The 136142-nt window shown below is 47.1% G+C and overlaps 8 protein-coding genes across 10 annotated transcripts in view; 4 read left to right on the top strand and 4 right to left on the bottom strand.

The window, feature by feature from the left end:
- twsg1a (twisted gastrulation BMP signaling modulator 1a) overlaps nucleotides 1-6487 on the top strand; it is a 10491-nt gene extending 4004 nt beyond the window's left edge. Inside the window, exons 3-5 of the mRNA XM_030114671.1 lie at nucleotides 1561-1660; nucleotides 5065-5325; nucleotides 6020-6487. Coding sequence (XP_029970531.1) covers nucleotides 1561-1660; nucleotides 5065-5325; nucleotides 6020-6201 — 543 coding nt within the window. The 3' untranslated portion in view covers nucleotides 6202-6487. The remainder of the gene's footprint in view (nucleotides 1-1560; nucleotides 1661-5064; nucleotides 5326-6019) is intronic.
- rab31 (RAB31, member RAS oncogene family) lies at nucleotides 956-23099 on the top strand. Of its 2 annotated transcripts, XM_030114673.1 has the most exons (8): nucleotides 956-961; nucleotides 15092-15128; nucleotides 17053-17132; nucleotides 17716-17797; nucleotides 19297-19368; nucleotides 19651-19757; nucleotides 19834-19943; nucleotides 20033-23099. In XM_030114673.1, exons 2-8 carry the CDS (start codon nucleotides 15093-15095, stop codon nucleotides 20128-20130), a joined length of 585 nt encoding a protein of 194 aa, XP_029970533.1. In that variant the 5' UTR covers nucleotides 956-961; nucleotide 15092; the 3' UTR covers nucleotides 20131-23099. The 2 variants fall into 2 exon arrangements, with proteins under 2 accessions (XP_029970533.1, XP_029970532.1); XM_030114672.1 differs by lacking the exon at nucleotides 956-961 and having other exon boundaries at nucleotides 14942-15128.
- Nucleotides 7254-13864, top strand: ralbp1 (ralA binding protein 1). The gene is made up of 10 exons (XM_030114670.1): nucleotides 7254-7316; nucleotides 8989-9289; nucleotides 10106-10537; nucleotides 10604-10953; nucleotides 11247-11408; nucleotides 11514-11645; nucleotides 11845-11955; nucleotides 12033-12154; nucleotides 12232-12352; nucleotides 12445-13864. Exons 2-10 carry the CDS (start codon nucleotides 9040-9042, stop codon nucleotides 12763-12765), a joined length of 2001 nt encoding a protein of 666 aa, XP_029970530.1. The 5' UTR covers nucleotides 7254-7316; nucleotides 8989-9039; the 3' UTR covers nucleotides 12766-13864.
- An 11926-nt stretch (nucleotides 23100-35025) lies between the features above and the next one.
- vapal (VAMP (vesicle-associated membrane protein)-associated protein A, like) lies at nucleotides 35026-43494 on the top strand. 2 transcript variants are annotated; one of them, XM_030114759.1, is made up of 6 exons: nucleotides 35026-35205; nucleotides 39191-39343; nucleotides 40291-40394; nucleotides 41048-41128; nucleotides 42508-42693; nucleotides 42817-43494. In XM_030114759.1, the coding sequence occupies exons 1-6, from the start codon at nucleotides 35148-35150 to the stop codon at nucleotides 42976-42978; spliced, it is 744 nt and encodes a 247-aa protein (XP_029970619.1). In that variant the 5' UTR covers nucleotides 35026-35147; the 3' UTR covers nucleotides 42979-43494. The 2 variants fall into 2 exon arrangements, with proteins under 2 accessions (XP_029970619.1, XP_029970620.1); XM_030114760.1 differs by having other exon boundaries at nucleotides 35028-35205; nucleotides 42508-42684.
- A 10850-nt stretch (nucleotides 43495-54344) lies between these two features.
- LOC115405240 (protein APCDD1) lies at nucleotides 54345-66672 on the bottom strand. The gene is made up of 5 exons (XM_030114758.1): nucleotides 66290-66672; nucleotides 60229-60412; nucleotides 59448-59979; nucleotides 55811-56132; nucleotides 54345-55721 (listed from the first exon to the last, which is right to left on the bottom strand). The coding sequence occupies exons 1-5, from the start codon at nucleotides 66327-66329 to the stop codon at nucleotides 55270-55272; spliced, it is 1530 nt and encodes a 509-aa protein (XP_029970618.1). The 5' UTR covers nucleotides 66330-66672; the 3' UTR covers nucleotides 54345-55269.
- Nucleotides 66673-89720: 23048 nt separating this feature from the next.
- LOC115405899 (zinc finger and BTB domain-containing protein 14-like) lies at nucleotides 89721-92118 on the bottom strand. Its single transcript, XM_030115663.1, has 2 exons — nucleotides 91986-92118; nucleotides 89721-91404 (listed from the first exon to the last, which is right to left on the bottom strand). The coding sequence occupies exon 2, from the start codon at nucleotides 91379-91381 to the stop codon at nucleotides 90209-90211; it is 1173 nt and encodes a 390-aa protein (XP_029971523.1). The 5' UTR covers nucleotides 91382-91404; nucleotides 91986-92118; the 3' UTR covers nucleotides 89721-90208.
- A 1963-nt stretch (nucleotides 92119-94081) lies between these two features.
- On the bottom strand, nucleotides 94082-126775 carry epb41l3b (erythrocyte membrane protein band 4.1-like 3b). Its single transcript, XM_030114463.1, has 28 exons — nucleotides 126765-126775; nucleotides 122209-122351; nucleotides 116192-116364; nucleotides 114152-114295; nucleotides 111824-111928; nucleotides 111615-111657; nucleotides 111457-111532; nucleotides 111163-111381; nucleotides 110924-111011; nucleotides 109681-109725; nucleotides 108983-109135; nucleotides 108674-108771; nucleotides 108334-108509; nucleotides 108015-108220; nucleotides 107114-107707; nucleotides 105196-105249; nucleotides 103316-103351; nucleotides 102881-102946; nucleotides 102163-102360; nucleotides 101708-101776; nucleotides 100284-100940; nucleotides 99567-99599; nucleotides 99210-99287; nucleotides 97992-98075; nucleotides 97597-97695; nucleotides 97432-97512; nucleotides 97114-97229; nucleotides 94082-95196 (listed from the first exon to the last, which is right to left on the bottom strand). The coding sequence occupies exons 3-27, from the start codon at nucleotides 116351-116353 to the stop codon at nucleotides 97119-97121; spliced, it is 3675 nt and encodes a 1224-aa protein (XP_029970323.1). The 5' UTR covers nucleotides 116354-116364; nucleotides 122209-122351; nucleotides 126765-126775; the 3' UTR covers nucleotides 94082-95196; nucleotides 97114-97118.
- A 5636-nt stretch (nucleotides 126776-132411) lies between these two features.
- Nucleotides 132412-133980, bottom strand: tmem200cb (transmembrane protein 200C, genome duplicate b). Its single transcript, XM_030115005.1, has one exon. The coding sequence runs from the start codon at nucleotides 133942-133944 to the stop codon at nucleotides 132412-132414; it is 1533 nt and encodes a 510-aa protein (XP_029970865.1). The 5' UTR covers nucleotides 133945-133980.
- Nucleotides 133981-136142: the final 2162 nt, after the last annotated feature.

Below are 136142 nucleotides of genomic sequence, written 5' to 3'. Positions count from 1 at the left end.
CAGAGGCGTAATTACCGGCGGGATGGGAGGCCGATCGGCGGCGGTCCGGGACGGAGAAGCCGGTGTTTAAGCGAGCGGCGTGTGGTTTTTCAAATCCCTCCCTGGTGAGTCAGCCCGGGGCCGCCGGCGTGCACGAGGAGGGGCCGCCGGCGTGCACGAGGAGGGCTGTGCTTCGATATAAACGGGGGGGGGGGCATGTTCTGCTCTCCAGGTGTTTTCTTCTCCCCCCCCCCTCCTCCCCCCGGTGGCGCTGACCTTGACGTGGAGGAATGTGCTCCCTGTTCAGTGTTCAGAGGGGGCGAGGGGGGGGGCGAGGGGGGGCGGGTGGGGGGCAGGGGAGCCTCTTTTCACCCACATCTCGGGGTTTCAGGGTCACGTTTTCCTGCAGAAACTCCTTCAAAACATTTCGTCAAACTGAATCACGTCCCGAACTGAAAACCGCAGAATTCATTTCGGTTCAATTCTGGTTAAAATCGCTTGTTTACTCCCGGAACTCAGAAAACAGTAGAATGTCATTATTCATAGACCTGAAAGTGTTTTAAAAAGTTTAATTTCCTTGTGTTTTCAGTCACATTTCCTTTTTTAATTCAATAGATCTGATCTATTTAATCTTTCTGCCCTCGAATCAGACACATTTGATGCGTGTTCGATGGTTTTCAAGCAGGATTCTTCTGGTTTTCAGGGCAGATCTGGCTTTAAAGCTGGATTTGTTTGAGATTCTTGTGGTTTTCGGGGCAGACGGTGCAGACCGGCGAGCGAACAGCTGCGTCAACATGCAGCCGGGTGACGTAACGCCGTGGCCGCCGCTCACAGTCATGCGTTTCTCTTCACTTCGTGGTCGTGTGAGTGTTTACGTTAAACTTTAAATCGGCTGCAGGAAGCCTGACAGATGAAGCGTCTGGAGACTTCCTCGTCTCACGGCGCAGCCTGGAATAAAAGCGTTTTCTTCTTCTGGAGGCGTGTCGCTCGGCGCCGCCGCCCTTTAATCCTCGTGTGATGTGAAGCCATCAGGAAAGTGACGTGGAAGCGGGACGTGTCGGGACCCGGCGGAGCGGCGGGTCGCTTCTCCGTGTCTCAACTCGTCTCTCGTCCTCCCATCGCGCCTCATCGTATTCGTAACGGGGAAGCCTGCGCCGTCAGCGCTGAACCTCCACCCACCTCCGCTGGTTTTTTGGTGACCCCGGGTGCACTTGACCTTTGACCTTGATGGCTGGAATAAGCTCCGCCCCCTCCCTGGCCCCTGTTTAGTCAACATTCTTCTTTTATAAAACACTGAAGAAGGAGCCGAGTTGAGTTTCTCCCTCCATGCAGCAGTTTTCAGTCGGGAAGCCAAACCGAGGTCGGCGAAGCGGAACTGGAGTCTTTTTCTTCTTCTTCTTCAGTTTTAAAAATAAAGCGGACGCAGCTTTTCTCCTTTCCTTCAGAATCCGGTTCAGCTGCAGGAATCCTGAAATGTCTGAAGGAATAAACGCTGTTGGTCAGTTTGTCCCCGATGCTCCGAGCTCGTCTGACCTGTTTGTTTGTTTGTTTGTTTGTTTGTTTGTGTGTCGCCCCCTGCAGGAGCTGTGCCAGTGCCGCCCGTCCGACGGGAACTGCTCCTGCTGTAAGGAGTGCATGCTGTGTCTGGGGAACCTGTGGGAGGAGTGCTGCGACTGCGTGGGTGAGCGGCGTCTTTTAGGACCGGCAGCCGGTCGGGCAGACGCGGGGAGGACTTCAGGCCCCTGCTTTATTTAAAAAAAAAGAAAAAGAAAAAGAAAAGGTCCGTCAGAGAGACGCTGGAGCATCTGGGGAAGAAATCAGTTCAGTTTGGTTTGTTTCTGCCTCTAAATCAACAGTTCGAGCTGAACGGTGTGTGAATCATGTTGTTTTTGTACTTAGGTTGAATTTATTAGTGATAGTCCATCATTTTTAAGTCAAAGTTTAAAACATCTATTTCAATTTTTTTTTCTTTAAACTTGAAATAATCTCTACCATGTTGATTCCACACAGCATCAACACAAAAACATGATTTATCTGTTCAATGAAATAACTTCAGAAAAATGAGACAAATAGTTTCATGATTAAGCTTAAATGTGTCAAACATAAGGCTTGCGGGCCAAAACCGGCCGGAGGGGGGCTCCAAACCGGTCAAGCTGCCGAGAAAATGATGAAAACTTCACAGAAAACATAGATTTATTGAATTATTTTGAGAGTTGCAGACAAAACAGTGAGACGTTTCACTGTCTAACACCAGAAGGTTTCATTCAACTCCGATTTATGTTGATTCTGTCACTTTTAGACATTTTCATCAAAAGAAAAAACTTTTAAATTTAAAGGTTCCTGTGGCTCTAGTTTCCTGCATCCTTCAGTATCGCCGTTTGTGATGAAGGCTTCAGGCCTCCCTCCTCTCTGCTCTCCTCGGGAGTCTTGTTCGTGTCTCCGTCACCTCGCTGAGAAACGCGACTCCGTGTCCGTCGTGTTTCTGCTGCGATACGAGACGAGTGCCAACTGAGCGAAGCCAGATCTCCACCCAGCCCTCCGGAGGAGAGGGTGAGGATGAGGAGGAAGGAGAGGGGAGGAGAGGAGAGGAGAGGAGAGGGGGGCACGGCGAGGTGTGAGGGGGCAAAACATCCGGATTTCTGAAAGTGGAAAACAGCGAGAGGGGAGTGTCGACTCCGCCGTTCAGAGGAGGAGGCTGAAAAACCCCAGGAGAGGAGGAGAACCGGGTCAGTAGGAGAGGGAGGAGGGGTTTATGGGTAAAATGCTGATATTTCAATGTTTTTATTTTGTTAATGAATACCATAAAAGTTAAAGCATATTAAAAAAAAAAGAGCAAAACTGGATTTTCTACTGATTTGAATTGAAGCAGTCCGTCTTTAAACTTCATCCAGTAGATAAATTTCCAGGTCGTCTCGTGGCTCACGGTTCATTTTCAGCACAGTAGAAACAGAAGTGAAGGTCAGAGCGTCTTAACCGCCGCTGGACCACGGATTCATCTCCAACCGATTAAATGACTGTCAGACGGACTGAGAGACGGTTTTTCTGTTACTGTGTCTTGTTTGATGCTCTTTGAGGTCGTGTTTCAGTCTGTCATGGGTGTTTTTTTGGTCGTATTTGTGTCTTTGTGGTCATTCTGTGCCTCATTCTGCTGTTTTCTTTTGTCTTGACTGTCGACCGTCTCGGTTCCTGTTGACTCTCGTGTCTTTTCAGTGATTTATTCCGTCGTTTCGGTGTTTTTCCGTCTGGAGGCCGCTCTGCCTTCGCCGTCTCTCTCTTTGCTCTTGAGGTTGTTTATCTCACTCGCCGCGGCTCCTCGGGGGTTCTTCCTGCTCCTTCGGTCCGTCTCGCTTCGGGGGTGATCCGTCCGCGGCGCCGACGGGCCGTTACCCATAAGCCCCGGTTCGACTCCCTGCTCTCAGATCAGCTGTGACACACAGATACTGCTTCTGGTTTTGCTGACGCTCTGTAACGCGGACGAGGCGGACGAGGCGGACTCGCCGCTGCAGCTGGGCAGATGTTGTTTCTCCTCCGTGCCTGCTTCCTTCTTACAGCTCCGAGTGGGTCTGCTTTGAAGTGTGTGTGTCTGCGAGTGGTTAGGAGTAGCGCCGGGAGAGGACGGTGTGTTTTCAGAGGGGAAGGGGGGGGGGGGGGGGGGGGGGGGGGACAGGGGGGGGGGGGGGGGGGGGGGGGACAGAGGGAGGACCCATGTGGACGTTTTATCTAAACCAGCTGCTCTGGCTCTGCCTGGAGCCGGGGTTTGTAATCCAATTCCTCTGTCAAACTCCATTCCCCATTAAATGATTTTCCCATTAGCAGTAATTCGCTCCGACTGGTGTGAAAGTTTGGGGCAGATCGTATCGGAGGAAGAGGCGCTCCGCCGGGGGAGCTACTGTATCTGGAAATGAAATGAAGTGTTAAAAAAGGCCTTAATTGAGACGAGAGTCTTCTGAGGGTGGTGCGGTTTGACGGAGCGGCGCGGAAACATGTGGAAAACACTCCGCCGGTCGTGTGTGTGTGTGTGTGTGTGTGTGTGTGTGTGTGTGTGTGTGTTATATTTCAAACAATGCCTCTGAGTTGACGGTGAATGTAAACTTGTTCTTGTTGTACTTGTTTTTATCCGTTTCCATGGAGACGGGGAGTTTTCGAAAAGTTCCACCTTGTTATTAAGTCGTTTCCATGAAGCTGCTTTTTGAGCACCGTTGTCATGGAAACGGATGGTGAACGGTGAGACGTTTGTGAACATGTCGTACATGACACCCCGTCCAGCTTCGCAGCTCAGGGTCAGAGGTCACTGCAGATTATCCCAGCTGACTACGGATTAGGGCAGGTCACACCTCAGACAATCCGTCACAGAACACACACACACACACACACACACACACACTTATGAGCTCAATTATTGTCACTTCTGGAGTGAACGGTTCATTACAGCTGAAAGGAAAAATGTAAAAACTGACTTGAATGTTTTTAGACATTTTATTTCTCTCTTTTAAACTTTCTACCTCCTGTTATATTTATTGCTCAAGTTTTTATACATTTTATTAAACTCTTTTAAAATTTCAGTGTCAGTATGTTTACAATGTGCACGGAAGTTTTTACTTTTTATAAGACAAAAAGACAATTCCAATTAAAAATAAACACTTTCAAATATGTTTGATTTATATACAATAATTCATGTGCCAAAGTCAAATATTATTATTTTATTTTTTTTTTTTTATTTAATTTACTGTTTCTACTGTTAAAATTTCTGTCTGATTGAGTGAATATGCTGGGATGGGAGGATGAATTTGCATGTTAAGGGGCAGTTGGTTGGTTGAATGTTGGTTTTTCTGAGTTTCATCACATTATACAGAGTTAATGTAAAAACTTTGAGATTCCCTGATTAAATTAGAACTATCATTAAATTAGAACTAACATGAATTATAACTAACTGTCATTTTCGGTGCTCAGTCTTTTACCTTCCCACCCTGGAGTTCATATTTTGGTGTTTATTGTATTTGTTTGCACACCACTTGCTCCTCGGTGGTTTTAAAAGAGAATTTGTTTCCTGAAAGCGTGAAAAAATGTGTCTATTCTCTCCATCAGGGATGTGCAACCCCAAGAACTACAGCGACTCCCCGGCCACGTCCAAGAGCACCGTGGAGGAGCTGCACCGCCCCATCCCCTCGCTCTTCCGCGCCCTGACGGAGGGCGACGCCCCCATCAACATGATGGTGGACTCCTTCCCCGTGGCCGACGAGCTGTCGCACCACGAGAACCTGGTGTCCTTCCTGGAGTCGCTGGACAGCCAGCCGCACAACGTGTCGGTGCCCGGAAACAGCATCCACGCCAGCTACGACACCCGAGGTACCGACCGGCCCAAGAGATTGTTTCATTCCTTACATTAAAAAAATGACACTCTGTATCAATAACAAGACTTATACTGAACCAAAAACTGAAAAGATTGTTAGAAATTTAAAATGAGATCACTATAGGAGAGTGTAAGAGTGACCGAGTCGTCCTGATTTAAAGGCCGAAAGTCGTGAACATGTAAAAATGACTCGTCTCATCTGTATATTTTAAGAAAAAAGTCTTGGAGCTTGATGATCTGTGTCCTTTCAGCCGTTTTGGAGCTCCTGCGGCGCAGTTGCGTCAACTCCACATGACTAATAAAGATTTTCAATGAGTCACAGAGGATGAGGAACACCGAGCGCAAAACTTTCTGCTCCTGTCAGATTCCTCATTTCAATGTTAGTCCTGAGTTTTCCCTGATCCAGAGAGGTCTGGGTTAAAACTCAAACTGTTGCTCCGCTGCCCCGGCCTTCATGTTCTCTTGTGGTTGTTTTGGCTGGGTGATGGCTGCTGTTTGCTATGAAGCCGTAAAAGCGGAGCTGAAGAGGTAACTCATTAAGCTAACCAAAACATGTGGAGCCGTTTTAGTATTAGGCAACAAACTTACCTCACCCTTCAAGTAAAGGTTGGAAGGTAATTGCTTGTTTTTATAAAGCACTTTTACTGGATGTGTGTGACTCACGTCTCCGTTGCGTGCGCTCCTTTTCAGAGAACATGTGCACGGTGGTGTACTTCGACGACTGCGTGTCCATCCGTCAGTGCAAGCTGTACTGCGAGTCCATGGGAGGATCCAAGTACCGCTGGTTCCACAACGCCTGCTGCCAGTGCATCGGGCCCGAGTGCGTGGACTACGGCAGCAAGGACGTCAAGTGCATGAACTGCCTCTTCTGAGGCGCACGTATCGGCACCAAACGTCTGGGCCGCCCCACAGGACTGAGCGCAGAGGGAAATATGACTGTTATGTGTTAGCATTCCTCACTTACCTTGTAAAATACGCCCAACATCCCTCCTCCCACCCCTGCAAATTGTTTCTTTCTGCTGTTATTTTCTCACTGTATATTTTTAGATGTTTTCAATAGTGTCTTTTTTTTACTAGAGGTATATATAAATATTTTTACAATTATGATCCACTAAATCCCAGTCTCATGGCAAATAAAAAAGAGGTGGTTTGACATGATGACCTGTTGTTTCTTCTTCTGTTTATTATCTTTGCTTTGGGGATAAAATGGGTGAAAAAGGTAAAGGTTTATTCTCAGTGGCCTGTCTCCCGCTCTCATCTGAGCCTGGAATTGCCCGAGTCAGGAAACGCATCATTTCCTGGGGAAACAGAGTTGTTATTATACCATTCTGGTCCACAGGTGTGCTCACTGACCGTCTCATGCGAGCGAAAAGAGAGAAGAAAGGAACATTTTCTGATGCCAGTCTCTCACCGCCTGACACAAATGCTCTTTGTGATGCCAGCACATTTTGAAAAAGGCAGCAGGGTGCCCTATCACTGATTATGTTCCCACTTGGCATGCACAGACTCATCTACCAGACACACAATGAGACCTTGTCTTTTCTCTTTTTCTTTTTTATGATATTGAATCGCGGCCTGGTTTTGCCGCCGCAGCTGTGTGGCTCGGAGCAGCCGGTGCCAACAGAGATCAGAGGGCTAATGTGTTTCATATGTCCTGATGACTGCCAGCCTTCTGCGTGCAACCGCAGCTTTGGGGAAAGTACACACGGTTGCGAATAGCAAGTGGTTTCCTCCAAATTTAGGCTGCAGCTGCTTTTAAAAACACTTGAGATGGAAATAACTCTGCAGCCTGGACAGTCTTCATAACTTTTTCCCTACAAAAACCCTGGAAAATGTGTGAATCTGCGTGACAGAACTCCAAAAGGAAGTTCTGAGCGCTGTGACTACATTTCCCGTCACGCACTTGTACTTCTGCGCATGCGCACAGGCGTTTATTTAGTACACATAGAAGCGGAAGCTGCTGTGCTACCGAACGGGACAGTTGTTGGTAAAGTTTCTCACCTTTTCACTTTTGCACCTTTAACTCCTGCACACCAGACTCGAGACAGGTTTAAATACGCGCAGATAGTTCAACGTGTCACACTGGTGATGTTTGGGTGAATCGGGAGGTTTTAACGCGACGGAACAGGCTGGCTAACAGCTAGCGCCGCTAGCGTTAGCATATGGGCCCATTCAGAGCAGGGCAACACTTCCACACGTCTGGAATGAAAAATACGGTTAAAATCAGTAAATTCGCAGTCACGGACGAACAGCCGAGTGTCGACATGTTTGAATTAGGATGTTTTTGTGTGGACACAGGGCCTGGCGAGGTTAATCTCCCAAAGCGAAGGTGGATTAAGGTTCAACACAGGTTTACTCTTCGTCAGAAAACGAAGATATTCTTAATAAACAGATGGATAATTATATATTTTCCTATTTTGACCTGCAGCACCTCATCTTTGACACCTCTTTAACTCTTGACACGGTTGTTTTATAGCCTACAGTACCCATATGAGCGTCCGTTCACAGTTAAAAGGACTATTTAGAACAACATTTGCGTGACAATTATTGATCAACTTCTCAAATTGAGCACTAAAGTTCCTATTCTGGTTTTAACTCGACATCAGCTCAACCATACAGACGTCTCGATGATGGAAACGAATGCATTGAGAGTAATATCTGTCTGAATTAATCCACCTTGGGTCTGCAGTTTTTGTTTTTGAAGTGTCAGAGAGGATGTGAAGATGTTTGTATGACAGAGCCCCATCTGCTGGGTAAATATTAATGTTACACTTTATTCATTTTTTTGTCAAAGACATGGTGTTGCAACTTCAAAATACTTTGTTTTGTATCAACTTTGCTAAAATGGTTTCTGAAATGCAGACAAAGTTATTTTTTCTTAAACTGAGCTGCCACCTTAGTACATTATTTAAAAAAGTTTGAGTATTGCTGTTCTTGTTTTGTTTATGTAACCATGTGATTACTTCAATAATGTTATTTTCTGCAAACTGATTTCCTCAGTGAGAATTCAAAGAATCAGAAGGCTAATCCTTTAAAGGGCAGACACTGAACAACACGGAAATGTACTTTTTTTTTTTGCCTTTTTTTCAGCCATGCACATTTTTTAAGAACATTTCTATCAATTTTAACAAGAGCAATAAACATGCCCACTCACCCACATGTACATACAGATAAACAGGGAAAAACACAAATATAGATGTGAAATAAATAAAGAAAAATACCCAGAAAATAACAAGCACGAGGCAGACCCACCAGCAGTCAAATCAATGGCGAGACCAGTTGTTTTTACATACCTGAGGACCAAATCTTAATATATCAGGTTCGATATCATTTTGAATTAACCAAGTGTAAAATAAAAGGCCCAAATTATCTATAATCTATTAGGTTTAATCTAGTAAGTTAGTTCTTAATAAAGAAACGGCCCTTCTCGAGGGCAAAGCAGACACTAATTCCTTTAAATCATGGTGAATTCCTCTTTCTTCCATGTTTTGTACAATCTGTTTTCTGTCATTTTCTGTTAAGTTTGGAATTCGAGTGAAGTTGCTGATAACGGCGGCCTGACTGGCTGTAAAGTTTGATCAGATCATGACAGACTCCATCCTTCCTTCCATCATGAAACTTTGCGCATCGTGTCTCACTGACGTTTCTCTTCTCCTCAGGTGTGATGGAGAGATGATGTCCCCGTGAGGACTGAGGAGGCCGCAGCAGCCATGACCGAGTGCTTCCTGCCCCCGAGCAGCAGCCCCGCCGAGCAGCGGCGGGCCGAGCACCCGGGCGGCGTGGCCCGCACGCCCAGCTCCGAGGAGATCAGCCCCACCAAGTTCCCCGGGCTGTACCGAACGGGCGAGCCGTCGCCGCCCCACGATGGACACCACCACGAGCCGCCGGACGCCTACGTCTCCGACGACGACAAGGAGCACAGCAAGAAGAAGAACAAGTTCAAGAAAAAGGAGAAAAGGAGTAAGAAATGAGCGGCGTGGCTGTTACAGGGCTGTCGTCAGGGGGGTTGAGAACAATGTGGTGAAATATGCAAAACCCGATTGTCGTAGGAGGACAGAAGTTTGACTTTTGGAGGTGTGTCAGTGTATTACTGTACTGGGAAACAGCAGTCTGACTAAAAGACTTTTCTCTGGATTAGCTTGGCTGATCCGTCACGTTTCCTGCAGGTTTTGGATTGATGAAAATGTCCGTTTTCTCACACACTATTTTGTGCAGACAGAACTGTATCAACATCGTTTCCCACTTGGGATCTAAACGCTGCTGCAGATCAGGGAGTTCAGACCAGGAAGCTGCTTCCAGAGCAGTGATGTTTTCATGTCTCGCCGTTATTAGTGAGAACGTCCTGCTTTCTGCTCGCAGTGGTGAGACATGTCTGGATTTAGTTTGGATATGAGTGCATTGTGGGAGAGAGCAGGAGGTTGACGGTTTCAGGACTCTCCCACAGAGCTCAGTGCAGGTGTGTCTCCTCCTGCTGGGAATGATTGAAAGAGATTGACACTACAACGAGTCGACTCGATGCGTTTCGATCAGTCCTGTATTTATTTCCTCGGTGTGTTCTGAAGAGAAGGTGTGAGACGCAGCGGGAGCTGCTAAATCAGTGGCTGACCTCTTTTCCAACTCCCCGTTCTCCCCCTCCTCTGCTATCATCTCTCGCTCTCTCTCTCTCTCCCTTCCTGCTTCTTCTCTTCCATGTTCAGTCGTAGCAGTAAAACATGAGACAGACGGGGGTCTCTCTGCCTCGTCTCTAACCCGCTCTCTCTCCCTTCATCTTCTCAGCGGAGGGATACGCCGCTTTCCAGGAGGACAGCTCGGCGGACGAAGCCGAGAGCCCGTCCAAGATGAAGCGCTCCAAAGGAATCCACGTGTTCAAGAAGCCCAGCTTCTCCAAGAAGAAGGAGAAGGACTTCAAAGTGAAGGAGAAGGGCCCCAAAGAGGACAAGGCCAAGGACAAGAAGTCCAAAGACCTGACGGCCGCCGACGTGGTCAAGCAGTGGAAGGAGAAGAAGAAGAAGAAGAAGCCGACGGCGGAGGCGGAGCCGGTCCCCGTGGAGACCCCCACCTTCAGGCCCATCTTCGGAGCCCCCCTGGCCGAAGCCGTGAAGAGGACGGCGCTGTACGACGGCCTGCAGCTGCCCGCCATCTTCAGGGAGTGTGTGGACTACATCGAAAACTACGGCATGAAGTGTGAGGGCATCTACCGGGTGTCAGGTAGGAGACGCGCCGCAGGTTCGACGCCCCGCTCCGGACGCAGGGTTAATGAAGGCTTCTGTTCAGGTATGAAGTCCAAGGTGGACGAGCTGAAAGCGGCGTACGACCGCGAGGAGTGCCCCTGCCTGGAGGAGTACGACCCGCACACGGTGGCCAGCCTGCTGAAGCAGTACCTCCGCGAGCTGCCCGAGAACCTGCTGGGCCGCGACCTGACCCAGCGCTTCGAGGACGCCTGCGGGCGGCAGGCGGAGGCCGAGAAGGTGGCCGAGTTCCAGAGGCTGCTGGCCGACGTGCCGGCGGAGAGCCGGCTGCTCCTCTCCTGGCTCGTCACGCACATGGACCACGTCATCGCCCGCGAGGCCGACACCAAGATGAACATCCAGAACATTTCCATCGTCCTCAATCCCACCATACAGGTCAGGAAAAGAACAGCGGCGTCGACTCGGTCTCGTGTCTCTGAACAGAAAGAACCTGGCGAGTTTCCGCCGTTCATCTCTGAAACCGTGCCCCAGTTTAGTTAATTTACTCCCACAGGGAACTCCTCTGCCACTGGCCTATTTAAACAGCCGGCAGCGGCAGCAGAACCCACAGGAACGCTAAATACACACTCCTCTCAGCTAGCGAGTCGGGTTCTGGGTCAGTTTAATGGGGGATAAATAAACATGCAGACATTTCAGTGGAGTTCAGCTTCGCTTCCGGTGCTTCACAGATCGGGAACCGCGTCCTCTACGTCTTCTTCACCCACGTACGGGAGCTGTTCGGGGACGTGGTGCTGAAGCCCGTGGTGCGGCCCCTCCGCTGGTCCAACATGGCCGCCATGCCGGTTCTGCCCGAAACCCAGGAGAGCATCAAGGAGGAGATCCGCCGGCAGGTCGGCGTCCGTTTCGTTTCTCCTCTGTGTTTATTGGTAAACGACACCAGCTGTCATGTGAAGCTCGCCGCCGTGCCGTAACGACCTTTAACCTCAATGTTTCAGGAGTTCCTCCTGAACTGCCTGCACCGGGACCTGCAGGCCGGAGTGAAGGACCTGTCCAAAGAGGAGCGACTCTGGGAGGTCCAGAGAATCCTGACGGCTCTCAAACGCAAGCTGAGGGAGGCCAAGCGTCAGGTAAACACACCTCGGCGTGCTACGCTATGGAAAGCACTGATCAGTAGGTTTTAAAATTTAATTAACACACGGAGGTTGTTTTTGTGAGCAGACTGTTGCGTCAGCCTCAGTATCTGCAGCTCGAGCGAAGTCTGGAGATTAGGGCTCGCATCGGAAGTCTCTGAGGTGAATCATGCCTCCTTTCTCACTGCGGATTCAGGAGTGTGAGAGTAAAATCGCCCAGGAGATCGCCAGTCTGTCCAAAGAAGACGTTTCAAAGGAGGAAATGACCGAGAATGAAGAGGAAGTCATCAACCTCCTGCTCGCCCAGGTCGGTGGTCCGCACGGGGACGGGTTGAGGTGAAATTCCCCCGACGCGACGAGCCTCCACTTCCTGTCTCCCATCAGGAGAACGAGATCCTGACGGAGCAGGAGGAGCTGATCTCTCTGGAGCAGGTGCTGCGCCGGCAGATCGCCACGGAGAAGGAGGAGATCGAGCGGCTGCGGGCCGAGATCGCAGACATCCAGAGGTAAGGAGACACGCGGGGCAGAGCGGGCGAAGGTCACGGCGAGCGGCACGGTAACCCGGCGGCTCGCTCGTCCTCAGCCGGCAGCAGGGCCGCAGCGAGACGGAGGAGTATTCCTCCGACAGCGAGAGTGAGAGCGAGGACGAGGAGGAGCTGCAGATGATCCTGGAAGATCTGCAGAAGCAGAACGAGGAACTGGAGGTGGGAAAGCGTTCGCCGCGTGTCGGCCAATCAGAGTGAACCGTTCTGAAGCGGTCTTTAAGAACGGCGTTTCGCTTCCTGTCGCCCCGCAGAACAAAAACACGCACCTGAACCAGGCGATCCACGAGGAGCAGGAAGCCATCCTGGAGCTGCGCGTTCAGCTCCGCCTGCTGCAGAGCCACAAGCTGCAGCAGCAGCAGGAAGTGACGGCGCAGCCGCCGGCCGAGCAGGCTCCGCCCCCGCAGCCCAGCCCGGAGGCGCGCAGCGAGGAGCAGCCCAAACGCTCCGTCGCCGTGGCCGCCGCCGCAGCCGCCGCCGCAGCCACCGACACGGCCGCGGCGGCCAACGGGAAGGCGGCGAAGGATCCCTCGAAACCGTCGCCGAGCAAAGACCGGAGAGACGCCGGCGTGTGAGCGCTCCATGTCCCACGCCGCCGTGTCCGTCCAGCGGCCGCCAAGGACTCTCATTCTGTCCATCCGCTTGTTTCTTTATTTCCCCGCTCAAAACACAAAACGCTAGGATCCGAGTCGCCTGCAGCTGGCTTCCATTGCGAGACTCGGACTGCCTTGACAAGACTGTACGGAGGAGGAAGAGGAGGAGGAGGAGGAAGAGGAGGGGGGGGTTGGGGGGGAACCATGTGCAGAAAGTTTATTTTTCATGTAATTTGACTTGATATAATCTCTGTTGTCCACTGTGTCCCTTCCCAACATGAACAGAGAACACTGTGCCATAGCTTAAGAGGCGGGGCTTCCCCTGAAGAGGCGGGGCTTCCCCAGAGAACCACTAACCCCAAAGCTCTTCCATCCATCAACATTAGCCTATAGATTATATATTTAAGAGGTGTTCAGAAGAATACCAACCGACAAATATGATTATTTTATGTGATGGCTTATTAGTAATATATGAATAAATGTTTGAATTTATTGTAAAAGTTTCTTTTCTTTGGACATCAGATGCACAGAAACGTTGCAGCACAACGAAAGTGTAAAACGGCAATTAAACACACAGCAAAAAGTCACTTATTGCCTCAGAACGTAAAGCAGCAGGTTGATTCAGGACGCCGTAATGAGTCTGTGATGATTCTGTTGTGTATTTAAATGTGCTGTTTTGTTTTTAAGTGATGTTCTTCATCACATAACAAACTAAATCAACAACCTGTTAATCATTTCACATGTGATCCATGAAAAGCAGAGGCGCGGTCCGACTTCCTCAAACCTGTTTCTGTATATTATTGTAAAATGAACCGTATTTTCAGCTCCTGTGTTTATTTTTTTTTTCATGTGTTTCTTTTTTTTTTTAATATTATTATTGATGTGTATGGTTTGTGTTTGTGTTACTGGCCCAGCTGCTGGGCGGATTGAAGCAATCTCATGTGGTTATTGATCAGGAAGCGGCTGAATGCCTGATGAGCTCAGAACCTCCCCGGAGCTTATTTTCATATCGTTCCAGGCTTTTTGTAACTGGTTGTTGCAGACAGGATCAATGCTGTGAAGAATAAAGTGTCAATCTGGAGCTTTCATCTCCGGCTCTTCCCTTTGAAACTGCTCTCAAGTCACTTTTCAGTCAGTGAATCAAACCCTGCATCCATTTTGAGGGCAGAGGGAGGTGGGGTCTTTAAAGAGATAGCGGAACCACCCTACTTTCCTTTTTCTTTTTTCTTTTTTTTTTTTTACTGGTTCCCTATTTGGAAAGTCTTCATGAAGTGGAGACAAACGGAAACACACAGCCGGATGTCAGCAAAGGAAGTTTCAGAGTAAACTCCTGCTGTAAAGCTGCCCTTCACACAGCGTCTGCTTTACGTTGGTTCATTCGTTTGGACACAGAAATGCTAAAAATCAGAGCAGAATAAGATATCAGCGCTTTTCGTGGCACGGCCTCAATGATCTGTTTCACTTAATCTGTCTGAATGTTGCTAAACATCTAAATCTTAATCCCAAGTCCAAGCAGGCAGAGCGGCCAATCAGAGTTTGAGTTGGCTCATTCTGAGCTCGGTCCAGTCTGCCGAGGCCTCGCGCTTCAGGCTGGGATCCAAAGAGCGTCTTCCTTCAGTTAGTGGTTCATTTAGGTTGTTTCAGCGCGTTTCTCTGGAGAAGAGGAGGATTTTTATCGCACTTACTAAACAAACAACGCCAAACTAAACATTTTAATGTTTAATACAGACTAAATACGTCCACCCAGCTTTCTGAACACATGTAAACAGAAACAATCGTCTAGATTATTTGTTTTGTGACTTGTATACCTGGACATAACACAGAACGGACTGCAGTGGGAGGAATTACAAACCTCCCTCCAGTTTTCCGTCTGTTATCAGTTATATGCTTCACTTTCATGTTGAACAAAATGAAGATTCGCGTCTTTTTGTGTGAAAAAACGAAAAGCGCAAAACACATTTGTGCCGCTTCATCTAGTCCATCCATCTCACTCCATCTTCACGCCTTTTCTCGCCAGCTTATTGCTTTTTCCGGACCCTTTCGAGGCTGTGAACGTCGAGGTGAAACGTCGCGTTTCTCCTCTGAAGAGGGATTTTATTTTCGCTCTCCAGCGGAAGACGTGCTGTGCGCGATGCGCTCTTTACGCACGGCCGCGCGCTGGTCTCGGGTGGACGCGCTCTGTCCGTGTGTGTCTCCGGGGCTGGGTCTGTCTCCTCACCGAGCGGAGGAGGAAAATATCAAACCTCCTTCAAGCATGACGAGACAAAGGGCCCGAAGGACGATGGTCTGAACGGCGCCCGGGACTCAGCATGGCGATCAGGGAGCTCAAAGTTTGTCTTTTAGGGGTGAGTGGAAGATGTTTGTGTGTGTGTGTGTGTGTGTGTGTGTGTGTGTGTGTGTGTGTGTGCGTGTGTGTGTGAATTCCTGTACGTCTGCGGGGGGAACTAACCAGAAACAACACATCAGCAGGAAAAGTGCCGATTTCATGTGAACTCAGGGACTTCGTAAAGATTTCCTGAGTTCAGTCGGAGATGTTCCCGGCTGGAGTTTGTGAGTTGACTCTCATCGTGGCGGTTTAATCCGTGTCTCGCGTCTCGTCTGATTTCATGACCGTGAGGTTTTTATTTATTTTAATTGTCGGAAGGATCTGACAGTTCATCGGCCGTGACGTCACCGCCGGACCGTTACTTTTTTTTTGGGCTGCGTCAGCAAATCACGTCGCTGCGTCTTTTTTTTTTTTTTTTTAGAATCCGCCGCAGACCCCCACCCCCCCTCCGTGCACGCGCCGCATGCCGCCCCTGTCACGCTCAACAACAGGCTTGTTTTTCCGTTCAGTTCAGGGTCGTCCAGGCCTCACCTATCTGCTGCTCTGAGACAAGAGCTGCCATTGTTCTCCCATCCCTCCACAGGCGCCGTTTACACCACAACGTTCCAAGTAAAAAACGCATTTCAGTTTCAGAAAAGTTCCAGTTCATAAGGAAACTATGGAAACACTGAAATTTTGGAGGAATGCACGGGGAAGTCGTGACAAACTTTGCTCGTACTGTCCGTCTACTGAGCATGTGCAGAGCAAAAGTCGTGTTTTCCCCGTTTCCATGTAGATGGAACGTTATTAGAAAGTTCCACCCCAGGAGCCATTCTCAAAGTTCCGTTTTCAGTTACTCTGAGCACCAATCAAACCCCATGAAAACGTGTAAACTGGACTTGGATGCTTAAAAAGCTGCATTTCCTCAAAAAAGTGTGTTTCTTGTAAATCTGTTGAAGATTTCCTTAGAAGTGAAGATTACTGGATAGTCTTATGCGTTTATATACGCATTATTTATTGCATTTAAAAAAAATACTGCACATAAACATGAAAAGCGATTAAGGAAACAAACAAGAAGCCGAGCAGCCGAGTCCGTAGGGATTATTAAATCTCAGATGAAGACCTACCTCTTCTCGCTGGCCTTCAACTATGTCTTAGTTTGCTTTTAGTTTGTTCATGTGTTTAAGATCAAGATGTGTCTTATTGATTGTTTTTATGAATTTTGACTTTTACCCACTTTTTATGTCTATTTTTATCGATTGCACTATGTGAAGCACTTTGGCGCGGCTAAGCCATCTGTAAATGTGCTCTATAAATAAAGCTGACTTGACTTGACTTGAAGAAACGGAAAGTACTTATAATATCTAAACAAAAAACAGGCAAACATCAGGAACGTTGGCAATCCACTCAGTGTCAGTGTCTCATAAACAATGTGGTGTATTCATAAAACAAAGTTCTTGTACATGTATTCATGCGTTTTCACTTTGCTTACACATCAAGTGTGCAAAAGAAAAAAAAAATCAGGAAGTTTCTAATTGTTATCTGGGCCATTTAAAAAGGTTAGGTGTTTGGTTTAAGTCGGAAAAAGTCTCCAAATGTATGCTGCCTGTCTTTCGGTGTATAGGTGATTCTTCCTGGTGGAAGTTCTGATAACATGTGGAAACTCTGATAACATCTGTCTCAACCACTCAGGACACTCTCCCACTGACTAGCTAACAAGCTAACAAGCTGAGGTCCACAAAAGCTTCCTCCCTTTCACTGTATGATTGATTGATTGATTGAATGTACCCGTATCTTTCTAGATACAAACCAGGGAGAAAACAGGATCTAGTGGACTTGGTTTAGAATTCCTCATTTCAATCAGTGTTTTCACTTCTTCCTCAGACTTTTGAATAATTGAAAGATGACTTTAGCGTCTTGACATGGCGCTGCTCCTCCTCTGACATGTGACTCTCTGTTGGCAGGACACCGGCGTGGGGAAATCCAGCATTGTCTGCCGATTCGTTCAGGATCACTTTGACCACAACATTAGTCCCACCATAGGGTGAGTGCGACACACAGCGTGGCACCGGGGAATCAGTCACCCCGGGGGCGGGCGAATGAAATAAAATGGACTGGAGAGCACATCTGACCACATTCAGAACATTTTCTATTCACTTGTACTCCTCTACACACTGTCGGGTGAACATGTGTTTCAGTGTGTTTGTTGCTCAAGGACGACGTGACACATCGCATTGAGCAACGAAGCCCCAACGTCTGACTTTACCGGTCCAGCTCCCGGTCAGATCGCCCCGCCGTCTGTTAATTCAAGACGAGGCCGGCTTCACGCTGTCATGTTAGAAGAGTATTGGCTATGTGTGCACGTACAAACTGAAGGAAGTAATGAGGGTACATCATTTCATAAAGAAAGAGCAGACAGGAAGCTTCAGCTCCTTCCTTAAACAATCTGGGATGCACCAGGCAACAAAATGACAGAAGTCATCGAAACAAGCGTCATCATCTGTTTTCCTCTGTTTTTGTGCCTCTACAGCAACAACGGCTGCAGTAAACTAACTTCCGTTTACTGCTACAAGCTTTTTTTTTTTTTTGTCCTGTACTTTTTTAAGAAATCATTTCTGTTTCCTCAGAGCGTCGTTCCTGACGAAGACGGTGCCGTGCGGAAACGAACTGCACAAGTTTCTGATCTGGGATACAGCGGGACAGGAGCGGGTGAGTTCTTCTGCCTTTACTGAGCGCCGGCTTCATGTTCACACAGCGTGACTCCCTGAGTCACTTTCTCTAAAATAAAGTTCAAATTTCCATGACTTTGTGCATGCGGGAGCTCCGAGTGACACAATCACTTCACTGTTGGCGGCACTCATGACACAAAGTTATTATTAGGCATGAAACTGGATGATTCATACGGAGTTCAAAGGTAATGGGACGTCACAGTGAAGTGGAGCTGGATACTCTGACAGCATGGAAAATCTTGTCCAAATGTTTCCTGCTAGTGTGTGAAGACATGATAAAGACACTCTCGCTGCATTTGACCGTCTGTGTGATGGATCCTGTGAAGCCAACTGGACGCTCACTGGGTGAGAGTTCGGAGTGAAATAGGAAATATTACTGAAAAGACATTAAAGCAAGTACTAGAATTACCACTAACATGCTGTGACTTGATGAAAATATGCACATGTAGTGAGAATAATCGGCCTCTGATGAGACTCAAGTGGCTGAAATAGACCCCTAAGCCCCACCCCCAAACCAAATGAACCAATAGTATTCAACTTCCTGGAAGTTGGACATTCAGAGCATTAAAAAAAATTGAGCTGGTCACACTTTTTTTTTTTTTTTTTTTTTTACTGTCTTGAGTATTTAATTAATTCAAGTAGATAAATAGTCAGATAATGTGTTGATGTGCACAGCGATACGAGGAATCCCGAAAGGACCAACAGCGGGTTTTATTTCATCCCATTTGTTCCAAAGTAAAGCAAAGTATCTTAGAATCTTAACAGTCTAATCCTATATCAATCACATAATGCTAGCTGAGATGAGTTTCCTTCAGCTAACCACCTAGCTTACCTGATGGACATTAGCCGAGGCGTCTCTCTGGAACCTGGAGTTGTCACAGTGGCGGCAGGCCGTCCTCGTCTCCTGTGGCGTGTTGCACGTTGCTGCAGGCTTTTCTTGTCATTTATTGTAGCTGGAACAGATCAAACTTCTGAAGTAGCTCCAAAAACTCCTCTTTTGTTTTAGCTGGAGGGGTCGTTAGCAGCAGCAGCAGCAGCAGCTAACTTACTCCATTCCCCTCCTCCCACATGATTTTGGAATGTTTTGCATGGTAATATCACAATTTCATAGTATTTAGCTTGGAATGTCACTGCTATAGTTACAGTTTATTATATGAAAACATTGAATAGGCTTCTTTTTGCATCATGTTTTACAGTCACACACTTCTCCACAAGGTTGCTCTGAAGACATTTTAGCAAAAATATGAGACAGCTGTGAAAATCGCTCCATGAACTGTTCCTTTTTTAAACTCTAGACCAACCTTGATCGTAACTTAAACAGGGCTGGAGCCGGAGAGGAAATTCAATTCCTTTAAACAAGCACATAAATCTCAGAAAACTATATGAATCACAGTTGTTGATATTTCTGAGTGTAGTACCAAATGTGTCCTTGAAACCTGATGTGAGCCACTGACTGCTTCCTCTCTTTTTCTTCTTCAGTTTCACTCATTAGCGCCGATGTACTACCGAGGCTCGGCGGCTGCCGTCATCGTCTATGACATAACTAAACTGGTAAGAGCGGCGGTAACAGTTTCAGACCTGATAACAGACTCCAAGAATCATAAAATGAAACCTGTGTCTGATGTGAAGCTCCACTGCCTTGCTGTGGCCGTTAGCCGCCGTGCTTCACTGGCCTACCAATGTCATTCTTTCCGTTCCTGTTAATGGAAACTTGTTTGAGAAACTTAACGCGGTGAAGGAATGACACAGGCTGAGAAAAATGTTGAGCATATTCTCATTTAGCTACAAAAATGGACTCCAGAGTCTCTTTCAGTGTTTGTTCTTGTTGTGCAGGACTCTTTCCAGACACTGAAGAAGTGGGTGAAAGAGCTGAAAGAACACGGCCCGGAGGACATCGTAGTGGCGATAGCAGGGAATAAGAATGATTTAGGAGACATCAGGTGGGTTTTCTGTCGGTGTCCTTTAACCTGAAGCCACTTCACCCACTTTATCAGCCGCTTCTTGTCTCCTTCACAGGGAAGTTCCGATGAAGGAGGCCAAGGAGTTTGCTGAATCAATCGCAGCTATTTTCATCGAGACGAGCGCCAGGAATGCCGTGAATGTAGAAGAGCTCTTTCAGAAAATCAGTAGGTTTCTTTGTTTTCGTCACGCTGGGTTAATGTTTCCGTCCTGGCTCTGGAGGGCTGGTCTGACCACGATCTCCCCGTCCTCTCAGGTAAACAGATCCCCCCACTGGAGAACGCCGAGGTGGACAGCAACGAGTCCTTCAAGCTCACCCGGCAGCCCGCTCCGTCCACCAGGAGGTGCTGCTAGTATGGGGGGAGGCACGCTGATGATGCCGGCTTCCACCCACCCTCTACCCCACCTCGGCCACAATGCACACAGTGTCCCGGGGGTGGGACAGACGACACGGTGGACGGACAGGCAGACGGCCGGACTGAGGTCAGCTCGCACGTGGGTTCGACTGCAGCACAAAGCAGACGGACCCTCCAGCAGTATTATCTGGGTCAACAGCTTCAGGCAGCACATTTCCTCCAGCAGCGGTAGAGTCAGGAGGCAGAAAGCCTTCCGTCTGGCCCCCTCCAGTGGTGGTTGACAGAATTACAGTGGATGTATTTGCTCTGTTGGGAGAGACTTGGTCTCAACAGCAGATGATCCTGTTCAGGTTGACCGTTATGCTTTGAGAGTATGGCTTTACCACATGTCAAGTCTTAGTTATCTTAGTTAGACTCCCATTATTATTTCCTCAATTAATCTTATTTGACCACTTGGTGAACACACGTCATGAGGGACCTGTTTACCCATTTTCAAGTGAAAACGTAAAACTTTTGTAGCGTTTTGTGTGCTCTGAGCCACTGAGGCCATGTTTAAACATCACCAGGTATTTACAAAAACGGATATTTCTCCCTCCACGTTAATGGAAAAAAAAAAGAATCTACGTTTACCCAGACCTGCATTGAAAAGCTGGTTCAGGGCTACCATGTGCATGCCAGACCTGTAGGGGGCGATGCAATGAGGAGCATGAAACCATGCCAGCCAATCAGGATCCTGGAAAAAACACAACGCCAGGTATTTCCTGTCCTTTCAGCGATGACGGCGACATTCTGACATTCTCACGTCATTCCTCTGGGAAAACCAATTTGTTTTCAAAGTTTTCCCACCAGCCAGCATTTCCCCCAGGTCGTGTCCAAAACTGGCAGTGGTAGCGACAATGTTGGCAGGCAACCATTTCTCTTGGTCGAAGGAAAAAGTTCATGACTCGTAGCTGCATTTACGTCTAAATACAAAAACTGAACTCGTCTCCGTTGTCGTGTGAACAGCATGAAAAAGCAACTTTTTGAAAATGCTTTGACTCTGTTGTTGTGTAAATGGGGAAATGCAACAATGTGAGAACACTTGGTTTCCATGGAGACAGCGAAGCCAATGGACCTGGTCCTGGTTCCAGTCAAGATTGTCCTGGTCCTGGTCCTGGTTCCAGTCCATATACCTCTGGTCCTGATCCTGGTCCTGATCCATATTCTCCTGATGCTGGTCCCAGTCCAGATTGTCCTGGTTCCAGTCCATATTCCAATCACTTCTGTCCAAACAGAACACACTAGTGGCCCCATATGCTAGCTAAACTGTTTTTAGTGTTTCTGTCGTTTCCATATAAACGGGTACTGTTTTCGAAATGTTGCTGATTGAAAATGAAACTTTTCTGAAATGAAAATACAAAAACGATGCGTTCTCACTTGAAACACTTTGGTGTAAACAGGACTTTATTCAGTTTACTTTTGTTTATTGTTTTGAAACTCATGGATTTCAGATGAACAGAGCATCTTCAGTTTTCTTCTGGAGCTCCTTGTTTCATTCCTTTTCAGTTTGGAATCAACAGTTGAACCGATTAACCAACATTTGAAAGGTTTATTGATTGTTTGCATTCCAGAATTTGACATTGAAATTTCGGCACAAATAAAAAGTCAGCGATTATAATCGATGTGCTTTAAACGTCACGTGTTGATTGAACTGTTTCCATTCAAAGATTCTGATTCTCATTGTGCCTTGGCTTAAAAATGCCACTCTTTTGATATGAAGTCCTACTAAATAGACACTGTTTGTACCTACAGAGCTTTGTTTATCACCTCAGTATATCAGGGGAAAGTTGGGTTGGTGCAGGCCGATGTCGATGCAGCAGCTTTACATTCCTCTTCGTCATGTGTTTCCATGAACATTCGCTACATAAGGGTTTAACCGTAAAGCTGCAGGACGAACAGCTTAGAGGCATGAAAAATAGCAATTTACAGCATGACACCCCCCCCCCCCCCCCCCCTCCCCCCCGCTGCTGAAACACTGTGACGGATACTCGAATTGTTTACATAGTGATGTCTTAAAGATGTTTTCTACATGCTGAAATGTATTTCATGACAGGATGACTGCCGAACAGTGGATTCGCCTGCTGAAGGCTTCATTTTTATCAGAAAATCTGCATTTTACTCTTATTAGCATGTCTCCAGTGGGTGAAGATACAAAGAGGATGTGCTGTATATATTAACCCGTCTCTAAAACGACTGTTGAACGGTGCCTTATTGTTGGATTTTGAGAATATCAGTCGCCATGGTAACCCCTCACCGGTAAAGCAAGATTTTCCTATTTCACGAGTCTCTTTTGAGATTTGGATTTGACCACTTTGATAAACACGTAACAGCACTTTTGAATAGTTTTAACCAGTATTAGTTGGATGTTACTTAAAGTCTACCATGTCAGTATCAGAATCGAAAGAATAAATGTGCTTTGATTTGAGATTTTAACTCTATTTCTGCAATTACCTAAAAGAAAATAGGTTTACAATTACAAATGAACTGAATGTTTAAAAGTGTGCCTTTTTCATGAAATTTGATGCTGGTATATTTTTTTTTAATTATTGTAATATAGTACGTGTCCACTTTTTGTGGAGAAATGACACCAAAGTGCACTGAAAAGTGAAAAATCAGCTGTTTATTGTGGTGAATCTGTCTCATACACATCCGTCCATCAACAGCAGCAGCTATTCTGACTCCATCTTCTGCAGATTTTCAGTGCAGTTTGGTAGAAAATACTTCCTATTTGAAGATGTGCGTCAAAACGACTTCACCCTGTAAGTGCCTTTTAAAAATAAAATGTCTTAAAAACGTTTGGAGTGGCTCTCAAATCTGCTACAGTGATGAATTCTGACCAACTAACAGGCAAACTGTAACGCCTCTGTCATGCTTCCTGTATTCTCTGAATAATTTCAGTGTATTAATCTGTGTAATAAAGTAGAAATTATTCTATTTTTCTGTGTTTCTGTGATTCTTTCACCCACTCAGGAGTTAAAATGTTCTTAACAGATAAAGGAAACATCATTTATCAGGGAATCTCACATATTGTAGGGAGCTTGAACTGTTTAGCGCCGAGTACCGTATCAAACACTTATTAGTTCATTTTGAGTGAGCTGGACTAAAATAACATGAAAATTTAAACTTGAAAGGTTTTTTTTGTTTCTTTGTTTAATGATTATATGCGATGAAAATGTGTATTTAAAAAAAAAAAAACAAAAACAAAGAATTGCTGTGAAAAATGACAAAAATTTTTACATCAAGATAATTTTGACAAGCTCTGTCTACCCAGGTTTGGAGTCAGAGTTGTCCCTCTCCTAGGCTATGTTGGTCCACGGCACCCTATTCCGTTTTATTCAGGTGCAACCCCCCCAAAGGAGGGAACCCCTATCTGCCACCCAGGGGACTTGCCTCTATGTCATATAGCCCCAGCATGAGGGGCACGTCAGCCTTGGTAAGCAGTTTGTCTAGGAGAAGGGCTACTCTGACTACAAACCCTAGTGTGCCGGTACACTGTGAAGTGGCAGCCCCACCAACCGGCTGTCCTGCGGGGGGCCAATAACCCACCCAGGAGAAACCTCATTTGTTACAAAACTGACTAGAGGAAGAATCCGGACTGACCCACATGGTAACAGACCCCAGCCTGCCCCCGTCCAATGAGTACGTATCGACCTTCGTCAGAGGACCCATGTTGCCAAATGGAATGTCCAGACACTTTTCCGCTCCGGAGCTGCCACCCTGCTGTCCCGAGAGCTCTGCCGCTACAACATCTCCCTGGCAGGGCTCTGTGAGGTCTGATGGCAAGGTAATGGCAAAACAACATCAGGCGACCATTTTTTCAAGGAGCACGGCGCCGCCCGAGTGCCCTCGCGTTGCACCGCGGCAGGGACACCGGGATCCTGGGGAGTACACCGAGGGAGATATTGTTGCCGCTGCCCGCGGCCCAAGCTCAAGCGTGGGGAAGAGGCTCCGGAATGATCCGGGGAAAGAGCGTAATCCTGCTGATGGCGATACACCTGGAGAACATTCGCCGCAGGCGGACATCGATTGCATCTGTGATCATCTTCCAAGACTGAAACCTGGGTCTGACAGGCAGCCAGTCGATACCAGCACAGACGGCAAAGACAATAAGCAGATGGAGCAGATAAGTAAAACTGATATGACCAATACACCGGTAGCTACAGCTAAAATCACAAACAATGCAGTTGTTAAACAATATGCCACTAAGATGTTTCAAACCGTCAATCATGCAAAGATACTGTGGGAGGAAAATTTAAAACCAAAAGGAATTTTCGGAGGACATATAAATATAAGAAGTATTGTTCAAAAAACTGAAGAAATCCAGCAGCTTCTGTCAAACTCTAACTTGGACTACCTTTGTCTTACCGAAACATGGTTAACACCTACAACTCCTTTTGCTATGATTAATGTGCCAGGATTTAAAATATACAGAAAAGACAAAGTGGGAGAGGAGGTGGTGTCATGATATATGTGAAGGAAAACATAAAAACTGAAGAATTACCCCTTATTAATAAAGACAATCTAGAGTGTGTTGGAATTAAAATGATACTATCCCCAGAAATGCATTTTAACGTCATTGTAGTATATCGCCCCCCAACAGCCAAAGATTGTTTTATTAGTTCACTTTCAGACATCCTTAAACAGCACAGTAACAAAGAATTGATAGTAATGGACGACTTTAATCTAGACTGGTTAAATAAGACCCGTAGAAAGAAACTCAAGGACATCGCAAGTAGTCTTCACATGACGTAAATGATAAACTCTCCTACCAGAATAACACAATCCTCCCGAACCCTCCTAGATTTGATCTTCACTAACAAACCTGATCGCATAACAAAAACATACAACTTACTAACCGGCCTATCAGATCATAACATGACTCTGATAACTCGGAAACTCTCAAAACATAGATATAAAGATACACAAAGTTCAAGGTGCATGCATTTTATACCTAAAAAAGATAGACAGGTGCTAGAAAACGAACTTAAAAATGTCCCATGGAATGATATTGTCCAATGGGCTGACACCAATCAGGCTTGTGATGAAATAATGACAAAAATAAATGAAATTATCTCCAGATATACAAAAACACAGACCCGAAAACAAGGTACAAAAAAGAAAATACCTTGGATAAATGAAACAATCTGGAAGTTAATGAAAAACAGGGATTCTGCTCTACAGCGAGCTAACAAAACCCGCCAAAATGCGGATCGTATGGTATTTAAAAGTCTGCGAAATAAAGTTACTGCACTTCTTAGAAAGGCAAGGGCTGACTTTCACCTAGAGATAATCAAAGCAGCAAAAGGAAATATCAGACAGTTATGGAAAAGTATCGATAAACTTACAGGTAGAGGACAGATAAGAAATGAAGAAATAACTTTAAATATAAACGGCACCATTATTACTGATAGCTCTGAAGTTAGCAACTACTTTAATTCAAGCTTTATTCAGTCAGTACAAGCCCTAAACAAAAACTTTACTCAAACATGCGGTAGTGAAATCATAATAAACAACAAAAACGGACTACAATTAGAAGTAACTAGTGAACCTAAAGTGAATAAAATCCTCTCCTCACTATCCAGCTCACGGTCCAAAGATATATTTGTTATGGACACCCTTTTTATAAAAACATTAAAAAAAAAAATTCTAACTCCACCCATAACAAAACTGATAAATCAATCTATTGCTGAAAATACCTTCCCTAACACGTTAAAAAGAGCCACTATCATCCCTATTCATAAAGCAGGAAATAAACAAGACATTAACAACTACAGACCAATAAGCATTCTTCCCGTATTATCAAAACCTCTTGAAAAAGTGGTCACTGAGCAACTCACACAACATCTGGAGGATGAAGGATTATTACATCCCATGTAGTTTGGGTTCCGGGCTAACCACTCAACCGAAACTGCATGCTGCCTTCTCACAGAGACAATAAAACAGAGTCTGGATAACGGAGGAGTTGTAGGTGCAATATTTCTAGATCTGCGAAAGGCATTCGATACCGTAAGTCATCCCATATTACTTACCAAACTAGTACATCTTAAATTGTCCACAAGTACTCTCTTTTGGCTAAAATCATACTTGTCTGGACGAACCCAATGCGTCCGTATCGACAATACCACATCCGACATTGCAGCCACAGACATTGGCCTGCCACAAGGTTCCAACATCGGACCACTTCTCTTTTCCCTATATATAAACGACCTGCCGTCTGTGTGCCAGGACGTGAACATCCAAATGTATGCTGACGATACGGTTGTTTATACCTGGGGGAAAGACGCAGAGCAAGTGGCCAAGAAGCTTACATCGGCGATGGAAAAAGTGTCCAAATGGCTTAATGATTCACGTCTCACACTCAACGTTAAGAAAACTGCCACAATGTACTTCGTAAATAACAATAAGCAATCATCTTTCCCAGGCATAACCGTGAATGGAGAAATAGAACAAAATGTAAAAGAGTATCGATACCTGGGCATCATGTTAGACCCACATCTCACCTTTAAAAAACATATAAAACAAATGTGCCATAGTATAAAATACAACATCAAAACATTCAAATGCATCAGGAATTCTTTAACACTGGAGGCAGCTCTGATTTACTTTAACAGCATGATTATGTCCAGATTTTATTACTGCATAACCTGCTGGTCCCAGGCCAATAAAACCACCCTGAGGCCGCTGGAATCACTGCACAAGCAATCACTCAAAATTCTAGACAAGAAGCCACGCCAATACCACCACTGCACAATCCTTCAAAAATACAGAATGTTAAACTTCAACAACATCCAGAAATATGCCTCAATTAGAATGACACACAAAATATTAAATAACTCTGCACCCGCACCTCTTCAGAACTTTATCAAGTACACCTCGGCAGTAACATCGCGATCCACACGAGCTTCTACCACTGGGCAATGCCATATACCAAAACTTAAAACAACATTTGCCCAGTCAGCCTTCTCTTACAAAGCTATTAAGGACTGGAATGACCTGCCAACTACTCTGAAAATTCAGACAAATTATCTCACCTTTTCAACAGAACTTAAAAAATGGCTGGGGAATAATCAACACTGCCAACACACACTGGGTTCTTAAGATCTAGGCTATGAGCCCGAGCACGTATGAACAGAACTGAGATGGTGTAAATGTGCAATATTTTATATGTAAATATGGGTGTTTCTAACTTTTATTGTGACATTGTAAATGATATGTGTATGTAAACAGAACATGGATTTGATTGTGTGTCTGGGTTGTGATGAGATTGTGTGGACAAATGTTGCATGTGTGAGTGCTAGGTAACTGAGAGAGTGAATTTTTAAGTGCTTGTATTGATGTAATGTAAGTAAATTTTATACTTTCAAGCATGGACTGCAGATGGAAACTAGCTGTGTAGCTATAATCTGGTGCAGAACATCTCTGTCTTGAACTTAATGTCTCTGTACATTGTCCCTTCAAATAAAGACTAAACTAAACTAAACTAAACTTTTACATCTGGAGTGGCCCCGAGAGCCGGACCAGCCTTTATGGTGTGGCTCTCGCCATTCCAAAAGCCCTCCGGAGGTCCCTCATCAACTGGACACCTCTAAGCGACAGACTACTGTCTGCTCGCTTCCTCCACCACCAAGGCAAGATGACAGTGGTTGTCCCTATGCCCCCACGGATGTCGCTGGTGAGGATGTAAAGGACGCGTTCTTCGACCAACTCCATCTGGCTGTCAGCCAAGCTCCACCACACGACGTCACCATCATTCTCACTGACACCAACGCCACTCTATCCAGCAGCGATCGGTCCCCTGGCTCACCTTCGGCACCACCTTCATCGACAGGAAAACAAATGACAGTGGTAACCGCCTCCTCCTCCTCTGCCACCATAACAGCCTCTGCGTTGCCGACACCTGGTTTCCCCGGAAACAAATCCATCATTGGACGTGGTACAGCCCAGATGGCAGAACCAGGAAAGCGCTGGACCATATCCTCATTTCTCGACGCTGAAAGTCATTTGTCACCAACTGCCGGGTGTACAGAGGAGCACAGCTTGGCAACACAGACCATCGTCTGCTGGTGGCCCAGCTCTTAAAAGTTAAAGCTCTGAGCCAACCAGCACAAGACTCTGCCTCGCCCCAACTCCTCCCAATTCAACGACCCCAACATCGCCACAGACTTCAGTCGCTCCATCCGCTGTGCTCTTGATGCCCTGGCTCCCGACAAAGTGACAGATTGGGCGACCTTCAAGGAAAGTGTCCTCCAGTCTGCTCACAATGTCCTCAGACGTTCACGATTATCTGCAAGAAAGCCCTGGATATCAGAGAGGACACTAAACATCATCGACCTGCGGCATGAGGCCTGGCTCTGAGGCGATCACACGGAGTATAGGCGACTGAACCGCCTGCGCAATGTGGCCATTGCTGAGGATAAGGAGAGGTTCTGGGAAGCAGAAGCCCGACAGCTTGAGTCCGCGGCCAACAACAATAATTTGAGCCGTGTATTCAGTCTACTGCGCCAAGCCCGTAGCCGGCCACACATAAAGACAGAATTGGTAAAAGATTCTGACGGTAATCTTATCACAACTGAAGCCAACTGCCTCGAGCGCTGGAAAGAACACTTTAGCCTCCTCCTGCAGCACAACACCATCCCGGCTGATCCCACCCTCCTAGAGGCTGCAAACGCTGCTCCCCCTAGCGACGCCTGCTGCATGGACTCTATAACACCCGGGAAGTGAGAGCTGCCCTGAAGAACCATCTGCCACTCCTCGCTGTGGAACATCGTCCAAACCCTTGGAGCACCACCCAAGATCATCGCTCTTTTCAAGCTGCTCTACAGCAACGCAGAGAGCTGTGTCCGTATTAACGGTATTGACTCCAGCTGGTTTACCATCTCCAGTGGCGTTCGCCAGGGTTGTGTGGCTGCTCCTGATCTTTTTAACCACACCATTGACCATCTGATGTCCAAGGTCTGCGAGCACGTCCCTGGAGTGTCCTTCGGCAACTATCACCTGACTGACCTAAAATACGCTAACAATACAATCCTGCTCAGCACAAACTACAGTCAGCTGAGAGACGCTCTGGGCGTTTACTGTGAGGAGGCAGCACAACTTGGCCTCCAAGTGAGCTGGACTAAAACCAAGTTCATGCATGTCGGTGATGGACCAGATCCACCTCCCATGCAAATTGGGAGCGACATCGTAGAGCCTGTCAAGATCTTTGTGTACCTGGGATCCATGGTGACAGACAGCGGGGACCTAAAACAAGAGATCAATCACAGACGAGCCCTGGCAGCGTCTGCTCTGCAGTCTCTCTGGAAACCACTCTGGTGGCACCAGACCATCTCACGCATGACGAAGCTCCGGATTTACAAATTAGCAGTACTCTCCATCCTGCTTTATGGCTCAGAACAACACTCTGGCCGCAAGAATCGATGGCTTTGATAGCAGGGCTCTGAGAACCATCGAGAACATCAGGTGGCCCCAGCGAGTTTCCAATGAAGTGCTTAGAGCCTGCACAGGCCAGCCCCGAGCATCTTCCTTGGTCGCACAACGCCGCACCCGCTGCCTCGACCATGTCCACCGTCTACTCCCAGAACATCGGACATGAGCCATTCTCCAGTTTGATCCAAAGGCCGCAGGCTGGAGAAAATCATGAGGGAAACCCCGCACCTGATGACTTGACGTCGTTGTGGGCGACCTCCAACAACACGGAGTTGCTGTGGAGGATGCAAAACAGCTGGCACAAGATCGCCAGCACTGGAAAAAACTGGTTCACTGGGTCGGCTCAACGCAGTGGGATGGGATAGCCTGACCCTCGCTGGAGCACTAAGTAAGTATAAGTGAGATAATTTTAGTTAAGTGTTTTTGTGCAAAATACATTGTAATGTCCAACAAAAGTTCTCCTTTCGCTGTTAAAGTCTGCATGTTTTTACAAACTCCCTGACAGCGCAACTTTTATTCTGATGCTAGTTTATGATCTTTAACGGCAGCGTCACCAATGTCTCTGCTCGTGTCTCAGTGTTGTGTTCGCTTCTCTTAAGAAATTTTTTGAAAGAAAAACATCTGTGTTGTTTGAAATTTTCAATCTGTTGGGTAATTTGGCGGGCCTGATTGGAGCCTCTTGTGGACCGTTGTTGGCCTACAGGCCTCATGTTTTACGCCGATGATTTAGTAGATTTGTGTTTCCATGCAGAGGCGGCTCTGGCTACAATTGCGCCCTGGGCAAGAATCGTCCAGGGCCTCCCCCGCCCCCCCACGCCCAACAAAAACTTAACTCCAAACCCCACCACCAAAACAATATATAGCAATACATTATATTATTTTTGGATTATTTTATTAAATATAATCTTGAATACAAAAACAGTGGATAAACAAGATCAATAAATAAAAAACATTATATAAATTGCACATGCTTGAATAATATCTGAACAAAGTAAAAAAAAAAAAAAAAACTCTATATATAATCCTAAATACGAAAAAAAGAAACAGGAACAAGGAAAAAAATCAATAAATAAAATAGAGCATATAAACTGAGAAAGAATGAAGCAACAAAAAAAAAAAAACCCTGCCGCAAACTATTTTTCAGCTTGGGTTTTTCACCCTGTTTAGAACTGATATTAACAACAGGTGTGAAGTGCAATCTAAAACTTCACTTTTCTTGCCTTCGCTGATGCAAATTCATCAATTATATCATCTCTTGTGCAACTATATGATTGATGCTGTGATGGCAAGTCCAAGGAGAGAAGTATGTTTGAATAAGCTTTACTAAGCTCTGTCTCTCTCTCTCTTTCTCTCGCTCTCGCTCTCTCACACACACACAGACACACACACACAGACACACACACACACACACACACACACACACACACACACACACACACACACACACATCTGATGGCTTATTCCGTCTTTTACTTGGATCCATGATCATCATTTAAGACCAGACTGTCACGCCCTGTGCCCCTGCGGCTATATGGGGGCGCTTGGGTCCTGTTTTGTGTTTGTCTGCCCTCATGTTCTCCTGCCTCCTTATCACCTAATGTGCCACACCTATGTCTGCCCCTACTTAAGTCCTGCTCCCCCGGTGTGTCTTGTCGGCTCCTTGTGGGTCTGTCTGCGTTTCTGTATCCTGCTTCCCTGTATCGCTGCATCCCTGTGTTCCTGCAAATAAATGACTTTTGAACTCCACCTGGCTGCCTGCAACTGGGTCCTTCCCACCTGCACCTGTGACATGGATATCAAAACATTACTTTTCGCCAACACCTTCCAGTCACGGTTCACCCATAAATCAACCGAAGTCTGGGGTCACGTGACGTAAAAAAATTTACATTGATTTTTTTTTCCCCATTATTTTTATGTTCCAGTCAGTTATGTGTGGGTCTGTATTAATTATGAAATAGAATTAATTTTGAAGCAGTATGTGTTGTGTGGCCAGGCATCAATCTGCCCCCCACCCACCCTCCCCCCCTCCTCGATTTTCCCACCTTTAGAGGGCGCTAATTTGTTACCCATGATATGCCCTTATGAGTGCTGAGCACAAACAAATGTTTTGTTTTTTCTTCTTCATTCCCATGGCACCCCCTAGAGAATGCCGCCCTGGGCAATTTCCTATGTCGTCCATATCAAAAACCGCCTCTGTTTCCATGAAAAAAAAAATTATTTTAACCATAAGTTGTTACTTTCAGTTTTCCATTTTATCTAATAATCATTTATTGGTGCTCATTTGAACTGACTTTGAATTGTTGCAAACCTAAAAAGAATCCAGGTTTTGTAAAGATAAAGATAAGTGGATTATCAAAGGTTAAGAGATGAGACTCCCACCTGAACGTTTCTATCCGTGGGAAATCGATGTGCGTCTTCACTGTGCCACTCTGACAGCACAGAGAGCTGAAACCTCATGGAAAATGACACAGTTTTGATATGCAGCTGAATCCTTTAGTGCTGTCATGACCAAGTGCGTTATGGGAAAAAAAAAAAATCCTACTTTGACACCAGCAGTGGAAGAGCTCTACTCTCTCTGGAGAACTACATTTCTCTCCACTGAAAAATACATAATCTTCCAGTATTTTTTTGCATATCCGTGTTTCATGTGACCTTGCGAAAAGACGTGAAAGGCGCTGATGAGATGCAGAGGGGGCGTCCCGCTGCTCGGCAGTGGATTACTCCTCTCAGCAGCTTACATGTCCTCGCTCCTTGTCACGAAGCAGGATTTAAGTTGTCAACGGTCAGAGGAACCAAGCAAACACGTCCATGTCACATCAGGATTCCTCTTAAATAACATCTCAGTCTGTCTGTGTGTCTAAAGGTTCATGTTCTCTCACACACATCAGGGTTCAGGTGTGACCGATTGTTTATCTCTGGGATCTCAAAAAGCTGAACTTCACGCTGCGTTTTGGTTCACATCTGAAAATACAGCCCCTCTTTTATAACTACTGACTCATCCATCCGTCTTTGGCATCTCTGCTGTTTTATTCAACCTGGAGAAAACCTGTGAGTGGAGGCAGGTCCCAACCTGAATGTGGAAAAAACACAGACGATCACACTGTGTAGAGTCATCAGTCAGTGTGGTTACATTGGTGTTTTCACATCAGTGGTGGTGTCGCCTCCACTGGTGTGTGAATGTGTGCGTGAATGGGTGAATGTGATAACGCAGTGTAAAGCACTTTGGGCTCTGTGAATGCAGTGTAAAAGCGCTATATAAGTGTAGTCCATTTACCGTTTACCTTTTTTTTTTAATTAGGAATTGGTTTATTCTGAATTCAGTCATTCTGAATTATACTCCTGAACTTGGTGTTGTTGTGGGAAAAAATGATTAAATCCTGTCTTGTGCTGGGGGCTGTGAAGCATTCTGATTGCAGAGGTTGTGGATGTGCTATCTCCCGGAAGTAAACAAAGAATTTTGACAGCTACTATTTTTTCTTTCTTTCTCGAATAACTTTGATGCCATAACTTTGAAAATCTGTTCTTTTAAATGTATCAATTTCTTCTAAAGCTCCCGCTAAATAAATCGTCTCGGTACAAGTAGAACCGCGGGGCGCCATCTTGGAATATTGCGTCATGGACGAGCATGCGCAGAACGACCGCAATAAAGTCCCGCCTAATTTACATATAATTCCGCTCGGAAGGAGATTCAAACTTAATTCCGATAAAAGTTTTAACTCGTTTACATGGTCATGTTAGAGGCGAATTGAGCTTTATTCGGATATACATATAAACAGGAATGTAAAGTGCCATGCCTCAAACACATGTTTTTAATTAAAACTCAAGAAAAGCATCTGACATTAAACTCAGGGTAAACGTCCTCAGACCTAAACTGAGAAGACAGCTTCTACAATGTCACTTTTTACAACTATAAAGAAAAATTATATATGTTAATACTTCAAAAAATAAAACATGCTGTCTGAATTTATAGATGTGAGAAGGTGCAGTGTTAGGTAAAAAAAACAAACAAAACAAAAAAACGAATGAGTGTCTTTTAAATGTCTTTTGTTGTTATATTTTATTAATCTGGCCTGGTATTGTCATGACATATTCTCAGATACCAGAAAACACTCATTCTAAACATTTCAGGGGGGAAAAAGATCTGAATTTGAAAAAAATGTAAGAATTTATAGTAATAAAATTGTCAGTGGTTTGAAACAAAAGGTTCAATTCCTAGAAAAGAATCGAACATACATTGTTACTCCCTGAGGGAAATTCCTTACTTTTTTAGAATGAAATCTAAAAAAATAATAAATAAAATATGATACATAGCAAATCACATCAAATAAGCAACTGTTAAGAGTTTTTAACTAAAGTCAGGAATCTGAGAAAAAGGTGGAAAAAGTTTTGTGAATGAAAAGTCAGACTTTTATTTGAGAGAAAAAAAATCCTAAACTTTGGGAGGAAAAGTCAGAAATTATGAGAGAAAGGCTGGAATTTTAAAGAAAAATCAGGATTTTAGAGGAATTAGAAACAATTCTTTGTAGAAAGTAAGAAAATCAGACATCTTAGAAAAGCTGTAAAATTTGTAGAATCGAGTTAGAGTTTTGTGAATGAAAAGTTAAACTTTTGAGAAAACGTGTACATTTTGATGAGAAAGGTCAAAACTGTGAGAAAAAGGAGAAACATTTGAGAGGAAGAAACAGACCTGTTGCCAGACATTCCTCTCAGAGGGGGCATATCAAGTGTATGGGGGGGCACAAACGTGCGTTCAGCGGGGGTTGAGAGGGCACAACATTTATTTGAGGGGGCCAGGCCCCCTCTTGCCCCTGCGTAGACCCGGCCCTGGGAAGAAAACACAAAATTCTAGAGAAAACAGAATTCTGGAAATCAGAAGTAGTCCGAAACTATAAATTTTAGAGGAAAAATTTTGGATTTTATAGAAAAGAGTAGTCATTCTTTTTAAAAAGAAATAATTTCAGGTAAAAGTCAGCAATCTGAGGGAAAAAAGTAACATTTGTGGACTAAAGTTGGTAGTTTCGTGAATGCTTTTGAGAAAACAGCTTAAACTTTGAGAGGAAAAGTCCAGACGAGAAAAATGATCCAGATTTTGAGAGCAAAGTCAGAATTTTGAGAAGAAAAAAATGTGATCAAAAAGTCAAACCTTAGAGAAGAAATCTAAACTTTGAGTCAGAAGTCAGAATTTTAATTAAAAGTTCATAATCGTAAATTTAAAGTCAGACTTTGATCAGTGATCAGATTAAATGATTTCTGGTCTGGGTTTTCGGTACTTTTTGAGCTTATTGAAGCATGCCAACATCAGATCTTGATTCGTGTCATTTGAAGATGTTTTCCTCAGTTTTCTGAACTTTAATCAGATCCGACGCGGGGGCGCGCAGCGGGGGCAGCGCACCGGCGCGCTCCGGGCTTGGTAAAAACGGCGTGCTCGCTCCCGCCGCTCAGTCCGCGTTGACTCGGTGCTGGAAGCGGCGGCGGAGCGGAGCAGCGGGGATCCGGTACACCGTCACTCACCCCCCGATACCCACATCAGGCGCACCCCCCTCAGACAAGATGTCAAAGCTGGACCAGATCCTCGTCCTCGACCCTCCATCCGACCTCAGATTTAAAGGTGGGTGAAATAATCCGGCTGGAGTGATTTCAGCTCGCGTTCACCGCCATTTTAAGTTAGCGGGGGCAGGCCGCCGGAGCCCCGCGCTGGAGTGACGGGGATACCCGGCGTGGCGTGCAGCTAGCCAGCCACCTGAGTGACAACACCCAGCCTGGGGGGGGTGGGAGGCGGTGAGGCCACCGGGAAACACTTCATGTCAGCAGAATGTTCCTGGACCTGCTGCGCCTCTGCTGCTACAGCTAGCAACAAACTGTTGGTCCATTCAGGCTCGGACTCTCCCCGAAAAGCCTCACGCCGCTTTTACGTGAAATAAACTTTGTCCATCTTTGTGCAGCCTGCAGTCTCCCACCTGAGGGAAATATATTCTCATTTACCTGCAGCAACACGACTGACAAAGTTGGCTAACTGGGCGAAGTGTAGCGTAGTCACGGCAGAGTTTTTAGCTCGAATTGCGGCTAATATCAACCCGTCTCTCCCAAACCAGTCACCTCGAAAGTGCTTTTTCATCCTCTCGAGTGTCCCATCCTCTTGAGTTTGGTTGATAAACCAAAGTTTGAGGCTGACACTGATTTCTTAGCAGAGATAAGCTTCACTGATGTGTCACTTCACCGTTGGCTAACGATAGCCAGGCTAGCCTGCTAATGTACAAGTTGACGTGCAGCTAGCAGCTTCACCCACATAATAAACCTCTTTCCCTAAAATAAAGCTCATAAATCGACATCTTTAACCTTGTTAATGGGGGGGATTTCTGGATGAAGCTTGAATGATTCATCTGTATGGATCCAACTGTTGCTTCTTGCATTAGCAGTGAATGACAGAACAGTGTTTCCAGTGTAGTTAGCCTGTCAAGGCCATGGTAATGATTACTGATCACTTTATCCTCATAAACCACCAATACTCCTGTAAATCCATTGTGCTCTTCTCTCCTTACTAATCTGTGGTGGCGAGACACAGTTTTATGGTCAGAGAAAGCCTCTGTGCTGGAAACAAGAGCCTGTCAGCTCATTGTCTTCCAATTGTTTCTAGAAAAATGGATGCAGGCTGTAGCCTGAACTTGACTGTTTGTGAAGTGGAGAGTTGACATACCAGAGCAGAGGACAGCTTTAATGATAGAGATGTCGTCTTCAATGTGAAACCCATCACATTTTCCTCATTCGTACACAATTCAGACCTGGAATTTAATGTTTTTGCTGTCGGATTTCATTTATATTGCTGGAAAAAAAATGAGCATATTCTATTTGCTTGAAAAGAAAACAAGGAGCTGAATCGTCAGGTTGTTTTAACTAATCAAACTTCATTCATCCACTTGGGAAAATTATTTTTTCCCATGTTGATCCTTCATATTTCTGGGACGCAGAGGTGTGGCCACATTACTGGAGGGGTCAAGGGTCCTGCTCAGGGACCCACAGCTGTGACCTCTCCACTGTGGGATTCAAACCTACCTTTTAACTTCAAATTCAAACTTCTAAACCACTGCTGCTCAACTCACCGCTCTTATCAGTGTAATAATCAGATAATTTTTCAAGTGTAGCGTTTTGAATTGATTAACAGTCATAACTTAACTACTTAAATTGATCCGTGTCTCCGGACTGACCTGAAAATCATATTGACACCCAGCCTGGTGGACATGGTTTGCTCTAATCTGATCATCAACTTGTTTGTTACGTGATTTACTAATTCCTGTCTAGTTCCGATCACAGATCAGTGACACGGGTTGTTTTCTCCCGGCAGATTAAACTTTTGCCCTGCACGCAGGGGCAAATGCCGATCGTCCTCTATTGATGATCAGTATCAGCGTCATGTGATGTGTGTGAAATAACAGGCGTGTGATGTTGATGCTGATCATCTTCAGCTGCATGGGAGACGGTCCTTGACCCGTTCCAGTGGCTGAGGGTGAAATGTAAATCGATGCAAAGCAGGTGCAAATATCTTGGTTTGTCTTCTTAGCAGGAGGCTGACCTGTAAGCTCATGTTGAAATCCTGCATCTGGAATCGGCCTGTATTTTTCCTTCAGCATGTGAAATTTAAAGAGGAACACTGAGGAGAGATGTAAATGTTCCTATTCGCACCCTGACAGGCGATCTGAGGAGAAGGAAGATGACCACAGCTCCGAGCTAAATTGGTCGGCGTGTATCTGAGAGCTGATCTGTTTTCCAGCCTCTGCTGGGATTCCTCCCGCGAGCTAGAGGGGGCAGCCCTCCTTTCCTTGGCCGGTATTTTTAGCGCGGGACCGGCCTGGGGGGACCCTCACTCAGCACACATGCAACAAGATGAGAGCCGGTGCTGGAGTGAAGGTGGCTTCTCCGAGTCAGGCGGTGCATTCAGGCGGCGTGGGCGAACATCTGGCGTTCCGCAGGAAGCTTGTACTGTACAAACACCTCGCAGTCAACCTCACATTGCTTCTATAGGAGCAATTACCAGTTTTTAACGTATCTCCCTCTTTTATGTATTTTGGGAAGAAGCCTGTTCTTCGCCCCTGGCTGTGCAGCAGCAGCAGCAGCAGCACACAACCGCCTACAGACACACAAACATCAGCTGCAGTGTGTTGTGTTGTGTGTGTGATGAGGTTTTTCAGGTTTACAGGAATGCCACTGTGGCGCACCTGTGTTGAACATGTCGGCTCCGGCGGGTGGAGTCTGTCCTATCGGGTCATGCGTAGCGCCTTATCTCCGAGCTCTGGGTGTGAAGGAGGAATAAATGTGGGCTTTGTCCACTCTGCAGCTCCAGCCGGGCCGTGACCGCCGCGGAAAGTGCAAGGAGTATTTCAATGTTTCTGCTTCTTGGGGATATCGCTGTCGAGGCTGCTGATTACCGACTCACTGTAAATTAGTTTATTCTGGAGATTACATTGTATGCTCTAGATTACCTTCTGACATTAGGCTCGTAGAACAACATGAAAAAAGCCTGAAGACATTTTATTCTAGCTTATATTGCAATGTTTTCTCAGGAAGTTAAATTTTCTATGCTGATGATTCATTGTTTTGCTTTCTTAAGAGGTTGGAAAAACCTTGAACATCATTTTCTGTAACGGCTACCTTCAACTGTGTGTTTGGCGGTCTGTAGTGAGGCGGTGCGCTTCAGGTTGATCCCCGGCAGGCGGTCGTCACAGGACACACACGTCATCCGTCCCATAAAAACCAGCCGCCGCTGAACTTTGAGACTCTGAAGTCAGATCCAGTAGCGCTGCAGGTGAAATGGGCTGAGGCCACTCGCCGCCGCCCCCCTGCCCTGCCGTGGCAGTATCCAAACATCATGGGACCGTCCCGCGTCCCAGCTCCACGGCTCAATGTGCCGATTGTCTTCGCAGTACCTGTGACTTGGCGTGGACTCAACCCGGTCCGAGCTGCTGACGGTGGTTAAGGAGCTAATGTGAAGCCAGCTCTGTCACAAGATGGTCGTTCCTGATGGGCCGTTCCAGTGACGGTTATCCACACGGGACGCCACGGTCGCGTTATCTCCCAGAACTCAGGGGGTTCTGGGGGAACCGTTTGTGCCGTCATCGTTTGTGCCGTCATCGTTTGCGCCGTCATCGTTTGCGCCGTCATCGTTTGCGCCGTCATCGTTTGCGCCGTCATCGTTTGCGCCGTCATCGTTTGCGCCGCACATTCAAACTCAAACTGGGATTATGGCTTCACCTCGGTAGACCCCTGAGGAGCCCCACATGGCTCTAATGCTTTTCAGATCAGCTTGAAGTTATTAAGCCTGCCAGGGAAGTTGCATGTTGTAGATTTATTTTTCTTTTCCCCGAGTCGTTATTGATAATTAGCTCGCCGCCGTACGCGGCGGTAAATCACTGCTCTGCTGCCGCCGTTGCTCCAGCTGGGTATTGAGCAGAAGAAATACTCTCCTGTTAAATCTTTCTGCTCATTTAGGCCTTCATCTTTTTAATCTCTTTTTATATTTGAATGAAACTGGAGGTTTTCTGCGACACGCCACGTTTTTATCTCCAACTTGGAATCAATGTGGAAACGCTTGTGTCTTCCAGGTCCCTTCACAGACGTCGTCACCACCAACCTCAAACTGAAGAACCCGTCTGACAGAAGAGTCTGTTTCAAAGTGAAGACGACGGCGCCGCGCAGGTACTGCGTACGGCCGAACAGCGGCGTCATCGAGGCCGGCGCCGCTGTCAACATCTCCGGTGAGTTTTTGGAGTCGCTGGTAGATTCACACTAACCTGGCAAAAGCCATACTGACATGTGCAGCAACGAATTGCTTCACATGTCAATCTGGGATTTCACTCGGCAAATCGGTTCGGGGAAGGAGGGACTTGCTGTAGAACTCTTTGCGTTCATTGGACTGAAGGACACAGTGCGCCCGCCTAACCAAGTTTGGTTTCAGCCAATCACTGCAAAGAAAAAACCTCTTGCTGATCGTTTTTCTAAGACGCAATAGAGGATTCATCCAAAACGGATTTAATCGCTGTCGGGACATCCATTGTTTTTGCTAGCCATGCTAATATTATTAGCAGTCCGTCGCTTCCTGCTTCCGTCAAAGCTTTATGTCCCACCCTAACCGACGTGTGATTGGTCTGGCCGAAAAAAGTCCGATCCCGAGCTCGTAGGCGCGAGCGGTACAAGATCGATTCTCATGGTGTCTGAGAACAAATACCGTGAGAATTCAGCTTGCCGGCAAGGTCAGATTCACACTCCCTGATGCTGTAATGTTAAAGTACTGGAGCTGTGGTGTGACGCTGACCTGCAGAGACAAAAACTACCAAAAACTAAATAAATGTGATTAGAGGAGTCACTGAAAGGTGACGTAACAGAAATATCGGATTCCAGATTTAACAAAATTACTGCATAAAATCCAAAACATCTTTGGAGCGCCTCCTGAAACATCTTATTCGGAGTAATCCTTTTACTGAATATCTGATGTTTGTGCATGTGAGGGTGTTTCTGGGTAATCAAACAATTGTCTGCTCTGGATTGGTTAATAGGAGTCGTGCTGTCGCATCAGACTGGGTCCGTCCTCCGACATGTTTACCACCGCAGACCTGCTACTCTCACTGAGTTATTCTGAGTTCATTTCCTTTAAAGTGGCGTTTTGTCTTGACTTTATTAACGTTGTTCCATCTCTCGCTGACAGTTATGCTACAACCCTTCGACTACGACCCCAATGAGAAGAGTAAACACAAATTCATGGTGCAGACCATCTTTGCCAGTGGAAACGTTTCCGACATGGATTCATTGGTAAGTCGTCGTCCTCTGTTGTTAGAGAAATAAATCATTTTAGCTGTTAAAAACAGTTTCTTTTGTGTTCAGTTAAATTGTTTTACCTGAAACAAACAAAAGGATTTCCTGAGAGCGAGAACGGCGTTAGTTTTTGAGTTCGTTTTCTTTAACCATAACAGGTTGCTGAAGTCCGTGATGAGGGAAGAATGAGCGTCTTGAACTCAAAAAGCAGCGATATTCTTCTTCTGCAGCTCAGACTTTGTAAGCTGAGCTGTTTGTGGTCAGGGGCAGAGGGGTCAGGGCAGAATCATTCAGACTGGGTTTTAACCATCACCCAGTTAAATGTTTCTGTGTTTGAGTGAAGCACCAGAACTCTTCAGCCGAGTTTTTGAAGTGAAGAACAGTTCCAGTTGTCCACCAGAGGGCAGCAGAGCCTCAGCCAGTCCTCAGCATGCTCACACTGAACTGATGTTTTGGGTCCTGAAAACACAGGAAAGTGTAATACTGTTCCGTATCTCTCAAATAAATTCTCTGAGAACGTTGAGTCAGTTGTATTCGTCATATTAAGATAAACTGCTACACACTGCATTGTTAGGATGTAGGTGTGAGTGTGTGTGTGTGTGTGGGGACAGGATCCAGCTGTTAACCGCTCCATTTTTCATCTTCACCAGTGGAAAGACGCGAAACCCGACGATCTCATGGACTCCAAGCTGAGATGCGTGTTCGAGCTGCCTTCTGAAAACGATAAAGTGGTAAGAGACACCGCTGGACGGCCCGCATACATTTATTCATGAGGGAACTTTGTTGATTCAGGACTTCTTGTTGGACGCTAAGCTGAGCAGATTTCCAGAATGCTTCAAACGCTGGTGGAAAAAAAAAATACATCTCGGTGTCGAATGAATACCAAACAGCCAGGGGTCCAAATCCTCACCGTGACAACAATCTAACTTGGTGATCTGTCCATATCAGTCAAATCAAAAAACTTTATTTGTAACCAGCCTGCAGGTTGAGTGAGAACACAGAATGAAGATGACAGCACCCACTAGTGGCCAACAGGGAAACTACACTGCATTCATTGTTTCTGCTGTTTCCATGGAAACGGAAATCGTTTTCAGAACTTCGTTGCAGAACTTTTACGAAACAGAAGTGATGCATTGTCTGGATGGCCGTGGCGTAAACGGCGCCGCCGATGAGCGAGCAAGTTCAGAGAGCGATAGAGAGAGAACATTCTGTCCTGCCTGAAGCCTCCGTCACGTCTCTGAAGGGATCTGATAGGAGCTATCTCTGGGTTTCCATCAACTCGTTCCTGTTCTGCCTGAAGTTTGAAGCTTTGTTTTCGTGTGTGTGTGTGTGTGTGTGTGTGTGTGTGTGTGTGTGTGTGTGTGTGTGTGTGTGTGTGTGTGTGTGTGTGTGTGTGTGTGTGTGTGTGTGTGTGTGTGTGTGTGTGTGTGTGTGTGTGTGTGTGTGTGTGTGTGTGTGTGTGTGTGTGTGTGTTTCTATCCTTGTCGGGGCCAAATGTCCCCACAAGGATAGCAAAACGTGGAACGACGTGCCTTGTGGGGACCTTTTTCCGGTCCTAAGTAGGAGAAACAGTGTTTTCTTGACCATGTTGTTGTTACTGAAAAAAGTAAAAGTGCAAAAACATTTCTTTAGGGTTAGGCTTTGTTGTGGTGTGGGTTAGGGTAAGGGTCAGGGTTAGGGGCTAGACATGAATGGGAGTCAATGGAAGGTCCCCACAAGGATAGAAATACGAGAGTGTGTGTGTGTGTGTGTGTGTGTGTGTGTGTGTGTGTGTGTGTGTGTGTGTGTGTGTGTGTGTGTGTGTGTGTGTGTGTGTGTGTGTGTGCGCGCGCGTGTGCGCGCTGAAGGGAGACAGTGGTGTAAACAGAGGAGACTGATAATCCGCTGAAGAAGAAGCAGGGTAGTTTTCTTTCCAGGCTCTTCGAGTGTCGTCATGTTTTCTGTCGCTCATCAGACTTCAGAGGGGAGGGAGGCGCTGCCGCCGCCGCCTCTCCTCCCCGCTGTCGCCTCTCCTCCCCGCTGTCCTTAATCCACTCCTTCTCCTACAAAGCTGCCTTTCTTTCACACCGGCTGCCACCTCACTCCTTCGTTTCCTCTCTCCGCCGGGCAGAATGACGTGGACGCCACCAAAGCGGCTCCGCTCGTGAACTCCGTGAAGGCCGACCCGTCGGCGGCCTCGGCGCCCGCCGCCGCGCTGGACGACACCGAGACCAAGAAAGTGATGGAGAAGTGCAAGAGGCTGCAGTCCGAGATCAACAAGCTGACTGAGGAGAACCGGCAACTAAAGGTCAAAGAGGTCACACTGTGGAGTCTGGTTCAGTCTGAGCTGCAGTTTAGACTTTCTACAGCTGATCAACAGAAATAAAGAACCAAACTGACCGCCTGTAACAATCTGTCTGGTTTCCTGTCCGTGTCTCAGGAGGAAGGCGTCCGGATGAGAAAGATGCCCCGCTCGGACCACCCGACGTCCAACTCCACCGGCCTCGTCGCCCGGGAAACCAGCTCCGCCTCCCTGCCCTCCCTCCTCGTCGTCATAGCAGCCATCTTCATCGGCTTTTTCTTGGGGAAGTTCATCCTGTAGACGGGGAGATGCATGCCCGCCGTTTATCCCCGCCGTATCGCCCCGACTCCGGAACAAAACAAACCGAGGCCTGGAAATAAAAAAGAAAAAAAAACAAAACAAAACAAAAAAAAAAATCCCAGAAGTCCTGTTCTGTTGACTTTGCCATATCATCGGTAGTGTGGCCTCCAGTGAACACATCTGTACAGCATCGTGCACGGCGGCGCCGTCGCCTCACACACTTAATACGCACACGAGTTGAGTGAAACCAGGCGAGATTTCTTTTCCTCTTTCTTATTGGATGGCTGGAGTTGGCAGGAAACGTGGCCGGACAATGAAATGTTGTAAACTATCATCAGTCGACGCGGAAGATGCACCTAAAGTTGGGTTTTTCTTTTCTCTTTCTCTGTTGTTTTTAATAGGAATTGAATGGAACGTTAGGTGTCTTGTAAATGTTTTAAAAAAAAATCCTTTTAAACAGAAAAAAAAAAAAAAAAACCAGGAATGACCTTCCATCGAAACAGACCTACAGCTACCTGTTGCTGGATTGCCTCTGAAGTAAATTAATTAACTTTCTAATTTCTACTTCTTGTGTTGGAATGTTCAGGTCCAGCTGGGGTTTTAGGTGCCTCCTCCTCTTCCTCCTCCTCCTCCTCCTCCTTCTCCTTCCTCCTTGTACATTTGTCTTTTCCTTTTCTCACAACACCAATGCAGACTTTATATATTATTATTATTATGCAGTTCATGTATTAATTCTGAGGCAAATATTGATTGAAAATAAGGTTTTCCATTCTTAAAATCCTGTTCCATGGTATTAAGCATTGAAAAAATAAAAAAATGAAAAATGTGGTTTTCATAGCCGCGTGTCCACGTGTCTCTTTTGATTTTCTCCTCGAAGCAGGTAGAACATGCAAACTCCACATCAGGGCGAACGCTGCATTTAAAGCGTTGGAAATTATTTTTTAGTGTTTTTACAAAATAAGTGAGTCTGTTTAACTGTTTACATTAAGGATATCATTAAATGAGTCCTGTGTGCGATATAGCTCCAAACTGACCTCCAGTGGAGTCTGACGTTTCAGTGGAAAGATCTGATTCTTTACATGTTTTATTCCACATGACGTGAAACTTGGATCACATTTAATTATGATTTTTGTTTTTTCTACTTTTCCAGTGGTTTGAGCTCACCCGGTTCAGCGGCTGTCTCTTAGTGTTTTCGAGGTTGTCATTTCAAGGTACATTATTTTCTCCATTTCTGGTACTCAATCCCATTTTGGAGGACAAAACCTGCTGCGGTCATTCGGTCCCTGAACTAAACTCATTTCGGCCTTAAAGAGCGGAGAAGAAACACAAAGCTCTCTTTACAAGATGGTTATACTCTCCTGAAGGCTGAAGGCTGTAATCATTCTATTAAAGCATGAAGTAACATGATTGTGATGCTGCTGGACGGGCACCGTGGGAAATGACTGCATTTTCCTTGTTTTTCCTACTCAGCTGCAGCGAGCGGGAGAATCGCATGAAATGTGCTGAACTGTGGCTGTAGTGAAACAAACCAACGCTACATACTGGGGAATATTTAATACTTATGGGATTTTATCCAGAATTGTAACTTTTTTTGTACTTGGTGTTTTGTTCCCACTGCAGGTTCTCTTGAAAGGCGGATATTCTCCACTAACTCTTCAGTGAGTCATTATCATGACGCCATCTTTGATTGATTGGTGTTTTGAGGCCTCTGCAGGAACACTAAAGGATCTGTTTCCTAAATACCACTAAATCCTACACGCACCACACATTACAGTTAGATAAAGTGTGAAAATCAAACATAAATGTCCACAGATAACAGGAAACCTCTGCAGACTCGTGCTCTGGAACGCGGATCTGCTCTTCTTTGAAGGCTCTGAGGTTTAAGTTCTGCTCATTTTGTCACATGATCAAACAAGAGAAACACCACTTGTTTCCAGGCGTGTAACGAAAGGCTTAAAGGGATACTTCAACATTTTGGCAAATTGGCCCATTTAGCGCAATTCCTTAGTCATTTCGGACAGCGTACTTACTTTTTTTGTGAGGGCGAGCTGTTGTTTATCCAGAGGTGAGTCGGGGAAGGTTTTCGGGACGGACACAATGGAAGTGGATGGTATTTTTGGTTCCCCTCGTCAAACTCATCAAATACACAATTCAACAACCCCAAAACACTTTGGTGGACACGTTTTAATCCGCACATTCACTACGCTGTGAAATATTAATACAGAATTACGGGATTGAGTTGTTTATGCAAAGGTTGCTAAGACGGAACTACTTACTAAACATGGCGTCTGGGCGTAGTGATTTCAAAAGAAAAAGTAGTTCCCAGTATTTGCTTCAGTGTCGTAACGCTACAATATTATTTGCTGCTGTTCCACAGCTCAGTGAATGTGTGGATTATAAAGTGTCCACCAAAGTGTTTTGGGGTTGTTGAATTGTGTATTTGATGAGTTTGACGAGGGGAACCAAAAATACCATCCACTTCCATTGTGTCCGTCCCGAAAACCTTCCCCGACTTACCTCTGGATAAACAACAGCTCGTCCTCACAAAAAAAGTAAGTACGCTGTCCGAAATGACTAAGGAATTGCGCTAAATGGGCCAATTTGCCAAAATGTTGAATTATCCCTTTAACTCTCGGAACGATACAAAATGAAAATTGATGAAAATTGCCTGATGAAGATAATGAATTTGATAAAAAGCAATTTCTACAAATGAAGAAAGAATTAAATTTATTAATCTCACTGGGGTTTTTTGTATTATTATTTCTTAAACATAAATGAAAATATAAAAACTTTGGTCTTGGTAGATATTTTATACTTTTGATTCAAATTAAGGCCAAAAAAAAAAAAAATCTTTTTGGTGTTCAGTCTATTAACTATGTACACAAACATTTCACCATCCTCTTCATTTTCCCCTTTAAAAAAGTTAAATATGATATTTTGAGGTAACAGCGCTAATGCAAAGACACAAACATCCAATTGTGTTAACAGAAGAAAAAATTCTCTTATTCTTTTTGCAGACTCACATAATACTCCCAGATTTCTGATTTAGACTGTAACACAAACGGAAACATCAAATCTCAATAAGTGCTTTTTTGTTGTCGTCAACAACGAGGTCAACTTGTTTCTTGAAATGAAAAGCAAACTAAATCTTCCTCAGGCTGCAGTCCACTGAGAGACATCTGGAACTTTAGACACATTTTAAAGTTGATTCGGTTGCCGATTGTATAAAAGGAAAAGGACACGGTTAAAACAAGTTTTACATTACATGAGGTTGACAGACACCCTATTTATTTATTTATTTATTTATTTATTTATTTATTTATTTATTTATTTATTGTTCCTCATTTTTTCATTTCTTTAATTATTTCAGTAAACAATAAGAATTACCAACTGTCTTTGAAAGCCTCACAAGGGTAATATCCCAGCTGCCATGAACGTCTCTTGAGTGAACAGCAGCAAAGACATATCGTTTTTTTTACAAACATTGAGCTTAAATAATTAAAAAAAGGACATTATAGTATCAAAACTAACTCTGCTGATCATTTCTATCGTGAAAAAAATTGACTTTTGGGAGTTTTTAACATTGTTAGTGTGTGATTACTTTATAAAAATTTCAATTCAGTGTTTCTTCTCTTCAGTCTTGCATACTTTTGAACATTCTCCTACATACCGGTAAATAGGCATATATGCACATGTACTATGAAAATGCAATATATGCATGTAAGAGAAGACATGCATGTGTGATTGAGTACAGTGGAAAAGGAAGTCCATCATTTATTGCGCTGTGATTAACTGAGAAGCGCAAGTGGTCGGCTTCCGTTCAGGTCATAGTCAACATGGAAGGTGTAGTGGAGTCTGAGCACTGCTGCAACAAATTGGGGTGTTAAGAAATATTTTATAATCCCCAGAAATAGCGAGATCCTTCTCCTCGTGGCCTGACCAAGCGCCAACCTCATAAAACATGAAGATATTGCGGAAGTGCAATAAAGCTGCAATTCCAGTGAAATTCCAGCAGGGGGCGATGATGTTGGTTTCAAAAAGAGCCCGGGTCCCATTGAATCCTATTCAAAAATGCCGATTTTCAGAGTGCAACTAAACATATAAAGCGCCTGGTTTCAGAACATGATTTGGTCTCTGTCACTAGTTTCTACAACCGTGCTGACTTCACCAGATTCTGATTTTCACATAAATCATCTGTTGATTTTATATTACAAGTTAAAGTTTTGCATAAATCGCCCTATCACAGCGCCTCCTCTGTTCACTTGATGCGGTTACATGACAGGCTGGACCAATTTATTTAACGTCTATGGGCCTGACCGGCAGGTGACTGGTTCATCTGCACCAAACTGGACTCACAGCATGGTGGAAAGTGACCTGCCAACTTCCAGGTGGCTTCAGCAGGACAAGCAGCTACACTAACGTTACACAAGGACCCAGAGGCGGGGCGTGCCAACAGGCAAACCAGGCGATTGTCTGGGGCCCCGGCTTTTAGGGGGGCCACCGCAAGGAGCCCCCTGAGAGACCGGGTACCCCAAGTGCTAATACATGCACAGCACAGAAACGACAACAATCGGCATTTATGATGCAAGTATGAAACAAGGACGTAGCAAACCCCCTTGGGGGGCCCCGCACGGCCCTATCAGCCTTCAGCGCTGTCTGTGTCAATCAGGCGAGTCGCAAGGTTTATTGTGTAATATAATTATTGATAAGCCAGGGCTTTCAAGGACTTCTTAGTAGTCCGATGAGGTTCATTAGGCCTTTTTTTGTATTCATGTTTGATTCTTATAATATAATATATCATCATTGGCCTGTTTATAAGAATCAAACATGGATTTCAAGGACTTCTGTTGGTCCCTCAATCTAATAGAAGAGATTAGGGGTTCTCTAAGTTTTCCAGTAGGCTATACATATTATAGCTGGGCCGTTAACGGCGGTAACGTGCTGTGTTACCGCGAGACTCTTATCGCGTGAGAAAAAAATGTCGCCGTTGTCTGTGCTTTTCAAAGTTGGGTCTGGGAGCTATGTCTACACATGCAAGCTCTGCAATTCACTTTGATATATTTCAGTGTGGATGTATGCCTGGCCCAGCCTGGCTGAATGACGCTGTGGGGGGTGTGAATAAGCCGAACCTGTCCTGCGCCACGAGAGTCACACCGCGCTCCAGCTGACCGTCAAAAAAACACACTCGCGCTTTTAGCCGTGAAACACGGTCCATTCCTCATTATTTGCCCTATTGAACTGAATTATCAGAAAAATCACGAGGAAAAGACTGGTCTAAGGCACAATGTTAGAGTGCGATATCTGTCGTTATGTTACAATAGACAATCTTTGTACGATGTGTTCTGATTGGTTCTGCTTTCCGTTTTGTCACTGAAAAATAAAAAGGAGTGACACCTCTTCTTGTAGGAGAGAGAGCGCGAGTGAGTGCGCTGTGCCGAGAAGAAGGAAGCATGTCTCCGTGTGAGTTTATTTTCTAGTAAGTGTAGAAGGCAGATATGTCTACAACGGAGGGAGCGGCCGGAGGAGGTTCCCGGGCAGCACGAGGGACTGCCGCTACAGAAGATTCAACAGGTTATGGGCCCAGACATGCTGCAAGTGCGTACGTACATGGACGCGGGCCACCGCCGCGTTTCGATGGAGATGAAGCCAGATACCACATATGGGAAGCAAGATTCTTGGCCTACCTGAAAACCATAGGCCTCAAAGAAACAATCCTCGGAAGAGATGCACGTGACGTCGATGCTGTGGAGATCGGTAGGAGAAACGAACTTGCATATGCAGAACTGTGTGGTTGCTTGGATGACAAGACGCTAATGCTAATCCTGTATGAAGCGCCAGATGATGGGAAGAAAAGTCTGGAAATACTAAGGCGCCATTTTGAGTCTGAAGAAAAACCACGGATTGTTGGCTTATATACAGAGTTAACCAATGTGCAGATGGCTGATGGTGAAGAGCTTGCTGACTACTTGACAAGAGTTGAGAAGATAGTCGCAGCCTTAAACAGAGCAAAGGAGACACTCAGTGATGCACTTCTGGTGGCGATGGTCTTGAAAGGCCTGACGGATGTATATAATCCATTTTCGGTGCATGTGACGCAGACCAGAGAAGTCATAACCTTCACAGAGTTCAAAACAAGGCTGAGAAGTTTTGAATGCTCACTCCGCTACCGTAACAGGCCACGAGCTGATGAAGTGATGATAACAAAACACAAAGAGTCTCGACCGAAAGATAAAGAAGAAAAATTCTTCAGTGGAGAATGCTTCATTTGTGAGAAAGTGGGGCATAGAGCAAGAGACTGTAGGAACAAGGAGAAGAAAACACAAAGAAACTACAAGCGAGCAAACAACTATGCACAAGGCAGAAACAAGACAGCAACCATCTCAGAGAAGGAGCAAAGCTGCACACAAAAGCACGTGGAAGAGGACCACGAAACATTCATCCTCAAAGTGAATGATTATGGGCATCAGTCCGCACAGCAGAAGGGTCTTCTCGTCGACAGCGGTGCATCTGCTCACATTGTGACCGACGAAAGTGCTTTTGTCAAGTTTGATGATTCATTCCATCCAAAGAACCATGTGATGGAGCTGGCAGATGGTACAAGGAAAACTGGAAGCGTGCTGAAGAAGGGCAACGCACAGATCAAGTTGGTCGACAGCAAGGGAAGAGAGGTGAACGTCACACTCTCCGGTGCCCTGCTGATTCCAGAATATCCACAGAACATCTTGTCTGTGGAAGCAGCAACTTCAAGAGGAGCGAAGTTCAGCTTTGAGAAGAACAACAACAAGATGATTCTTCCTGATGGCACAACGTGTGACATGAAGGTAAAAGGGAGACTCTATTACCTGGACACTGTGGAAAAACAAGAAGAAAAATGTGATGATATCTGTAATGTGTCTTTTGATCTCAAAACGTGGCATGAGATAATGGGTCATTGCAACTATGGTGATGTACTTAAACTTGAGTCAGTTGTGGATGGCATGAAAATCACAGAAAAAGCAAAGAAACCAAGTCAGTGTGAGATTTGTCTGCAGGGAAAGTTTGCTCAAACCAGAAACAGAGAAGGAGATGTGAGAGCTAAAACTCCATTAGAGCTGGTGCACACAGACCTGGGAGGTCCAATAGCTCCAGAGTCATTTGAGGGGTATAAATATGCCATCACTTTCACTGATGATTTTTCTGGTGCTGTTTATGTTTACTTTCTGAGAAACAAAAACAAAGCAGTTGAAGCTACAAAGCAGTTTCTTGCAGACATAACACCTTATGGTAAAGTAAAACGTCTCAGATCAGACAATGGGACAGAGTTTGTTTCTGAAGAGTACCAGTCACTTCTGCGAGACAATGCCATAAAACATGAGAGGTCAGCTCCATACTCCCCCCATCAAAATGGGACAGCGGAGAGGAACTGGCGCACACTGTTCGAAATGGTCAGATGCATGCTGATGGAGTCAGGTTTGCCGAAGGAGTTGTGGCCATATGCAGCCAGGATGGCTACAGTTATCAGGAACAGGTGCTACTGTAAAAGAACCGGGGAGACTCCATACTCCCTATTCACCGGTAAGAGGCCGGATCTGTCCAAAATGAGAAAGTTTGGTTCAGAGTGCATTGTATATGAGCAAAACAAGAAGAAGTTGGATCCAAAGGGCAAAAAGGGAATTTTTGTTGGTTTTGATCGACATTCCCCAGCTAATTTGGTGTTTTTCCCAGAGACCAACAAAGTGCAAAAACACAGATTGGTGCATTTTATCACAAAACAAGTGACAGAGAGTCACACACAGACTGACACGGGACAAATGAGGGACTACTTCACTGAGTGGGTAACGACACCAGCTGAAGTGTTTCATCCACAAACAGAACAGACAGACACTGACAACAACCAAGAGTCAGACCAAGGTACTGACAAACAAGCGACCCGCATGTCAGACAGAAATAAAAAGAGACCAAAGTACTTGGATGACTACGAATGTGCAATCCAGAGTAACGAACTGACCATTGACTACTGTTATCGAGCAACAGTGGGGTTACCGCAGACATATGAAGAGGCCATAACATCTGTTAAAGCAGATAAGTGGAGAAAAGCAATGAAAGAAGAAATGGTTTCATTCAGAGAAAATGACACCTTCACCATTGTACCGTTACCAGAGGGTAGACAAACAGTGGGGGGAAGGTGGGTTTTTGCTCTCAAAGAGGATGAGAAAGGAAATGAAACATACAAGGCGAGATATGTAGCAAAGGGTTACACACAGGTTGAAGGACTGGACTACTCTGAAACATTTTCTCCGACTGCTAACTTAACGTCACTACGAGTACTGATGCAACTAGCAGCTCAGCATGACTTGAAGTTACATCAGATGGATGTTAAGGCCGCATACCTACACGCACCCATTGACTTTGAAATATACATGGAACAGCCAGAGGGTTTTCAAATGAAGTCAGAGAATGGGGAAAAGTTGGTGTGTAAACTGAACAAATCAATTTATGGATTGAAACAGTCGGGAAGAAACTGGAACATGATGCTTCATGATTTCTTGCTTGAAAATGAGTTTGTGCAAAGTCAAACAGATAACTGTATCTACACCAAACTGTCAGACAAAGGAAAAGTGATTTTGTTGGTATGGGTGGATGATATAGTGGTGGCTGCAAACAATGAAGAATCCCTGAATGAAGTCAAGAAAAACTTGAAAAATCATTTCAAAATGAAAGACCTGGGACAGCTCTCCCACTTCATTGGGATTGATTTCAACCAAACAGCAGATGAAGTCAAAATGAACCAAACCAGGTACATTAACAAGATCCTGGAAAGATTTGGCATGTCTGAATGTAAGAGTAGAGCGACACCTAGTGAAGCAAAATGTGATTTCACTCCAGAAGGAGACCAAACTGATCAAAGAAAGTACAGGGAAATGGTTGGCAGCCTGATCTACATCATGACCTGTACTAGACCAGATATAAGCTGGACTGTGAGTAAACTGTCTCAATATATGTCAGATCCGAGAGAAAAGCATATGACAGCCGTGAAACATGTGTACAGATACTTACAGGGAACCAAAGATTTTGAGCTGTGTTATAAGAAAAATAACACCAAGCTGGAACTGATGGGTTATTCAGATGCCGACTGGGCGAATGACACAGATGACAGAAAGAGCACTACAGGCTACTGTTTCAGCCTGTGCAAGGATGGTGCTATCGTTTCATGGAAAACCAAAAAGCAGCAAACTGTGGCACTGTCAACGTGCGAGGCAGAGTACATGGCATTGGCTGGTTCTATCCAAGAAGCTCTCTACCTCACACAGTTGCTGAAGGACATGGACAACAGTTTCCAAGTCACACCAGCAAAGATTTTCGAGGACAACCAGGGGACAATACGTCTGGCGAAAAATCCTGTCAATCGCCAGAGGAGCAAGCATGTGGACATTAAGTACCACTTCATCAGGTCAAATGTGCTGCATGGTGACATTGTCCTTGAATACTGTCCAACAGAAAACATGGTGGCAGACGTGTTCACGAAGTCTGCTACAAGGGCAAAGATTGAAAAGTTCTATTCATACATGTTTGGCATGTAATGTTGTGTTAGAGAAACGTGACAGTATCGAGTGGGGGTGTTAGAGTGCGATATCTGTCGTTATGTTACAATAGACAATCTTTGTACGATGTGTTCTGATTGGTTCTGCTTTCCGTTTTGTCACTGAAAAATAAAAAGGAGTGACACCTCTTCTTGTAGGAGAGAGAGCGCGAGTGAGTGCGCTGTGCCGAGAAGAAGGAAGCATGTCTCCGTGTGAGTTTATTTTCTAGTAAGTGTAGAAGGCAGATATGTCTACAACGGAGGGAGCGGCCGGAGGAGGTTCCCGGGCAGCACGAGGGACTGCCGCTACAGAAGATTCAACACACAAACTGAAATCAGGAGCGCAAATATGAAACAAATGAAAATCAACCTTAAATTACGTGTTTTGCCGGTGCACCGTTTCTCCCGCTGGGCCTTCTTCAGGCGCTGAAAACACGCAAAACAAAGTACATTTCCCTTCAACACACAATCTGGCTTAATAAAGATAAGGATGAGGCCGAATTCGGCGTGACTGAATTTATCCTGCCTTCTCTGTCTGAGAGTCGGAGATATGATGAAGTTTGAGGAAGAGTGCGCTCATAAGAAAATTTCATTTTTCATCTGTTTATGACTTGGTTGTGACTTGGTTGATGACACATGAACTGTGTCAAAGTACCTGTTGGTTACCTGTGATGCCTGCTGATTATTCATGTCTAATTGAATAAACAGAAACTCGTTCTTGATTACTTATTTCTTATTTATGTAACACACACACACATTTTGAATGGCCTTGGCAGACTTCAAATGAGCCATTTTAATCGCGATTAACTCCAGGATTACAATTGCTCGGGATTAAGGAATTTAATCGTTGCCCAGCTCTAATACGTATCAAATGTCCCAAAAATTGTGTGCAAAAAAATTTTTTTCTTCGGTGTGCACGGGTGGGGTGGGGGCCCGATGAATTTTTTTGCTTGAAGCCCCCAACGACCCTTGCCCCACCACTGCAAGGACCAACTGGAGGATTAGGGTAGTGTTTTTCAACTACTGTGCCATCACTGAAAAACTAAATTATGCTTTCTGTGTGGACATGACGACTTAAGACAAAGTAAATAAACATAGATTATGAAAAAAAAAAAAAAATCCACTAGCTTCATGCTAACTTCTATGGGAAAATCCATTGACATGCTAAGTTAGCACAACAGTAATAGAACTTGCTGAAACAAATTAAACTGACCATGTCACTTAATAAATGCAAAGCACAAACTAAGTATTTCATTAATAACTGACATAAATTTTCCTCACTCAGAAAACATGGACACTAATCAAAAATTCTGACAAAACACACAAGAAGAAGCTACAGAAGCCTGAGAGGCTCAAAACGCAAATGACAACTTCATCCAGGATTTTCGGTTTTTCATGATTGTTTTGATTATTGTTCAGTTATTGTTTCAGTTATTATTATCATTGTTATGTCTTCTTTATTTGTTCCTTTTTTCGTGTACTGTTTTTCATTTTTTCAAATCTTTTGATTTCTTTCTATTTCGTGATTTATTAATTTTATTTATTTGTTCTTAGATATTCTCATTTATTAATTTACTTCTTATGTTCCTGTTTTCTTAATATTTAGTTCTTATTTCTCATACTTTCTGAGTCATTCTTAGTTTTCTGTTTCCTTCTTTTTTGCCATTTATTATTTCTTCTTTTTCTGAATTAATTCTTTTTTTTTTTTTTTTTTAATTATTTTTTTCCAATTTGTGAATGTGCAAGTTTTGTGTTGTATTTGTGAAGAGGAAAAAAAAAATATGCAAGTACTCAACTCACAATACACAGCAAAAAATGTTGCTTTTACAGGTGCTCAAACCTTTTTCACCAAAAATACCTCGAGAAATTTTTCCTAGTTTTTCTTCTCTTGCAAATACTTTGCAGGAAAACTCATCCCACACTTATTGGAGCAACACCATAAGAAGCACATCAAAACGTGTGGAAAACTCAGGAGTAGTGTGCTGTGACTTTTCTCAGACGATGTCTTTTCATCTAAAACACACTGAAGCATTTTTCTTTAAAAGGATAAACAGTGTCAGCAGTGAGTTTTCTTGGTGGTTTGGCCAGATGTTGGCCTCTTGCGGGACAGTTTTGGGCCTCAGGCCTTATGTCTGACACCCCTGCTTTACTATAATTAAGATCATGATCTTAAATAAAGATAAAGATATTTTCAAATCAATCAGAACGATGGATTGATCTTTGAACTGTATGCACTTCAACGAGTCCTTCAAAATAAGAGTCTGTCTCTCTGCGATATTGGATGCTCCTTTATTTAATCACTTCTCCAGGTGTGATTTTACGTACTCTCAGAGTAACCTCTAGAAACAACGTCCAGTGTCATCCAAACAAAAAAGTCTTTCTGGCTGATGTGGAGCTGAACTGAGGCAGAAAAGTTTGAAATCTTTATTTTCATTTTACAGTGTGAGAAGGTTCTGCTGTAAACGGTGACTCCTCCATGGTCACTTTGTGTGTCTTCGCAGTACAAAACTATCGATAGATGAAGGTAAATACACGATAAAAACAACATGATCTGGGCTGTGTGAGTGTATAAAGATGTGTGTGTGTGTGTGTGTGTGTGTGTGTGTGTGTGTGTGTGTGTGTGTGGAGACGTTTCCACTCTAAAGTGCAGTTTGTGTGGTGCAGCAGTGTCGAGTCTTTGGCAGACGTGAAGGAGTTCAGAGTTCCAGGAAGGTTCCTGTAGCGCTCCTCTGCTAACCGTGCCGCAGGGCGAGCAGAGCGGTGACGGCGGCGGCCAGCACCCCGGCGAGCCGCCCCGTCCCGCCCCCGTGCCGCCCGGCGCAGCCGCCGCGGCGCTGCGGCGGCCCGTCGGCGTCGTCGCCCCGGCCCCGGCTGCTGGACGAGCACTGCACCAGGGGCATCTGGTAGGACGTGGCCCGCTTCTCCGGGCGGTCCGGGCTGGAGCCGTCGCTGGGCCGCTGGCCGTTGAACAGCAGGTAGCGGCCGTGGGCGTCCTGCTCCATGCGGAACAGCTCGTACTCGGTGTGGGGCAGCCGGATGCCCAGCGCCACGCAGCCCGCCGTCAGCGTCACGTCCTGCTCCACGCCCACCTGCCACGAGCCCTGCGCGCCGCACTCGTTCCCGCTGAAGACGTTGAGGAGGGAGGTGGTGGCCACGTCCATGGCGGTCACTCTCATGTGGTTCACTGGAGGAGGAGGGAGCGCTCGGTCACAGTCCGCTCGCGTTTCAGTATCGACCGATACCGATACCTCATACGGAAACGGCCTCCGTTACCTTTGAAGACGAAGTCGGTCCCGCCCATGACGCGGGTGGAGTGCAGGCCGCGGCTGTAGCGCCCGCGGGCGTAGATGGTGAAGGTGGGGTGCTTGCAGACGGGGTCGGAGTAGTGGTAGTAGTGGCCCTCCCAGGTGTGGTTGTTGTCGTGGAAGACGAAGTGGCGCGTGAGGAAGAGGACCTCCGGACGCACCTCGCAGCGCTGGCTCACCCACTCTCCGTACAGGCCCACCGTCAGGTCGGCCCGCGGCGGCAGGATGGGCGGGTGCAGCTCGTCCGAGCGGTAGATGATCCGGCAGGCGATGCAGCCGTGGTCGTGGTTCTGAAAGGAGAAGCAGAACACTGCTAAAAGTCTGGTAACATCTGTCCAGCTGTTTGATCCTGACGTTCATGATGACTGCAGGCTTTGAAGCAAAATGTGGCGGCTGAGGTGTCGGCCGTTTTGACCTTTTAAAATCTTCTTCTTGACTAAAGAAAAGTTATTTGAATAAACTAGAGCTAAACCAAAAACCGAACAAACCACCAAAACACTTCAACCCAGCGTCAACATGAAAACTGATCCCTTTCTAACAAGGATCATCGTGGAGTGGGTTTTACGTCACGCCGCGACCCGCCGGCAGAAAACGGTCCAGTTCCACCCAGTAACCACAAATGAACATGTTGGCACCGGCCGGTTCTGGACCGGGACCAGCTCCGGCTACACGGCTTCAGATTAACTCACCGAGGCAATAAAACCGACTGGAAAAGAAACCGACGCAACCTCAAGAGACGGAACGACTGTGGAGGAGGGAAGGCGGTGTTCCACACTGCTGCTTCACCCAGAAAACATCAGGAATCTAAACCTGAACCGTTTCTGCAAAGGAGCGTTTAGGAAGGCTTGAAAAAAATGTCTGCAATTTAGGTGGAAGCAAATCACCAAACTTCAGTAGAACATAACCTTCAACACATCTGGGATCAGTTTCCACTCAGATTCAACTGAAGTGAAGAAAAAAAAAAACTGTGCAGCTCAAAGTATGCAGAAGTTATTTAAAGATCAAGTAACTATTTAACGTTTATAAAAGTGAAACTTTTCTGAAACGAAAGTCTCAGTTTATCCTCAAAAGCACGTGTCAGGAGAAAAGCCCAAACACGCACAGGGAGAACATGCAGACTCCACACAACAAGGCCTCCCACTGCGCTGTCTTTTCCGGCAGACATGAGGATTAGAAATGGTTTTAACACATAGCAAAGGATAAAGAATCTCAAATTTAGGGGTTTTGATTAATTTTCTGAATCTCCAGCTGAGGAGGTTTCATCTCTAGAGGGCCAGACCGGGAAAATAGCGACAATAATAACCTTTTAATTTAAACTTAGAAGTTTTTTCTTCAGCATATATTATGAAAATATTCATTTCATGGTAAAACCAAACAATTACCACAGAAAAATGTCAACATCAAGCTAATTTTAATGATAGAAAATAAAGTGAAATGTTCTAACTTCTCCTCTGACATTTTTGCAATTTGCTAGGTGGCCCGGATTAAAGCCTCTCGCGGGCCGCTTTTGGCCGACGGGACAAACGGCGTGATTCCAAGTTGTGAGAATGGATCAGGGTGAGAGAAGTGCTTGAAGATCGAACCATCAGTGGATTATTTTTAACGTTCAAACACTGATTATTGCAGCTTCGGGACCAAAGACTGACTGGAAAACACAGGACTGGAGTAATTCACAGGCTGCGTCCGTCTGACTTCTGAGAGGCCCACATGTTGGTTGCTGCTAGAGAGAGTCCCAGCTTCACGCTACGGGCTTCAGAGGAGCGGTGGTGGTCACCCCGGCGGTGCGGCGAGGCTTTTCTGATCGCTGTTTACATTCTGATCGTCATTCACACACTGATGGATGTTTGTTTAGACAGCGGACCTGAACAGGACTTCACTGTAATCTCTGCTGAGGGTGGCGGTGAAAACATCTCTCCACGGGAGAAGTGCTGCTCCGGAGTGTAAACAGAGAAATTACAGTCCGCTGAGGGGGGAAAAAAAAAAAGACAGGAAGAAAGAAAGAAAAGCTTCTCTTCTTTCACTAGATTTGGTCAATCAAACCAAGAGTGTACACAGCTTCTGGTTTCCATCAGAGCAAATGTTTACTGAGCACGGCTGTGAGGCCAGAGCTATTGACACACACTGCAGACCAAAGTCATTTCTGGATCAAGCTGTTTCTAAATAAGCTCGTCAGACCTGACAGGTGGACTTCAGCGCCCCAGAATAACAGAGAATGTTTAAGTTTGGAGTCTTTACCTGTGAGATCAAAAGCATTCTGACCCCAGACGGGGTGTGTGGAGGGTATCGGGGTTTATTTGGCTTCCTCGGGCTCAGTTTGGAGCCTTTCTGGTGTGTGTGGTCTTTACACGGCGGAGCTAAACTGCACGCTTTTGACAGAAAACGATCTTAACCTCCGGCTCTTTCCAGCAAACAGGAAGTAAGACTGTAAAATGAAATAATGTTCACAGTGTGATTTTACTGAACAGCTCCCCAGCTGAGACCCGGGCCATGCTGGGATTGTTTCTCTGAATATTGGTTCCACCAGCAGTGTTTGAAACATGGAGACTCACAGCGGCTTGTACAGATCAGTGAATAAACATGATCAGGCTGTCAGACCGTTGCAGGAATTCCTGAATGATTTGCAGCAGCAGGATTTCAGCTGATCTGCATCTCGTCCAACACATGGCTTCATTCTGGGATTAAAGAAGAATCTGCTGCTCAGCAGGTTTTTGGTTTGAGAAAGTGTGTGAACCAACTGTACGTTTGATTTTTAATGGGATCACAAAACCTCACACGGTAAAGAAACTGGAAAGCAAAGTTTTTCTTTCCTTCTTCACATAAATCCTCTTCTTTTTTTTTTTAATTTAATTTCCGGTTAGGAAGAAACCACTGATCCACAGAGCAGCTTCCTTAAAAAACTCATTTAAAAAAACAAGAAAACCCAAAATATTCAAATTTGAATATCTTTAGCTTCTGTATTTATGGTTAATAATATAAATCCTCCCAATAATGTCATGATTTTAGCCTTTTTCAGTGTAATAAAGAACATAATTGGATCAATTATTCTTAAAAACATGGTTCCAATAATGTAAGAACTAAAAAGTGGTTTCAAAATGTAAAAATTGCCGCCAATGATGTAATCATACCTAAATAAGGCTGCACGTCTTTGAAATGAAAACTTTTTTTGTGCTGTAAGAATCATCATCATATCCATTCTCTCTCAATCAGAGCTGTAAAAAAAAAAAAAAATTCTTATTAGGATTTTTGGCTGATGTCATTCTTCTAAGTCAGCGCTGGGCAACATAAGGTCCGAGGGCCACATGCGGCCCTGACCAGCTCTCAGGGTGTCACTGTGAAATCCTCAATCAAATTAAATTTACTATTATTGGTTTCATTACATCTAAAATAGGCATTTTTTTCCCTATCAAGAGATAACTGTTAACAATTGTTGCAAAATGTAATAATTTCCAGTGAAAATGTGAAACTTCTGTTTTGTTCTGTTTACATGAAAACGGCGCTCGGAGCTTCTGGAAACAGTGATTTTCAGTGTTTCTACCGTTTCCACGTAAACGGGCATCGTTTTTTTAAAACGTTGCCGGGGAGACGGGGCCTCAGTCTGGACTGACCTTGGCGTTCTGCAGCGCCGTCTGGTAGCTGGAGGGTTTGTAGTAGAGCCGCTGCGCCGGCTCGGTGTGGATGTCTCCCAGGAACAGCTCCTCCACCAGGTGGTCCAGGTTGTGGTGCAGGTACTGCTTCTCCACCCGCAGCAGCTGCAGCTCGTGCATGGCGAAGTTCAGCTCTCTGGAGCAGTCGTGGCCGCCCTCCTCGCTCCACAGCTCGTGCACGACGCCGGGCTCCCAGTGGCCCCCCGCCGCCGCCGCCCCCCGGCAGCTGCGGTTCAGCCTCTGGCCCAGCTCTTTGGCCACGGCGGCCGTGTGGACCACCATCTGGACCCGGTGGAGGTGGTACTCGGCCTCCGTGCCCCCGCGGATGATCCAGGAGGCCTGGCGGAGGCGGAGCCGGCCCCGGACCAGCAGGGTGTAGCTGGGCCGGGTGCAGTGGTTGTCCTCGTAGTAGAACTGGTGAGCCTGGAAGGTGTTGTTGGAGTAGAACCTGTAGGAGCGGGTCAGGAACTCCGGGCCGGGTCTCACCTCACAGCTGCAGGACGGGACCGACACACACTTCAGCTCACGGTTCAGAGGAAGCATTGTTCAATCCAGTGATTCTCTTTATCATTAAATTACTTTCAGTGATGAACTTTCTCTGGTCATTTGCCTCAGGAGGCAGAAACCAAACTTTAAACATGGAAAAACTGGTATAGAGTTTTTGTACACACAGATTACATTTTTTTGATCACGACTAATCACATTGTTTTCACAGTTATTTCACAGTGAGGGTGGGGCGGACCTGGTGGAGACCCAGTGGCCCTCCACGGTGGGGGGCATCTGCACGGTGATCCGGGCGCCGTTGTGCAGGTGCTTCAGCATGTGTTGGCACTGCGAGTCTTTGACGGAGCGGCCGAAGGTTTTCTCCAGAGCGGGCTGGCCGGAGCGGCCGTCCGACAGGTGGAGGGTGGCGCCGTCCGCCAGAACTGAACACACACACACATACACACACACAGCACCGTTAGGCTCCTCATACGCAGACTGAAATGTTTCAGATTAATGATCAGGAATCCAGTCCGCAGCTGGGGAAAGGCAAATATTTACCTTATTGAGTGAATAAAACCCATAAATGAGACCCGAGATCAAAGAGGAAAAGCTGCTTTCAGCCGTCTGGAAGTATTTCAAGTGTTTCATTGAGTTGTTTAAACTCTTTATCGGGAGTAATGGATTACTTCCACCGATCAGGTAATAAACTGATAAGTAAAACTCTGCTTTCATAACGGACTGGGACAAGCCGAGACAACCCCGACTGACATGGAGGAATCAAAACAAGAGCCGCAGTGAGAATTCTCACTTCCCAGCCCTCTTCACTCGCCGCCACGTGAAATAACAATACCTCCAGAGATTCACGGGATAAAATGTCGGAAATGAAAGCACTTCCACGGCCAAAGAAAAGCCCCGGGGCTCACATTCCAGCCAGGATTTATTCCATGTAACACTCTAATATCATCAAGATCCACCTTGAAATATGAAGACCGGGCCTTGGATTCTTTGTGCCGGAGCTGCCCGGCCAGGCGGTGTGGTTTACCGCCGAGGAATGCCGCTGCGCCTTTAATTTGAGACTAATCACAACCGAGGGAGGAACCCAAACATCTGAGGAAGAGAAGCCAAGAGCTCCGCGGAGAACAAAGCTCCATCCAGCTGCCTGACACCCAGAGAGGCGGCTGGAGTGAGCGCTCGCTGCCGCCCGGTGTGTAAAACCACCACATCACAGGGTGGAGAGGCCCGACAGCCCCCCTCCACCCTCCACCCTCCACCCGACTCAGCTGGAGGCATTAGTAACGCAGCTCTGCCTGCCGAAGCCGCGTCCAAAACCAAACAGGCTTCACAGTCTGCTTCCTGTCCGGTGTGTGTGAAGGCTCGTCTCCACGACCGTGAGACGGCCGGTGTGTGTGCTTGTGTGTGAGCGTAAAGGGAAACCTGGAGAGGTGTGCGACACACTTCCGGTGACTGTCGACTCTGAAACCACCAAGTCCAGGAGATTCTGGACCAGAACCAGCAGCAGGACCAGGAGAATCTGGACTGGGAGTCATGAGTCTCTGGAGGAAACCTTGTTCTTATCATACACTGACTGTGACCTCAAATCAAAGTTATTTTCGAAAACGAATCGAAAAATATCTTTAACATACTTCAAGTGCATTCATAAACCACACAGCGACGGGCGATTCCAAGGAGCCATCAAACGACGCCGGCTGGTTTAATTTTATGTCCTTTATTTATGTTGTTAATCGGTGATTGGAGGAATCTTTACTAAGACCCAAGCCGCTTATCTGCTCTGTTATTGCAGAATATTTACAGAAAATCAAACGCATACCTTGTTAGTTTACCGTGAATTAGCAGAGTTTATTGGTGGCGCCCGGCCAGGGTTTCCGTTTACATGACAACGGTCCAAAGGACCACTGAAAACTACTCAGTGGAAAAAGTTCCCAAAGTGGAACTTTTCAAAAACACGTCGTTTCATTCAGGAAAAAAGAAAATGCAACAAGAAAACCACCATTGTTTTCAGCATTTCTGCAGTTTCTGTGTAAAAAGACGTGGTTTACAAATCATTGCTGTGTAAATGTGTAACTTTATTGAAACAAAAATGGAAAAAATAAATGCATTTTCCCTTAAAACGTCGGTAAATACGGCCTTGAAACCATCTGTGTAAGGTAAGAGTTTTTCTTCGGTTATTTTAGAACTTGTGAGGATGAGAGAAGCAGAAGACGCTCTGGGTAAAATCAGATATATCTTTTCTGTTTGTGCTGAGACCGATCAGGGACTTTCCACCTAAACTAATCTGTCAATAAGCAGCATCAGACTAACTGCATTTAGCTCCTTTTGATTCTGGAACCTGGAAGTGAAGCCTGGTTCTGGGCAGGAGACGTTATCCAGACTGAGCAGCTCCGCAGAAATTCTCCTCGTTAAAATGAAACCTGAGTTTCATTCAAATCACGAGTGAAACAAACTAATGAGGGAAGGATTATAGAGAGCTTGATCCAGACTGGTTGTCCAGTCTACGTCTCTTTTACACTTTTAACTACAGTGGAACGACTGGATATTTGTTTTTCTCCTTGTTTTTAAAGAAACCTCAATAAGGCCATCATCAAAACTCAACCCTTCTACGTTTCCCTGAAACTGCCGCTCTCTCTGAATCAAAGCGCCCACAAAACTCCCCGAGTCCCAAACCGCGGCCAACACTTCCAGCTGGCCTGGTCTCCGAGGTGAGGTAAGAGCGCCGGGGCGAGGAGGCGAGGAGGCGAGGAGACGAGGAGACGAGGAGGCGAGGAGACGAGCCGAGAGACATGCCAGCAGAGACTTCATGTTATCTCACAGTCAGCCAGCAGAAACACAGAAAGCAAAGAAGGCCTCCGTCCGAAAGGGAAAACCATCGCATTCTGGTCCATGTGGTCAGAACCCTCAGATGAGAGCCACTCGCCGGGTCCCATCCTGAGCGTGACGTCAGGCTGTAAAACGCTGTTTTCCTCTCGGAGGCTTCTTCCAGCTGGGACTCTGCTCCCGCCCGTGGGAGCGAAGGTCATTTCTTCTTCCACCACGTTTACAGCAGGCAAGATTTCACGTCATTACGACGAACGGCGGCTCTGTTTGCCACCGGTTCTTATTGAACCGACGACAAAACGTCCAAACGTCCAAAAGAGAAGAAATGAGCTGCAACTGACCTCAGAAACAGCAGACACTTTAGATTGGGGGCCACGTGCAGAAACCTCCTCATTTTAGCAAACAATTACAACCAAAGACGACTACAGTCGCAACAGGAAGCAAATATTAATGAAAGCTTTTGGTGCAAAATACAATGAAATGTCCAGAAAAGGTTCCCAGCTGACCGTTTTTCCGAGCATGAAAAATGAACTTTTACGAGCTTTCAGCGTTGTTAGTGTGTGATTGCCTCATAAAAACTTCAGTTCGGTTGGTGTTTCTTTTCATTCATGCAGGTCTGAGTAATCTAAAAGAATATTCAATCAGAGCTCTACCAGCCCCCACCCCCCGCCCTCAAACAACTGGCTTACCAGCGGTTCACATCAGGCAGTGGAACCGATCCTGAAGCGCCAAATACGAATGGAGAACTCCTAACCTCCAGGGACTTTGATTTACTGCTGCTTCACCGACAACTTCCACAGGACGGCGGCGCGTAGCACCATAGATATATACAATGTAGACTTGGCAGACGCGTTCATCCACCGTAGATGTGTACATGTAGGCTGGAGGCTTCATGGAGGAGTTTCAAATGCCATCATTGGCGGCCATCTTGGTCCAGGCAGCTTTCAGCTGATCGCTGATACTAAAGTTTTGTGACTGATGTGAACAAAGCAAATATTCATTTCAAAATCGGTAGAAAATCGGTAAAACTGATCAAGTTCCAGTATAGAAGAACACAGTGTTCTGAACGAGTCAGCTGCCTGGAGCAAGATGGCCGCCAGGTGCGGCGTTCAGCTGCACTGGCCGGTAGCGCGGGTCAAACATCAAGCTTTTATGTACGTATCTATGTTCATCCAGTCACCTCATCATGCTCATCATGGTCATGCTGCTATGCAGGTTCCGGGGTAACATGAAGTCCAGCTGTTTGGACTTCCTCGGTAGAATTACTAATCTTTCAGAATGTAAAGTCCTCCATGGGGTGGGTAGAGTTGGTAAAACAGCTGATTATTGACTGTAGATGACTTTGGCAGGCTGGGAAAAAACACGATACGAGCTCCTTTAACAAACCCACCCTGACAGCGTGGCTCCGAGGCCGATGCTGCTCGGCTTTCTGGACGCAGAAGTAAAAAATCCAAAGATCTGCTGCAGATCAGGAACGCAGGGTGGGCAAAAATATCATCCCACGGTTCGATTTCCTTCAACGGCACAATTCACCAGACGTTTTCAACAGTTCAAGGAGACAAAATCAGGAAAATCAAGCCGTTCTATTCCTACAGGCCATAGGGGGTGTAGACTTGTTCTAGCTCTCACATTAGACCTCCGAACAGAGTTTAAATCACACTGCCCCCTCATCACAACTAAATAACTCACCTGTTAACACACCTGCGACCACAACAGCCTAAATCTGGAGGCTCTCACTAGAGAGCTAGATCACTTTTCATTCCCACCTTCCTGTTTTCAGGAGGATTCGATCCAGTCAGGTGAAGCGTGCGGAGACTCCCAGGTTCACCAGCCCCATGAACGCTCTTTAAATGTTTGATGAATTCAGTGCAGTTGAGAAAATGTTTCATCTCTGTTGATTGGAGAAGAGCGGCAACGACCATCAGCCAAGCTCGGAGCGGGGATTTGACACAAGCACAGTTCCTCTGGTCTGGTTTGTAAGTATTTAATGGTTGGTTTCGACTCTCCAAGTTTTTCTGGGTTCAGTTTCAAATGTCAAAACTCAAACTGTGCAGCTCAACTGAGCTAAGACGGAAAAAAAAAAAAAGATCCTGCAAAACACTCCAAAAAAACTGGAGATTTGTTCATGCAGACGTCCATGGAAGCTGCGGACCGCTCCTCCATCTTTACACTTCACACTGCTCATTCTACTTTTACTCCATGTTTTCTTTCAAAGGGCCGTAAACCTTCATTTATCACCCAGCTCTCAGCTTTACCTGCATTTTGCCTTTTTTGATTGTGATTTGTGTGAATTTCAAACAGTAAACTGAACTTTGGTCTCTCCATCTTTCTAAAGCTGCTTGAGCCACCTCGGGGTCAGGGGTCACTGGGTTCGATTCCTGGGCAGTGGACAAGTCACCAGTCCGTCACAGTCTCACTCACAGGCAATTTACAGACAGCAAATACCCTGTTTCAGGACTGATAGAGTAAACCGGGCGTGCACAGGGAGAACATGCAAACAGCACAGAGAGCTGGACTCAAACCAGGAAAGTTTAAGTGAAATATTCAGTCTCTCGTTTAAAAAACTCAGTTTTTAACAGGAGACTTTGAAAGTTGCTTCAGTGTTTCAGAAGCTGATTACAAGTTTGAAGTTTTTCTGAAACAGGATCATCAGTCAATTAAATGTCAGAAATAATTATAGATTATGAGAAACTCAGTTTATAGAATAAATAGAAAAGAAAGTTAAATATCAATCAGATTTGTTGGATTAAAGCAGCAGAAAGGTGAAGTCCAAGCAGCTCCACGTGCGTCCATTCCTCCTGACTGATGTCTCAAACTGCTGTTTCTCTCTGAAAAGCTTTCCTGAGGTTTTCCTTAATCCGGACTGACAGCGCATTTTCATTACCAGGAGGAAAAGGCTGCAATAACGCACCACTTAATTGAACGTTGGATCCACTTAAACACACTTCAGGATAAGTGGACTCCAAAATATCGTTTTGTTTTGTTTTGTTTTTTTCCTTTTAAATCTCAAAGCGGTCATTTGAAGTTGCCCTCCCATGTCACCGGCAGCAGATGGACTGGGTCAACAGCAATCCTGCGTCTAAGTGGCTCTTAACTCTCCCGACGCTTTCATCTGCCCAGTTTGCCCCCCGGGGGGAGTTTTTATTACAACCCTCAGACATGTGCATCACTGCTGCATGAGCTATGACACTATTATTATTGTTATTATTATTAAGTCCTGTTGCGCGCAGAGACAAAGCCACGCAGGTGAACAGGTGTGCTGAGGCGATCACAGGCATGGAGCAGGTTCCTGCCGCACTAATAACACGCAGAAAACTACACTTAGGCTTAAGAAACGCTGAACTGAGGTCAATAATCATCGCTCACACTTGAAAGCGCGGATGGATCTCCGCGCACAGGTGGAGGAGAACGTGCGTTCCACACTTCGCTGCACCGCATGAACCCTCAAAATAACACCCGGCCATAAACACAGGAAGGATCCTCACCTAAAAGAGCAGCCAGCAGTATTGTACTGGACGGCCCCATCGCGCATTCAGAACGAGCCTCGCTGGTCGCGCGGGTTATTTTCAGCTTTCCTTTACGCGGCGTCCTTGGTAATTCCCCCAGAAATCCTCACATGTTGGATCCAAAGCGCGGAGCAAACTCCCGGCATCACGGGGAGCGCGTCTCGAGTGGATCCCGCCGCAGGAATCCGGGCCCGGGCCGTGAAAACATCGCACAGATGGAAGAAGAGTAGAATCCGAGTCCCGCTAGGCGCGCACGCTGCCGATCGGCGTTCAAAGTGAGGCGGCTCGGGCACTTTTACGCGCGTCCCGTGTGCGTCCTGTGTGCGTCCTGCGCCGCGGAGCCGGAGGAGGGCTGGAACATGTGTCCAGATTGGACTCCCCTCCTACTCACACCCACCCAAACAGATATCTGAGGGGCGTGGACGGTTTGAAACCTCATGCTCTCAATAGAAGGGGGAAAAAAACTCGCACACTTTTTTGAGAGAATGACTTTAAGTATGTCATAAACAAGTGAACTATTGTCCAATGGAAGCTGTAAGAAATAACAGTGTGATCAGAGCACAGTCTCCAACAGGGAGGCTTCTGTTTTTTAAAAATAAATGTCATTATTGCGCCACAGTGGATCCCTTTTGGGTGATTTTTCTCCAATAATGGATCCGTTATTTGCTTAATTTATCTATTTCTGTTGCAGTTCACATGACTGGAACATTTTGTCATTTAATGCTGTGTGGTCTTCTCAGGTAGCTCTGATTCTTAAACACCTGCTTTTACAGTTGTTTTCACCGGACCATCTTCATCTGAGTGAAGGTCAAGGGGTCACAGGAGTCACAGGAGTCAATTCCAGCTTATAAACGGTGAAACGATCACTTCATGTCGACTTCAACGCATTAAAACAGCCCGTTTCACATGTTTTTGGATGTTTGGGGGAACCCTGGATACCTGCACGGCCAACAGGAAACAGACAGCCCTGGTGGAGGTCAGAGTGCATCTCTCCGCTTCATCTCTTCACAGATTAGAATCCGGTCCTGGTTCGTCCTCTGAAATCTCATGTCTATTAACAGGAAACAAGATGTTTCCTCTTCACAGTTCACTGCCACACACAGCTTCTTCTGTGGTCACCGATGGTTTAAAGTGAGTTTATTCGTGCTGCGTGTTTAACACTGTCAGCTCTCAGTGACGGGGTCCCTGGTTCAAGTCTGAGCAGGAGGCCTGCCTGGGTTTCCTACGCCGCGCTCCTCCTCCAGCCCAGAAACATGTGCTTGACATTCACTGGTGACTCTGACTGTGTGTGTGTGTGTGTGTGTGTGTGTGTGTTCCTTCTCAATCCCTTTGAAACTTGTGGTTCTTTTCTTTCTCATCTTTTGACCCCGAGGCGACTCCAGCCAGACTGAAGTTGAGCCAACTGTGTTCTACTTGATACAAAACTTTTATTGTACATGTAAACTATAGTGAAGAATATTATATTATTTTGGCTTTAATAGTTTAGAATTTTAATATATCACTCCCAAAGAAATTTATTTTAATGAATTTAAACTTTAACTAGACTGATAAGAAAGTTAAGCTTCTACATCTTTTCATTTGGACACATTTTATCCATCTATACAGCAGAATAACAAAAAATATATTTATTTTTGACAATTTTCATATGTGATAAATTAAATTTCAAGACTGCAAAATCAGTGAAAATAGTATGATCTGATGCATTATAAACAGCATTAAACTGACCCAGTCACACATATTGACCCAATATATCAGCTCACATTTTGATCGAAGGTGAAAGTAACTCACTGTGGTTTGAAGAATCACTGCTATCATTGAAAATAGTTCCTGTTATAATGTGACTAAAAAGAAGGAAAGTGGCTTCCAGAATTGTTTTTAAACTTTGAATTCTCGTGTTCTCATATAGAAAGAGGTAGTTAAGGAGGTCAAACCTGGTATAAAAACAGTGTTTCCAGTGCTTATCCACTAATCCTCCCAACATCAATCAGGAGAGCAACGCTCAGCTGAAGGAGTTCTAATTAATTTCCATTGTTTGGCGTCTTGACCCTGAGCGCCGCCGTCCTCGCTGTTTGCTCTGCTTCCTCTAATCCTTCATCCACGCTCTGGGAGACTGATTCCCGGCCTCCTTCCTTTCTCTACCTCGCTCTTTTTCTCCTCTTTCAGTAACCGGAAAAGCCGCGGAGCAGGATCCGGACAAACAGAGCGCCGGGATTTAGGGGACGCCCGGAAGGGGAGTTAATAAGGAGGCGAAGCTGGAGGCAGGGAGGTGAGACTGGGAGGCCTGTTCTGCTGTGCTGACCCCTGTGTTGTCCTGTGTGGCCAATCAAAGCATCGCTGCACCCTCTTTGTGCCGCTGCAGGAATGTGATCTATGAGAGGTGGAGATAAGCTGGCTTTGATTGTCAAAAGGCTGAATGGAACAGTAAAACCATTAGAGGAGAGAGAGAGAGAGACGGCATCGGGGGCAGCTGAGCATCTCATTTCCTGTGAGAACGGCTGATATGAAGCATGAAAACGTCCACGCTGCTGCAGACGGGCCGAGACTTAAGACTCCCTCAAAGTTTGCGTCTCTCCGTTTCTGGTTTAGGCGAACAGTTTTGTTTTTTTTTTCTTCGTTGCAGAATTTGTGTCACTTCTTGCAGTCTGTACACTCGAGCTCAGCGTCATGGGCTGAATGAAGCGGTCTCAGTCAGACTCTGAAAGCCACAGGAGGGAACTCTCTCAAAATATCAAATATGGCTGGTTGAATTTTAATGATCCATAAAACATGCTGCGTTTCCACTGAGTAGAGCTGCGCTGCTTCGCTGCTGCTCTTCGCGCTGGACCGTGGTCATTTGGTCCTTTGGGAGGAGTTAAACTGGGTTAAAAGGATTTGTTTCTGTTCGGTCTGATGTTTCTTGCATCTTCATGATGTTTGTTTAACCTTAATACTTTTCCAAGCTTCGACTTGAACGTTGATTATTTTGTCACAATCAACAACCTCAATCTTTTTACCCCAATCCCAAAAAGATGGAGTTCATGAGATTTGATGTTTCAAGTCAATCATCAAAAAAACTGGAAAGGATTATAGGCATTACATGAAGAAAATAAAATAACTTTCAACCTGAAGGAACTACGGCTTTAGTGAACAGTTGTTCTGCACATGCTCAGTAGGGGGGACCCGGGTTTGAATCCTGGTTGCAGCAGGAATGGCATCTAAAGCTACGGTGCAAGTCGCAGTGACCTGACGTAGCAAAAGAGAAAAGCTGAATAAACAAGAAAAAGCAGTAAAACTTGACCTGAAAAACTCTTGTAACCCGCACTTTGGCTTTGCAAGTCAGCACACTCTCGATCTGAGTGGGACATGAGTGATCTTATTGGTTTTCCTCAGAAACGAGTCAGACAAGTGATGGAGGTTCAATATGGCCGACATCTGGCGCTGCAGAGACGGTTTGAAACGACGCCGTTAAATCAATCCAGACTGAGAGAGAGAGAGAGAGAGAGAGAGAGAGAGAGAGAGAGAGAGGTCTTTTCATCTGAGCAGTCTTGGTAAACACTCCCATGTGCAGTCAGAGATAGATCCCATTAGGCAGAATCGGCCTGCAGGGTCAAGGACAAAGCGCCCTGAATGAGTTTATCACAGCAGACACAGAAGGAAAACCCAGAGGACGACTCCGGCAGAGCTGTTCTGACTGTGTTCATCTGTTTTCAGCCCAGTCAGTGGGTCAGAGTTCCTCCTGGTCGCAGTAGCTGCGAGCTGCAGCGTCCTCCCTCAGGACGGAGTGTGTTACGGTATTGTTTCCGAGGCGGCAGCTCCTTCCTCCTGCAGGACTTCCTGTGATTGACGGTGAGCCGAGCGCGGCGTGATGCAGCGGCGATAGAACAACACCGCGCCGAGGGATTCCGACAGAGCTGAAAGAAGCCGGGGGATGTCGTGTTTTCTCCGATGCCTTGCTCACCTCGGGCTGAGATTGTGTTTTCTGAGAACGAGATGAAGCAGCTGGCCAGTCACATTGCTCCACTGAGACAACGCTTTGCCGGGCAGGAGCCGGCAGCTTTTCACACTGAGGCGGGAATCCACCATAAATAAATCCGATATGAAGGTTAAAGTGTATTTTCTCCCGAGGTGCCGACGTGAGTCCGGGGACGACAGGCGAGCTGTGGAAATCACACAGGTGGCAGAAAGACGGCTGAAGATCAGCTCCACAAATCACCGCCGAGGGCGAACGGCGATCAGACGGAGGCAGAAATAGAGTTTCAAACACACACACACCGACAGTCTTATTTATAACCTTGATTTAGACGATTTGAAGAAAAAAAAAAACAAAGGTTTTCCATTGAGATTCTGTAAATGTACATGGCCTGATTCAGACGTCCTGTCAAACGTACGCTAAATTCCATTTCTCATGCAAATAGATTGGACTATTTTCAGGTGAGCAACTCAGAATAACATCATGCACAAACAGGGACAACAAAGAAAATGTCTCCTAATAAAGTCCACAAATAGAAGTCATGTGGAGCCAGCTGAGGAAACGCTTCTCACCACAACAACAGCAGAGTCTGATAAAGCCTGATCCATTCTTCCCTCTCAAATGCATTGAAAACAGACGCCATCAGGAACAGCGTGAGCGTTCTCACGTGTTATGAATCACGTCGCATGTTGTGCATCAGCATAAACCTCCAACCGGGGTTCTGGACACTCTGGGAAACACATACATCCATATTCAGGATGGAAAATGTGCTAAATGTGTGTTATTTTGCACATTTGTCAAACCTTTCAGCAGATCAGGTGCTAAGAGAGGATTTCATTTTGTTGGGAAATGATATAAATGATGAAAATACAGAAAGTACAATTCATTCGTTTTTCTCTGAGACCCATTTTTACATTTTCTCCACTGATTCAATAATTCGAGCTCCCAGCAGCTGAGCAAAGTCAAAGTCACATTCAAACCTGTGATAAACTTAAAGTCATTAATGGCCCTCAAAGGCATGTTTATGGACTGGAGAGAAAAGCCTCAGACGCACAAGGAGAACATGCAAACTCCTGCACAGGCCCTCTGCCATGTCTTCAGCGTCGTCCAGAACTCCAGTCTCACGGTGATTATTGACACCATGTTGACAGAGTTTTGCGTTTCCACAACAAAGGATGTAAATTTCCATGTCGGTCCACTAGTTGGCGCTGTTAGTTTGTTTTTGTAGTGAAACCACATAGACATGCTGCAGAGAACAATGAACAATGGGAGAACAACACACACTTTTTAGAAAAGTTGCGTTTTCCTTGGCTCGGAGCATTTTTGGAAAGTTCCACACTGGACGCTGTTTTCGAAAGAAAGGAGCAAGTTGGCTCTTTTAATCTGTAACTGTCACATGACACGGGAGGACATTTCAGCCCAGGAATGCACACGCCGTCACTGAGCAATGTCCATTAATACATCACTAACAAATGCATTTTGACACTGCTAAACATCTATTTCTACACGTTCACACATCGACCTGTTGGCTGCTCGCGGCTCCTCCTTCTGGATGTTTTACCTGTGAGCTGTTCATTACTGTTCTTTATGCACACTGGTTACTGTCAGGACTTCATCACACACACACACACACACACACACACACACACGCACATCCTCATCTTCATCGTAACTCACTCATTTCCTTCACTCATCTGTAACACAGCACTGGAGCATAAGGAAACACACACACACTTTTGCTCCAGATTTGCTGAGCAATGTTCATCCTAAGGGCCGTCAAGACCCCTGCAGGTGCCTTAGCTGCCGCTGAAAGTGCCTGTTCACATAAACCTTCCCAGTTACACTGCATGGCCTCTTCATCCACAGGGCTCCCTCGTCAGCGCGCTTCTACTGAACCTGACAATGAATCCATCAACAATTAAAATATGAACAGCTGCAAAACCATTTATTGATCAAAGTATGAACCAGTTGGTTGTGCCGCCATGTTTGTTCAGAGCGAAGGTGCTGAAGCGCCGCCGGTCTTCGCTCACACACCCACACCACCAGACCTGCTCCTGATCTGGACGGCTTGGGGCCCATGCGGGCTGAACGTGATTGGACGTGGATTCATTGCCGCTCACACATCAGTGACGGCGTGTCTGAGCACGGCGGCGCTCCGTGTCAGTTGTGGCGCACGGGAAGCTGCAGGTACCCTCTTGTTTGGGGTTTGCTGCCGTTTGAAGGATGGGAAAAGTGCTGGAAGGGTCACATTTCAAAAAGCATTTGATCTCCTCGCAGCCCGAGTGCGTACGTGTCCGAGCCTGAAGACAGGAGAGACGTGAAGAGGACTCCTGATCCTCCTTCGTGGGTTTGTTTGGGATTTCTGAGAGCGCGGCTGGATTGTGTCATCGATGTTTAACTGACATAACGAAACTGATCCGACTGATGCTCCATAAACCCAAATTAGAAGACGTCACGCCGGAGGAAGCGTCTGAAGCCGAGCGTGGGAGAGACAGTCAGACGGTCAGGACTCGGAGACTGATGGATTCTCAACGCAACGCCGCCGACGCGCTGCGAGTTTTCCATGAGCAAAGACAGCTCTGCGGCTCGTGTGTGTGAAACAGAATTTGTCCCAGATTTTCTCCCGTCTTCTTCCTCTGTCCTGGCTGCGCTGCGCTCTCCGCGGGCCGGACGCAGCCGGCTTTGATGTGGCGCTCCTTCAGTGTTGTGACCGCGGGCCCGAGAGGAACCAGATGCTCTTTGCTTGTGGTGAAGAGGGATATGTATAAATACAAAAGAAAGAGAGAGAGAGAGAGAGAGAGAGAGAGAGAGAGAGAGGGGAAGGAGGGGAGGTGCAGGGTGAAGGCGTGGGGGCGGCCTCCATGCCAGCCAAGTTTACTGTAAAGTCAGCCACACCAAAGCGAACAGCGCGGGACGTCGCGGCGGCGTAGCAGTCAGCGGGAGAGACGACGCACTAACGCCGCCGTCGCGGCAGAATGTTCAGGCCACAGCAGAGAGCAGCAGACTAAACCTCCTAGTCGTCAGTGTCAAAGCAGACGGACGCGTTTGACTCGGGTCAGATTCAGTGATGATATTATCACATTCTGAAAAGGACACGTCACCAAAGTGGCTGTCAGCGACTTCCAGAAATATATTAAGATCAAGTGTTTCTGAAACGCCACTGTTTTAGTAAAGTAATAGCTAAAAAAACTGATAAAACACTCAAATACTCAAGTGGAGCCGCCGTCTCCCTCTTTACTGCCAGGTCCTTCTTGGAAAAGAGATTTTACATCTCAGTGAGGCTTTTAACCTGATTAAATAAAGGATTTAATGGTAATTATTAGCTTTATGTGCCTCTGAAGAACCTGTTGTGTCTTTGGAGTCTTAAATAAACTTAATTATCTTCTGTCGCTGCTTCTTTTCGTGTCAAAAGCAAAACAGATTTTTCTTCCATGACTTGCAGAGAATTGATTGAAGGCACGTTATTAAAGTCATGTGAAGACTCCGTGCAGAAAATCCAGGTCACGGAGACACACTTGTCTTTCCGTTCTTGAGTCCAGTAACTTTCTTGGAGGACGGTGAAAACTGAACTCCATTAAACTGGATTAAAGAGTGGAAACAATTCCAACGTTGTCAGACGAGCAGAAAATGTGACGCGGCTTCATTTGTCCAGTTACCAGAAAAAAGAAAACTCACAATGCAGAACAATCAAAATAATAAAATATAATGTTTTCTCCTTCAAAGACTGAGAGGGTTTGATCGTCTGCTGACGCAGCGGGTTTTTCTGCGCCGGTCCGGCCTGTCTGACCGCCGGGCCACCGGCGACCGCGCCGCCATGACAGAGCTGAACCAAATCCACGTCCTCCATCGCAGCCCTCAGCGTACCATTACACTAACCTCATAATAGTTTTGATTTATTACCCTCATGTGACTTTGCGGAGTCTGGCAGGAAGCCTTCGCAGCTCCAGCTTCGGAAACATAAAGGCGCACATCGGCCGTTGGCCGACGGGGGACCCGAACGCAGCCGAGGCGACAGGAAGCCAAATAAAAGCTTCAGACGGGGAGATTAATCTGATCTCTGGAAATGAGACTTTGCCGTCGACGTCTGCCTGGAGAGCAGGAAAAGCTTCTCCCAGAGAGAAAGTCAATCTTCCCCCTCACCGCTCCTTCGCCCTTCTCTTTGTGAGGCAGGAACGACATGACGTGTTTATCTTACATGTCCAATAACTGTTTATGCAGCAAACCCGAGCGGGGCAGGGCAGTGACTGGATAATGGATGCTTGATGCTCGGCACAATGGAACGATCCGGCTGTTTTGATTGCGAGGGAATCGAAGCCGGCACAGGATAAACAGGAAAATTTAAAAAAAAAAAAAAAAAAATCTAAACGCTGATTCTGTTTATTAGAGATGAAGACGGATCACTGCTGTCGGGGAAACGAGACGACATTTCAACGAGCTACAGAATCAGGGGGGCTTTCATCATGAGGACGATAAACAGCAGAGCCGCTCGCCGGATGATTTACTGGTACCGGGACGACACAGCTTCACGTGGCGTCCCACTGCATGGAGACGCCAACTCACACAGGAAATAAAAAAAAAAAAAAACAGTGTTTGTGCTCTGAAGCAGAGTTCTACTTGGCTGGTTTGGTTTTAACCGAAAAGTCGCTGAGATTTTCTGTTGGTGATTTGTTTTGAAGCTGACAGCCAACATCAGAGACCGAAAGGAAACCGAGAAGATCAATGACATGCAGCAAGGGATGAAATCATTGAAGAGGCCGTCTGAGGCCACAGGAATGCCCAAAGCAAACAGACCCAAGAGCCTGGAGAGAGCTCTGGAACTCATTGTGTTATTTTCATTGAATGTGCAAGGATGGCGTTCTTCATTCATCCAGATCACTGAGGACTGGAGCTGATCTCATGAAGGGAGGAGACACACTCTGGTCAATTTACCAAGAACTAGTCACAGAAACTAGTAAAATGTCTCCAGTAGAGGACCCCAGTGACCGGATCTGTCTGTCTTCTCCTTTTCTCTGCTTCTTTCAGCCCAACCAGACCAGCAGAAAGTCTCCCCTGAGTCTGGTTCTGCAGGTTTCTTCCTGTTAAAATAGAGCTTTTCTTTTTCACCGTCTCCTCCACTTGTTGGTTTTTCTCCATAAAAGCATCATGACATAATAATTGTATTTGGTTGTATAGAGACGAAACTGAATTGAGCTATTAATGAAGAAGCGGCTCCGATTGTCGATAACTTTCATGATGAATGGAGGACAGTGTTGTGGAAACAGGAAGAGGGATATAAAAAGAATTTATAGGAGGAGGGAGAGAAAGATCAGGAAGAACAGATAGCAGAAAGGAGGGATTGAAACAATGAAAAAGGTTGAGAAAAAAAAAAGTCAGTCATTTAACATAAAGAATTCAAGATCGACAGTAAAAGATGTGGATTTTTGTCTCTTGGCTGCTGTAAAATATGACGTGTATGTGTGTTTCTGTTGCACTTCCAGCTGGCAGACGAGAGACAGAAAAAAGAAGAGGGAGAAGAAGTCTTGTAAAGACCCCTGTGCGTGTTTCCCTCAGAACATTTCTGGACCTCGGCCCACTCCAGACGACCAACACGTCCGAATAAAGAACCTCTCCGAGTCCACCCACCTAAAACAATAAAACAGTTCCTGCCTCAGACAAACAATCGTCTCTCTAAAAACCCCATAAAGCGCTCTGTTTAAGAGTTGGGAATTGGATCTTTTCCCTGCGAGCGCCGAGTCAGAAGAAAGCCGCTGACAGAAGGAGTCCAAAGCGAAGCCGGTGGTTTGTTTCATGTGGAGCGATGGTGGCAGTTTTAAGGATCCTCTTCGGTTTCCTGCCTGGAGATCAAAGGATGTGGGGATAACCCGTTTGACCGGGCCGCCCGTCTCCACGACGACCAGATCACAGACAGGAAGCCCGTCCTTCCTTCACGGCTCCTTGTCATCGACAAAGCAGCCACTCAGCAGAGTCCGACCCCTCCAGGAGTCGCGCTGGACGTGCTCCACTGTTTGCATTTGGTGTAATTCTACTCTTTTTCTTTTTCTTTTTTTCCCTTCTTCTGTGTTTGCAAATATGCTTTTGGAAGTATCTCCAGTTTTGGAAGCAAACACGTCTCGTGTTACCGCGCCGCTGTTTACATCTGCAGGTGTCTGATAGAAGTGAGGGAGTGTTGAGTTCTGCTTCAGCGACCCAGAAAACTTCCTCAAACGCCACATTCTTGGGTCACGACGAGGCTTTTCTCTGTTTGCCAACACTGAGACAGAGCTCCTTTTTTGTTTTCCTCTTGGTTTCGGTGAGGGCGCGCAGCACATGACCGTGTAACAGTTACACAGCCTCACTGGAAAGAGTCGGTCCATATGGAGAAGAGAGGAGCTCAATAAAACCTAAACTGCATCATTTCCAGGAGGAAGCATGGATGAGCTTCCCTGAGTTTTAATGTCACGGTGGATTTAAGCGCCATTGATGTAAATTTCGGTATGAATTAGTAGAAATCTAACTAGAGGGCTATAATGGATGAAAATCCCCAGTTTAAAAATCACTGAACAGCTCGATGTGAGACGAAGTGAGCTCAGCAGGTCAGGACGGAGAATCCATTTCCAGGAAAAGACACAGAACACAGATTATTTGTGGTTCTAAGCACAATACGTGGTTTGTTCACCACTGGATGTGGAATGAGATCCAAATGAACCTGGATGAGACGTCGTGTTCTTCTTCTTCACTGAAGTCTCCAAATGTCTCTCAGCAGGGTTTTATTTGAGGCTCTGCTGAGCTCCTTCACCTCCGCAGTGAGAGCCCAATGTGCAGATCATCACCTCGCTCTCCTCCGGGCTCTGCCTTGATGAGAACAGTGTGTGTGTGTGTGTGTGTGTGTGTGTGTGTGTGTGTGTCGCAGGCTTTTTGTCATCTTCAGATTGTTCCAAGCTGAGCATCGCTCCGATGCCCCCGGGCCGCCGCGATCTCGGAGAGCGCGGCGTCTGCGGCTGATTAAAAATCAGCTCTAATCTGATGAGTGGAAGATGGAGGGAGGCCGTGGAGGCCGAGGGGATCAGCTGCAGCGCGTCAGGAGCGGAGGCCTGGCAGATCTGAGGATGCCACGCTGTCCGGCCCGACACACGCTCTCACCCCCTCCTCGCCGTCTTGCTTGCATTTCATCAGTCGCTGGGCGAACTGAAGAGGTAACGCTTCCCTCTCCCCTGTCTTGCTGTGGAGTGTGTGTGTGGCTCTTTGGTTTCATGTGAAGCAGGGGAAATGGGTGGGGAGATGTGGACGACACTCGTGTGTCAGGAGGATCAAACTGAGATCACCAACAGTTTTCTGATGCCTGGTTTGAGTTTCCAGATCAGGCGATGCTTAATAACTCGCAGGTTTTCAGTATTAGATCAACAGACACTGAAATGAAGATTTAGTTGCCTTATAGCTTTGGTAGTTAAAGTAGATCTTCAAGACATTACATCAGGTTCTGTATTTCTCTCAGGGTTACGGGGAAAATACTTTTTCACAAAAGATCAGGAAGCTTTGAACAGCCTTCTTTTCTTCTTTCATAAATAACATCATTTAAAAACTGCATTTTATGTTTACAGAGGTTTTCATTGTATTATTGTACATTTATCTGATGATTTTAAACATTGAAGTGGAGGAAGCATGAAAAAATAACTGTATATATAGTTGATCACGTCCATTAATCATTTCTCCTCCTGTCCGACCTTTTCTCCAACCTGAGTCCTCAGAATGTTTCCAAACCAGACATCACGTCTGTAAAATCGTCCCGACACTCGTCTGCACCGACCCCACGTCCAGCGCCGTCTTCAAATTCCCTCAAACTCTCAGTCACGTCATGACAGAGAAACTTTAAAAGCCCGGCGTTGAACCTTATATGGAGAAGAACTGAGAGAGACTGTGAGATTATCCTGGACATAAGCTCACAGTTTATCCACACTTCACTCAGTTTTGTGAGAATTCCCTTTCTTCCCCACTCGGAGCGTCCAGATGTGATTCTCTCGCCGTCGCCGTCTGAAGCCGAACCCCGCCGTCACTTCAGGAGACAGCGACTTTCAGACGGGCCTGGGAGCCTAGAAGTGGAGCTTATTAATGAGCGGGCCGAAGTGTTGGATGACTCCTGCAGCCATTAGAAACCTGCAGGGGATTTGTCACGGTGCCTGAAGCGTCCCGCTCGCTGCCCCCCCCCCCCCCCCCCCCCCCCCCCCCCCCCCCCCCCCCCCCCCCCCCCCGCAGCCTGCACTGTTTCAAACACTTCATTACTGATGAGTTGCGAGGCAATGGCTTTTCAAACACATCGCTGACTCCATCTCTTGGCCGTCTGGTCCCTCCAGCAGCTTGGAAACAGATGGGAGGAGGAGTGAGGGAGGAAAACGCTGGACAGTATCTAAACTATCTCCAACACTTGGGTCATACTCTGTCAGGATGCCCGGGTAGATTCAATCTGAGGAGAGAGCAACTTCGCAGCTGCACTTTTTATACAACTGCCATGTTTGAAATGCTAAGACGATTCACAATAACACTATTTAAGCTCTTTGGAAACACACAATTGTCACTGTGAAAAAAAAACCCCAAAACAGCTAATCCCCTCAAGAACTCTGTTTGAAAAGACACAGCCGTGTTTTCCATTAAAACGTAATGTTATTATTCTCATGTGGCGCTCAGTTATTATGGTTTCCGTTAATTTATGAAGCTTATCCAGCACCCTGCAGACAAAGACGGTAGAAGTCTTTAGGATCAGATTCAGTTGTTTTTTACTTGCGTGCGGTTGGTTGCAGAGAGCAGAGGGAATGCATTTATCCATGCTGCGACACATCTGTTTGTAGACTAAGCTTAGTAATTCATCAAATATGTACATTTGGCTTCCATTTTTGAATCTATATATCAGATTCACGTTGCCCCTATCTGAGCTGCCTTTGATTCATATGTTGCGGTGCGGAACAGAAATGCAAACTAATGTCCATGTTTTTCCTTTTATAAACTCAAAATTAGAAAGTTACATTCGGGAATATATACATCAGTACACAAATTTACATTTTGAGCTTCACATTTAAACCATATTTGCATTACCTGCTTAGTTTATTTTCATTTGCAAATCTGATCCTCTGTATCCTTATAAGTGGACAAGAAGATGGCGGCAAAATATGTAGACATCTCGAAGCAATTAAAAGTCTTAAATATGTACCGAACAAGGACGCCCAAGTTAATATTAAAAATATATATAAGTAATACACACACACAAAAAGTATACAATTATTTTGTTGTGTAAATGTATGTCAGTTGGTTTATTTCTGTTTAATTTCCTTAATTTGCCACGTCAGGGTTTTAGCTCAGAGGTGTCAAACATAAGGCCCGAAAGAGGCTCCGATTTGGCAAAACAACAAGCAAATGACAAAGATTTCAAAGGAAACATACACTTTTAACATATCATTTAAGAGAAGTGGGGACAAGTCAACACAGAGCAGAGTGGAGACATCAGTGATGCTGCCATGAAAGCTAGCTAACTAGCATTAGCCGCAACGCCGTGCTGTCGGAGGAAGTTTGTGAAAACAAGCAGAACGCAACAGTTGTTTTGGACATTTCACTGTATTTCACATCAAACACTTTCAGTGAAACTTGCTTTATGTTGAGATTAGAATCATTTTCCATTGTAATTTTTTGGGAAAATATCAACATTTTCATCATGTGTGCTCTACACCACAACAAATACAAACTTTAAAGTTTGAATTTAAAGGTGATAGATGGCACCATTTAACTGGTCCGGGCCATTCAAGATGAAACGGAGCTGAAGAAAAAAAAAAAAACCCTGAACTAAAACGAATTGAACTTTCCTGGTGTAGAAAGCAGATGAACCGCAGTCCGATTACAGTCAGTAGCATTGAGTCGTTTGACCGTCATCAACAAGACACTGTGCACAGTTTACACAGAAAATGCATAAAAACTGAAGGTTGTCTTCACCTTGACAGTTTCTTGACTCACATTTTTCTGTCCATGTCTCAACAACTGTTAAACTGTGTTTCCCTCGCTGCAGATGTGTGGAAAGTGGCGCTCCCTTTCTCCTGAGCAGAAGTGGGACCTGCTTTAAAGCTGTCATCAGGCTGCGTTTCGGCGGGGTTTACCGTCAGCTCGTCAGCTACAGTTAAAGGAGCCGTCCCTGACAGATTTATTCACTATAAACGGTTTGGGGTCCAGTGGACGCTCAGCACTCTTGACAGATTTGTGCAGTTCCAACGGGCTTATTAAAGATGGATTTCCCAAATAAGGAAATTTATAACAAACCCTTCACAGCGTCTCAGCGAGTGTGATAAAAAAGCAAAACGCACATCTGATCTATAGCAGGGGCATCGTTCTAAGTTCTAATTTGACCTTGACTGCAGCAGACTGGTAAAATAGAGCCAAAAACCTTTAAGATTTAACTTCAATGTTTTGCACTGTTCTGTAAAAGTAGTATGTTTTGTGAAAGTGCATTTTTTTACAAAACATTCCACAAATACTTTTAACTCAACAAAAAAACAACTTTGAAGACACTTTCTGGTTCAAAATAGTGTGAAATGTCCAGAAATATTTCATTTTGCAGCCTTTTGCATGCATGTTTGACAGGATGCCTTCCAGGTTCATGCTCATGTGTTTTCATGGCAGCGTCACTGAAATCTCAGCTTGGCATGACTTCCAAGAAAATTGTGCTAAAATGCAGCTTTTCCAATTTGCTCGCTTGTTTCCCGGGCCGAATTGGAGCCTTTCGTGGACTGGTTTTGGCCCGTGGGCCTTATGTTTGACACTTCTGATTTATTTTACAGATTGTTGTAAAATGAAAACAATATTCTCTCTGTGTCTTCGCGGAGTTCCCGATGGGGACGTTTGCAGGTGGCGAGATTTGGGCTTAGCAAGCCAAATCAGATACTGAGTGACAGAACAATCTGGATGAGCTCAAAGGCAAACTCTGCATTCCTCATTCTGGGCTGGACCACCCAAAAAGACCCCTGCACCTCCGCCCTCCGCCCCCTCCGCCCCCGCCATCCCTCCCCTCCAGCTCAGATTACAAGGCATCGCTGAGTCTCCACCAGAAAATGTCACAGAAAAGGAACTTGAACTTCAAAAGCGGACTAATCTGAAGTAGCCCGAGTTAATCGTGTGCATCTGTTGCACAGCTTGAAAGCTTCTGACCTGCAGGACTGTCGTTCTGCTGGCCTGGCCGCCTCGCCAGCCAATAACCACCGAGACAACTATTACTGAGAAATGTGAGCAAAGCAGATGGCCGGAGACACATTTCAGAGATGTTCTGTGAAAAGAAAAAATATATTTTTAATAGACTTTTGGTCAAACATGACATTAGGAAACAAGTTCTTTCTGGTCATATTTGAAATCAATCAGAAAACTTCACTGAAAGTGATCAGATTGATGTGTGAGACGTCCGGATGCTGCAGGCGGGGTTACACCACCTACTCTGAATTAAATCTGATCAGAACTGTTTACATGATGCAGAATTAATCTGACTGTGTTTGTATTGGATCACTCCTGCTCTGTGTGACTACAGCTAATGAAGCTTTTAGACACGTTAAACATGTTAAATTTTGCTGTTTATGCAAAATCAAATTTCCCCAAACATCTCTATTCTCCAACAAGTCAACAGTTAGGAAGCTAAAATCCCAGATGATGATTTGAATGTTTAAAAACTGGAATTTCAGATGGAAATAGGTGCAGACGTGGCTGTCAAAGATCTGTAAAGTAAATGAGCACAGCCAGGAAAGATTACGCAGGAATGACCTCAAACAGGCTCCATGAACTGAGCATAGAAACACACAGTGCTTCTTTTAACCCTGAAAACTCAACTTTCTCAGAGCTCTGGTCTGTATTATCTCGTGACGTTTGTCTAGTAAACCTACATCTATTTACATCCAAGCTCAAAATGTCTTTGTCATTTTAATCTTGGCATCCTTGGAGCTTTAAATTTACAGAGAAGGATGACATTATTTTGAGAAAGTCTTTTTTCAATTACTGTCACGATGACATTCTTCAGCATCATCGATTACAGATGTCTCGTCTTCAAAAGAGAAACAATCAGGCTTTCCATCAATACGGTTTAATGTAAAAAAGCTGTTTTACAGTAAATAAATATTGGGCCAATTACAAATTCCCTAATGTTTGTGATTAGTTTTAAATCCGAGTTGAAAACACTGATTGGTGACACAAAAACATCCAAGATAACCAGAGAGGCTTTCACCCTATAGTCAGTAAAAACCCGCTTTTGAATTTGAAACAAACGGAAGTTTTGATGTTTATTCCTGTAGACAGGTTTTCAGCGTGTCCCTTTAGTAAATTAACTTCCACATGTTGTGCGCACAAATCTTCAATTTGATCTTCTGGTAAATTTGGCAAATGTGCAGAAGAAATACGTGAAATCTTGCAAACTGTGGGACATTAGAAAAACACACACTCGCCCATCTTAATACGGCCTGGACGATAATGCTTCTTCACCAGTGATCGTTTTCTGGAACAAGTTCAGGTTCATGAACCATAAAAAAGCTCAGGAAACCAGAGTATGTGGAGAAAACCCACTCCGCCTCGCAGCAGCAACTGGTCGAATCCGTTCTGCTTCTGATCAAACGCTGGAAACCAAACATGGCCGAGCCGATCGTGCTGCGAGTTCGCGTTTAATCGACTCGTCAGAGTTCATCCCACATGACACACGGGAGCCAGACGTCACCGACGTCGGCTCAGGCGGCGTTGGATTTCTGTCTGTTCGGGAGTAATGACAGACCTCCGACCAATCTGTCTGCATTCCTCGCTGTGGGACGGAGGCAGCAGCAGAAGAAGAAGAAGGAAAAAACATGGCGTCTCATATTTCATCCACCTTCGCCAAACAGATAGTAACTCCAGCAACATGTGGCTGCTCTTGAACGCTACCCAGAAACACATGCGTGAATCCCCCACCCCCTCGTGAACACACACACACACACACACACACACACACACACACACACACACAGAAAGCCTATTGTCGTTATAGCGGGGTGATTGAGAAGCCCAAATCAAAGGTACAAATCTTGAAAATTAGAGGACTTGCAGGCCGGCCATCTTTTCCTCTCTTCCAGGCAGGAATGCTTCTCATTAGACGACCGCCTCGATGTGAACCAGGAACCCACAGATGCCGATCGGGGCGGGCGTTTACTGTTTGAAGCCTCTTCGGGGAAAAACGAAGGGTTCAAACCGAAGTCTGAATGCGTTCAAACGCTGCCGCTTACTGGATCGTCGCTGAGAGGGAACGCTGAACATGATCAACGCCACAGTGTCCACGAACAGCTGATCTACAGAACGATAACATGTTTTTCTTTGAATGGCCTGTAACTTTCTGCACTGGGTCTGAAAACCTAACTCTGACAGAAACCCTGAGGTGTGGCGTCAACTTTCTTGGATGGCGCGCGGGGTAATCAGCAGGCCTCTCAGTAAACTGCTTCCACAGGGCCTTTCTCCTGCGCTGCAGAGATGTTTTGATTGCAGGAAAACAAAACTGACCACAGGAAAGTGAGACGAAGCGCAGATAAACAGGGCGGACCACATGAAGAAAACAAGAGGCAGCAGATTAAAGAAAGGTGAAATTTTACAGCTCGTCCACATAAATGATTGAAGTGACGCCGTATTCCTGTCAAAAACAAACTGAAACGACCAAAAGGTCATCTGGGTCGTCCCAAAGTCGTATATTATTGGGTCAAAGATTTCTGAAAAGGACGGCTGTATGTCGCTGATTAGAAATTGGTACAGTCAGAAAAAAGAGATATCTTCCCCCCACTAACACCTAACATCCAGATTATAGAGCATCTTCCACTAACCGAAGTAACTTCATCTGAACTCAACGAGGAAAATGACAATTCAAAAGCTGTTTTCTCAACTTGAGGATATTCGTCCAAAATAACAAAAATACACAACTGCAATTAAATCCCACCTTTCACTAACTGGCAAAACACTGTTTAACAAACCTGTAAGAAAGCTCCAGCTCAGAAGAGAGAGGGTTTGAGAGCCGATGGTGGGTGTTTTTTTTTTTTTTCCACACTAACAACTTATCAGCCACACCAAACGACGTACGAGCGGAGATTGCGGCTTTCATCTCCAGCCTTCACATCTGCTTCCAGCTCCTCACACATGACTCACATCAGCTCAGACGTTTATCAGCTGCTTCCTCCGGTCTGATCCGGGCTGCTCCCCGAACACTGGTGGCCTTGTTTCAAAACCGTGGCGAGCGGTCAGCGCCGCCGCAGCCGAAGGTTTTGAACTCGCTATCTGGCGGCGGGCGCCCGTCGTCATGTCGCGCGGTGGCTGAGCGGAGACTCTCGCCGGCTGTTCAGTCAGGCCGATGCTGCGGCTCGCGTTTTTCAAGTGAAACCTCTTTCTTTTCCAGGTAGGCCCTGCCAGCCGGCTGGATGGTTGGAGCAGAACAAAGGGAGTTGTGGAGAGATGTCAGCGGATTGTCGTATGGACGTACTTCCTGGGAAATGGTGCTGAGCTACATGTGTCTTCATTAAACTACCCTTCCAAACTCCAGAGGAGATTAAAAGAGCTGGTTTCGTCGCTGTATTCCCACAAGCTAAGATTTCAAACCGAGGCTTAGCCGCGGACGGCGCTTTGGCCCGAGGAATGAGAGGATTGTTTTGAGTGCGGGATCGAGGGGGGGGTCACATAGCTCAAGTGCCTCCAATTCAACCTGTTGCCATAAACACCTCGTGGGGAGAAGGTCGGCCGGCGGATTTCAGAGAGATTTCAATCCCCCCGCTGTCCGCCAGTTGCCGTTCGGGCTCAGAATGGGGGCGCTGTGCCGGGAACAGGTGGCGGGACGACCACGCCGGCAACGCCAGGGGGCTCAAATCGGGCGGCCCATTTCCCTGGACGTGTACGAGGCGCTTGAGCTACTCAGGAGGAACAAGAGCGAAGGAACACTGGCTCGATGTAAAGCCAACCACAAAGCGGCTAATGGCCTCCGAGCGAGATGTGTGAATGTAAACAGGATATGCTCCGATTCTATACACACACTCACTTAGCGCATGCCTTTCCCTGCAGAGTACACACACCTACGACACCTGTCAGGGAGTTTAAAGGAAGTGGGATGATTAAACGCCTCTCGAGGTGAATGATTCACCGGCTCGATAAGACCGATGCCCCAAACTCGGGTGAGCGATGAAAGGAGCTGGATAAACTCTGAATGTACACTTCCTGCTCAGCCATCAGCACCACCTTCAGCACACACACACACACACACACACACACACACTCAAGTCAAACATGTGTATAGGTGTCGGGCTACGGATGTAATATCTTCAAACATGTGGTTTGGTTTTTCTCATCCATCATGTGACGGACACAGAGACACGAAGGAGAGGGAGAAAGAGCCGTGATTTATTGGTAATCCATGTTTTTTTATGGCTTCACACACCTTCATCAGGGTTTCTTCTCACAGTGAAGAGTTAAAGAGCGAAGAGCACATCTTTCACTAGCCAACCATCAGTTAGAGGAGGAAGATGCTCTATAATGTGGATGTGTTCACATGAAGTCAAAGCGCTCGTTCGTCAGTGGATGTTTTCTTCATTCTTCTGTTTCCCACTGAGGGTCTTGTGGTGCGACTGTCTGCCAGCGGAAAACAGAAACCTCTTTCTCTGACCCAGACTCACATCAAAGTTTCCCTCTGAACTCAGACGAGAGAGAGAGAGAGACAGAGAGAGAAGATCCAAACGATAACTTAAGTTCTCTGCTCTTGATTAAACGCAAATTTAAAAAAAGAACACAGAAACCGACTGCAGCAACATCCACTAACCGCTGCTATTTAGACGTGAATCTTCATAGTTTATTGAGTGACATGTTTTCTGCCAGGTCGTTATAATACTGAGGCCGTCTGAGCTGAGAATCCCTGAAAAAAAAAAAAAACAAGAGAACAGATTTCTGAATCACAAGCAGAGGCTCGGCAGACAGAAACGTTTAGATCGACTTCCCTTTAAAGATGGGAGCAGATTCTCCCCGGGAGAAACCGCAGAATAACTCAGAGGTCTGGAGATGATTGGAAATGGATCCAACTCTTCTCAAAGGCCTCTGGGTGAAGAGCGGTTTGAATAATCGACTCTGTCGTGCAGACGAATCAAGGTCGTCTCCACGGAGCTGGGCGCAGTGCGAGGAGGAACGGCACGTCAGTCACAGTCTGTCCGAGGTCAAACTGTCGGCTGAAAGGCTTCACTGGAGATTCACCGATGACGGACAGGTTAAGAAGGCGAGGCAGGGGAAAAATAAGAAAATGAGTGTTGGAAGTTCGATGTCTTGCTCAAGGACGGTGCGACACAAACGGGGAAACGGGAAATCAAAACTGCACCCGTACGACTGACCGAGGCAGAGAAGAAGAAAGACAGTAAAGGAGAGAAACAAGAAGACGAAGTGGAGAGAGGGAGCAGGAGGAGCAGGTGGAAGACGGAGAAGAGAAAGAGGAAGGAGGTGACGTAGCAGAGCATTCTGGGAGGTGGAGGATCCAGAGCGCCCAACCCCCCCCCCCCCCCCCCCCCCCCCCCCGCCCCCGGTCTCCCCCCAGAAGAGTGATATGATGGTAATCTCTCAGCTGGAACATCTGGTCCGGGTCTGCAGGCAGATGGCTGCTGGAGATGGTTCGATAACCCGACTCCGGCGGCCGGCCGGCCGCGGGGTCGACGGGGTCATCGTCCCAACCCCCCCCCCCCCCCCCCCCCCGACCCGAAAACAAAGACGCACCTTGTCCGCGGTGGCACGGGGTCACAGTTAGTGAGCCTGCATCTCGGCGGCTGACGGGAAGGGAGGAAGGTGGAGGTGAAGAGTGAAGCAGCCCCGCTGACATTCCTCACATCGAGCCGCCGCTCAGGGAGCCATGTGACCGCCGAGCGTTTCCGTGGCAACGCACAACTACCGTTTACACGACAACGAAACACTGAAAACACAATCTTTCTACTGCCGTGCAAACATGGAACTTTCCTGAAACAAACAAAAAAAAAACACGGGGCCTCGGTGTGAAGACGAGCCGTTAATGGAGCGATGTTTACAGCGGCGTCCCTGGAAGTGCCGGTCCACAAATCAGCTTAACGGGCTGAGAGTGTTTATCCAGAGCGGCGCTCGTAAGATGATTTACCTCTTTCTTTAAAATAAAAGATGCCACGGAGATCATGAAATGTGTGGTGAGAAGGCAGCGGCGGGACACAGAGACACGCCGCCATCCTGAGGTCCTCAGAAGCCCGAAGAAACCCCAGATGGCGGCGGAGGAAACATCACAGCAGACCCAGACGCTCATGAATGTCAGCAGCTCCCATTAAAAGCTTCAAAAACTCAGGCACATTTATCACATGGAGCTGTTTGTATACAGTTGTTTTATTCTCCCTCAGTGTGTGTGTGTGTGTGTGTGTGTGTGTGTGTGTGTGTGTGTGTGTGTGTGAGTGAAGGAGAGATGAGATGAATGTAATTAAAGTTTTTTTAATTAGACACTGTTCTTTTCTGGGAAGCCTGTGGCGGCGCTGGGTGGAGCCAGAGTGGAGACAGGAGGTTTGTGGTCTGGCTGAAGGAACCACGCCGGCCGGGGTAATGGAAACCGGGTGTTCACTGTACACACACACACACACTCGTGCCCACACACACATAAAATGAAGCTGAATAGCAAATATGCACACAGAAAAAGCCACATAAACTTATGCAGACATGAATGTCAATGGACTTCCCCCACAATGCTAATGTATGCCACACACACACACACACTATATAATTCATCCCGCTGAAAGGTGAATTTCCTAAATAGTGATGATGTGTACATTTGCATGCACATGCATGCAAGCTCATGCATACATAAAAACAAATAAGGACACACACACACACACACATACACACACACACACACACACACACTGATGCATGATCCACACGCACAGGCACGGATGAGAACACGCAGAGAGGCACATGCATGATTGCACTCTCAGTCACCGCCTGTCACTCACACACCAATGTGCGTGCGCGCACACACACACACACACACACACACACACACACACACACACACACACACAGAGAACTCATTATAGGTGCACAGAACACACAGACAAACAGATAAATACAACACGCACACACACACACGCATGAGTGCACACCTCCGCCACCTCCCCCCCCCCTTCATTCCACATGCATACACACGCACACATGCGTGCGCTCACATATAAATGGACTTTGGGCACATGCTTGAGCACACACGTGCGTGCACACCAAAAGCCCTCGCCACTTAAATCCTCTCGGCACGCACACACACACACACACACACACAGGCACGCATGAGAGTTCAGCCTCCTTCTCTCTCACACACACCCAGCTCCAATCAATCTAACAATGCCATGCAAACCCATATCCTGCATGCAATACAGTCCCACTACTGTACACACACACACACACACACACACACACACACACAGTGGTGTACAGTACAGCCAGGCAGGAAATGCATAAAGCAGACTTGGAGCATCAGGGAGGCCCAGACCGCCTCCTCCATTAGACACTGACGTCAGTTTCCACCAAACTGCTTCACCCTAAATTACAGGCGATCAGACCTTTCCTCTGCTGACAGATCTGAACATGTCTGTGAAACACACACACGCGCGCACACACACACAACACGGTCAAACAGCTCAGAAATAGACTTTCTCCATCTGCCCGGCAGTGAGTGTGCCGCCGCCGCCGCTCTCCGATGTATGTAAATATATGGAACACACAGCGAGGTGTGAGCGCGCATACATTTCACACAGCGGAGCATATGTGCGCCGCCTCGCCTCGGCTCGGCCTCCCGTTGAGGAGGAGCTGTCCCCGGCGTCCCCGGAGCCGCGGACAGTCACCAGCAGGTCAAGCCGGGCGGCAGCAGGTCAATCGCCTTGAGCAGGGCACCATCTAGTGTCGCATGCGGAGCATAAGAAAGCTGGAAAAGTTTTTTTTTTCTCCCCCCACCCCCTCTCTCTCTCTCTCTCTCTCCTTGGAGACGAGGACAGCCATGTTGGGCGTACGTGTGCGTGCGTGCGTGCGTGCGTGCACAGCGTGTTTCCCCCCCGACAGGAGGGATTACTGTGGTCTGCAGCATCTGTCTCGTCCGGCCGGATCACGCTCCGCAGAGCGACGGCGGCTCTCATCCGCAAGGACCAAACTTTTGGGAAAAGCCATAAAACACAGCAAATGGTGTTTATTGTCAAAGTGTGGGAGTAGGACAATGTTATATGTGCATAATTCGTTATTGTGAACTCTAATTGTGCAACAAACTAAACTACAGTATATACACACACCTATCATTGACTGCTGATAGCTGGATGACAGTTATACTGTATAACAGTAAATCTAGTTGGCCGGCTGCTTGGGCGGGACAGTCTCACCGGACGGGACGACCCGGCGGGGGAGGGGGGGGGGGGCCCAAGACTTTGGTATCGTCTGCGTCGAATGCAAAAATGGTGACTCTTACTCTTTACAGTGTAATATCAATCAATACAACTAAACACATCCATTAAAAACATCCACATGAATATACTCAATGCAACAAATGTTATGCAGAAAAATCTCTTCTCCCCCCCAGGAAACCCTCGTTTACTCTGCGTCTTTTTCATCGCCATAAAAATCCAGTAAAGGTTAAACAAACATTTAAACGTTACGCATCCCATTAAAGTAAAAGAGAATAATGTTATGGGAACCCCGGGTCTAGATAGCGACGATGCTTTGTGAAAAATATCTGTATAGTAGAGTGAACTAAACATTTACAAGATTTTACAGGTGGAACGGAAACATCGCTTTGACATAACTCTTTAGAATAATAATACATCCCCACAGTCTTATGAACATGCTATGATCTGTTACTCACTGCCATCACAGTCCGTGTGATGTCTTCATGTTTTTCTTTTAGAGTGTGTGTGTGTATATGCGTGTGTGTGTGTGTAAGCGCGCTCGCAGGCTTAACAGTCTCCTGAATTGTGCGAGTGTGGCCCGGTCTCCATTTTCCAGTCCCTCTGGTCGGCGGCCTCCGCCTGACCGTGCTGGGAGGCGGCGGGCGACAGCGACATCTGTCTGCGCGGGTTGGCGCTGTGCATGGTGTTCCAGTGGCGCTTCAGATCCGACGCCTTGATGAAGGCCTTGTCGCACGAGCCGCAGTTGAAGGGCCGCTCGCCCCGGTGCTGCCGCTCGTGGTCCTTCAGGTGGGACTTGTGCTTGAAGGCCTTTTCGCACATCTGGCAGGCGAAGGGCCGCTCGTTGCTGTGCACCCGCTCGTGCCGCTTCAGGTCGGGCCCCCGGATGAAGGCCTTGCCGCAAACCACGCAGCGGTGCGGCTTGAAGCCCGAGTGGATCTTCAGGTGCTCCTTGAGGTGGGCGGCGGTGGTGAAGGCTTTGGGGCAGTGCTCGCAGCCGTACGGGCGGTTGGCGGTGAGCAGCCGCTCCTTTTTGGCGTTGTGGTCCATGGGCTTGGCGCCGGCGCCCTGGCAGGAGCCGTGGTCGCGGTGGCCGTACAGCAGGTACTCCAGCTTCATGTCGCTGGAGGAGGACGAGCCCCAGCTGTGGCTGTGCGGGTCCTTGCCCATGTTGGTGTTGTAGTTGTGCGGCTGCGACACGTGCGAGCCGCCGGGCCCCATACCGTCCATGCCCTGATCGTAGAAGCTGTTCTTCCTCACCTCCTCCATGGCGAGCTCCTTCAGGATGGCGTCCTGGGCCCGCATGCCGTGGTCGCCCGGCGCCTGGTTCTCCCGGGTCTTCATGTTGGTCAGCTCCCGCTTCTGCGTGCACAGGTTGTCCAGGAAGTTGATGCCCAGGATCTGACCCGAGGACATCATCATGTTGATGTCCTTCTTCCGCACCGCCAGCCGCGCCGTGTACATGTAATTGAGCACCTCCTCGAAGATGTCGGAGCGGATGAAGTCCAGCTCCACGATGGAATTGTCCTCGTCGCTCTGCTTCTTGAAGAGCTTCTTGAAGTAGTTGCTGCACGCCGCCAGGACGCAGCGGTGAGCCCGGAACTCGATGTTTTCCACCACCACCACCACGTCGCAGTGCTCACCCTCCATCCTCTGCTGGTTCAGCATCTTCAGGAAGGTGGCTTTGTGGTCGTAGTCGATATATCTTAGTAAATCAGACATGTTGCAGGTGAAACTGAAGCAACCTGCAGAGGAGGAGACACACTGTGAGATCTCTCTCATTTCCACACATGAAGGGGTGGAGCTCCATTTGCATAATATATACAGGCTGAGAGTGCAACACTGTTTAACTGTTGGAGGAGCGACTTGCAGCGAAAAGCGCCTTTTTAAAAATCAGGATAAAAGCAGAACCCGAGGAGCGAAAGAGGAGAAAAGTAGCTGAACCGACCGGGCACAAATCTTTAAGAAAAAACCCGGCAGGCCCGTCATCGACACGGGGACTGTTTTTTAAATAAAACACGCACAGACAGCAAAAAGAAGCGCGCGCACGCACTTTCCTCCACTTTCAGAACGCGGTTCCGACGCGCGGTTCGCGTGACAGCGGCGTCGCGTGCACAGAGGATAACCTTAGCAGGAATATTTCACATTTCACTGCGCCCAGCCATTTTGCTCAGCCAGCCTCCATTGGCATGTTTGTGAGGCTTTAACTGAGTCCGCGGCGCGCGGAGAAAGCGGCGGGGAGCGGCCGGGCGCGGCGCGCGGGGGAACGGCGGCCCGCGGCCCGCGGCGCCCGGCCGGACAAAGGAGGGAAGAAAAAGGTTAATACCAGCAGCCTCAACGCGATCCCCGTGTTGTCACGCAAGGCAGTCGACGACGATCCAGAGCTGTCGTTTTTCCTCTTCCTCCTCTTGTTGTGACTGCGCGGCTGCACAGGAAGCGCGCCATTGTTCTGCTGCCTCTACCGCACCGGAGCGGGTACTGCAGCCACTTCCGCTATTCCCGACGGGAGCACTCACTCCCCCCGCGGAACGTCAGATTATTCATTCCTAAATATTTTCATATCTTTTTTGCAGTGTGGAGCCGAGAGATCAATACAGCTTAATCTTATCTAAAGTATCACAAATAGTGAGCAATAAGTGATATAATCATTATCATGTATTTAAATAAATAAATGACATGAATGAAATGAGGAATTTTAAACACGACTTTCAAAATGTGACTAATTGCCATTAGCTATGAAAATTCAGCGATTAATCTCAATTACGGAAACTGATATTGTGACAGCCCTAGTTTTTATGCATTTGTCTTCTTTTGTGTATTTCTAGTGTGGCACATGCACAAAAAGCACCTTTAAATGATATCACACATTATATTGAATTTCACTGTGATTCTGAAACATTTTCAAGACTGTATTCCCATTTACAGCAATTTTCACTTTTAATAAACCACCTGTTGCTGCAGCAGTCTGACAACTTTTAAGCATTTCAAGTTGTTTTTACATTTTAGATTTTCAAGCATTTCAGCCGTTTTATCCTCTTCAACCTTTTCAGAGACTTCAGTTATTTAAGCAGTTTTAGCCATTTTGACTGTTTCTTTTAGTGGTTTTTAGCTGTTTTAGGTATTTCAGTCACTTTTACCTCTAGATTTTTATCAGTTTTTCTTTTTTAATACTACACATATGTTTTCTAATGTTTAGGTCAGGTCTCCACTTAATGAACAAATATCTACATTATAACTCTATTGCTATTTAAAATAATGTACTGTAACTGTCTTCAATTGTTTGAAATAAGAATTTCAATCGACCTGTGACAAATGAAATGCACATTTCGAGAATTGAAGTTATTATAAACTGAATTAAAGACATAATTACCAGACATTTTAATGTTATAAAGAGATTAAAGAATTGAGGCTTTCATAATTAAATACGTAACCTGGAGGGAAACGCCAAATTGAAACGCTTCCTCCAATATTTCCAGCCTTGGTTGTTTGCTGTTGCTGCCCTCTCTTGACTGTGTCGTCTAAACCCGTCAGAGTGAGACCTCTCGCTCATAGCCGCTCTTCGGTGAGGGGGCGGAGCTTCAGGCACTACAGTGTAACTGAAGTTTACAACCTGCAGCTTTAAAACCTTGATTTATTTACCCCGCGGGGTCATTTTTCTTTTTAAACCCCTCACAGCGTTTGAGAATTACTTGTTCAGACGATACAGCGAGCGCCATAAACTTTTTAAAGTCTTGCTTTATTTAAACATTCCTCCTTTGTTAACCTAATTTATTCATAAGATGAATCTCATTAACAGACACATTAACTCAGATGGTCGCTGGATCGATTCCAGGCGCGGACCTTTTAAAGGACGTTTTCTCTCAAAAACAAACATATTTAAAATTCCATATCTTTGAGATGCAGTTTTAGTCCCAGTGAAATCCAAACAATATCTGTTGAAATAGGTGGAATTTATCAACAGCGCTCAATAAACCGACAAGCAACTGTTTAGTTTCAATGTATGAAGAAAATCAGGAGTGTTTTTGTCTGATAAAAGTTTTTCATCAGAAATCATCCAGCCGTTTTACTACATGGACTGTATGATGGAACACATTAAAAACGGAGCATGAATGAGGTAATCCTCTTGTGGAATCAGCGTTTAACCTTTAACCTTCTCCCCATGCACAAGTGAAAGTGGACAAATGCTGGGTGGAAATACAGGTGTATCATGTTAATATTTTTAAAACACTAATTTTGATTTGATGAAATTACAAACTAAGAAATACTTTAAAAAAACATTGGCGTGACTTTCACCTCAATTCGTAACTGTCAGTGTTTTGAAATGAATATATGGAGAACTCAGAGGTCAGCAGGGATGCAGTGGACACACACTTCAGCATTAGGTGATCATTTTTATTATTCAGGAAGGAAAGTAAAACAAAATAAAAACAAAAAAATCCATTCGCCATTTTTTTATTTCACCATTCGAAGGGAAAAAACATGGCTGTAAATGAACAACACTCGCTTATTCAGATACATTTAAACAGACGCGGGGTCATGTTCGGGGTTGGGGGGGGGTCATACGGGTATAATGTTCAGGGCGGGGGGGCGTACAGGTGTCACGTTTCGGGGGAGGGGGGGAGGTGACAGGTCTCTCCTGGCTTTGCATTGATTTTTGGGAAAAGCTCGGCAGTCTGAGCCCTTCACAGTCACAAACCTGGGACTTGTGCTGCAGCCGATCTTCAACCCTGGAGAAACATTCAAAGCCTGCACAGGCACATCCAAAAAGAAGAAGAAGAAGAAGAACAAAATCTAGCAGAAATTTTGATTTTACTGGCTTTTTGCCTAAAACAGACCATCTGAGAGAAAAAAAACAAAGAAACGCTGCAGTGGTGTCGATTCGATCAATGAGAAATCATAAAACACTGAATTAATGATAAAAAGTAAAATGCAATTCAAGTAGATGATGTGATACAAATCAACGGTGAAAGATAATTTGCTATTTTCCTAGAGAAAGCTCTGATATGTACAGTACGGCGCTGCAGCGACGCGACGCAACGCGACGCTCGCGTTGCAAAATGAGGCTGTTGGCACTTCTACTGCGAGGTTAAATAGTGGACGCTAGCTCCGGAGCATATACAGCGGTCGTACGTTTCTGGAGTGATGGCTTCGTTTCATAAATAAAAGGTCTTGCTACAATAATTATTCTCAATAATCATAAAAATGCATCAGAGTCAGAATAAGGCAGTGGAAGCGGAGAGGTGTGCCCGTTCGTGCACGCGCATCCAGGACCGTCGTGGGAGTCGTACAGTTTGTTTTTTGTTTTTTTTTAACTCAGTATATTCTTGCCGTTTGGGGTTGGTAATGCGACGTTGCGTCCTTCTCATGCAAAATGCATTGGTTGGTATTGCAGGTGATGGTGGCGACTAGCGGCGAGCTGCAGCATCTGGAGAGGCGAGGCCGTTCTAGTCTTCCGAGTCCCGGCGGGGTATGTGGCGTTCTGGACGTTGGGGTTTTCGGGAGGTTGAGGAAAGGAAAAACAGCCCTCAGTGTTATTCCTGGAAGAGCAGAGGAGTCGCACGTTAATGCGGCCGGCGTGTGTCTCATGGCCCCCGGCTGGAGGCTACGGCCGTCCCGCCCCCATGAAGAGACGCACGGAGGGGACCGCCGCGCCAGGAAATGCAAATACACACCGTAGATACACACAGGCCGTTCGGCCAATGAATGATTGACAGAGCGACAAGTCTTATTCACATGTTTCAGCTCCCGGAAAACGGCTCCCGAGGTGGCACTTTCTGAAAACGCTCCGTTGCCGTGGAAACGAGGAATGCGGCCGGAGGAAACAGTTCTTCTGCACGTGCTCGGTGGAGGGGCAGTAAGGAGGCGCCGCGGCTCCTGGCCCGTGACGGCCGAGACGTGCCGACAGCTGCGTTTCCCTCCCGTTTCCACGGAGACGGAGCGCTTTGCGAAAAGTTGTGTTTCCTGCTCAGGCTCTGTGTGTATCTACTGCGGAGGAGAGACAAACATCGGAGAGGCACAAGGAAAACAATTAGTGCTGCGTTTAGTGCTGTTCAAACACGGCCGCTCTGACACACAGATATTAGTACCACACGCACGCACGCACGTGCGCTTCACTGAGGGCACGGCTGCAGAAACAAAGCCGGGCATTCCCGTCTGGTGAGTCACACACATGCACGCCGGCTCATCCCAGACCCCGCGCCTTGGGATCGTTTAATGAGTAACAAGCTTCAGAGTCAAGAGGTGAAGAAGAGAGAACCAGACGGCAAGGCCGACACTGTCCAGAAACCACACACACACACACACACACACACACACACTCACACACACACACACATCTATACTGTACAGGTATAGATCTATATGCTTTGGAGGAAAACAAGTTAAGACAACATGCTGCGGTACAATGGAATGAGAAGATCCTCTCACAGCTCCGTGACCAAACCCCCACCCCCCTCCCCCGACTGATGGCGGGCAAGTTCAAACACAAATGTCTGCATTTGTGAAGACTGGAGGAGTAGTTTGACCGTCCCAGCTGCAAATCAGGGCAATCCCTGAGCTTTACGGAGGAGATTTGCTCTGCTCGGAGTTAAAGGTGGTCTGAAGCGCCTGCTGGCGAGCTCCAGACTGACCGGCCTATGTCCTTAACCGGGTTCTCTGTCTAGATTTTTTCCTGCAAGAACGGAGATGAAAATAGACCAGCGCACGTCTGCGTGCGCCGGGATCAGATTTCAGTCCATACGGGCGCGTCTGCAGCGGCGGGCTGAGAGCTCTGGGAAACAGAAGCCGGTTCAGCCGGAACGTAATTGCTCCCGGCTGCTGGTGCCTTTTTGAGAAGCTGCACGGTGTGTACAAACACAAGTCTGCAGAACACCCCAGCTCCAAACGACATGCTCCCGATTTACTCTGCATGCAACCCCAGAATAATCCACCTTTAGACGGGAAGAAAGGCGATAAACGGGAGAGATTCTGCGTTTAAAGGAAACGGCGGCGTTGAGGAGGACGGTGCTTCGGCTTCCAGCAGGGGGAAGTGTTGCATCCCCGTTACAGGGGATTGCATGAGGCGGCCAGCAGCATTACTATAAAGGTTTGTAAGCCCCGTCATTATGAGCTGAGCCTGTAATATGTGCCGTGCGTGCACGTACACACACACGCACGCGCACGCACGCACACGCGCGCAGCGGCGGTGCTGTTCCCTGCAGGGGGAGAGGAGCTGCAATGACAACAGCATGATGCATTAGCTGTGAGTGCTGCAGACACAGGGCGATCTGCACCGGTGAGAGACAGAGAGAGAGAGAGAGAGACAGCAAGTGCTGATGGGAAAGCAGCATGCCTGAGGATGGCGACCAGCTTGGGAGAAAAAAAAAAAAAAAAAAATCCCAGTCGGACCACATGAAAGACCAGACCAGACTAAACCGGACGGAGCCGGAACTAGGACTGGGGTCCGAGGGTCTTACCTGGGTCAGTCCTCCCCCTCCTCTGGCGTGATCTCTGTCTCTTTATGTACCACTACTTTGGTCACTGACATGTCAGGATGCTGTTCTTTAGCCTCCTTTATGGCCTGAGCCAGAGCCTACATAAGGGAGTGCAGTGCCAGGAGGGATCACCAGGGGGAGACAGAGAGCGGGGGAAGGGGCGGGGGAGGGAGTCGTCAGTCACATCTGCCCAGCATTGGTTAAAACATTTCAGTGTTAGGCCTCTCTGCAGGTCCTGGGAGTCACTCGGGTCACTCTACAACCAATTATTCACGCCGCGGTGTGAAACCGGCGCCGCACCTCATCGTGGTCGATGTCCGTGTCTCCGGTGATGACGATCCGCTTCTCGATTCTCGTCTCCGAGATCCCTCCCTTCACCGTCTGACGGACAGAAAACCCAACGATCCATGGTCACACACTCTAACACTGCCGGACCGTGGGAGGATGTGGCGAGCGCGGCCTGACCTTGGTGATGTGCGTGGTCGTGGTGGTGCTGGTGGTTTCTGAAGTGATGGTCTGAGCACTCAGCAGAACGCCGGGGTCGGCGTCGCCGTTGGTATCGACCTGCGGGGGAGCAGAGGCTGGTGATCAACCGGACAAACGTCAAAAATGCTAATGTAAAGCCTGAAACTCAGCAGGTTTCTGAAAAATAAATGCAGATTTGAAAGTTTTGAACAAATAAACCTGGATTGTTAACTTTATTTAAGGCTCCACGTTCAGCCCGCATGTGGAGAAAATGTCAACATTTTCACAAAAATCAAACAGTTACTTTGAAATTTTTATGTTTCCTTGGTGGTTTGTGTCTGATTCTTAACTCCATCTTCAGAATAACTGAACAGAGCCGCAGGTTGTGTACGAACCTCCGCAGCCTCGTAGGTGATGGTTTTTGTCTCGGTGTGGACGACAGGCGATTCTTTGGAAGCCACATCCAAAATGTCAGGACTCTGCCGGGCACAAAAAGAAGTTGAAAACAAAACTTCTGCGGAGACGCGGCTGAATAAAAGCTCCCGTCCAGCTGAGGCGAGACAAACGCTCACTGGTAATTGTATATGTTCGCTCTGAAAATAGAACCGCGCTCTGGTACAGTGAATCAAATTGACACAAATGAGCACCACATGCTAATAAACCGAGTCGAAGGAAGGCCTGAAATCTGGAAAGGAGCATGCAGTCATGAATTAGAGTCCTTAATCCGGTGAGGGAGAGGCTCCCGAAGAATGCAAATCACAAGGTTTGGATCAAGTGTGTGCACCGTCCCCTGATCTGCGCCGCCACAAACGGTGAAGTTAGGATGGAGAGACCAGTCCATGCGCTCGGTCGGGTTGTGCCACTGATTTCGGGGACCGTGGTGGTGAAGGTTACAACGCCGGGGCCCCCGGAGGCGAGGTTACCTCCGTCTGGGACCCATCGGGTCCCGAGGCCACAGCATCCGTCACTCCTGACTCTTTTCCATCAACGCCGCCGTTTCCTTCGTCCTCCTGAACGCTGCCAGCCTCCTCCTCCTCCTCCTCCCTCCCATCAGCAGGTTCACACTCGTCTCTTTCATCCTCTGAGCTCTCAATCTGCAGATAGTGGTACTTCTCCTTCTCAAAGGGCAGACCGTTTGATGTCTTCAGAAACCTGCTTGGCTGGTCGTCCTCTCCGCCCACACTGGGTCGTTCCTCTGCCTCTTCATCCGCCTCCTCGATGCAGTCTTCCAGCCCCGTGGGAGCGCCGTCTTCCTTGAAAACTTGCACCTCGTCAGAGAACTGGACTCTCTTGCCGTGCGTTCCGTCTGCTTCTTGTTTTGAACGGGACGGTTCCTCCTGGCCCGCTGGAGCCGGTCCTTCTCCTCCGATGTGAGCAGGAGCCACGGTGAATCGGGCGCTCGCGTCCGCTTCCTCTCTGGTTTCCTGTTCGGCCGACTCTGGCAAATCTCTCGCTCTAAACACCGAATCTGCAGTTACGGCGTGGACTGGCTCTACCGATATTTCGGCCGCGGGTTTGCCTGAACCGTCGCCTCTAACGTCAGACCGTTGGTCGCCGGGGCTCGCCGGCGCCGCGGGAAGCGCCGGCTCGGCCTCTGCCGGAGGGATATTCACCGTTGGCCCTGCAGACTTGACGGACGTGGCGTCTGTCTCTGTCGGAGCCGTCACCTTGTCCTCCGGATCGGGTGAAGCCTGGGGAAGACAAATCCCGTCAGGAGAGCGTAAAAAAGACCGAAAAGAACCCCAACAGTCGTGGACGGCATCCCATCGCCTAACGGAGAGAGCGGTGTCAGTTATACATCTCTAGACTTCAAATGTATAAAACCTCAGAGCACGGGTGTCAAACGCCAGGAGACGGCTTCCTGGACGTCTGAGAGGGGGTCGTTAAAATTGCTTTAGGTTGGAATTGTTTGGTTTAGTGAAAATAACTTTAAAGTAAAATATTCAAAAGGAGCAGAGAGAAGTCGTCACCTTTTGAGAGGAGGAAACCCATCCCAGGGTCGACTGACGAGACAACAGAGAGAACGGCAAAGAGAGGACAGTGAGACGCCACAATGAACACGAAAAGACAAAGAGAGAAAGAAGTCAGGACAGAAACACAGCCTCAAGTGTCAAAACTGCACGGACCCTTCCCTGGAAACCCTTCAAGTCTTCCACTTTATCGGCTTTTCAGGTTTCTGAACGAGAGTGAAATAAACTTTCCAGGCAGATCCGCACAGTTTTGTCTGCTGGCTTGTTTGTGAGGCGGAGCGGATTGTGGAGGATGAGGAGGGGAAAAGCTGCAGCGGCGGCTCCGAGCCGGCGCTCTCAAGTCGGCGCCGACAGGAAACTGATAACGGAGCTAAAAGCAAGAAACGCTGGAGCGGAGCAAAACGCTGCGACACAAACAGGAGCCAGTCTGAGACCCCGTTTCTCTGCTTATCAGCGGCAGGCAAGCGGTTTGAGCTGTCAAGAAACTGAGGAGTAAAGAAAAAAAAAAAAAAAACAAACCAAACCCAAAAGAGTCGAATGGAGAAAGCAGCAGCGGTTAGATGTGCAGAGAGCAGCTGGGTCTGGGTGTTAGGGGGCTGTCAGCCATGCAGGGGCGTCTTCTCACTCCTGTTAAACGGGTTTAACGGCTGTCAGAAGGGGGCGATGAGGGGAGGCAGCGGGTGGTGCTGGTGGAGGGACGGAGCTTTCATACGGTACCACTGCCAGAGACGCAGCCGAGGTTTCAGAAACCGGGAACTCCGGCGGCTGCGACCGCACTTCTTCGAAGGTGAAGATTTCCACTTTCTGCAGCGTCTCTCCTTCGGTCTTCGTCTCTTTCGTGGCCTCCGTCTTCGCCTCCTCGGAAATCCACGCCGCCATGGCCTTCTTGGGCGAGTCGACGCGTTTGAACCGGGTCACGTCTTCATTTTGAATCTCCTCTTTCGGACTCAGCATCTTGACCGCGGCGGGCGGCGTCTCTACGGCGGCGGCCGTTTCCTCTGAGGAGCGGCGCTGGATTTCGTTCTCGTCGACTGCGAACTCTCCGGAGACAAACGGCTCTCCGTCTCCCCCCGGGGGACTGGCGTCTTCGCGCTCGGTGTCTTCTTTCTCCTCGGCCTCCTTCAGGATGATGAGCGTTCCCTTCTTGTCGGTGATGGCCTGCGACACTTCCTGCCTCACCGCGCCGGGGCTGACCTTCTCCGACGCCTCCTCCTGGGAGTCCGGGGTTTTCTCCTCCACCTCCCTCAGCGTCCCGTCCATGAAGACGTCGTCGTCCATGGTGGTGGACAGACTGATGCCGTGGGGGCCCGAGGAGGTGGCCCCCTCCGTCACCACGCTATCCACCACGTATTTCACCAGGTATCCTGCTGCCGCCTGGGGAGACACTCGGCTCGTTGGAAACGCATCGCTCAGGTTAACGGACAGAGGACGGCTCCGGACACACAAACAGGAAGTGAGACTTTTAATCTCAGAATGGCAGAAATGACCCACTATGAAACGACAAAGTCGCATCTGAGACACTGGAGAGAAGATTCGACAGAAAAGTGGTTAAAAGGTGGTTTCAGGAAGCAGAAAGAGCCAAACGTGAAAAAGACAAAGATCCACACCGCAGCCACAGGAAACACTAGATCCAGCATTCTGATCGCTCACGTCTCTGTTAGAGGTCTTTTCTGTTTAAATTTAGTTATTTAAACACTGTTGTGTGGAATTAAAAACCATCTGAAGCTCAGAACACTGAAGTGTCTTCAGGATCAATATATTCAATTGAGTTCCCTTTAATTTGAAGAAGTTTCGTGGAGTCTGAGCACATCCTGTCAGGAGCTAATCACAGCGTCTCTGGGCAAATGACGTCTGAGTGTCGTTCGCTAACAGCCACTTCTTATCAAATCGCTCCAACTGAACGTGTTTTTCATTACCTGCAGTCCTGTTTACATTTCATATTTGATTAGTGAAAACGATTTTTATCACAGTGATAACCGAGTGCGCTCCTACATGAATGAGTCTCATCCACTACACCTATTTTTATTTGCTGCTCCTTTATGTACTAAGTTATCAGAGTGATTCAGTAATTACATTATGGGCTTTATTACATTTAAAATGGGCTAAATCACTACATTACGGAGCCTTGAGCGCAAACTGACCTCGATGGTTTTTGGTTCCACTCCTCCTTTCGTCCCGTCTCCTGCCTCCTCCTCCTCCTCCTCTTTAGTCTGCAGGGGAGAGAAACGAAGAGAGTTCAGCTCCGTTAAGACAGAAAACAGGGTGTTCAGACCATCGGGCTGCTGGAGGAGAGACGCTCCGGAGCTTCACGTCAGCTCCTTGTTATCTTAGAGAGTTTAATCAGCGCCGCTTCAGTCGGTCTATCAGGTCGAACCACACATCAGGAGTGAAGATGAAGCTTCGCAGCACACCGCAGTCATACCCGATCAAAAGCCTCAGGATGGAATACCAAGACAAATTTCTATGATCGCTTATTGCTAAAAAAAATGATCTTGTTTCAGACGTGGCGTGAAGCGCGTCAGACTGGTTCTGGAGTCGTTCTGGACCCGGGAGCGGCTTCATGCGGAACACACTCATGCGTCGGCCTGCAGCTTACGTCCTGCAGCTCCAGCGGCTCTATCATCGGCGCCTCGTCCGCCCGGGGGGAGCGGACCGGAGACGAGGACAGCCTCTTCTCCCACTCCGTCAGGCCGGCCGCGCCGCCGCCGCCGCCGCCGCCCGTCTCCAGGAAGGAGCGCTTCAGCTCGCTGATGTTGGTCTGGTGCTTGACCATCTCCGCCGGAGGCTCCGTGTCCTGCATCGGCCCATCAACCATGATACGGGGGGGTGGGTGAGGGCGGGAGCGGGAGGGGGGAGGGGGGGGCGAGCGACGGCCATGCTTCACGTAACTCGCATATCCAATCAATTACTAATAATCATGTTGAGCAACATAAAAAAAAAGCAGCCGTGGAGAAAGGTCGTCTCGGACCTGAACCGGCCATCTCAAAACAAATAACAGAACGAACCCCCCCCCCGTGACGGCTGTTAACCAAACAGCGTGTGCTTAAATGCCAAAAGCACATTTAAGACCAGCCTAAATGAATGAAAACCAATGAGGCATGCAGAGACCGGCTCACCGCTTTAGTTCAGCACAACACTCCCAAATCTCATTAGAGCTCGACACCGACTTGGTTTAGTGGTTTATTGGTCGTAACGGAGTCGAGGAGACGGATGCACACAGCAAAAAACTGAATCCCGCCTGTCACACCGGCAGGTTTATGCGTTAACAGTAACCAGAAGCAGGCCCATGCTGGGTTCAGGCATGCTTTACCAACCTCCAGCATCAGATTACTATGCCTGATAAAAACGTTTTCCCCTTTTACTCGTCTTATGAAACTATACTGCGAAGACACAAAGAGGGGAAAAAGAAGTGTGAAGACGTGACCGAGGAGGAGAAAACGGGAGCTTTGTCTTCCACGGTAATGACATGATGGAGCGTGAGTCTGGGGGAAAGTTCAAGAAAAACCTGAAAAGATGAGACACTTCAGCAAAGCGGCAGCAAAGAAAAGATGAAAATGACTGTTTCCACAGAGCAAGCCCCCGAGGAGGAGAGGAAAACGGCGAGTTTTAGAGAGCAGCGGCAGTCTGTGAGGCAAGGCGGGGGAAAGAGTGGAGCGGTGACGGCGAGCGGCGGCGGCGTGAGTGGCGTCTCAGTGCATCTGGTGGAGGGGCGATGCACTGAGCGGGGCCAGCGGGCCAGCCCGGGGTACCTGAGTCCGCATCTCAGAGTCCTCGTCGGCGTCCGACTGAGAGAGCATACAGACACACAGAGCGTGAGACGAGAGAGCACGAGGGGGGAAACGGAGAGAGTCAGGAAGAGGGAAACCAGAGGCGGAGAGGCGAGACGGAAAAGGAGAAGAAAATGAGTGTTTGGTGATCGTTACCCAGAACCCTTCAGATCAGGGCTGTCAAACATATTTCAGTTTCACCTTGACAGGACTGGACCGCTAAAACTAGAACCTTTAAAGCGATACTTCAACATTTTGGCAAATTGGCCCATCTAGGGCAATTCGGTAGTCATTTAGAACAGCATACTTACTTTTTTTGTGAGGGCGAGCTGTTGTTTATTCAGCGGTGCGTCTGAGGAGAGCTTCACGGCAGACATAATGGAAGTGGACGGTACAGTTGCTTCCCTCGTCAAACTCATCAAATACACAATCCAACAACCCCAAAACACACTTTGGTGGACACGTTATAATCTGCACATTCACTACGCTGTGAAACACCAACAAATAATATTGTAGCATTACGACATTGAAGCAAATATTGGGAACTATTTTTTCTTTTGAGATCACTACGCCCAGACGCCATGTTTAGTAAGTAGTTCCGTCTTGGCAATCTTCGCAAAAAAACGCTCAATCTCGTAATTTTGCATTAATATTTCACAGCGTAGTGAATGTGGGGATTATAACGTGTCCACCAAAGTGTGTTTTGGGGTTGTTGGATTGTGTTGGATTGATGAGTTTGACGAGGGAAGCTACTGTACCATCCACTTCCATTATGTCCGCCGTGAAGCTCTCCTCAGACTCACCGCTGAATAAACAACAGCTCGCCCTCACAAAAAAAGTAAGTATGCTGTTCTAAATGACTACCGAATTGCCCTAGATGGGCCAATTTGCCAAAATGTTTAGGTATCGCTTTAACTTTAAGCTTTAAATCCCAGCAGTGTGTCTGTTGACCCACAAAATCTATGTTTTTTGTGAAATTTGAACGGTTTGCTTGGTGGCTTTGTCGACCGGACTGGAGAATCTCTCATGCTGAATTTGGTCCACAGGCCTTATGTTTGACACCCCTGGTTCGGAGCTAAATGCAAAGTGAGTTCACTTTACCTGAGCAACGAAATCACGAACAATCAGACTAAGAGAAGTGAAAATATGGTGGTAAAATAGCCCCCCTCCGCCCCCCAAAAGGGAAAAAAAAAAAAAAAGTCAGGAATTTCCTAATGTTTGCCTGTAGCTCCAACTTTTCAAAATAAAACATCCTTCCAACATCCTTTTGAAATCTGATAGAAAGTGTACAACTGAGCAAAAAAAAGCTTCAAACTGATTGTCTACACACTGCCGAGTCCTGCTGTACTAACCTGAAACACTTATTTACAACTGAAAGGCCTCGATTTAACCGACGCGCTCAGCTGTTTGGAAGAATACAGTCAGGTGAACTCAACAGGAAGACTGCTGAAGTTATTAAACCTGTTAAAGCGAATAACCACTGCCTACTAACGATGTAAACCCAATTCAAGTCAAACTTCTCCACCAGTGTTTCCTCCTGATCCTGAAGTTTGTTTTGACGTCATTCAGGAATACTAGATCCTTCTGGAGCCGATATTATTTTAACTTATCTCGCAATTGTTCACAGCATCTCTTCTTCCAGATGATAAAACACTCAAAGACAAACTCAAAAGTTGTTGAAGACTTAAAAAAAAAACAAAACAAGGGAGAACTGAATGTCCATAACGGGTCCAGATCGAGCAAAACATGCAGGGCAGCAAGACGACAGAGAGACACACTGATCTGACTGTACGTTCACAAACATCACAGCCCCAATAAAGAAGTCCTCTCGGTGTTTCACAGTCTTTCTCTGATGTACAAACCTCTGTGGCCGTCATCTCTCCGTCAAAGGCAAAGTCAGTTTGTTCGCTGTCGGTCTGCTTCGACAAACCGATCCGAGAGGCAAGCGAGAGAGACCAGAAGAAGCCACATTGTAAGTCTTCCACAACAGTGATTTTCAAAATGTACAGAGAGAACCACAGATGGGACGAATGGAAATGAACTGAACTGCTTGACCAAACGGGCGACACATTTTCAGAAAACACAACAGACAAGATCTGAAGGAGGACGAAAAAGAAAAAAGAAAAAAAGAAAAGATAAGAAGCAAATGAAAAATAAGCAAGCAAAACAGAGTCAGAGGAAGTTGAACCCTCGGTCGGTCACGAGGCTTTAGGCTGTTGGGTTCAGGATGCGAACTTTTTGGTGGAATTGCTTCCAGGCGGCCGCCAAGTCTGCTGCGCCGTCGCTCGAACGCAGCGCAGAGGACCGGATCTGACAATTGAGCTGCTGAGCAGTAACCTGACTTTCAGGCCCTCCCCCCTCCGCTCCATGCATGTCGACGCCGAGGGTGATCTGGATGTCTTAGCGAGTCGCAGTCTCTCGGCACGAGCGGCGGCGGAGGGAAAAACGCCAGTAAACCCCGTCGCTCAAACGCTTCCCGGAGAAATCTGAATGATTCATCTGAATCCGTGCTGCTTCGACGCAGTCAGGTTTCAGTGCAGAGAGACTGAGAGCGAGGATGAAGGTGGAGGTGTTCCCATGCAGCTGGTGATCATCACTGTGATGATGAGACACTCACACACAAACACACACACACACACACACGATAGCGCACACACACAGATGGGTTAGACACAAAGCTGTGTTTTCAAATGTGAGGAATTAGTGATTCAATGACGAGCGCTGATTACCTCTAATCATCGAAACGTCTAATGAGAACGCAGAGTCAAATATTTAGAGTTCTGTTTCTTTGAAATGGAAATCCGGCAGTCGGCGTTAAGAACAAGTCTGAGGAAGTGATGGACGGCGCCGGCACTTTGCGTCTAACCCTCACGTTATGGCGCCGAGTCTGAGAGCCCGTTTACACGACTTCAGGAGAAAACGCTAAAACTGAAAACGGAACTTTTGGAAAACACTTGACTCCGTCAGGGATGGGCACGGTTCACACCTGAACCAGTACGGTACCAATTCCCGGTGCTTTAGAGTGTTTATGTGGTCATAAATGTTAATTTGTTCCTGGCTGCAGCCGACTCGCTAATGGGTGCTATGCTAGCATGCTAACAGTGCCGAATGCAGCCGTAGATCGTGAAGCTGTTTGAAAAGCCGCTCTGCTCAGCCTTGAGAAAAATCTTCTGTTAAACCAGGAGCTTCCTCAGATTAGAAGTTTTCCCGCCGCAGTGATTTGCATCGTTGACTGAACGCTCCTGTGTGTGTGCGATGCTGTGTTCAGGTTCGGCTGGGAAAAACACCAATTCTTCCACTCTCTCACAGTCACAAGGATGCGTTATTAATTTTAAGTGAATCGGTACTCGGCAGCATTTGGAACCCATCCCTAGACTCCGTTTCTGTGGAGACGGGTGAAAACGAGACCTTCTGAAGGAGACTGAGGCCCGTCTCCATGGAGACGGAGGAAACGCGGCTAACGACTCCTCTGCACATGCTCAGAATGAGTTTCCACCCGAAGCGCCGTCGTGTAAACGGTTCCTGAGCCACGCGGCATGATGGGGCGTGCGGGTTCATCTCTGTGCGCGGGCGATGCAGGTGGAGATGCGTCTGCAGGATGGGATGAGCGGCAGAGATGAAGGTCTGAAAGTAGGACGCTGACAAGACGCTGGGACACACAACGGTCTCCAGGTCGGCTCCGAGCCGGCGAGACGGCGGAGCCACGGGATTAACCGCTCGAATGGACCGTCACTGTACTGGAACATACACACACACACACACACGCAAACACACACACACCTCCTCTTCCTCTGAACTGTCATGGTCATGGTAGCCCTGGGCTATGGAGGCGGTCAAGGAGGCAGCCTTGGGCTCCAGGTAGCAGAGACACAGCGCCAGCGGGAAGGAGAGGGTGAGGGCGTAGGGCACGGAGAAGGAGGTGGACAGCAGGAAGAAGAAGATGAAGAGGAAGCAGGGGATGAGCGACGGGGACTTGATGGGGAGGAAGTTCTGCGCGCACTCGGGCAGGAAGCGCATCTCCGACAGGTCGGGGAAAGTGATGTAGCCGTCCTCGTCCAGGATGGACGACAGGTCGGGCAGGTGCAGGGAGAAGGAGAAGAGCGTGCCGCCGCCGCCGTGGCGCCGCTTGCCCTGCTCCAGCCTCTGCTTGCGGGCCGACAGCAGCAGCGCCTGCTCCTCCAGCAGCGCCGCCTTGCGGTCGGCGTGGGCCTGCCGCCGCTGGCGCCCGGCGCCGCTCTTGGCCGGGCTGACGGACGACGCCCGCTTGCGGGCGCCGTCCCTGCGCCGCCGCCGGACTTTGGTGGATGAGACGGGGGATGAGGGGAGCGAGAGCTCGGAGCGGAGGGGGTCGGTCGTGAACACATGAGGGGAACACTGATGGGGAGGGGGGGGCGATGACGTGTGTGTGAGTGTGTGTGTGTGAGGGAAGCGAAGGGGGAGGAGGGCGAGTACGCATGAGCACACACACGAGTGTAGTGTGAGGGGTCAAAGGAAGGACAAGAAAAGAAAAGCTAATTAGTAAAGCGCACACAGAATGAGCAGCGTCGAGGCCTCGTCGGGCCGCGCGGTAAGCTCAATCTATCGGGAAAGAAAATCAAATTAAACTCTAGAAGCGTCCCAGCAGCTCTTGGGCGGGGCGTCCTCCGACGCCCGCCACTCACGCGCCGCCGTGCGGCTGTACCTTGGTGTCTTGTCTGAGCGCCGTAGTGGTGGCGGCGTCCGGAGTCTCGGCGGCGTCTTTCTGGGCGTCCTCCCGCTCGGCGCTCTCCTCCTCCGCCTTCTTCTCCGTCGTCACCGTGGTGATGATGTCTCCCTTGGCGATGACCTTGGCCGCCCCGTCGGCGACGCCGTCCTTCATCAGAGTCTCGTGGTTCTCCGTGATGGGGGCTGAAAGCCAGACGTGACGGAGGTCAGAGGAACGCCGACGCCTCGTTCGGAAGCCTTCGAGAGTTTGATTCATCCGCCCGAGGCGTCGGGAGAACGACTCCGCCTCTCCTCACCTCCGTCCAGGCTGCGCGACATGTTGTAGCGTTTGCTGGAGGAGCGCTCGAAGAGCGGCGCCGGTCTGATGATCTGCGAGCTGGCCCGGCGGGTCTGGGCCTGCGTCCTGCCGCTGTAGCGGAACTTGGAGCCCAGGCTCAGGAACTTCTTTGGGGGCGCCTCGGGGGACACCAGCCTGTCGCCGGGAACAAACACACACCCGTTCACCAAACCGTGACGCGGTAAAACCCCCGGAGAGCCGTCAGACCGGCTCACTGCGCCCGACAACACCGGGGGGACGTATCGCTCCAGACGAGGAATTTCTACCGTCACAGCATGATGGCTGTTCGACATTCTCACCTGAAGAAGGTGTGGTGCTCCACACACACCTTCCACAGCCGTTTGGCAGCGCGGTGATTTGGAAGCTTGAAACCGATCGTGCTTTCGAACTGCTCAAACTGCAAAAACAGAGAAAACGCTGTGTTTAAATGTGCCTTTTCAGCACCGTGCTCGTGTGTTCCCAGTTCAGGGGCCACGTTTCGTCTTGAACGGGAAACAGCAGAAAATATCAACAGTTTCAAAAAACTAAACAATTACTGCAGAAAATGACGACAATCTCAGCAAACGCTGAAGACTAGTGAAAACTAGTTTTCCTGAAGCGTTCCTCACCTCTCCAGGTCGGATTTTGATGTAGAAGTTGTTCCTCTTGTAGGAGATCTTGAGGATTTTGGGCCAGGCGAATCTGTTGATCCGCAACCTGTCTCTGTAGATGAGGAGGCCACTGGCGCAAACTCCAAGCATGATCTCCACACCCTCAGAGTCCTGCGAGCGACACACACACACACACACACGAAGAAAAATCAAACTGAAATAAGGAAAATGGTCGTGAATCTCCTTCATAGGTGGGGAGAGCAACGCAGCGCCCAGACAGGAAGTCATTGACCACAGCGCCGCTCGTCTTTACTGCAAATCATGAAGTGACTAGAGGATCTACGGGAGGCGTTCAGGCGTCGGTGCACAGCGGGAACAAAGAAGACATTGAAGGAAGGAGCCTTATGGTGATAAGAGGGTAAACAAAGCAGGCAAGTGGAGAGTTGAGTCAGGCATGAGGAGCTTTAATCTCCCAGTGAGGACAGGAGAGGAGCAGCGCCCGGCGGCGGAAGCTACAGTGAAGCACGGGACGCCGCTCTTCACTGCACCAAGCGTGAGATGAGCGGGTGAAACCAATGGAGGAGTGACCGGACGGGATGTGGAAAAGTGACTACGCGCGATGGAACCATGCACTTGTGGAAACCACAAACACACACACACACACACACACACACACACACTCGTTCAGGTGAAGCACATGGGAAGCAGCCTCTTACCTCTCCCTCAGCTGGAGCCAAGCTCTCATAGAGACTCCCTACCAACTTTGCATTTCATGAGAGAGGAGAGAAGACAAGAGAGGGATGCGGGTCTGATATGTGCGTCTGTTTTTCTCTTCTTTTGTATCAAAGCGCGACTCGCAGAGGAAACACTGTGCACTGCTGGGCCTGATCAAGGCCGCTTCGTCTCTGCCATCTCCTCCATCTGATCTGTGGAGGCAATATCCGTTCCCGTTTCTCACACTCCGCCGTTCAAAGCGCCCTGACGGCTGTCTGGTATCAAGAAGACTGATGGCTGTAATTTTCCTTTATGAAGACGGCAGTCAGACTCCTGCTCTCTCTTTACGGCCGCCGCTATAACAGCCGGTTCGATTTCATGCACGGTAAAATCAAGTCGAGCTGGGCTCCAGACTACCCCCCCCCCCTCCCTCCCCAACCCTCGCAAACTGTGAGAAGAAGCGGTGAGATGTCAGTCAGTCAGCATGTTCAGACCGAGGCGTCGCGGAGGCGGAGGTGATGTGTGTGAAGCGGCGGCGCTGTGGTGCCAAGCATTGCTACTGACGGCATGAGAGGGTCACGAGAGAGGATCGATCTCTGGGGTGATGCTGCACGGCGAGGACGGCCGCCGCTACCGCCAACGCAGAGGAAGCTTCAGCACGCCGTTTATTCCAGCGGATAGGTCAATGTCCCATTCACAAAAGTCAGCTCTGTTAGCTTTGTTTTAGTATGAGTTTTCCTGTTTGGAAGTATGTCAGCACATTTTAGTGGATTTTAATCACTTCTAATAATATTTACATCTTCAAAGGCAGAAAATAATTGACCACATGTGGCTTGAATTCCAAAATACAGTCTGCTGGTTCGTATATGATCAGAAAAACTCAAATTCTAGAAATTATCGGAGTTTTACAGCTGTGTATTAAACTGACTGAGCTTAAATTGCGCCCCTGGTGGTCAAATGATTGTACTGCAGTTAATGTCATCATTTCATCTTGTGGCGGGCCGGTTCCGGCCCGGGAGCCATACGTTTGACAGCATCATCATCATCATATCTGGTGTTAATTAACAGTCTGTAGGAGGACGACTCCAGAAAGATCGATTTAAAAGCTGAATTCAAGAATGAACTCCCTGGAGCGTCTAAGAAATCAACACAGTTCAATCTTCAGCACATTCTTGAAAGCTGCACACCAGTTAACCGTTTCCCTCTGGCGCTACTTCTGAAAAACAAAGGCTGTAAACGGGTTACCTTCGCATGATGGAGGTCCACGCCGTACATGGACAGCTTCTTGGCGTTTTCCAGGAAGTGAATCTCTGCCTCGGCCGGAGTCATCCCCCTGGACGAGACACAACACATCAGCCACCAACCAGAAGCAGATGAATAAAGCTCTTCTAGCCTGGATGTTTTCATGGATGATTTCAGCTGCAGAGTGCGTCCAGTTATAGCGCCGGTGGTCTTCAGAGACCGTCTGCCCTGCTCTGACTCACTTGTAGGTCTTGTGCAGCTCCATCACTTTCTCCTCGAGCTCTTTGGTCTGGTTGGGAGCGAAGCGCAGCTCGCTGATGTAGTCGCTGCCCAGCTCGTCGGGGTCGTAGTCGCCCAGCTCGGACTGCACCGTGTAGGAGCCCAGCACCGTGTGGGTGGCGAAGGAGCAGGGCAGGCGGCCCGACACCACGTCGTCCCTCAGCTGCAGGCACAGGTAGTACCTGTGGGGACGGCACGGTCAGTCGCTCTGATCTCTGCTTGGCGTTTTCAAGAGAAAGAGATGGACGCAGGGTCACCTGGTGATGTCCTCGGTCAGCTGCGACGGGTCTGGAGGGTAGAACTTCACGTTGAAGGCGAAATTCCACGGACCGGCTGACGACGACACAGAAGACAAGGTGGTTTAGAAAACAAATCAAAGTTCAATTGAGTGCAGCGTCTTCTGTGTTCAACCTACTCCTGATCTGCTTCTTCAGCTCCTTGGACGGGTCCAACCAATTCTGAAACACAGAACACAGAAAGCTTTCAACATTCTGGAAAACAGGTGAGTGAAAACTGCTGCTTTAACAGAAAAAGTCAACATGTTAATCGAATCGATTCTCATTTCACTGCTGCCAGGGAATCGTTCTCCACACCGACATCACGATTCTGCAGATTTCCTCCTACCTTCTGATTCTCTACATCTCTGTACGTGATGCCGAAGTAGTCCTTCTCCAGCAGGTTGAGATGGTCGCACACGTTATCGAAAAGCAACTGGCCCTTGGCTCGTTTCTGGAGGGGAAGGAAGAAAAGCGTTTATATCGACTGGAAACCTGGATGCTCGTTTCCTTTGTGAACAGTAACAAAAGCCCAGTCAGTATAAGCTGGAGGAACGTTGCTTCCATCTGTGATGTAGATCTTAATCTTCAGCCATCTGCGCAGCTTCACACTGATTCCTTGCTTACAAAGAAGAACATCAATGTCTCAAAACTCCGGAACTGAGTGAAGATTGGTTGTTTTAGAATCAGTCACATGAAAAAGAAAGAAGGTGAAATAACAGTGTTTGGTGTTTTAAATATGATTTCCTATCGGGAAAAATATGTTCTCATGAAGAATAAAGGCATTTAAAAAGCATAAAGCTCATTTAAAAAACACTCGGAGAGTTTAAAGAGTTTGTTTTTTGACCCGACGCCCCTGAAGTGTCGGGCCGGATGTTCAGAGGACGGCAGGAGACGGTTAGTTCAGACGATTTCCCCTCGGGAGGAAACGGAGTTGAAAACTACAAGGTCAGAGGGATAAAAATGTCAAATGTGGATAATCTGGAGCAGTTTCAGAAGGGATTGGAGGGAGGCGAGACAATTATCCGAGAGTCCTCTGACCTGAATTTCACCGACTTCAGCTGTGAACAAAGCAGATTTATGTTTTTCAGTTCTGCCGACTGCGACTGAGAGCATCATCCGGTTTACGTGAACACCGAAAAAAGTAATCAGATCAACATCATACACCAAGAGTATTGTTTGATTCAGTTTCTGGCTCGATCCCATCATGCTTTGCACTGCGACATATGCAGACTTAAACCACTTTTCACAAATTCAACAAGGTAATCTCATCAGACTGAAGTGTTTACATGACATCAGTGTTTAATCAGATTACTAATGGTCCATGTAACTGCAGCCATTGATCGTTGTGCCACTTTTTGCTGTTGTTGTTGTAGTAGTTAAGTCAGTGGTGTTAATAAACGGCCTACAGGCCAAACGCGATTAGTTTTCCCCCGTACTTCTGAACACAGACTAAATCTCTGCTACTTATATTGCCTGCATCAGCGGTGTAAATAAACCAGCTGGCAGAGTGGAGCTGAAATTCAGGAAAAGTCTGTAGATGTTCAACGTCTAAAAGCAGAAAGAGATTCGGTTATATTTTCCTTATATCTGTGCTAATCCAGCTCTTCTTAAATAAGGTTTCTGTTAACAGGCTGGACTTGAGGGGGGGTCGGTGAAGAGATTACAGGACGGTTCGCAGATGGAGACTCAACTTCAATCTCAGCTGTTTCGGCGAAGCGTCTCATTTAAGCAGACGTCATTCATCTTCTGCAGGGAGAACAGTCACGTTGGATCTGAAGTCTGCGCTCCTCTCGGAGGGAATCGCATCGCAGTGCGTCTGGAGGGCAGGAAGTCCAGACTGAACCCGTCTCCAGTGGCGCAGTGGGGCAGCGGGAAGCACGCCAACACACTGAGGCAATGACACTGATTGGCTCCAACTAATGCCCCCGCTTCACGGTCAGAACGTATCACCTCACCAGCAGCAGCAGCGCCGCCGCCGCCGCCACAACGGGCCGCTAATCCCCGCGCCCGAACCCCCGGGGAGCAGGAATCAGCTCTAAGGAGATTTACAGAGGAGGGTCTGCTCCACGCTTTGGGAGTCCTGTCGGGTTTCAAGCCGCAGAACTACGATTTAGCCGGGAAATATGGAAGAGGAGTCGTGAACGACCCTGCAGGAGGACAGGGGCCAAAGGTGAAGACGCTGGGCCTCTTTATCCCCCTCATCGGGATCATTTCAGGTTCAGATGAGCTGTGAAGTAAGAACTAAACGTCTGGGGGCTTCCGAGCAGCAGACAGACGAGTTCGGGAGGAACAGAAATGCAAATGTGCATCAAAATCCCCGAAATCCCTTCTTCTGAGTGAGGATGTTAAAATGTTTTATCTTGAGCCAACGCAACAGGGGAAGGATTAGAAAAGTAAAATTCTGCACAGAAATATTATTACATCCTCAAAAGCATCGTCAGTTTCACAGCTCAAGCTGCGACCTGTGACAGAAATGATAGAAACTAAGATTAAATCTCATTCTCATTCTAATCTCCACATCCGCTACACACACTTTAAAGTTCAGAGGCCACACCTCTGAAGAATTCATTAATTTCACCTTTATTTTCTCAGGTAGGTTAACAGAGGCCTTTATTTTGAATGCTTGGATGTGAATTGGGCGATATATGACGGGAGGTGCGTTTGAGCGACTCACCTCCATGTTGAGCGTGAAGTCGGAGCCGTCCAGCAGGGTGACCTTACACTGCATGATCTTCACCTTCTTGACCCCCCGCAGAGGAGACCTGGACAGGCGGCTGGTGGACGAGCGGTGAGACGTCTGATCGTCGTCCTGCTGATCCTGACCGACAGAGAGAGAGAGAGAGCCGGCGTCACCGTCACGGCGTTACACAACCCGCACGTCAGACGCTGCTTTTTCAAAATAAAGCTCATAACGCTGATGAGGAAGTTAATGCTCTGAGACCAACAGTGCTCACTGACCAGAAGTGGAAAAGTGCCTTTAATTCCTTTAATTGCCTGAAATGTCGGTTGACCCGGACCTAAAAATAGCGAGTGGGACCCCGGCTGAATGTAATCAGGCCCCGCTGCGAGGAGCTGGAGGTGTACCGCCATTTTGTCTTAAAAGGGAGAAAATCCAATTTTCCACTTCAGCGGCAACAAAGCCTTTCCTGAGTGACTTTCTGGAGAAAAAAAAGGAGTCTTTGGCTCGCGGACATTTTTTCCTCCTGTACACACAAAGTGGATTTAATGCCCCCTTTCACTCTGATGAAGAACATTTCTCGTCTCCGTCACGTCGTTCCTCCGGGCTCCACTGTAGCTCATGACGGCCGGATCTGGCCCACATGTAGAGCCCAAAAAAAAAAAAAAAAAACATTTAATCTGACTGGTTTATATTTCTCAACAAACACCAAAAGCTGCATGTTGACATGAAAACTAAAAATTTCAGAGAAAATATTGTTTTTTTAAATAAAGAGTAGAAAACATCAGTGACGCTGCCATGAAAGCTAGAAAACTAGCATTAGCCTGGAAGTCAAAAACGCCCATCAACAAACACCTTAAATAAACGACTGCAGGAAGAAACACAGAGGAGGAACGCTAACCTTTATAAGAAACTGACCACACTGGTTTCTCCTGAATAACAGAAACTTTAAACGCGGATCGCTCTCGAACAGCCACCGGCAGAACGTCTACAACGTCAAGTCGGAGCGAAAATAATGAGACGGAGCGGCTCGGGGTCTAATGCAGCCTGAGGCGTCAAACCTCTCTCCGTTTGGCTTTCCAGTTTTTTTTAACCCATCTAACAGAAAGAGAAATGGTCGAAAGATGTTCGTCTTTCATGTCGTAAATGAAAGATGTGCCGGAGACGCTGCAGCGCGGTGAGCTGGAGCCTGCTGAAACCTGCAGACGAGCGCCGGGCGATCAGATAACGCCGGCCGCTGTCCGGGCTCCTCGCTGACAAACAAACCGCTGCTTCAATCTGGGACTTTCAGCGCGTTCCTCAAACGCCTGGGGATCATAGAAACATCGCATTTCTGTTTGTTTCTGGATTCCTTTCTGTTTAAAAGTCACGATTTTTCCCATCATACGACTGAGAATCAATACACTTCACAGATAAACGCGGTGTTAAATATATTATAATAACACATTATCAATACACCCCAAGAGTGGATGAAAGCTTCACAGGCTCAGTTTATTCCCACCGAAGAGTCAGACTGTCCGCCTGGAACCATGAACCACACAGTCATGAGTTTTCACTCGTTCTCCCACGCTGCATCCCTTCCTCGCTGCCGTCTTGATGTGATCTCAGTGAACTCATTTAAACTGGAGAACTAAACCTGAAGCCGAGGCTGTAAACAGAAGGTTTTCCTGACATGTTTCTAAACGGCGGCACTGACTGGGAGACTTGTCCAGGACAAAAGGCTCTGACGCAGAGTTTTAACGGCCGTGGAGGACACTGAGGTCATGTTGTCGCTCCCCCCCCCTCCTCTATGTTCGTTTCCATCTTTCCACACAAAGACACAATTCACCGAGCAGAAGAAAGAACGATGTGTGATGTTTTCTCTAACAGAAAGGGATCCACACCAAGTTTTCACCGAGAGGAGAGAAATCCTTCTTGATTGAATCGACATTGGTGAGAGAAAAGCGAATGAAGGGAAAAGGCTGCCGGAGGAAATGTAAAGCAGATGACATGACGTGGAGCTTCTTTTCGGCCCAGATGTGGCGAGCGGAGGCTGACCTGTTCTTTCCTGGCCGGCGTGCTGTGTCCGGCCGCCGCTGGGAGCTGCTCCGGCTGGTTCTGAGGCGACGTGGGCTGGGACGCCGCCGCCGCCGCCGGCTTGCCTTTCCCCTTCTCCTGCGGCTGCTTGGCCTCGGAGTCTGCGCCCGATTCGGTCGTCATGGCGAATCACACTGCGGCGGCGAGAGGAAGGAAGAAGGAGAAGGAGTCAGCTGACCTGTTAGGGAGCGGCGCGCGGCTTCGTCTCGGACCCGTTCGGCGCCCAGACGTTCACACGTCTTTAGAAACAGCTGGCTCATTGATGAAGCCATTAATTAAATCTAGTTAGCGGATTAGGAGAGAATTAGCTGACCCAATGCATTACTGACGGTTCGTTTGAAGAACTTCAATGAAGATGCAGAGGGAACATTCCTTCACTAAAACTGAACGATCCTGAGCTCACCTCAACCGATCCCACGAAAATAACTCAGTAAATCCACCTTTCTATAACACACTCCACCACGATCTGTCACATCCACCCGTCAGACAGGAACTGGGACAGCTGCCTCTGCTGCTCGGACACACTGACACATGTACGGGGTGAGACGGGGGTCGAACCAACAACCCTGTGTCCAGGAGGCGGCCTGCCTCACCAGCTTCAGAGAACCTGCTCAAACAGATGAATGTTTGACCTCTGACCAGAGCAGGACGCCTGGCCGCTCCCTCCGTCCCGGTCCTAAATAACCACGCCGCGCCGCGCCGGCACACGTCTCTCACAGTGTGGCCTTCTGGGAATGGCGGCACGGCGGCGAGCGCCCCAGAGCCCGGAACTGGGTAATGGGGGAAAATCCTGACAGAGGAGGACGACAGAGAGGAGAGACGGCACTGGAGGCCTCGCTGTGAAGAGCACACACTCTGCCGGGTGGAGGGTGTGTGTGTGTGTGTGTGTGTGTGAGAGTTTGTAGTATGGATGCCTTTCATTCTGCTGCTGGGCTGCTTGTCGCTCAGCTCTATTTATAGGGCTGTGTTTACCACGGGGGGGGGGGGGGGGGGGCTCTGACTTGCAGCCACCCACAGGGGACAGCAGCAGCGTCTGGATCAACAAAGCCAGAACTGCAGGCCGAGGTGAGGCGATCCCCCAAAACATCCGAACGGCGCTGCAACAGCGACCAGAAACAGAACATGAAGGAGAAACAAATAAATTTAGAAGACGTTTCTAAACGTCACTGGTTTGTTTTTCAATCATTTTTAAGAAATCTGTCTCACAAAACTTAACAATAAATAAATAAAAGGCTCCTAAACCTGTATGTGGCCAGTTGGGATTCTGGAGGAATTTCATGAAACAGGATCGTAACAAAGTTACGAATCAAATCAGAACTGATGCTGAATAGAAGAAACAAAAGCAGGACTCAGAAACGAGTCGGTGCAAAGTTTCAAAGGTCAAGGAACAGAACATGCTGATCCAACTCTTCAGCTACATTCAGGCGCTATAAAGACAGCTGTAAAGATTATTAAATCTGACGCGCTGTGAAGTCTCAAGATCCAAACTCCAACATCTCCTTTTCAGCCTTCCTGAATTCCAGCAGGACTCCGAGAATCCGCTTCTCCTCGTCTGCTCACGTTCAGGCATCAGCTGACCTTTAACCCCGGCCCCCGCCCCCCCGAAACAGGAACCCTGGTCGGAGGGAGGGAAGGAACATCTTAGCACCATAGAAATGGAGGAAGAATACGTTCAGTCAGTGGTGACAGGCGCTCTTCACAACACACACAACAGGCCACACAGTCGCCTTGTGTGTGCCTCTCTCACACACACACACACACACACACCATGCATTCAGAAAGCTGCATTCACAACTTATTGAACGCCTTTCTGCCAGGATACAGGAGCGGCGGACGCCATCGAACCGAGACTCAGCTGAAGGCCGACGGGACGCGACTGCGACTCCCGTCGTCTGAGACGAGCTCAGATAGATAACGGCAACGTGTTCCGCCGCTCCGCCGCTGATCGATCTGACCGAAGAGACGTGGCGGCTCCTGTTTGGAAACTCTGAGCCTAAAAATCCTCTGGAGTAGAAGAAGAGCTGACCACATCCAAGATTGCTTTATTATTTTCAAAAGTTACCAAGAAGCTTTAAACCCCGTCCTCACTCCGTGTGTCTGATTGAAACAGGAATAAACACACTGATTGATCAGTGACACTGAACACCGGTTCTGCCGGTGCATGAAAAAACAAACCCCCTTTTTCAGGCCCATTTGTCCGTTTGTAATGCACACTGCTGGAAAGTGACGCTCATGCATGAGGACGAGCGCCCGGCCATCTGTGCAGAGAGCCATTAGCCGGAGTGCACCACAGCTGGGCCCGTCCCCCCCCCCCCCCCCCCGAGGTCCTGTGGAGGTTACATGAAGGGGATAGCTGGCGTTTTTAACACGCCAGGGCCCGTCCCGAGCGGGCCTGCCATATATGACACGACACGAGCCCCCTCCTCCAGCCGGTATGGCCGGGGGGGCCGACAGCTGTCAGACACAAGCACAGCTCCAGTAACAGGAAACCGTGTAGCTGGTCGGGCCGCTCAAACCCGACACCTCTGCAGAGCGGCTTCTCTTCCCACCGACCTGACGGCCAAACAACACAGGGAGGATCCACAACGAGGATCCACTCACAGCACGCCTCCAGGAGCTGGGATTACGCTAAGAGTAGACATACTGTGACAATTAGAAACACTTGTAAACATTAGTGCTAATTTTTAAAGAACGATACAATACGGACAAACATATTATCTCCACATTTATTCTACTGAACAAAACGTTTTATCAGTTATAATAGTTGATCTTTTGCTCAATATTTAAGATTTTTGCATCTTAAATCTCACAGGTGTGGCTGAAACTGTTCATTTAAGACTTGATCTGATCGAAGGGACCCTCATAAATCAGTAAAGACCGATTTCTCCTTAGTTCTCTTGGACGGGGTGTTTGAGGCGGATCAGTCAGATCGCCTCTTCTTATCGCTCAGACGTCGTTTTACAGAGCCGATAAGTTCGCCGGCTCGAAAAACTGAACGAGGCAGTGACAATGTGACACTGATCGCCATGAACGAACACCATCTTCAAAACACCGCCGCAAAAACACCAAATGTTTCTGAAACAGAAAAACCATGTTTTCACATGTTGTGTTGTCCAAACGGAGTCCAGGTTACAGCATTAGCCATTCCAAAAACGCATCCGACCCAGATCTGTCTTATTCTGTAAAATCAGCTAAAAAAAAAAAAAAAAAAAAAAAAAAAAAGGAGGTTGAAGTGAAAGCGTGACTCAGCAAAAATCTCCAAGCTACAAACATTTTCTATATAAACTCAGCTTCTGGTTTACTGGAAAAGACTTTCAAATAATCTGCTTAGAAACCAATAATTTGATTATCCGCGCCAGTGGAGTGCCGGTGACCGGATGCCAGGTTTCCCCTCCGCTATCCCTGGATTCTCTGGATGAACCCGGTCCACCACACCGGTCACGTGAAGGTGACTCCAAGCGGGGCGTGTTTCTGCTGAGGGGGGCCATAAATCATAAATCCTGCCAGTTCGCTGCGTTTACATTCTGAGCGCGACTCTCTCCGGGACGGGACGGGAAGCTCGGCGCGCTCGCCGTTCCTCCGCCGTTTGGTCGGAGCTGCTAACAGCCAGTCCAGCTCTTCTGCCCGGAGCGAAAATCCCCTGTTGGTGTAAAAGATTAGGACTAAATCTCAGTATATTGATGAGGAGTTAATAAGTTCTTACAGGCTGGCTGAGACAGACCAGCAGGAATTAAGCATTTTATGAGATTAGTCCAAGTACGGCTGGGTTTTTTTTTTTTTTTCCTTCCACTAAAAGCGTCTGCTGGTAAGAATGATGAAGGGTTAAAAGGCCCCTTTAAATTGTTTAACTCAGTTTGCTGCAATTTAATCATCTGAGCTATTTTAATGCTGCGTACATCTCGACCCGGAGAATTTCCTCTGGACGGCTTTAAAAACCACCAAAACACGAGTCGAGAAAGGTTGGTTCACGTCCCGCCTGTAATCTGATTATTAAGGTTAAGAATATATCCTGAGGATTTCAGAACATTCAAACTGTACATTTACAAAATGTCAAACGAGGACTGTGTCTGGCTTCACCTCCAAACAGTCAGAATACGGTCAGTCGCCTGATTTGCCTTCTAATTCAGGCTAAATGAAAGACAAGGATGTGGGCTTTTCTACAAACACGACTCATATTTAGGTGGATTTTCAGTTCCATCCACAAACATGATGTAAGAAATAAATGTGATTACTGAGCATCAAAACAAGATTTCGCCTTGAACTGCTTTTCAATCCACAACAAAACGACAGCTCCTCCGCCTGTCCTTAAAACCAAGTGTTTCATGTCAGAAGAAGCTCAGATCGTCACAACATAACTATATTTCTACTGATTCAGTCGGACTTGTTTCATACTGAAAAGAGCGATATAGAAAGTTGTTTTTACTGTCGTTTTAGTTCTGAAAGTTTAAGACGTTCAGAAAATCTCCAAACGTCAGAGAGCAGCAAAAAAGACTTTAACAATCAGATAACAGACTTCCTCAGTACAATCGGCCAAGATTTAACAGTAATAATAGAGACCTGCCAGATAACGAAAGACGAAATTATCAAGAGCAGGGGGGTCAAACATAAGGCTTGCTGGCCAAAAACTGGCCCAACCACAAAGCAAATGGTCAAAATTTCAATGAAAACTTTGATTTTTAAACAAATTTCTTAGGAGTAGCAGATGAAAAAAGCCTCAAAGCCTCACTGCCAGGAGGAGTTTGGTAAATTATGCAGAATTAAACATCTAGAGGAGTTCAGAGGACAGTTCATTGAAGGTTATTTAAAATGGGCTTTATGTTGAAAGCGGACTGACTTCCTGCTGTTGCTGTTTAGTCTCTCAAAAATATACACATTTTAATCACATATACTCTTCAGCATAACACATAAAAACTTTTAAATATATATTTAAAGGTCATTACTTCAGCGGTCGGGCCCATTCAACATGAACACAGTTGACTGAGCATGTGCAGAAGAACTGCTTCCAAAAGAAGCCTTTTCAGCGTCTCTACGCGCCGTCGGCGTGTAAACAAACCCCTCAAACAACAGGAGGGTTCAGTGTTTTCACTCCAACCTGCTGAGGTGTGAACGGGGAGTCCGTTATCTCGTCGGTACCTTGAATTAAAGATCGGGGAACAGAAGACCTAGCATCGGTTCGAAAAGCTGCAAGTCATGAACGGAAGAGATAAATATAGCCACGGTGTGTGTGTGTGTGTGTGTGTGTATGTGTGTGTGTGTGTGACACAGTTCTGCTCTGGACTACATCTTCAGGGGGGAGTCAGCGATCTGAAGTCATGGCGTGACGAGGCAGGGATGCTTCTGGATCATAAAGCCTCTGCACCAGCAGCTCTCTGTGCATCCTAATGAAAGCAGACTCCATCCTGCTGCCCTTCCTTCCAGAAGCCTCCATCCCTCCCTCTATCCTCCCTCCATCCCTCCATCCTCCCTCCATCCCTCCAGATGAGGATGAGGATGCTAAAAGAGGATCCGGACCTGTAACCACGCCCACCGCACTGCAGATCAAAAACACCCCAAACTCCAGCGCTCCTATCCCGGGATAATGCCACCCTCCTGGGCCCGAACAGCCCCCCACAGGCGCGCGGAGCCCCGGTAAACCGGAGGACCGCCGGTCGGAAACGCGCCGTTTTCCTCCCGTTTCCCCACTTCGCGCCTCGGAACCGGAGCGCCGTTAAGCCGAGACCACGAATGTCTGCTAGAAACACGTCCCGACTTAAAGCCACAACACTCCACCGTCCGGTCGCGTTAAAGAGCGGAGCAGCAGCCCGGCGGGAGGCCGTGGAGCGGCGGCGCGGCGCGGCCGGACGCCTCGGCGTCGGTCGCCTCGGTTTAGCCACGTCCACCCGAGCCGTTCCGCCCGAGCGGAGGCGGCGAGACCGGGTCCCCGCCTCGACCGGCGGCCGAGCCGAGGCCGGAAAGCGGGAGAAGGAGTTTCTACCAACCAGGACGGCGCGGCTCCCCGGAGAAAGTGCGCCGTTCGCGGGAGAAGCAGACGATGTTTGTCCGTCCAGCTCCTGCTTCCTGACAGCGGTGCTGCTGCGCTGCAGTTCCCCTCTCCGCCAGCCGGTCGAACCCCTCCGAGCAGCTCACACTCACTCACACACACTCACCACACCACAGCCGGGACGTTACTGCAACCACCCACCCTCCCTCTGCGCGCGCACGCACACAGGAGGGCAATTAATGGCACGGGGTTTGGTGCGTTAATGGGGCGAAGCAGCACGAGTCAGGGCTATTTAAAGCAAAGAGATGGGAATGAGGTGAACAGTGGAGAGCTCCGGAAAATGAGACAAAACGCTGCTCCAGACGCAGGACGGGGGTAAAGGTCAGGTCAGGTGAGAGCAGGACACACCTGGACAGGTATATTTCCAAATTCATCACTGCTGCGACCACATCAGTGGATCTATGAGTGTGGAGCTTTCCCAGCATTGTTTCATGAATTTCTGATAATAAATCCTTTTTTTTTTTTTACAATAAAACTATGAATGATTTTATTAAAACAAACATTTGTATCAATCAATCTGTTGTAGGTGTACTGGAGATCTTTTACTGTAAACTATTGCTGCATTCTATTGGCCCAAAACGAATAAAGTCTTGGAAGACATTTCAAACCTCCTCACCGTGGCTCCATCACTTCAGTTTCCCTCCACATGGCTGGTTAGTCACATATTTTCATTTAAAACTCCCTCCTGAGAGGAGCGAATAGAGCCCAGCAGATTCAATATTCCGATTGTGACTAAGTTCAAGAAACGAGGCATTTAATCAGGAAGCTCTCACGTTGTGTGTAACGGCGGGTGAACCGGGGACAGCGGCGTGCTGTAAGCAGTAACCGTACATCAGAAAAGCACGGCTGCTTACGTAGCGCACCGCTGTGCGTTCATACTGTCAGTGTGTATTTAAATCCAGCTGCTGCCGGAGTCACCACAGAGGCCTCAGTGTGACATTATCCAGTGACCGTAAAGCTGTAGTGGGGTGCAGTCGTGTTCTCGATTCGTATATCGGCGACCCTAAATTGCCTGAAGATGTCTCTGCTGTAACCTGCCTCCATCAGCTGATAATCGGCCTCCTTCATACTGCGGATGCAGCGAAAACACACATCTGTCGGTTCCTATGCTCTCATAAAACCAAGTCTTTAATCAGAGTTGGGCTGCTCCCTGGAGGCATGCGCGGTTTTTCCCTCTGGCTTTCCACCGCCACCAAACTCAAGTCCCTCGTTTGACTTTTATTCCACACACTTGCTTTCATGCTGTAGTTTCATGCTGTAGCAGACTACAGGCGTCCTTCCTCCGCCGCACTGCAAAAACAAACAGGCGGTGCTGAACGTCACAGAGAGGGAGCCCTCTGCTTGGCCCGCTCGCCAGGGCCCGAAATAGTGACGCTGGCATAGCAGTCATACCCGGCACGTAGTAGAGGTTGAGTGTAATCACACACACACACACACAGAGACACACACACAGTGCACTTGTTGTGTGCTGCAGCCGGACAGCTGGCTGCTGATTCAGTCCCCGTCTAATTGTAGCGCAGTTCATCGACGACAACAATACATGTTTCACACTGACGGCATGCGGCTCAGTTCACGGTTCAATCTGAAAACCTCCAGCCGACCGGCGCGGCTGCTGCAGCTCCACAGTAACTGAATTCTCCTGCTGCGCCTTCTTTCTGGGCGGAGGAATGATCCCAGACAACGCCATGACTTGCTGAACTGTCTTTCCGAATGCGACGCCTCCCTTTATCAAAAGACTGAATATGTTTTTTACACATATTTTCCCGCTGTCTTCCCCTTCATCCCCTGTTTTTAAAGTATTGACGCGACAGTAAACATAAACACCACTTACAGCCTGACTAATTATCACGTACATGACCACAATGAGAGTGTGCGACCAGGTTTTCCCTCCGGACGAGCGGTGGCTGTCTACTTTTAGAGCCGGTGGAGTCTGGCACAGCGCCGCCGTGACTCGGCCGATCGGCTCAGACGCTGCTCACCGGGGCTCGTCTGGCCGGTGGGCGGCGACCGGCGACTGTAGTAAACACATCTGAGACGTCAGCGGAGCATCAGAGAGGCACCGGGAGAGGAGCGTTTCTGGCCTCTGCAGTCGTGAAGCTGAGAAGCTTTTCATCACAGCGCCGCCTCCCCTCCTCTATCAGAGGTAACCAGGAGATAACTGTAATATATTATAGCGAGGTCTATTATTACCCTGTAAAACCTGATATAAATTTCTCTTGGTGGCTGTTTTAAAGCTGGATGAGACGATTTTTAGCCACTAGGGGGCAACAGCACTCAGAAATATACAGTAAACAGCAGGGACCATTTCCCAGCAGATGCATTAGAAATTACACAACAAATCACTTCTAGGACATGAATATGTATTTTTCCTCCTTTTTTGGGGTTTTGTGGTCATTGTTTCTCAAAGAACTGCGTCTGTGCACTCTGAACACTGATCTCATTCATTACTTGAAGCTCATAATGTTTTAAATTGAACATGTTGCTGCTTGGTGGCATTGATTTGGATTTATCAGTATAAAAAAAAACAGAAGTTCAGATTTGATTTACAGCAGCTGCCTAATTTTAACCACAAGTTATTTCAAGCTTCATCAAATATCACAAAATCACAAGTTCCCAGAATATGTTTGTGCAAACATCCATTTTCCTTGAGTCAAACCACTGAGAAGTGACGACCAAAGCAGAAAAATATCAAAGCTTCACTTCTGTTTTTCTTGGACCAACATGTAACACGGAGCAGGAAACACACCCTGGCTCGGCGCAGAGAGAAGACAGAGCAGGCTCCTGCTGACCAACCGCATTTTCTGCATAATGCAAGCACTAAATAAAAACTGGAGCCTCGTTTCAATTCTTCTGAATTATCCTCGATGCTCCTGATTGGTAATGTGAAAACCTGAAGGCTGGTTTATTAAAATATGTTCCGCAGCAGTAAATGAGTGGGCTCCCCCTCCTCTCACATACACACACACACACACACACACACACACACTCGTCTGAGCCTCCAGGACGACAGCCCTTGGTCAGCAGAATGATTAATACCACACAGGACAGACAACATGTGATCTCTGGACTGCACTCAGCTTATGTGGCTGCTTAACTCTTCACTTTTTCTGCTGCGCACAGACACAAAGTTCCTGTTGGGCTCGTCAGCTCTGGACCTTAACCTTGAACTCAAACACTGCATCTTGACAACATCATAAAACCATGTGGCGACTATCACACAACACGCTGCCTGGTTTATTACCCTGGAAGGTGACGAGAGGAAGACTTTCCGTGTTCGCTTGAGTTCCACCCAGGAAAACATGCTGAGGAGGAATATATCTTTAAAATCTGAGACCTTAAGAATCTCATTACAGCGATGCTGTGGTGAGAGCCGGCAGGCTGGCACTTCATCAATACATAATTATGTTGGAGCATGTTCCTTACAATACATGGCAAATCACCCATATGATTCAATTAAAAAAAAAAAAAAAACGGCGTCCGCAGCCTTCCCCAGGGATGGACAGAAAATAAATGCTCCTGTAAAAGGTTCTGAACACACACTGAGTCACATTTCCATTTCATCGGATGGGTTTTCTCCATAATCAATGACTGGAGATGATGCAGAGTGTGTTTCTGGTACGAAGTCGTCTGACTCCAGGTCAACGAAATCCCAGCGATCAGTCTGTGAACGCGTTATTGACAAGTGAGAGTCGCCGACCGCCATGTTAAGTGCCGACCCAGACTACGCCTTGACCCCGGTGACCTTTCAGTGAATCGGCTCCAACTTGGCTTGGAGCTTCGGCTGCGATCCCCTGCCGTCCGGCTCTGCTGGGCTGGAAGCGGCTCCACTCCCACAGGTCAGGCTCTGAGGCCTCACACACACACACACACACACACACACACACTGCGGACGACGCACTTCACACACGTCTCCAGGATCTTCGTTTGAGTCCTTAGTGCTGATAGTATTCAGCAAGCCTTGATTCTCAGACTGGAATGTAGAATATCTAGTCTGGAGGACATGCATGGATGCTGATCTAAGAAATACTGAACATGCATTTATGCACTGTTATATTAGGACAAACGTATTGTTCTAAATCTTCTAAATGCAACATTTTTCTGTCTTCTAATTAAAAAAAGATAAATATTCAACACCCCAATGGCCAAATGAAGCCTAAAGCTTCTTCTTAGTTTTTTTATTTTTTTTTAGAAGGAAACAAAAGCTCCTGCACAATGTTCGATCTGAGGCGGAGCTGAAAGACAAACCCTGGGCTCCACTATAAATACCCCGTGACTGTGTTGCAGCCATCACACAGGCTGCTGCAGCAGCTTTATAAGGCAAAGACGGCTCCATACCGCTCGCAGAGATAACAATACGCCCAGCGAGCTTATCGCCCCACTCGACAAGATTGAGTCATTGGCGTTATCTGCTTCAGCCCCCGAAGGAAACAGCAGCCGGCTCACATGTTCAGCTGACTTTAAACCAACCGGGAGGCGCCGTGCACCTGAGGGCACCCGAGCACCGCTACAGCACGTCATTTACACTCTGCGGCTTCAAACGCCACGGCGAAGGCTGCTGTTAAAACACATCTGAAGTCACGGTGGAATAGTTGTTTTCCCACTCGGAGGAATTCAAGAGAGGCATTCAAGTGCAAAACGTATCTCCACAGCAGCAAATACTGGGAGCTTTTCCATCAATACGAAGGCACTAATCAATTTTCAGAGTGAAAAACAAAACAGACTTTCTTCAGATGGAAAACCTGATTGTTTTGTTCTCACAGAGGCAAAGAAGACGAGTCAAGTTTCAGTCATTCCTGGAAAAAAATGACAGTTTATAACTGATGTCCTGCTCTTAAAGACATCTGAAGAAACGGTTTGGTGAATTGTTAAAAATTCATTTTCAGCCATTCCTAAATACAAAGCTACATGACCAAGTGTGTGTGGTGGAGTTAAGCTGAGCTGGATGCCGCTCCACAGGAAATCACAGCTCAGTGTGATTCAGTTCAGCAAACTACAGTCACACAACTGGACACCGAGTTCAACTGAAGCCTCACAATCTGAAGCAAAGCTCAGTCAGTACGGCTGGAACGCCAGCTGCTCTTTAAGCCCGACTTTTAAAGTCACCTTGAGTGTAAACAAAGTTGTAAAATACGCATTAGTTTCCAAATATAAAGATTCGTCAATCAGAATTCCATTAAGATTCAAACCCAGCCTCGTCAGTAAAGGCACCCTGTGTGTAATCTGATTACTGCCGTGGCCCCGCCCCTTCCAAATGAAAAGTGTCCAGGCGTCACTTCACTCTCACCTTTGCATTTCTTATCAGTCAATCCTGACGATGGCTGAGATCTGCAGAACATCCTCTTCGACCTTTGACCTTCATGCTTGGTCTCGATCATTTCAACGAGTCATCTCACGTGGGGTGAAGTAACTTCTTCTCTGACAGCGCCGATCACGCTGCTGATGCTTCAGCTCTCACCACTTTCCACTGAGGCAACATCCTCATCTGGAAACACGAAACGTCCGAAGAACCGAGCAGATTTCAGGGATTTAATCCCGTTATGTCAGCCGGTGCAGAGCAGCTCGGCCGGGAGGCTGGAATTAAACAGCGTTTAAAGAGGCAGTGTCTGGGAAGAGCACCGTCTCTTTAATCGGAGCGTTTTAACGTCTTTGTAGTTGATGCTGGACGACACATCGGCCACTCACAGCCTCTCAGTCCCAGTCAGAATTTGGAAATTCCCTGCAGCTCTCCCACAATTACAGCCTTCCTGTGCTCCAGGGGTAGAGTTTGGAAAAAGCAAGCAAGAAACATGGTCAACCACTACATTTAAATGCTGTTTTTCAAAAATGCAACTGTCTGCATCACATCATTTACACAGTGTATGACAATGTTGACAGGCTCACACACTGTGTGTGAAATCAGCTGGGAAATCAGGCTTTCTGGGGGAATTCAAAGGCCTGAAAACTAACAGATTGTGTGGATTTCCTCTGTGTGTCTCTGTGTGTGTGTGTGTGTGTGTGTGTGTGTGTGTGTGTGTGTGTGTGTGTGTGTGTGTGTGTGTGTGTGTGTGTGTGTGTGTGTGTGTGTGTGGACTTAGAGGAAAAGGTGGTGACACCATTCAGGGTTCAATCAGGAGGTGATTACATTCAGAGGATTGATGACAATCAGTCAATTCTGGTCAAAGGAAACCTGCACTACACTGTAAATAAACACCACGTAAATATGATTCCATCATCTTCGTTGGAAAACAGTGATAATTTTACTTTGAAAAGATATCAAAGGAGAAAAAAAATAGTCCAACGATCTGTTTACTCCAACTTTTGTCAATGAAAACAAACTTCGTGAACTCAATGTGAACGATCTGCTCAACAGCAAACAACCAACACCACACACTTAGCAACTAAACAAAAGGAGGAGGAGGAGGAGCGAAAACAGCTGAAACTGTGAATAACGGGGTTACAAATGGCCGTGGAGGACCTGACAGTAAATAATCCAATCAAACTCCTGCATCTGTAAATGAGAAAAGTCCCACTGAAGTGTTGATGACATGATAAACTTTAAATTAGTTGTCACTGTCCAATATTGGCGTAATAAATCAGTTATTATAACTAAGCCTATTTCTAGTTTTAACCATATTGGAATCTCCATTTCCAGCACTTATAGCTGTCTCTTATCTGGGACACATAAGGAAAGACCTGGCTTCAGTGTTGAGTAATATGTGCCCCGACTTTGAGCCAGGCCAGGGCGACTGTGAAATCTCCAGCGTCAGCGAAAAGCGAGGATAGAAACATGCAGAGAGAGCAGCAGCTCCAGTAAAGGAACATGACAAGTCCCACGGACTTTGTCCAGCTTTATCTCTCCCGCCGCTGTACATTCACCTCCATCGTCCAGCCTCATAAACCTGCTGAGCTGCAAAAAAAACCAGCGTGGCAAATAAAACCCAATGGCACGTTATACTGAAGACATGTCTGACACATTACATCCCCAATAAACACTGATCTGTCAGACGGGCCTTCAGGACACCAGGCAGCAGAGGAGTGGATGAAAGAGAATATTGAAACATCTTTCCCCTCATTTCTATTTTGAGGGGATGTAAGCGGAAGAGCATGCTGTGATAACTTCCCATTTCCGAACTGTCTGTTTGTGCCCAAGTCTATTATTAAATCTGTGTTTTATTATACACTGTGTGTATCAAGAAGGACAAACTCTGCATTCTGAGAAGAAATCAGCTGATAAAAAGAAGTTTCCAACATGTCACCATGACTGAACACAATGTCAAACATAATCTAAGGGATTACTTTTTCATAGTTAACACTAGAAAGGAGGGAACTGACAAGTTTACCAGCTGCTGTAACTATTTTAGTTTTACCTTTGTTCTTAGATTTCGTTTAAATGTAAAGAAACTGGATTAATCTACTTGTAAAATGGCATGAAATGACTCCTCTGTCATCGATTCGGATAAAAGCTGATGTGGAGGTTTCGACACTGACAGTCCTGCACGTGACTCAGGTTTGTCTTTGCGTTTAAACACTTCCCGTTTTTTGTGAATGAAAACTTGTACTCACCATTCCAGTAAGTAGGTCACATTGCGGTGGAAATCCCGGCGATTTCAGCAGAGACGCACATGAAAACGAAACAAAGTCACACTGAGTAGAAACATCGACACATTTCTGACAAAGCTGCCGTTCAAACATTCTGGACATTACGTCGCTTCGGCTTTAATCGCGTTCTCCCTGTTTTTTTTATTTGGGTCGTGAACGCCTCACGGGCTGAACGACGTGAAGTGGCCGTTTTACCTGAGTCTTCGCAGCGCGCGCACACACTCGTGGAGACGCCGTCTGTGACCCGCGTGCGCTGCCGGAGACCTGGGTCCCTACACGGGGCTCGTCCGGGTGCAAAAGACCAGACACCTGTAAGCGCCTGCTTTGGCAAGCCTTTCCCCCAGAGACGGAGCGCTCTAACCCCGCCCCTCCTGCTGGAAGAAAATAGAAAAGAAACAACCCCCACGCTGCGCCCAAACAGACACGCCTACGACCGGTCCGCTGCCGCCCTCTGCTGGCCACCCCGAGCACTGCAGGCAGTGTTAATCCGTGTCACATGACCACTAGATGGCCAGTCTGATCCACAGCCCGCTCGGATCCGCTCCGACACCGGCTTTTTCTCACGAGACGCGTTAAAGTGAGCTAATAAATATTAGATTCGGTTGTGGTGAAAGTGTTTAGATCTTTTCCAGTGTGTGACACCGTGAGTAGAGGAGAGGAAGCTGAGGATGAGCTGCCTGGCAGGAAGAGAAGAGGACACATCTTGCATTCATAATAGGGATAAACATGAGATACTGGTAAAATTAGCTTCCGACATTAAAAATTAAATATTTGTTTTGTCTCAGATGTGTAGCTTTAAATAATTCCAAGAATCGACTGGGCCCCGACTCTGGAACTCCATGGACAAATCTTTAAGGCTAAACTATTTAATTATCTCATGTCTAGATAGCACCCCACTAATTCTGAGTTGATATCTTGTGTTGTTTGGGTGTCTGTTTAAACTTATTTTTTGGTTTCTCTTTCCTCTTCTGCACAATTTTTTCTTCTTCTTGTAATTCTGGAGTAAACTTATTTTGTGCAAATAAAGAAATGGTTTTAAGAAAAGAAGAGAGTTTGCACTAACCAAACCCTTAAATTGAAGAGTTTTATTAATCTTAATTTATCTATTGACATGGTATGATGTGTGAATAAACTTTGAAACTTAAATTATGTGAATTAACAACAAAAAGTGCAAAAATCTCCCTGAAATACTGCAAAGAAATGAATCATGTTGATACACCAGCGCTTTAATTTTTGGTGGCTCAACTCGCAGCCCCTCAGAGATCCTGTTCATCTATGAACCACATTTATATAACTGCTCTTTAAGGTAGAAAACCATGTGGGAGCAGGAGCACCATCCGCTGGGTGGACAGGCAAGTGTCGGGTGCACAGAGACAGGTAGGTTTATGGGAAGATCTGCATCTGAGAGCGCCAGGACATTAAATAATGCAAATACTTACATTCTAAGAACCGCTGACTACTGTAACAGGCAGGTTTTAAAACTCCCCTCTCAGTGGAAAATGAGGGATTTGACTTCCTTCACCTGCTAACTGATTCACAGCGCAGAGGTCCTAATACTTTAAATCACTCATTTAAATCAGTAGATAATGTTCTATAATCATGGAAAGTGCTGTAAAGGTCACTCACAGGCCGCATGTCTCAGTTCAGTAAGCACACATAATGCAGCGTCAATACCACTACAGCGTCTCCAAGTAATAAGACGAAGTACAAGAGCACAGAGTGGCAAAATCTATACCGCCTGCCACACAACCACTCACAGTCTGACTCTCAGTGTTTCATCTTTTTTTAATTTCTCTTTAATGCAAGAAAAACTACTGGGAGCAAACAAAGCTATTTCTGCATTCGATGCATTTAATCTAACATCACACATGACACCTATTAGACCTGACAGAGGTGTTACAGTCAAACTTTATTCAACCATGAATGCTTCATATAAACAAGTGTGCACGTAGGGAAGACCTCGTCCTGAAGGTCCAGATCCTAGAAACCAAACATCTACCTGAGATTCGGTTCAGTTCACCTATTCACATGGTATTCACACAACAAACGGATTTAGACTATTTCTTTTTTTTTTTTCTCTGTGGCATGTGTCAATGCTACAGTACAACATGTTGGACGGTAGTTTTCTGTTTTGGCAAATCCTACAAGCTACAATATTTGCCCTACTCTCATACAAAAGGAAAGGTAAAACTTATTTAATTAGATTTTAACTTGATTTGTTTTTTTTCCTCTTTTTTCTCATATTTTCTTTATAAATCTTTACTAAAACTCCTCACAAGTCTTTAGTATTGCTCTTGCTACAATGAAAAAATATAAAAAAGTACATCTGAATATTGAGCTGTGGATGTGGTTTATTTATAAAGAGCCGGGCTCTTGAGTGTTCATGGCTGTGTTTCAATAGTCCTTAGCTGCGTTCTCTCCGTGCTCCTTTTGCTTCGTAACGGCCAGCTCCACATCAGCGATCACGAAAGAAGGTACAGAGCAACGAACAAGACAAAGAGTTTTATGAGCCTCATTACAGAAGTGAATTAAAAAAAAAAAAAAAAAAAAAAAAAAAAATCTCCTAGGATTCTGCCAAGGTGCTGGGTGTCACCAGATCATCCTCTCCCTGAGCCGCCGCCGCCGCCTCTGTCGCTACGTCCTGATCGGTGGCCACCACAGACGTGTCCGTGTCGGGCGCTTCGAAGGACTCGCCCCCGAGATCCGTCAGTTTGATGTAGCCCTTGCTGTTGGAGCGCTCCAGACGGGGGCAGCTGAAGCGCCTGGCTCTGTCGCCTTGGCGACACGCAGACACAGACAGGCTGCAGCGCCGCGCGGACCTGGGCTGATCCGTCAGCGAGTTGAGCGACAGCCGTGACCCCATCGCCCTGGCAACGGGCGACGGGGGAAACAGCTGCGTCCACTGGAGCGCCGCCTGAGCCGGCGCCGTCCCCGGCTGGTCCCCGCCGTCCGTGGAGACGTCCTCGTGGCTCTGATGAGGCAGCGGCGACTCCGTCGTCGCAGCTTCCTTCTGCTTTCCGTCCGTCTCGTCCACGCGTCCCTCCTCGCCGACGTTTTCGGCCGCGGCCTCAATGACCACCTCTTCGGCGGAGCGCCCCGCCGCCTCCGCCCGCTCCGGCTCGCCCACCTCACAGTTGTTGAGTTTGATGACGGGGAGGGTGAAGGCATTGACGGAGGAGGTGACGATGGAGGTGGTCTCCCACTGGCGGGGCAGCGGCGCCTGCTCGCTGCTATTGCTGTAGTCTTTGTAGATGCTGTAGACAGTGTCTGTGAAGGTCTGGACGTCTCTGGACCAGCTGCGGGGCCGGCCGGCCAGCGACGAGCGCCTCTGGGCCTCGTCGCCCTCCGACTCGCGCTGGGGGCCGAGTCCGGTGGACGGCCAGGAGCCGCGAGTCAGCATCCCGCTGGCGGGAAAGGAGCCCGACGGGCCCTCGGCGCTCCGGGACTGAGTGTAGTTCACCAGACCGTTGAGAGGAGAGTACTCCTTCGACCGGACGCTGTGCAGATCGATCACCGTCGAGTAAATGTCTCTGAGGTTGATGATTTTCGTCTTCTTGTCTCGGTTTTCGTGGAGGACGGCGTTGGCGCAGATGAAGAGAAAGATGCCGATCCCCATCACCAGCGGGCCGAAGACCTTCAGATTGTCTGAGTACAGGTAATTGTCCAGGAAGTCACAGAGGAGGCCGCAGTTGGGCGAGGGGTCGTGGACGCTGCCGTTGGAATGGCTCTGGTTGAACAGGGTCTGTCCCGGAGGAGGCCTGTCCTGGGTCACGTTGGAGGAAACGGCGGGACTCCTGGAGTAGCTGGGCCGGTTGGAGTGGTACGCTCCGGTTCTGCGGCGCTCCTGGTAGTCCAGCTGGTTCTGGCTCGGCCAGTAGCCCAGCACGGCCATAGAAATCCCAACCATGAGAACGATGACTCCCACGGCGGCCACCAGCCCGGCCGGAGAGCACAGATTCAGCTTCCCCTTCACCACCACCACGTCGTTCTTCTTCTTCTTCTTGGATTTCCGCTTCCGCTTGTTCTCCGCTCGGTTTTTGGACCGGAGCGAGTCCTGCCGCCTGTTCATGCGCAGCAGGCCACCGGTGGCGATCATGGTGGCGATGGGGTAGCGGGCTCGTCACTCAATCTGTGAGAACACCGAACAGAGGAAAGAGGATGTTTACTGTATGCAAACAAAATGTGTGGTTATGTCATTTACAGATTAAACATGTAATCCACGTTTATCGTAGACGGATTATAAAATAGACACGGCAGATAAACCAGGTTCACTCTGAATAAAACTGTATTTATTATCTTAGAAATTAGGCTGGTGAAACTGGGTTTTCATCCAGAATCCAAGATATGGTAGAAACAGGCAGAGCAGAGGCCCCGGAGGCAGAGGAAACCATCTTAGAAACATGCAAATCCACCTTCACGTAACCTGATGGATGTGTTCAATTTTAAGATGATTACAATTATTTCAATGATTTCTGCGGCCCAAGGGTGTCAAACACGTTTTAGTTCAGGGGCCACCTGAGGATTAATTTCATCTTGAGTGGATAAAACAGTGCCATCGTCACCTTGAAGTCTAATCTTTAAAGATTTTCTTTGTTGTGGTGCAGTTTATCCTTGAGAAAAATATCAACATTTTCACACACACACACACAAAAAAAACTCCTACAATCTCAAAATAAAGCCAATTTTACTGAAGCCTGCAGCAAAATGCAGTGAAATATTAACAAACATCTCCTCAGGCTGTTGAATTATGCAGGTTTTTACAAACTGGCTTTGAGGCTGATGATATCTGTGTTGTATTCACCACTTCAAAGACATTTGTTTTCTAAAAATTCGAGGTTTTCTTGAACATTTTTACAATTTGCTTTGTAGGTTGGCTGGATCAGAGCCTCTTGAGGGCCGGTTCTGGCCCACGGGCCTTATGTTTGACCCCCCCTGGCCAGAGAAGATAGAAAGCTTCCCTCTTCCTAAACAATAATTCCAACAGCACTAACGGAGAAAACGAGATGTACCAAAGATTAGGGGGCAGTGTTGATGCTCGTCTTCCTGTGGACGCTTGTTAGTAAAATTACGGTTAACGGTTTGAAGCCACACAGCTGACTGATCCTTCCACAAACAGAACACTTTGATGCCAATGAAACCAGAGCAGCATGAAGTATATCCTTACTGTATATTATTCCACGAGTGTCCTGTTTCTTCACGCCTGTTTTCACATTTTTATGTGGCTTTCATTTCTTATATTTTACAAGTGGATTGTTTTGGCAGCACTGCTGCCACCTCCTGTTCACTTTTAGGTCTCTGTGTTGCGTTGATTTCCCCACCAAATTCAGAAAAGAAAATTAGAGCTGATGATATTGTTTTTCCACTTGAACTTAAGAGTTAGAAGCAGGGAACACAGAGGAGAGATCGCTAAACAAACACAGAGAGACAATCACAGAAACACAAATTCACGTCGATAATCAATCTCTGAACTGTATTGACACGCTGATCGTCTAATTTCTCACACTGTACGATGCAAAACCAACGATTTGAAGCCACGAATGACAGCAGTATCCCACACTGGCAGACAATTAGTGTGAAATTTTAGGGTACAAATAGTATGGCGCCGACATTTTTCTCTAGGGGCCGATGTGTCTTGCAGGGTAGTTAAGGTATCTATAGATAATGAACAAATGAACCAGTTCTCCTTTATTAACTCAATGGACAGATTTGACTGTACAAACATGAACTCAACATCAAATGTCCTCTCCAAACCCTTCAGAATAAGTGAAAGCTTTGCTGAATATCTTATATTTTATTAATATATGACTGTCCCTGATGGCGGCACATTGGGCGAAGTTTTGGAGCTGGATTCAGGGAAAGGTGGAAGGCAGGAATTACATCTAACATAAAACCGGGCGACCCCTGTAATAAACGGAGCGACTGAATCGGCCGTCATCATCCTTATTCCTGAATAATACGAATCCTGGGTGGATTTTGGATAAAGTGATTTTCTGTTTGTTTTCCCAGAGGTCTGCTCACAGTTTAATCCAGCCCCGTGTTTTGGGTTATCCAACAGGTACAGCGTTCTCTGCTTCTTTTGCTCTAATCCAGCTACGGGCAGATGCAATATTAGTCATCAGATGGAGCATAAACCAAGAGCTAAAGTCCATCTGCCTCTGCCCAATCCACAAACACCATGATGTAAGCAGAAGAGAGACACACACCAAAGTTGACAGCAGAGAACAAGAGGTGCTATTCATCTTTTGTGTGTGTGTGTGTTTGTGTGTGTGTGTGTGTGTGTGTGCCGGTAGGATG

The sequence above is a fragment of the Salarias fasciatus genome, chromosome 18, assembly GCF_902148845.1.
Source record: "Salarias fasciatus chromosome 18, fSalaFa1.1, whole genome shotgun sequence".
Taxonomy (NCBI): domain Eukaryota; kingdom Metazoa; phylum Chordata; class Actinopteri; order Blenniiformes; family Blenniidae; genus Salarias; species Salarias fasciatus.
This window is presented reverse-complemented; position numbering and strand designations above follow the sequence as displayed.

Excerpts from the sequence above, each read along its gene's own strand:
- ralbp1 (XM_030114670.1), top strand. The coding sequence starts at position 9,040 with ATGACCGAGTGCTTCCTGCCCCCGAGCAGCAGCCCCGCCGAGCAGCGG. Across the intron at positions 9,290-10,105 it reads CAAGAAAAAGGAGAAAAGGA|CGGAGGGATACGCCGCTTTC; the intron begins GTAAGAAATGAG and ends TCATCTTCTCAG. Across the intron at positions 10,954-11,246 it reads TCCTCAATCCCACCATACAG|ATCGGGAACCGCGTCCTCTA; the intron begins GTCAGGAAAAGA and ends GGTGCTTCACAG.
- rab31 (XM_030114673.1), top strand. The coding sequence starts at position 15,093 with ATGGCGATCAGGGAGCTCAAAGTTTGTCTTTTAGGG. Across the intron at positions 19,369-19,650 it reads TCTATGACATAACTAAACTG|GACTCTTTCCAGACACTGAA; the intron begins GTAAGAGCGGCG and ends CTTGTTGTGCAG. Across the intron at positions 19,944-20,032 it reads AGAGCTCTTTCAGAAAATCA|GTAAACAGATCCCCCCACTG; the intron begins GTAGGTTTCTTT and ends CCGTCCTCTCAG.
- vapal (XM_030114759.1), top strand. The coding sequence starts at position 35,148 with ATGTCAAAGCTGGACCAGATCCTCGTCCTCGACCCTCCATCCGACCTC. Across the intron at positions 35,206-39,190 it reads ATCCGACCTCAGATTTAAAG|GTCCCTTCACAGACGTCGTC; the intron begins GTGGGTGAAATA and ends TGTGTCTTCCAG. Across the intron at positions 42,694-42,816 it reads GGCAACTAAAGGTCAAAGAG|GAGGAAGGCGTCCGGATGAG; the intron begins GTCACACTGTGG and ends TCCGTGTCTCAG.
- LOC115405240 (XM_030114758.1), bottom strand. The coding sequence starts at position 66,329 with ATGGGGCCGTCCAGTACAATACTGCTGGCTGCTCTTTTAG. Across the intron at positions 56,133-59,447 it reads CGGCGCTGCAGAACGCCAAG|AACCACGACCACGGCTGCAT; the intron begins GTCAGTCCAGAC and ends TTCTCCTTTCAG. Across the intron at positions 55,722-55,810 it reads GACCGACTTCGTCTTCAAAG|TGAACCACATGAGAGTGACC; the intron begins GTAACGGAGGCC and ends CTCCTCCTCCAG.
- LOC115405899 (XM_030115663.1), bottom strand. The coding sequence starts at position 91,381 with ATGTCTGATTTACTAAGATATATCGACTACGACCACAAAGCCACCTTC.
- epb41l3b (XM_030114463.1), bottom strand. The coding sequence starts at position 116,353 with ATGACGACCGAATCGGGCGCAGACTCCGAGGCCAAGCAGCCGCAGGAG. Across the intron at positions 111,382-111,456 it reads CTGACCGAGGACATCACCAG|GTACTACCTGTGCCTGCAGC; the intron begins GTGACCCTGCGT and ends CCGTCCCCACAG. Across the intron at positions 99,288-99,566 it reads GGGTTTCCTCCTCTCAAAAG|GCTTCACCCGATCCGGAGGA; the intron begins GTGACGACTTCT and ends TGTCTTCCCCAG.
- tmem200cb (XM_030115005.1), bottom strand. The coding sequence starts at position 133,944 with ATGATCGCCACCGGTGGCCTGCTGCGCATGAACAGGCGGCAGGACTCG.